The following is a 111999-nucleotide window of genomic DNA, read 5'->3' as shown; positions in this document are numbered from 1 at the left end:
GTCACACACACTTATGAATAGCCTACCAGCCCAGAGTACACCTTTCAAGATGGTTTAGTACAAGGCATTGCTAAAGAAACAGCAGCACCCCTCCTCATCCCAGCTTTATCCTCTTGTTTACACACAACCCCTTTGCTGTCCCAGACTTGTACAACAGAGTTGCAGAAGAAATGTAGTTTTTGTGAAGACTGTACTCTGTGACCTCATGATCAAAATATGGCAGAGCAAGCACGGATCCAAGGCCTTCCCAGGAGAAGATCAGCACCCACTTGGAGCCAGCAGAGAGGCCCTACCAGCACCACTGGCTTTGGCCATAGCCCAGCCCAGTGACACCCTGAGATTCCCCTTCCTGGTTCAGCATCACTGAGCTACAGTCTGATCTCTACACAACTGCTAAACAGCCACGTCATACCAAGTGTCAGATGTGGGGATGCCCCTTGCCCAGACATCAAACCTGCTACATGTGGGCTGACCTCGCCAGTCCTTCTGTGACTAATAGCAGGACTCTTTTGCCTTTGTAAAATATTAAAATGATATCTCTGAGCCCACTTGCTGCTGCAATCACTTTTTTCCATTTTGACAAAACCAGAGGCTAATCTTTCCTAGGGAGAGCCTAAAGCAAGTTGTGATGCTGAGCTGTGGCATCTTGGGCCTTTTTTGCCTATATCTGTGCCAATAGTGTATGCAGATAGCAACATCCCAAGAAACTGCCAGAACAGAGTGAAGTACGTGTTGCAAATGATGCTTAAAAATTCTGCTTTTCTGTACAGAAATGTGGAAAATAAACCAAGAAGCACAGAGCTCCCTGGGGGGTAATTTTTCTCTCCCCCAAAACAGTGTGAATTGTCCCACAAAGAACTCCATATTGCTGTGCACTGACCTGCGCCACTAAACTTACACCCACTGCAGGCATAACCCCTCCACTTCAGTGCATTGACTGTCACCCCTTCTACTGTACCCAAGCCACCAGCTCAGTACTGTTGACTCTGCCTTTATCAGCCCTTCTGGATAGCGTTTGCAATTATAACATATGTAATGTTCTAAAGGCCTTTTTTAGGCCCTGCTGTTAATGCTTAAGAGAGAAGTTTCTGAGAAGCAATAGGAACCATAGACATATGCAGGAAACTGATATTTCTTGGTGCTGATGTTTTTGCACCATGAAGGAGAGAACTACAATGCTACTTGCACTGCCTCCCTGTTTCCCTCACTGTTAAGGACATTCTGCGTGTATTAACCAGCAGAGAAGAGGAAGGATGGGACCACCGAGGGGCTGCACGACTGCTCCCCTAACTGGTGCCTGGGAGAATTTATCTACCAGGTGCTGTTAAAAGAAAGGAGGGGTTAACAATAGCTCCCTTTGCCAATCCACTAGCAACTGGCTCTAAACACAGGTACCTAAATTGGTAAAGAAGAAATCTCTATTCCTGTTCTCTCCCCTTTTCATCTTGTCCCTGGATTGAGCATTATTTGAAGACTTCCTGTCACCTGCATAATTCAAAAAGTAAATAAAAAAAAATTGTTGTATGTACACATAGAAACACTGATTGGTGTATTGAAAATAACCTATGTAGCAAATTGCAGAACATATACAATGATAAAAGAGAGTTAGACTGGCAAGTTAGGATGACCAGCTTGAAGAACAAACTTTTCTACCACACTGACCTTACACAACATTGGGTATCTTAGTCTTCACCCAGTATCAGCTACCTGGCTGTTTATGGGATGCTGGCTGTGCTAACAACATGTTAATCAAGAGTGATTAAAAAAATAGAGCAGCCCAAAAACTCCTCCTTAGGCAAATGTAAATCAGAGTATTTGGACCAACAAAACTAGTATAAAATAAAAGCCTTAAAAGTGACTTAGGTCCATAGACACATGCTCTACCTAAAGTCTACCTGGAAGACAGCAAAGGAAAACAAGGTTTTCCGGCTCCTGACCATCTCGTTGATTGTAGGGCTCAGCAGTACATCAGAGAGTAAGTGCATAACTTTCTATATCACCATCCAAGAACTTTACAAGATAATCAAGCTGTATGAAACTAGCCTGTCCTAATGAGGCATGCTGCTAGCTTGGGAGGGCTGTCAAATAACATGGTTCATAAGGAGTTTGCTTTATTATTAAGAAATACTAAACTTTAATCAAACATTAGATTCATAATTATAAAGCTATATGCAGAGGTAAGACATAATATAGTACGTGATCATAAAAAATTGGACAGACACAGAAATTTAAGACCTTTTCAGTGGTCTTCCTTCAGAAGGAGGGGAGAAAAGAGGGAGCAAAGATGTCTGGGAAACCATTTATGTTTCTCTTAGCTGTGGTAATTTAGCCATATGTAGGTCTGTTCTTCCAGCAATACTATATGTTGAGCCTTCCTCTGAGGACTAAATCTTGACTGGGATTTGTGGTCTGACCTTCCCTGCGCCTTCATGGAAGCTGCATTCATTTGAGGGGACAAAAAGGCATGAGAAGACTGCTTTCTGGGGAATTGCTCACAATATTAGCCTGGGGTGAGGCATATGAAGCTGCTGCGTTAGCTGCCTGCATTTGCTCTGTGGAGGGATTCCCGCTTTGTCATCCCATCTCCAGATAGTCTCCAATAGGCATGTGGGGTCATGCTGCCCACAGGACAGTGTTGCAAAAAGGTTTAGACAAAAAGTTCACATGACATTATCTTTGAGACCAGTGTGCCCCAGTATGTGCAAGACAACTGCTTACACAATATGAAAATGTAATGAAGTAAGATGTGACTTTTGATAAGAGCAATTTTCATATTCTCTGGGAGAATTGATTTTAGGAATTAACAGCTCAAAACTAACAATTTTCTGAATCCTGTCAGGAATTACTGTGGATTTTTTTCTCTTTTGAGTTGATGAAAAAACAAATTTTGTTTTGAGTTGAAATTATTCAGCAGCTGAAAAAGGCAAGCATTATTCTACTAGCAGAGAAGCAGAGAGTGAAGCTATTTAGCTGTTTTCAAACTGTGTATGACTGCTTCTCACTGTTACATAAGTGACATCAGGAAAAATAAAGCGGCATTGGGAACATCCTTAAAGGATTACATTACAAAAGGTCTAATCAGTTTTCATTCTTCAAGTTAAATGAACTCCAAAAATAAGCCAGTATTGAGAAGTAAAGGAGATTTGCCAAATGTTTAGTTAATCCAGTGCTAACAATATATAAGTGCTAGTAAGTAAGGATTTTTTTAAGTGTGTGAGTTTCTAAGGTGACATCACCTATAATCCTTGTTGTACAAAGCTCAGAAATGTTGTTTATGAAGATACCTTTGGCTTCCCTGGCGGAGAAGAGGGGCCTAAGAGTCAACAGTTCAGTTGGAGGGTCTCTCAGGTGTTTGCAGTATGATGTGTAGGCAGTGCAATACAAAATACAAAATAAATGATTCCTGCTGTGGGAACTTAGTGCCCAGACAGGGGGAGACTAGCTGTGGGGATTCAGACCTCCTGACAGTGCAGGTAACTCTTGTCCCTGGGGCATCCTTAGTGAAGAAGCCTGAAACAGAGCATTTTCAACACATAAAGGCAATAAAGCATGTTTTTGTGCAAGGAGGTGATATAGGTAGCCCACTGAGTAAGCCCATCTCCACTGGTATGTTGGAGCTGAAGCTTTCTGAGTGAGCACCACTTCGCTTTTCACACAAACATTCCATAACACAACGCCCCTGGTTTCAGTGATGTTACTTTCATGTTATAGCTGCAGAGTCACATCTTGCTTCATGTTTATGCCTCACCAACATAATATCTCATACTTGCAGCTTGCCACCGCTATCAGCTGCGTGTTTCGTTAGTGAAGCAGTGCAGTGCACAGTGTCATCCCCTTGGAGGCTTTTCAGGGTGACATTTCCAGGCATACCAATCTGTGCAGCAGCGCTATGGCCATCATAGCTAATGATGAGGACAGAGAAACTATTTAAACTGTGAAGATTAGCTTATTCCACCTCAAATCAGGCCAAGAGCATAACTCACTTCACTACGTAGCTCTTTGCTAAAAGGACTTACTTGTGGTGGGCCTGTTTATAGTAGAAGATATTACATTCCTGAATTCAGGACTGTGACCTGACATGGAATGTATCAAACATATCCTGACAGATACGTTTGATATGTGACCACACAGGTTTATAACACTGGAGTAGCAGCACAGATTACTTAGGAAAAATATGTATTTATCTCTATGCATTCACACGTCTGTTTGCATGACATATACATAATATGCATGTTCTTTAGCCTATCCTTTGCTTTAAACAGACCCTAGTGAATGCAATGTGCACCCCAAAACAGGGAAAACTGGGTTTGCAGGCATCATGGAGACAGAAGGCTTAGAATAAAATTGCTGCTTTGATTCAGCCATTCCAGATGTGTCCTGGTGCTTCAGACCTCTGTCCCCAGATGGTGAGTGTGTCCATGAGAAGCACCACTGGTTCTTTTTTTTTTTTTTTTTCTTTTTCTTTTCTTAAGCAATATTCATAGAATCATAGAATGGTAAGGTTGGAAGGGACCTCTGGAGATCATCTAGTCCAACCCTCAGCATAGCCTCATACAGGGATTGAACCCACGATCTTGGCATTAGCAGCATCATGCTATAACCAACTGAGCTAAACCTCAGTATTTAACACCTACCTTTCTGCCTACAGGCTGCTCCTGGATCTGTGTTGCACTGAGGGCTCAGGATAGGTGTTGAGCATCTTTGCTTTAAGATCAAAACCATAGTTTGCATAACGGATCCCAGGGTCAACTAAATATCAACGCGCCTGCAGCAGCTCATGCTCCCTCACTGACAGCTCAGTGCTACAGGGTGAAGGAGAGAGGTATGTAAGTACATGCCTGTTTTTACCTGCTCATGGGCACAGCAGCAGGGGCCAGCCTGGCCCTGGTGTGACTGGGGGGCCATGGGAAAATCTGCACCTTTCCCTCCGTTCTGCCGGCACCAGGGCCCTGGGACATACCCCCTTCAGGTCATGCCAAGCAGGATGTAGCATGGTGCAATCTGAGCGCATGGTTTGCTGGGGCTGCAACATGGGAAGAACTGGTAAATATGGGAGGGAACCTCCTTAGCTTGACTGGTAACACCGTGGAGTGTAGCTGACAACCAAGAGTTAAGGGAGAATAGCACTGCAAGGCAGCCACTTGCAAAATCAGCTGTTTGCAGTGAATAGTCACAGTGAAAGAAGATGAAGAAAGTTAGGAAAAGAGCACAGAAAGTGGGAGGCCGTGAAAGGTCACAATGAGAAATGAAGGCAAGCATTGAAATTTGCACATGGCAGTTCCAAAGGAAGAGGAAAAAATAGACGAAGATATGTCCCACAAGAAAAATAATTTAGTCAACCTGAACAACTACAGTAGCCCTATATGTCATGTGCCAATACCTGAGAAAAAATTTCTTCCAGAATAACACAAGGATGACTGGGGAGCAAGAACAAGTGTCAGGAGGAACTCATGGGTATCCACACACTGGACCAAGTCAGAGGAAACAATTACATCTTAAGGCCATTAAGTACTACTAGAAATAACCATTTTCTTTCCCTTTCTGCAAGCTAGAATGTTTGTGGTGGTGCTTCAGCACAGGGTGCTCAATGGCTGATAGAGGGAGAGAGGGGAAGGGAGAAAAGGAGGATGACCATCTGGGACCTCCTGGCACCAGGATCATGGAGGACCATTTTAAAAAAGGAATATAGGGTAGTGCATGCCCAGAAACCCTGACAGAGAAGAGCAAGGCTGAGGGCTGGAATAGGTCGCTCACATACGGTTATCGAGCACCACATCATAGAAAAATTTGGAGTGCCCTAGGCCACCAGCTCCCAGCCACTGGGTCCTTTTTTAATATCCACCAGCAACTAGAGGTGTCACAGATGCCCTGGAGCAGCTCAGACAGCACTAAGGGTGCAGACAATCGAGTCGAGCTGGGATACAAAGCTTTCAGGGACCTTCAAGCATGCAAACCCAGCTCATGAGCAAACACCCTCAGGACATTTCCCCAGCTTTCTCCTTCAGGAGCCCCTCAGCGTCCTCACTACCCATCAGGGGCATGAGGCTCATGTCAAAAAATTTACAAGTGGTTTCTCTCACCAAGATAAGTGGAGCCCCTTTGAGTTGTGGGCCCACACAGAGGGTGAGGGCTGCCAGGGTGAGCTTGGAAGTAGCTGTGCGGCTGTATGGGGCTTGTGACAGGCCTGCCCTCCTAGCCAGTAACACCTCTGAGCAGTCAACATCTCCTCTGCAGGAGACCATAACCATCCCGCCTCTGAGCAGTCAACATCTCCTCTGCAGAAGACCATAACCATCCCGCCTCTTTTCGTCTCTGTGGTGCCCAGTCCATACACCAGAAGAGGGAGTCCCAAGTCCACTCATGAACCACAGCACAGCACTTTCCAAGATCAGCGCTCCCTTGATTCAGTGTGCTCAGCTGATAAACAAAAATTTAAGACCTCTGTCTCCAATAACTAGTCTCTTCATATTTCCAGTTCCAATATTGCTGAAGAAGAAAAATCAGGAGGTAAATACAGGGTTTGCAATTATCAGCACTTCTTGTGCAACAGCATGGGCTCACAGAACAGCAATCATGCTCTTGCAGAAGGGGTTTATTGTGCAGGTCCTCTGAGCAAACTAGGCTAACAAGGCCTTGGGGGAAGTCTGGTACCCAGAGCTCAGGGCAGAGGGCTCATCCAGCAGATGCAACCTTGCCTGCCCAGGAGCCAGCTCTAACCTGTGTGGTCGGAGGGCTCAAACATAACTTCCCTCTCCTCTGCCCCCTGCACAAAAAGGAGTGTGTGGACTCATTGGGGGGCATATGAAGTGGAGGCTTTTGGTGAGAAACACCTGGCCTTAGGCGGCAGCATGCAAAACTTCTGCCTTTATTAGGAAGTTTTTCCTTATTAATTGCACACAACTCCCTGATTTGTTAAGGCAGGTGAAAGGACAACTGGCCCTGTAAGTTTGGGGATGCTGTAGCATTTTCCTGAAAACCAGCTCAGGCTGCATCACATTAGAATCCACCAGGCCCAATGGGAACCAGCCAGCAACACTAATGCAAACCTTCTTATATATAATAAAACAATAATAAAAATAGTTGAGCTGTTTTCCCATGTTGCAAGATACAGTCACATCAAGCTCTCTGAAGCCACCACTGTTCCACTTGCAGCTCAGGGCATATGCAGTCAGAGGGTCACTACTGTTGTCGCAGTGCAACAGGCAACTTGAAAACTATTAAAGCAAGTGTTCGTTATGTCATGTTTAAATTTTATTTTAAAATATCAAAAGGGGTAAAAGGATGCTCAGAGGCATTTATTTTTGAAAACCTATTTCTCCTCCTAGTTATTAGCTGTAGTAAGTTCAAGGCAGGAATGACCTGAACATTAATGTAACAAAGCACAAGATTTAAAAAAGTTCTGCTTTATAGATGTCTATATGCTTAGAGCTGCTGCAATTTAACTGATGGAGCAGTATGACATGCCAATGGAGGGGCATTCAGGATTCTTTCAGATTCTGAGATTAGTCAGGCTGAATTCAAGACATCATGATTTGTCAAGCATAAAAATTTATTAGATCTAAGCAGTTCTACATGTATGATGGACACTGGGCAACATTAAATAATTAATATCAGACAATATACAAATATAACAAAGCTAAAAAGTATAGTAAATCTAGAAATACAACAGAACTAAAAACTGATATACATATCAGAGCTCTACAGTTAAGCCACAGGTGCACAGCACAATGACCATCTTGCCCTTTCCTTGTTCCTGTGGGACCACCCCTACACTATTGTTTTCCTTAGATTGTTCTAACCACACTCAAGCTGCATCAGGATGATTCATATTCTGCCTGGCAGTTGGTATCAGGGACATCTCTGCTGATGGGTGGGTTGTCAGGTTCTCAAACCAGCTGACAATGAGTCTGAGTCCACACAGATGTATGCAACTTGCTTTCTTTTATCCTCCTCAGGATTAGTTCATCATCCAGTCGATCAGTGTTGGATGACAGTTACACAGCAGAACCGATGTTCTCAGAAGATAACAGAATGGTCAACAGATAACTGTGCAGATGTTGAACAGATAACAGTGCGGATGTTCAATGTATAACCCAGTGCAAAGTTCCACAGTACCCAGCTGCTACGGTGTGAGTCTGTGGAATCACTTCTCCTTTGCTGACCGGATTTGTTCAGCACTCGCAAGGTCATTGGAGGGCTGCAGCAACCTCAGAGTGTGGTAACTCTGGCCATGGTTTCTTTAACTCCTGGGGAGCACCCCAGAGCAAACCCCTCTTCGCTAGTCTCCACCATCCTGAGTCCCATGCTCGCTTGTGTAGCGCCTATAAAATAGTAAGAAAAAAAGAGATGGAGGAGAGAGAGAAATAAACAAAATACAAGGGTTTATTTTCCCTGAATCAGGCCTACAGATAAATGACTCACATTTCTATATGGCAGAGGAACTTAATGATGACAGATGGAGGGCCATTTATCCTCTTCTGCCCATTTTGCTACAGCCACAGCACAGGAATAGGTCTTTCCGAAAATACGGATGAACTTGTTTTGTTTCCTTCTACTAAAAGGGTAAATGGGTGAGATCAAGCCAGTAGCAGTAAGTCCTGCTGCAACTAGGATTACCCACCTACTATGAATGGGAACCAAATGTTCATGCAGGACTGAAGCCCTGACCACCAGGGCACTACAGTAGAGTGTTCGCTGACAAAAAAGACTCAGCAGAAAAACAACAGTACCTACAGTGCATGGGCCTCCTATGTCTGAGTGAGCTATATATCCATCTAGGCAGTAGAGCTATGATGTCCATGGGAAAATCATTTTTCTGGCTGATAAAGGCAGGAGTTTCACTAAAGCTAATTAAAGGAGAAATTACCAAATATTTTTTAACCTATTCATTTTACTATTTCCCTCGCTGGCCTCAAGTTTCCAACCACTGCTTCAACTGATGAGAAATTTTTGCCTACATTTTTTATCTAGTTATACAGTTCATGAAGAAAACAAAGTAATTATTTTCTTATACCCAACAGTGTATTTACATGCTAGCATATACAGCTAAGAGGTACTACTACTGTTCCTTACAGTACTAGACATCTGGGGATGTTCTCGGACTGGCACATCAGCCATTTGTACAGGGAGAAAATTTTGGATGATTTATGGCTGTGTAGACCAGAAGACTATATGCAAAAGAAAGCTAAGCAGTTCAGAGGAAAACCCATAAAATGCAGTCAAGAAATGTAAGATGATGTCATGAAGGAAACACTCTCCATCAGCAGGATTTGTGTGTGTGTGTTCAACCATTAGATCTAGCTGACATGTTTCAGCCAGTTAATTTACCTGCTTTTATGAGAGGATGAAAATATCAGGGCACTCCCGAGTGCTGAGAATAAAAACACCCATAGTTCTTGCATTCCCTTTCGCAGGTATTTGGATACATGCAGTGCTTCTTGTTACTCTCACACCACTTTCACTGGTAGCTGTTAAAGGCAAAGTTCAGCCTGCTGGAGGTTGGTCACAAAAGCTTATTTAAAGCAAGTGATTCTCTCCTTCTTGGCTCCGACCACATCCAGTGGGAAGAGAGGCTCTTTCAGAAAACAGCACAGAAGAGGAATAAGCCTAATTAAGTCACTCTAAGTTATCCTCTGGAGCACCACTCAGCTTTGTTGATGGTATCTCCTATTTGAAGCCTACTTAGAAGTTATTTCTCCAGAAGCATCGGGAAAAACTTGTAGAGAATGGGCAGAAAATGCCCAAACCAGCAAAGTCAAAACCTACAACTTAGAGCACCTGGCAGAGGCTCCTAGCTCCCAAGGCCATGCTCTGACTCACCAAGTTCCCCTCTCAGTTTCTCCTCTTGCAACTGGCCCTCCTTAATGCAAACAATTAAATATACATTATGTGAAACTGGTTGATGCTGCTGCCTAATGAGAAGGGCATTTGGCAGGAAGGTAGGGGCACCTAACATGCTGCTCAAAAATCAGGGCCTTTCTCACAGGGGCCTCATGTTTCCCTCATTTTGAAAGGTCTACTTTGTTCTTGTGGAGATTAACAAACAGTTTTGAACCTTCCCCAAGCAAAATGGTTGCCCAGTCAGCCCCAGACTAAAACCCAGGAAGAGCATTTGGGGAACAAAGTAACTATGGGCTTTAGCAATCAAGAACTCATCAGTCAGTTTTTATGTTACTAAATCTTAAGCGGTTTTAAGAATGGAAGCTGGACAAAGTGACCCTGCTCTCAGCAAAGCGGGTGTCCAAGGACGTGCGAGGAGTCATGTGCAACCAGGAAGTATTCGCAGTGGAATAGATCTGTAAGACAGATCCTGGAGAGCCACAGGGAGAAAGAGCCGTGAAAAGCCTGGGTCATGTGCATAGCAGATCCCAGCAGGGCATCTGGTGATCCGTTTCAGTATTTGTCTTTGCCCTCCATGTGGGTTCCATATGGCTGGGCAGGGATGCCTAGTGGATGATTGGTGCCATCCTGAGAGCTTGAGATTAGCAGAGAAAAGGTGGCCATGTCCTCTGCAAGGCAGGTTGCCCATGTAAGCTGGAGGGGCCACTATGGATGGGCACAGAACATTTCTCACCTGAAGAAAGCTCTTTTGGTTTATCACTGGCTGACAGTCCCAGAGAAACATATTGATGGATATGTTAGTCCGTTTCACAACCAGCATCCATGTCAGACTGCAAAAGCCCATCGGGCAGGAGCGGTGGAAAGCTTTCACACAGAGATGAGCCACATCTCCTTCTTTAAGAAAAGCCTCACAGAGCATCTCTAGTTCTCCCATCAAAACGTCTCCTGGAGTCGTGCTTGTTAGTGCTGACACCAGCATACCCCCCAGGCCTCTCTCTTCATTGGTCTTCCTGTACACTAGCATCCAGCTGTTTGAAACTAAGCCCAGCTTACAGCATATTTCCTTTTTCTCTCCCTCATTCTTATTTGTAGTCCTTTCATCACTACTTCCCACAGGACTATCAATAGCATATTTGTCTGACACAGACAATTTCACTGCTGTAAATTCTTCACAGCCCATTGAATAGCGACTTCTTAATTACGTTTCAGAATTTTTCCGCTAGCAGAGAGACACTGAGAATTCAGGTCTCACTTCTGAAAAAGAAAATGTGATAGAGATGGAAGCTGCTTGATTTAAATATTGACATTGAAATATTAACATTTTTGCCCCTGCTTTTAGAAGCACAAATCAACGGTTGTTTTAATACTGTGGCCAGAAATGCAGAAATTTTTGCGATTGTGCTACAAATGAGAGATTTAATCCAGTGATCAAATGCAAGAGCCCTCCAAGGCTACTGTATTATCAGTATGACATATACAGGAAATGTGAATGGTGTCTTTTATCATCAAAATTTGATTGCTATCCCATTTGCACTAAGAAAAGGCCCTGTGTTCTCACCATTAAAGGGGTTTTCTGGCTTTAGCTCTCACTTTGCCTCGCAGAACTGAGATATGGTTTTATTTTAAAGGGGAAGAAGTTGAGATGGTGCCATGTTCTTACGAAGTGTGAAAGAGCGGAGCTCCATTTGCTTCAGTGTAGTTGCAACATAGCTTCACCGAGGCTGAGGTCTGAAGCTTCCACACCTAAGAACAGTACAAAGAGGGATTATCTGTATCTACATGTATTGACTCCCACAGTCCCCCTTTTCTCTGCCACAGTAAAATTGGCAGTACTGGGCCTGGATTGAAAGCTGTCATGTGCCTTGCTTGATATATATGACTCTGCTTTCAGGGAAGATGCCACACATCACCACACAGCGTGGCCAGACCTCATTTCCCTAGATTTATTTTGTAGACCATGCAGAGAGATTAGGTTTTCTTGAACATAACATGGGACATGCAGGTTAGACCTCCACTGACTTGCTCTTGGAGGACTCCTTTGTCCATTTCTCCAAGGACACTGACAGGATGACTCTGATTCAAGTGATCTTATCTGGAAGGTCAAGACAGGTAGTGTAAGTACCCTCCTTGTCTTGCTGTGGTGTTAATATCCAAATGTATTCCCTACTTTTAACCACAGACAAATAAGGAGGATTACAGTCAACATGCAAAATGCTACTCTGACCTCAGTCATAATTGCTATCATTTCTCTGAGTTAGGAAATGACAGGAGTGTGGAAGAAGCTCAAGGATTTTCCTCAATAATGAATGTACAGTTATAGAGAAGAATGAGGTGGCTCTAATTGTAAAGCAGCAGCTTGGTAGACAGATAGATATGGTATCTTAAGCAATTTAGAAATCTCTTTCCAGCTTTACAACACACAGTCCAACTCTAAATAGGCTTCTCCATTAATGTGCTTACTTTCAGAAGAATCCAGGGGCTACACTTGTCAGCACAGAAGTCAACATGAGTCTTGTCATTGAATTTAACAGCAGAATGACAAAGCTAGCATAGGTCATTTTGAAATTAAATATGAAGTATACTCACTCAAGAGTTCACAGCCTTCTATCAGAGTGTTGAAGCCCAGTACTAGGAGAACAGACAGTAACAAAAGTCCCTTCCTCTCCATTGTAGTTTGTCATCTTTAGCCTTTGGATGTACTTAAACATACAGAATGAAAATCATTTGCACCAGAGGGCTTGTTCCAGACCCTTGTTTGCACTCATGTCCTAGGACTGTGGTGGCCAGCCACCTTGCCTTTTAATCTGTCTTCCCAAGCCAAAGGGCCACACAACACAGACCATACAGTCCAGACAGCTGGAAACCACATTACACATGGGAGAAGAAAGCAGCCCATAACAGGGCTCACTCCGCTACTGTTGGATGAACCTGGGCATGCAGCAGGATCACAGGTGCCTCAAGGATGTCACCCTCAGCATCTGCATTGGTCTGATCCCACCTTCACTCCTCCCAGCCAGGATTTCCAATTTCCAGCTCAGCCTTGGACCAAAATTTACTTCTTGAGTAAGAAGAGCTATATGTAAACTATTCAAGAGCTACCGGCTGGCCACTCCTGTACAAGAAAGGCATCCAGATCCTATCAAGACCAAGAGACTGATCTGAACTGATTTCAGAGGTCTCTGGATGGAGTTTTATCATTTTTCATCAATTAACTCAAGTACACTTGTGATCAGAATCTGGAGTCTATAGCAGCTCATAAACATACTTTTTGCAGTACTACACTTGTATTTTGCCTTTCTATCGATATAGAAAAATTACCATTCTCAAGCAAGCTAATGATATGCTATGTATAAATTGCATTATGATACATTTCTTATTTTGCCTGGGTGCATGTTATAGAGGAGGCACAAATTGAATGGGAAATGCTTTACTTCCCTGACAAATTTTTAAAAGATTTTTGACATTTTCTCTTATTTGGCATCAGAAAAATCCCAATATTTGCAGAAAGCTCACACTGTACTGTGTGGGATGAGGGAATTCAACCTGCCTTTCTCACAGCTCTAATGGCCATCTTGATATATTTGGCTGTGTTGAGCCAAACCAAGATCCTGCTGCTTACAGACCTGCTGCAGACATCAGCCTCAACTGTGACAAGAGGGCAAGCTCTTGCTTCTAATATACTTTCAGCCTCTGGGTACTGTAGTCAGGGAATTCACAAACCAACTGTGACATTTTTGATTTTAAAAGACGATGGATTTTCCCTTTCAGGAGTTGTTGCAAATTTCTTTTTGTTAGGCTGGACTCTCTCGCTCTCTGTCCTATCCCAAAATGCCTTCTGAACTGAGAAGAAGTTCCACAGTGGTATTTTGCCAAAATAATCTACATTTTAATGTTTTAATCCTACTGGGTACTTTCGATCTAGTTCTTGCACTTCAATTACACTCCAATGAATTTTGTCAGCTGTTGTCAGGTTACACCAGGAAAGCAGGATCCAGAAAGGGCGGTATTAAGTCCCATTTCATGTGCCTTTCCATTCTCCACCTCTACTGGAGATCACCAACACACTTATCTATATCTGATCTAAATATCTTCATGATTTCTATAATGCCTTCACCTTCAGTAACATACAAAAAGACACTAAAGGAAAATATTTTTATTAAGATTCCTTAGTTTTGAGAGGAATAAAATCCTGTATGTGGTTTGATTTCTTTTCCCTTTCTTGTTCTTGCCAAAACAACGGTTTACTTCATACACTCGCTCTCTTTAAGAATCTTAAAAGGAGAATTTTTAAAGGTATTTTATAGTAGCACTTTTTCCTTTTGAAATTAAAATACATCACATCTACTTATTTCTGTCATTAATTTGTTAACTCCTTTGAAGAATTTAAATGAATAGAGAATGGGTTTTCCCCTGAAGTAGTTCTTCTATTTTTCCCCATATTCTCAAATTAACATAAGAGTTTAATTGATTGGTACAGAAGAAACATTTTCTGTCTGGTAATTCCCCCATTCACAGTTACTAATGCAAGTAGCAGTAATTGAAAAGTATTGAAAACAGCAATTGTTTTGAATCAGCTCTGCCATCATTGTAGGTAATTTTCATTAGCAGCTCAGCTTTGGTTCCAGCCAGTCCAGGTCTATTTTGGATCTCTATTTTTTTTCATTTTGTACAGATTCTTCCACAGCATACCTCCTGCTCAGCCATCTCCAACCCTCACTGTTACTTGGGTACAAAATGGTTTAGGAAGTATTTTCTTGCTCCCCTCTTTTGAATGACGGAGATAAAACTTCACTGAAGTGACTTTTTCCTCCTATGTGATGTCTTAGGGTCACTTATTATTTCCTAGGTTTCCTACTTCTCCTAGCTCAAGAATTTCTCATTTGGATTTCTCTCTTTAGCTGTCTGTGCCATAAATAACCTTATGGCCCTTTGCCTGTATTGCCCCCTTCTCAAGGGTTTTGATCGCCCACTCTTCCTATAGTAGCAAATGAGAACCACAGATTCTCAGCCCTTTAAAGAAGCAGGCATTTTTTTCTCATCTGTCCTGAATAACATTCAGTCCTTGAAATGTAAGCTGAAAATCAGAGTTCACAATCTGGTCTAAGAAGCTGCAAGAAAATTAAAAGGAAAACATTTACTTTTAGTGTACAGAATTAATGACTACTAACCCCAAGTGTTCCTATTTATACTATCACCTGCTATGGTAGTAGGAAATTATGATATGATACAGACAATAGTTATTGCCTGCTCTACACAATTGCCTTCAGAATATCAGTGGTGCTGACATTAAGAGGACCTCAGATGGGTACAACCTGGCCCCGTGCGCCTGTAGAGAAGGAAGATTCTGGGACTGCGAAATGACTTTCCCCTCCATCCTTCTGAAGAGTTGGGAGCAGAGAGGTCTCTACAGGCTGCAGCTTAGTCCCAAGGGGCAATCAGTTTGTGTTCAGGGATTCACATCTTTCACGAAGTGCACCTGGAAAGTGCCTGCCTGGAGGGATAACTTCTTCCTAAGCAGCTGGCCCACCTGCATACATACCCTATCCTCTCCCCCCCCAACAGAGGTTAGAAGTGTGGGCTTGCTCATATCCCTCATTTGCTGCACCATAGGCAACCATTTACCCTGCACCTGGAAGGATATGTCCCTCCTGCTAATTACCATTGACAGAAACTGATCCAGAAAAGCCACCACCACTTTTCATGAGCAGTTCTAGGTTTGTGTCTTTCTTCTGGCAAACATAATTGATCCAGGAGGGAGGGTTTGCTTTGGTTTTTGCTGAGTTTCAGCAGCAACTATGAAATTCTAGGTATGGCAATATGTTCCATTATGAAACTTTTTTTTTTTTTTTTTTTTTCTGGATTCTGAATTAAAAACAATCTGTCTCTAGATTTTGGGTTCAAAACTTTCACTAGATAATTAACCTCCTCAATCTGAATGGAGAGTCTGAAAAGGTGTTCCTAAAAAGATGACAAAAAATCAGAAGATATTTTGATTAAAACATAGAACTGGCCAGACTAAGCCAGGCTAAAGTCCAGTTCCCATGCTCAGGTATGGTCAGTTACAGATGCTTGCAGGGAAATTTTAAGAAACATTATAGAGCCATGCTCCTTGCACATCTTCCCAGAACCAACAGTCAGAACTTTAGGGTCTTCTGAAGACAGAGTTTATATCTGGACTGCTGTAAATAACAACTGCGAATGGCCTTCTCCTTTAGGAATTCTTCTCATTTGTTTGGTTCATACCTCTGGCCTTCTACTTTTGGAGCAATGAGTTTTAATCTACTCATACACTGTATTTTTCTCATTTATAACCACAGCCTCAGCACTGTATTGAATGCTCTCCTGTTACAGTATTATGAGAAATAGTGAGGAACATTGCTTAAAGTCCAGCCAGCCATTACCTTGACCTCAAGAGTAGCAGGAGTAGATGTCAAGGAAAGAGTTGAAGACCAGTCAGACGGTGATACTCTCCTGGAATATGCTTCTAACCTTCAGTGATTTTCAGCTTGGAGATTTCCTGGGGTAGACTTACAGTTTTTGGACTTAATAGCTTCAACTGATTTTTTTTTTCTATGAATTCATCCCACTGGTTTTCAAGCATGTAAAGTTTCAGCACTCACAATATTGTGCAGCAGGGAGTTCCACGGCTAAATTCCATCTTACCTACATATTCTGTGAAGAACTGTCTTCTTTCACTTGTTTTAAATCTGCAACTCAGAATTTTGACTTTTTGAGGTACTATAACTATTATATTAGATGAGACAATGAATTATTTTTACGTTCTTGTGCCTCTTTTGATTTTTACAGATCTCTGCCATGCTTCCTCACAGCCTGGAGAGACCTGATGTGCTTGGCCTTTCTCCACGTGGATGCTGTTCTGTGCCTCTAACCTTCCCTCCCACCCTTCATGAGACCTTTTACAGCTCTAGGCTGGAAACTAAGAATATAGTATTAAAAAAGTGAGCACACAATGGTGTAACTATGTTCTCTGTGTTATTCCCAATCCCTTCCCTGATAGCTGTTAACTTTCCATTTGCTTTTCTGGTGGTTGCTAAGCACCAACCTGCTGTTTTCATAAAACTGTCTTTTGTACTCCATATGCTAATATGATACTTAAATGCTCTCTCAGGCCTGGAAGATAATAAGCAGCTCAGAGCTGCTCATTCTGCAGTCATTCAATTTTGTAAAAACCCTATATCTTGGCTTATATCTTTACTATCACGAAAAATTTATCTTGTCAACAAATCTAGCCCTTGCACCTCTTTCTCCCAATGGTTTGTGAGTTTGTTTCACTGCAAACATCCCAGCATAGCAGCAGGAGACTCCTTATAGCCTCTCCCTACAGCAAAAGTTGACCACTGACTCCCATCCTCTGCCTATTTCCCAGTTATTTACTCAGGAGAAAACTTCTTTTATTCTGTGACAACTCAGTTTCAAGAATCCTTACAATTTTCAAAACTTTTTTTCATAGTTCATACATATCATGAGCCAGAGAACTCTTCTTGTTATTCTTCCAATTATATTTTTTCCCTTTTCAACTTAGGGCAACCAGAACTTTACAAAGTGATCTGGGCATGAGTGCAGCATCGATTTCAGTATTATTATTATTCATAGTATTATTTCAGTATTAAAATGATATTTGCTGTTTTGTCCTCAATTCCATTGCTCCTAAAACTCAGTTTGCCTTTTTGACACTTTCAGTATTCATTGGCATATCTACAGTTATGCTAAAGTCTCTTTCTGAATTACAATAGTTAATTAAAGACCATTTTTTGTTTATATAATTAGGATTATTTTTCCTCCATGCGCATTACTTTGCACATCCTCACCCTGCATTTCACCTGCCATTTATCATCCAATCACTCAGTCTTTTAAGATGTTTCTGTAGCTTTACAGTTACCTGCACTTTTGAAAAATATAAAATATAATTATTATGAGTCATCATCAAATTCATCACCTCATTATTCATCAGCATTTCTTGATCATTTATGAATACGTTGAACAGCAAAAATCCTCTTCTCTCCCTTTTGATAGCTGACCTTTGTCTCTTATCATAAAAAAGTTATTTATTCTCTATTATTCTATTACCTTACAATAAGCCTGTTTTTCTGTTTTCCTTATTTGGCTGTGGGGTCCTTTTTGAAGAAAGTCTTTTTGCTTCTAGTAACTTCTTTTTCTCAGCTACCTAACTGTCCTGGTTCTATGTGTATGCTTGAGGACATCCTTTTTCTATTTTTTTATTTGGTGGTAAATACTTACTCTGAGCCTCTTGTATTGTGTCTTTAAATAGCATCCTGCTCTTTGCAAGCAGCTCATTCATTTTACTCTTCTTTTAAGTTCCTTTAAATAACCTTACCTGGTTTATATATTTCCCCTTTTAGAAGTTAATAGTTCAAGATTTGGACTTTTTTGCTCTCAGGGCATGGTAAACTAGAATACAAATGACCACTATCATAAAGAGGCTCCTCAGTGGCGAGATCTTCTGCATTTCTCAGGACCAGTTTGAGAGCTGCTTCTCCTCTTCTGGGGTGTCTGACAATTTGATCCACACTGCACTGATTGATGAGGTCTAGAAAAAAACCTAACAAGTGCACTTGTCCCTGACTAGCTGTTCACAGCCAATGTTTGGGTAATTTTTCAAAATGTTTCAGATGTTTGGGTAAATTTTAATTTCTTCTACAGGCTCCAGCCTCATCTCAGGAGTAACAAGCATTTGCTGGTGTTTCTTCCATTTTTACAAAATAATAATAATAATAATAATAATGATGATGACAATGGAGGTATGGAGGTGGAGGCTTCATGTTCTGTCTAGAGAATCCAGAAGCATTAGGAAAATAATACACTCACGTATTTTGAAATTGGCATTGAACTTTGCAGTTGAAACTGAATCTTTTTGCAATGCATTAGATGTTTAATTTCAGACCTTTCGATCTGCCTCATCTCCAGCTTGTATATTTGATTAGCTTCAAATAATTATTTTTTTCCGTTTTACCTCATTTGAGGATATTGACCACGACGTGACAAAAGCCCTCTCCCACCCATGCCTCTGTTTTTCATAAATGATACGTTCTTTTACAAAAGTCCTATGAATTAGCTTGTACACACCAAGTCAAAGTTGGTTTTGGCATCTGCATTAGTATATCTTACGTAGGTATATTTATCTAAGCGATAGGACACTTTTGAATGGATCTGAATTTTTACTTTGAACTGTTCATTCCCACAGATAAAATGCAGGGTTTTTCTCTGATTATTTTTTGAATCCACGGTGTTGTTTGGTAGATAGGTAGATAACAGCCTGAGCTGAGAGCTTTTATGTACTAAGTCATCTAGCTAAAATATGTGCAAGGCTAATCGCCCTCCCTCATTTACGCTGGAAATACCAAGGTTTTCTCACTACTCTGGAGACACTGATCAAAAAATCTTAGAGAATAGACCTGTCTGAGACCGTATATAGCTCTGTCTCTACCACTTTCAAGTTTTGTTTTTTCTTTACTGCTTGAGGCGTGCAGTCCTTTCTCCAATCCCACCCGATTCAGATTTTGGTCCCCTTGACAGTGCACCTAGCAGCTTGAGGGACACAGAAAGAGCTCTGGGACACTCCTTGCTGCAGTAATGTAATCTGTACTCATGTGCATGTAGGGTCACAGAGTTCCTCTCTACTTCCTATTTCTCCTGACCCAGCACCTCCCTATCTTTTCCCTTATCACAAATATCTACCCCTGTTCCCATGTCTGACATTTCTATGCAATAAAGAAAGGTTTCTCTGCAGTGTGGCTTGCAGAAGTAAGCCAGACAGTGGCCGTGCAATTAGAGACTTACAAAATCTGTTGCTGGACAGTAGGGGCTTTCTTAGATGTATAAATAAGCATTTAAATTTTTCCAAAATCTCACCTGTCACAGATTTCACTCTGGGTGCACAGATATTTTCAAGCTGTGTGGATTTATACTCTATAGTTTGGCTTGCCTGTATTTTTGCAGAAGTGATATTTTTAAGCTTCACTCTGAAACATGGTTTGTCTAATTGCTTGCAACGCAGCAAGCCCTGAAATAGTGACAAGCAAGGCTTAGTCAAGCCTGGGGAGGGTGGCCCATGTGTGCACCACAGTACCTAGTGCTCTGGGCAGACACCTCCAATCTGTGGCACAACATCAGCACAACTTCCTTGTTGTTCTGTGGAAAACAAAATTCTTGGGTCTGTTTTGCGACAAATCTATTTCTACAAATAACAAAAATTCCTCCCACACCCACTCAGAGTACTGCCTTTTTAGCTTCAAAAACATATATGTGCTACTTGAGCTAGAGAATAACCCCTGCTAGAGGAGCCAAATGCAAATCTGAGATCAGGATGCATGCTACTGGAGCAGCGGCAGTTTCTGGTACCAGGCACTGAGCCCACTCGTTCATCACACAACTGACCCAAACAGGTGAGCTGCAACTCTAGCCAAGCGCCTCTTCCTGATATTTGTGCACACCCCTGCACAATCCACATGTCCCTGTTGGTCTCTTGAAATTTCCAACTCCAGATATGTTTGGCACTGAAATAAATGGGCACTGGCTCTAAGCTTTCACTGAACAGGAAGAAACACCAGGAACTGACGACAATGTCACCTAACGTCTAGTTGCTTGGCTTCCAGGTCACTCTAATGTACACTGGGGATCAGGGCAGACTGGAACACTTTCTGCTATTGCCCGGGATTTCTACTGCACACAGAAATCTACAGCTTCAAATCCAGCCCCCCTGCTTTACTTTTATTTAATTTTCTCTAAGCATTAACAGCAGCAGCAAGGAAGCTCATTGCTGCACCATGTCTTGCAAGAACAAGCCATGCACAGGAATGTGGCACGGGTCTAGTCCCAAGACCTCTGCAGGCAAACCAGCCTTGGCCACAGCATGGGTGACAGAAGTCATTATATGGTCTCTTCTCCACCCATTAAAACTACAAATGGACCAGAGGAAGGATAGCAAGAGATAGTCGATGGCTGGTGACAACACAAGTGACCGTAGGGGAGCAAGGCAAACAGTAAGCCTAATGATATGGGAGGAGAGTATTGCTCATGGCTATACTTTCTATAAATAGTCTCTTAAATATAGTATTCCAATGAATGAGTGGCATGAAGTGAGTTACACCCAAGGTGGCATTGTCTGACTATCACTTCTGAATCTCTCCTTCAGTGGCATGTTTTTCTCCCATCAAGAAGAAAGGAAAAAAACCCACCTCCAATCCACACAAAATTGATGGAGAGATTCTTTGTTTCTTTCTCTCTCTCCTTTTTTTTTTTTTTCCTTTATGATGATTTATTTTAGGGAATATTGAAAACTTAAGATGTGTTTTGCAGAATTACGTGCAACAGTGTTGGCCAAATGACAGATTTTTCAAGCTGACACTCATAATGGTAGTTACTACAGACAGAAATATCCTCAAGCACAAAAAACTAATTTGTGCTGTTGGTTGCTGGGTCTTTGTTTTTAAATGAAGTGGGAAAAAAATCATGCACTTTAAAAGCTCTAAAATACTAGAATAAAATATTGCATCCTTAGTAAACACACTCAGTCATAGCAATTTCTCATTTTCCAGTGCTACTGCTGGGAAGGAAAAATAGGCAGGCAGCAGCTTGCCTCTGTCATAGGCAGTACAGTTCAATTAAAAGCCCTGTGAAACCAGAGGAGGCTGGAGAGGGTGGACAAAGATGTTGGGAGAGGAGGAAGAAACCCTTCAAGCCCCTTTTGCCTCTGGCACACTTTCCTGCCTGGTGCCTGCACTTTTGGTGCAGTTAAGTTGGTCAGCTCTTTGGGGACTAGCAGAGCCTGGGCACTCAACGTGGGGTTAACAAATGGTCTAGATGGATGCTGGCCCAAGAGAAGGAAAAACCTGAGCAGTGAAACCCAAAACAATTTTCAAGGCTTTAATATATAAATATATTAAAGATTTTAAAGTAATCTGCTGGCAAAAAGCAAGAAGCCTATTTCTTTCAGGGTGTTTGTTTAAGATAACAATCATACACTCTTTCCGCAGTGAAAATTCAGTGGTAGATTTGTCTTTGTGAATGTAGTAGGATCAGGCCCGGATAGGTGACAGCTGACGGATAAGGATTTAATTAAGTATTCAGTAAGAGGCAGGAGTGACAAACTTTATCAGCAGTTTTTCCTGACTCACACTACGGGCTGATAATCTGGTGAGAACTTGCAGTACTGTGAAAGCACCGAAGTTCCCCCTTTGGGATAACCATTTTTGTTTTGTACAAAGGTAACATTTCGGCCATACACACCTTCTGCATGACGTGATATTGGTCCAAACAAAATCATCGGAAAAATTGCTAATGACTTCACTGGACTTAGCACCACAGTTATTCTTTAAGACCGCTGTCAACATTGCGTGTAAGGAAAAGACTGGATTTTTGAAGGTTAGATCCAATGTTTTCTCCCATTGATGGAAGTAAAAATTATGATATGAATCACTGAGTGTTGGAGCACAGTCCCCTTCTGCTTGCAGCTTGATATTTTGTGAACTAAAGAATATGCAAGACGTCTCTTTTATAAATCATGCCTTTGTATATGAAATGCCATTAATGCACTAAACAGAGATGGACCACATGAAAATGAGCTCTCTTATTTTTGCCCTTGAAGACCTAGCACCCTCCTGCACGGATCAAAATACTTTTCAACAGATAAATTATCCTCAAAACACAGCTGTAGGAGTTAAATGTTTCTGCATTGATCTTTATCAACAAAAGAGGCACAAAATAAACTCATATATAGTAACCAAAGACACAAAGACATAGTTCTGTCAAAGATCAAAAAATACATTGAATCGTCTTCCTACTGATGAACAGGAAGAGCTCCCTGGTGGTCAAGAAAGCAGAGCTATTAATATTGACAGTACATATATTATACTGAATTTGACATAACTGAGGCTAGTAATGAAAAAACAACTCAGGCAACAAGGTTTTCAAGGAAGAAAAGCTATTCTCTAAAAAACAAGATTTCCATGGGGTAAACAGAACTTTTCTTAGCAAAACAACTGATTACTTGAAGTTTCTCTGGAAATGTCACCCCAGTGTCTCATGAGTCTAGCTATAGGGCCCTCTTTGCCTTGGAGCCTGATGTACCTTGCTGGAATGCACCACACTCAGCTTCCCCCAGCTGACAGCGCCTGTTCTCCAAAGGAGTGTTGCTACTAGGAGGAACTATTTTTCTTTGATCTAGTTTCTTTTTTTTTTTTTCTTTGTTCTTTACCTTAAGTTGTGTTCTCTTTTGGTGGAGAACTCTGGTTGTTCTATCATGCAACCTACCAGAGTTAGGAACCACATTTCCCAAGGAAAATGATGTCTTCTCTTCCAGTAAGTGGAAAATCTGGCTGGACTAATTGTGTTCAAACATTAGAAAGCAGTTAAAAGTTAAGAAATGTTACAAAAACTTGTGGGAAAGATCGAAAAAGGAGATAAAAACTTGTATGAACAGTCCAATCCAAAAGGTCCCATGTCCTGATATACTCCAAAGGCTGCATTGGAGGTCATCTGTTAAATCATGAAGGAAACGATGAGGAAATTATTAGGCCAAACCTAGTGCTTCAGAAGTTAGTTTTCAGCAAATTATGTGCCTTGATGTTGGACAAGTTGTGAAGGAATAATTTAGTTCAGTAACAGGGCAGAGGAAATGGAAAGCAGACTCTACCATGACTTTCCCAAGAAAAATCCTGCAGGGCATGATGGGTTTGCTCCAGAGAGCCTAACTTTCCTTTTTGTTTTGGACATATCATTCAATATATCAGCTGGGATGTTTGAATCCAACCCCTGAACTAGCAAAGATCTTGGTTTTCTAACACAGCACATGCTATATCTTCCAAAGCTAGAAGGTGTCAGACCTTCAGCTTCTCTTGCCTTACTATTTTCAGTGTCATATGAACTGGACTTAAGGCCAGGGTAAATCTGAAGCAGAAAGGATATACTTAGGAAGTATATATATATATATATATATATATTTATATATATATATATATATATAAATATAATGTGTGTGTGTGTGTGTGTACATGCATGTGTGTATATATATATATATATAAAAAAATTGTAGTTTTTTTTATATATATATATATATATGTATGTATGTATGTATGTATGTATGTATTTTCAGTAGTGGCAACCATTTAAAGCTGCTCAAAGATTTGAAACGCTCTAATGTTAATGAAGTCGACTGAGGCAGTTAGAGTTGCACAGTAATATAATTGATCTCAAGAACCTGCAAATTTATCTCAGGGATCAGAGATATCAGAATACACATGGTAACATTTCCTAATTAAAGAAAAAAAACACAACCTCTACATGAAGTACTGTGTGGAACAATGTTATCAGATCTTACTGTGCAAACACAAGGAGTGTATAAAATCAGCTACTTCAATGGAAAGTACCTCACCTCCATCTGCCTTCCCGCTCAAAGTAGTCCGTGGCCTGAGGGCTCTTGACAGCAATGGATCTGAAAGGGATCTGTGTGCTCTCCATCATCCTCGTCGTAGCTCTCAGCACCTTGACAGAAGCAAGGTTGCCACCAAGTAAGTACGCTTGCTTGGTGTTGCCTTGATGGGTATGTATGTGGGCCTGATGCTACTGATATTGTAATTGCAGCAGGAGGACAGCTCCAGTCTATGTATCAAATAGTGAATATCTTGCTCTGGTACTTGTCCAGAAGCTAGAGTCTATTTTTTAATTTTTGCAGAGAAATCTGTGGCAAAAAAATACACTTGTGTATGTAGTATATTGACATCAGGAACAGACTCCAGGAGAACTCTTATGTTAGCAGAACAACCAGGAGCCTGCTATAAAGGTAGAGGTGCAGAAATGCCTGAAATGATTTATCCAGTTTACTAAATAAACCTTTCCTCCAGAAGGACTGCAGGAACTAGCTCTGTCTCTAGTCCTCTGACATTTATTTTATGCTACTTTGTCATGTGAATACAAGTTCAAAGAAATCTATCTGCCTCCTCAATAAAAGGCAATCATTTAGACAAAAAGTGCAAAGTAGGTAATTCAGTAACAGAGCTCTAGTGGTATCTCCAGAATTTCTAGGTTGAGGAGGACTGTGAGGTGGACTTAAAATGTTGAAAGCACACCTGTAACTATTTGTACATGATCGTATGTTTTTTATGGTCATCTGAAGACAGAGATTTTGCATCCTTCCACCTATTTTAATATCTCTAACTCTTTCTTTCTTCAAATGAGATATCTGGTGGGGAGGAGTAAGGAAGATAGAGATAGACTATTCTCAGTGGTGCCAGTGATGGGATGAGAGGCAATGGGCACAAAATGAAATACAGATAATTCTACCTGAGTATGAGAAAAAAACTTGTTTACTGTGAGGGCGGCTGAACACTGAAACAGGTTGCCCAGAGAGACTGTGCAGTATCCATCCTTGGAAATACTCAAAATCTGACCGTACACAGTCCTGGGCAGCCTGCTCTAGCTTACCTACTTGAGCAGAGGGCTTAGACCTAACGATCTCAAGAGGTGCTTTCCTACTCCAAATATTCTGCGAATCTGTGAGATGGGCAAAACAACAAACATTCACTGGTGTAACGTTTGAAGTTATATATTTTACCATTTTATCCTTGACCCTCACTGTGCTGAGCTGGGCTGGCTGCAGGTGAGACCACAGATTCTCAATCAGTGAAGTACAGACCTTACTGAAATCAGTGGGAGTTTCACTCCAACTGTAACACGTCTAGCATTTCACCTGCTATCTTTTTACCAGTAGCAGATTTAAAAATGCTCATGTACTGATCTCAGCAAGCCACAGAAAATGTATACTTGCAAGACTGCCATAGTCTAGGGAAAGTTGGTTGTTCCCGATAGATAATTGATGAATGGACTTTCAGCAGCAAGTGTACAAACAGACACCTAGTAATTTACTAGTTTTGTCCTCAACAGCAAGATGCCAGTGTAATATGGCCCCCGCTGAGAGGAAGAACTGCGGATACCCAGGAATCACAGCAGAACAGTGCCGGAGAGCTGGATGCTGTTTCAATGCTTCAGTCCCTGGCGTTCCTTGGTGCTTCTCTCCAAAAGACAGGAGAGGTAATATATTAGAAACACTGATCTGCCTATTGCTTGATTATGCAGAAATATGTACAACTAGGGAATAACTGCTTTTACTGTAAGGCCAGCCAAATGGGCATAGACATCTATTAGAAAACTGCTGGTAGTACTGTGCAGAGTCAAATCTTGCTTCTCCTTGCAGCAACCATTTCCTTTCTCTTCGGGCTTCCAGTTATCAACTAACCCAAGCTGATCATTTGAAAATGTGTCACTGACAGCTGTTGTCTTGAGCAAGGGATCTTTAGCACCTACTTAAATAGGTTTTCTAAGTAGCTAATGAGGACTTTAGTACTGCACAGCAAAGAAATCAGAAAGTCCTCAGTAGATGAGTCCATCTGCAGTTGTTTAATGCCTTTTAAAAAGACCCTTGCATTCTGCAACTTCTAGTTTTTTGTTTTCTTTTCTTCAGGCTCTTTTGGTAATTGCTACTTACTTCCCTTTCTGCCTAGTTCACAGTATAAGTTCCCTTAGTTGTTATCTCTCTCTCTTGTTTTGTTGTCAGTCATCATCAAGTGAAATCTCCAAACTACCCCAGGGCAGATCCTTTTCTCCTTGGATTTCCAGTAAATCTCTACTGGAAAATTTGAACTCCTATATCAATTTTTTCCTTCATTTTCTTGAATAGTTACAGTGATTTTCCCCCTAAACAACTTACCTCCTTTCTGTAACTGAAGTCTTCATGCAGAGATGGCAGGTCCTTCCACCCCTTCCCTGCAGCCAACTCTTTTACATTGGCCAGGATGCACTGGGGTTAGCTCCTTGCATCGGGCCACTTCTGGGCAACACCCTGGTCCAAAGCCAACATCCCTAGTGCTGTTATGGGGGACATATGGCTTTTCACTCCATCACTAGATCTATAAAAATGTAAAGCTGCATCTGTGCCCGCCAGGCAGGATTTTCCCCGCTTTAAGCCCTAGAGCACAGCAGACGGTCCCCTCTGGGGTGAGCACTCTGAGTTCCTCTCTTGGGTTTGCTGGCACAAATGCAGCCAGCTGTACCCCTGAGGGCGTGGGGGGTACAAAGACCCTGCACCCTGCAAGGCAGCTGGCTGCATCTCAGCAGCTCCAGCTGGTATAACCCCTTTTTCACCAGGGATTTGTAACCCCCACCATCATCCACACAACTACCTGCGCTTGGTGCAGCAGGGAACCTAGGTCTCTACCCATCATGCTACTAAGGAGTTTTAATGAGCAGGTTACAGATAACCACAGATTCTGTGGCAGGGGCCTTTTAACCTGGGCTGTCAGCTTTGCTCATTTACAGCTCCTTGGATCCCTGACTAGGGGTCAGAGTAAGAAGAACAATACTGTACCAGTAAAAAGAAACATAAAGTAATATGGCCTTCTTCCTTTGTGTTTGTTTTACACAGTCAGGAAAGTATGTCCTTCTGAGGTTGAAGCCAGAGTAAACTGTGGCTACCCTGGCATCACAGCTCAGCAGTGTGAAAAGCAGGGCTGCTGTTTTGTGCCACATCCCGCTGGTGTCCCCTGGTGCTTCTACCGCCGCACATTGCGTGAAGGTAAGGACCTGCATGAAACCTTTTCCTGTACTTCCCCAGAGACATATGACAGCTCCTAGGAGGGTATTATACCGTATCTGCTCTTGGCTTGCTCTGCAAGTCAAACGCTGGGAGTGGTCGTGTTACAGGCAATGTGCAGGATGAGATCTCCCTTCCTCACCAGTGTGAGTTCAGAGTATTGCCCAGAGTGTGAGAAAAAAGCTTAATCCTAAAAATACCAGAGTCTCACATAAAGGGCAGGTGTTAGTGATCAATCACTCACAGGTTATGTGGCTGTGCAGGCAGATGGGCTCATATGCAAGCTCAAGTCCTCAACAAACTTGACAGTAGAGATGTAGCTATCAAACTATCTACTTTATGCTGAGAAATAAAGCACTTTTTGCTTTAGAAACGTGATAGGAACCTAACAAAAATTTCTGATATCTGCCCTCTTTAATTTTTTTTTTATTGGGAAACACCTTTCAGCATATCTAACATGGATAAGTAGTCCCATTTGATTCCAATCCACCTCATAGCCTATTTTGTGCCTGTAACAATTCGCCATAATTCAGTTTTACTAACTGGAATCATAGTTAGTAAGCACATTGAAAGACAGGTGGGAAAACAATTGCTAAAAATTGTCTAATACATGCGCAACACTGTTTTTGATATGCTACAGCTAGACAAGTACTTTCTAACACCTCTTGTAATCTGGGGAAAAAAATACATCCCTTAACCTGTTTGTCCTCTTTTCCACCACAGCTTGTTAAACTAGAAACTTCCATCAAGAATTTCTCAATCTTTGGACCTACTCAAACAGGAAATATCAGCCAGACATCCCAACTCAAACTTCATACTCTATAATAGCTATGATTTCTAGGTCTTTTTTTTTTCCTCACATTGAGTCCTTTCTAATGAAAGTTAATCACAGCTTTTATTCTTTCAGTAGTCTAGTACTGTGCAATTTTTCAAAGAAATAAAAGAACTAATACAATTCATAAATTTTCTATTATTCTTTATTTTACAGCCTCATATTTTTCTTTCCCAGGAAATTAGTGCCCCACAGATGAGAAAGTAGTCAGTAACATTTCTGAAAGAAAACACAGCCCTTTTACTATTTGTATTAGTATTACCTCACACTTGCCTGATTTATATAAAAGCCATGCATTTGTTAGATGATACATGGCTTTACATAGACCACTGACCCTTTTGAATGTTGAAACGAAACCAGTATTTCCTTTCACATAGCTGCAGCTGCTTTCCCCCCACCCTCAAGACATAGGAAATGGTAACTTTTTTAGCTGACCACGAAGTTGGTCTGAATGAGAGTCCTCCTGCTCTTCGCTCTGCTTGGTCCCTCCATTGCTGTAACTCGGATGCTGCCCATCCCTCGTTCGCTATACTAGCAAGGCACGGAGCTGCACATGACAATTTGATCCCTAATCCACTAGGCACTGCACCTAATGAAACATGGGCCTCTGGCTGCTGACCCAGAGCTGCACTAAAATCAAGCTAAGAAACAGGCCCCGGTGGCCCAAGTCAATACCTAAAATAAAACCTGTTGTGTTTTACTAGACGTGAGAGAAGTTCCTGGGTCTCCAGTCAAGTCTGCATGCTTTCTCCTGAGTGTGTTCAGTGTTCAGCAGCTCAAATGTTGTCCTGGTTCATCTGAGTGATACTACCACAAAAAGCCTCTACGAGTATCTTCTTTGAGAAAAAAAATCAGTAATGTAAGTCCTAAGAGCAAGCCATGTCCATCGGCTAGGCAGAAAACAATATTTGTGTAGAGCTGTGCAGGAAGAAAAGAGAGAAATGAAGAAGTCTGCCTGCTTAGAGATTTTTTCAAGTACTCTTTTATGATGATTGCTATCCAAGTGGGCAAAATTCATAAAACTTGATTATCTCATATTTACAATAAGCTCAGGAATATAATTTGAATACAGTAGGATATTAACTTTAACATGAGCAATAAACTGACCAGTCTTCTGAAGGTCTTTGTTCAGGGAGGTTTAAGGGTCTAGTCCAATTAAATTTGGAAGGCCTAAGTATAACCCAATCATGATAACACTACATTGCAAAATCTGGTGCAACAATGAAGTGCATTCACCAGCTAATGGGGCCTATGCAAGAGTCACGCTGGGAGAAAGAATGCAAATGTAGAAACATTAAGGATGTAGTCCTAACCACACTGAAAAGGGTCATCCTAAGTAGTGCTATAGCAAATAATCAGCATGGATTGAAATTAGGATTCCAGAGTTGGTGCTCTTTGAGGGCAGAACCACATATACATACCAAAAGGCTTTTCTTTGTGCAGACAGATGTACTAATGTGTGCAACACAACATTTAAGGGGGATGTGAGAGAGAAGATATTCTGGAAGAACAGGCTCAGACGGGTAACAGCTTAACGATATTTGTCTCACCCTCCCAGACTGCTCTGCAGGGGTGGTGCCAGTAATGCAGGCAGAGGTTAGTGGTCCTGCTGCCTGTCCGCTGCCAAACATGCTGCAGTAGTATTTGGCTTTACAAGAATAATTATCAGATGCATGTCGGTAAGGGTGATGGAGAGTACTGTGATGTAACCCCGGTAACACCTCCTCGACTTAATAGTGTGTTCTCTTCTGCAAAATCTAATCTGGAAACTCAGCCCAGTAAAGCACAGCATGCTGAACTCCAGATAACTGCTTCAGCCTCTATCAAAACAGCCTGCACAATGACGGATGCCAATGAAGCCACACTGATGGCAGGCTAGCCCCAAAAGGACCAAATGCTTGCCAACCACTTGCTGCTGCTGGGCAGGCCCCAGGAATGTGCCTTCCCTGCAAAAACCATTAACCTGTGTGTGCTGAGACACAAAGAATTCAACAGTCTGCTATGCCAAGGCAGCTGCTTATGTAGCTGCTCTGGACATTTGAGATTACAGGCAAGAGTCGTCAGTAGTGCTACAGCACGCAGAAATCAAGACCTAGGGATCAGTCATAATAAAAAAGCCCTAACGGACAATGGCAATTTTGGAAATTTATGTTAAATGGCCAGAGGAGACTGTAATTCATAGCTGCCAAAATATACTTGGAAAACGGTCTAGAATCCTTAAAAATGACATTTTGGTGAGAAAAGAAGCTGGTAAAAATAGACTAAAAGCCTGTTTCAACAACTAAAGTTGTTGAGGATTTGAAGGTAGCAGGTAAAGCTGTAGTAGAGCACCTGGAAGAGGAGGGCACCAGAGCTTCAGCCACAGGGCTGCAGAAAGAAGTATGGGACCCTCTTCATTTTCACACCCACTGTGTGGGCTACCCACACCTGAGCTAGTCACCCCGGCCTCCATTTACAGTCCTCAGAGACAAAAAGACACTTCTGGGCTGGAAATCATCTGACTATTTTAGACATTCCCGATAGGGTGAACTGAACTGCCCAGAAAGGCCTCCTTCTCTCCCAGCCATGAGGGGAAGCCATGCAGGCAGCTCACATGCACACGTCTGCAGCAATGCCAGCAGTGGAGAAGGCCACATTTATCTGTTCTTGTTCCCCAGGTTTTTTGGTTAATGCCTTAAGATGCTGTACAGAGCTTCTCACTGAAAAACTCAGGGAACATAACTGCTCTGGCATAGATTTTTTTCACTTTCTGTTAGTTTTTCTAGCCAGAGACAAATCACCGTACTAAAATAGAGAGGTTCTGGTTGCTGGCAATTTGTTTTATTTTAGAGCTCACAGTTTGGCCAGCAGATAAGAGCAGTTTGGTCATTTATTTTACATTGATAGATTAACAAGCTTCTCTACCTAACAGTAGAGAGCTTCAAATTATGGGATGTTATATAGTTTTTTTCTGTCTTTTATGTCCTTTCTTTTTGTTGTTGCTGTTGTTTTTATGAAGAACTGTCCAACACTGAGAAGCGAAATTAAAATGGAAAGTTTAAAACTGTTTTTAATATTTCAGACTGGTTCTTTTACCTTAATTTAATCTCTATAATGGAAAGAAGTCCTAGTGCACCTATGATGCCCTGAGAGCAGATGGATGGCCATATGGGTCATTTCAAAGGCTCATCTAGCCCTGTGTCTTTCAGTGACCAGAAAGTTGTCTAGCAAAAGGTACAGGATAAACTTACAATGAGACCTCTCTGATAATGTGAATTTTAGTAAGCAAATATGAGATGCACAAATGAAGACTTATCCTTAGTATCTATAATAGCTGTCTGTGACTCTCAAAAACAAGTACTGTAGACACAAACTTGGCCGGCTGCATATTTCAATTCACCTTAGGTATCTGTGTAGTCTATGCAGTGTGAAGCTGTCAGCCTTAATTCCACAAACAAATATACTTTATGCTGAAATTATTCATGTGCCTATGCGCTGAGGAGTTTGAAATCATGTTTTTCAAAAAAAAGCTGCTGTACAACTAGAAAATATTTCTTATGTTGGGAAACATGCAGTTTATTTGTCCTTTATTGTGCAGTAATTATTGAACTCAACTCTACTTGCAAACCTACATCTCTGTACAGCTAATGTGGAATAAGTTTTAAAAGTTCTAAATAGTTTTATGGGGAAAAAAATAGGTCAGCTTCCTGATTTTCATCAGCAAAGGTGCTACAGTAATAGGAATCAATTCTCTGTGACACAGAGCATTTGTGCTGATGAGGCTATTACACAACTAATAAATGATATTTAAAATCATGAAAGCTTGGTAGTCCTAAACTGTCTGTAATCATAAGAGCTTTCTGCAATCAATGCTTCTGTTTCTAATATAGCTAAATAGAAAATGTTTGACATTGCAGATGACTCCTTGTGTGGTTCTGCAGTGAGCGAGGAAATTCTATTGTTTATTAAAGCAATCATAGCCAAGGAAAACATCTCAGAACTCATACATTTTGATGTAATGCAGGAAATCTATATTTGGTTGACAGGCAGAATTAACAGAGGAAAAAACTAGGACAGTAAAGGAGCAGAGTGCAGATGGGTGCTAGCAACAAAGAAGAACTGTAGCAATCTGAAAAAAGGATATAACTGAAAATGCCTCTGAAAATGTACCTTTTAATGTGCCCACCACTGCAGATCAGATTCCCAAATGTCTCCAGAAAGGGGATGCTTAAAGTCAATATCACACACCTCCCCTGGCAAAGCACCCATTCAAAAGGAAGATTTCATTCAAGGTGCTAAAGTGAAAAAAAGACTGTTGAGTTCCCGTGTTGAGAGAGCTGCCAAATCACACAGTCCTACCACAAATCTCAAGTGAGCTACTAGTTTTTCAAAAGCTGTAGCTTTGAGGTTTTGTGACTAGGGCAGAAACTTGACCCACATTTTCAAGCACATTTCAAAACTCCAGGTTGCAGAGGAAAGCATAAAAACTGTACCATCCTGCCATTCAACAGCTCAGATGGCAGAACACAAGAACTTCATCTGATTCCTTGTGTTAAATGAGGCAGAATGATGATATTGAGACACAAATTCAGTTCCCAGGAAATTGCTCTTAACTACCAGGTGAATCCAGAAAGGGAGGATTAGCTTTCTTAGGTGCAGGTTGCAAAACCTTCCTTAAAAATGAAGTTCAAATGAGAGTTTTCTGACCAGCTCTCTGCCAGAAAAAAAAAAAAAAAATCTTTTGGGGCAGAGTAGTTCATTATTACGCTATGGACTTTTTCTTTTCCCCTTTCCAAACCTTCTTCTAAAGCATTTGAGAAAGGCCAGTGTCAATACACAAGGTGGTCCCTGTTGCTGTGCACTGCACCAGGTACAGAGTTGGAAGACAAGGCTGTGAATTTGTCCTCAGTATTAAAAGACAGATAGACTTTGACTGAAAAACTGTTTGCTGCAATGTACAATACAAACAAGTACTATGACTAACTGAGTTTTCTATAAAGCAGTGTCGGCAGATGCTATAAAAGAGGATGCTGCTTTGGTTCAAGTGTTTGTAGTCATTTGGTGCTCTTCCTCCTGCTAAAGAATGGTCAGATTTCTGTGTGCCTGTCAGAGGTGAGCAGGATAAGAAAAGAAAGTGCTTTTCTTCCAATGAGCAGTATATCTCTTTCAGTAGTTATCTGCTAACTTCCTGTGCTTTGTGCACACTTTTTGACATATTCATTGTGGTACCTGGAAATTCCCCTTCAAGAAGATACTAGATGAAGATGGGCCCCCTTAAGGGGGGTCCATCTCTCCCTGAATCAGGTCTCACAGGTGTCTTTCAACATGTGCATTTATCTCTGAGAATAACAAAAGGTTAGGATTTGTTGTTTTATAAAACAGAAGTTCTGAAGAACTTTATACTGACATATCAAACTAATTGAAATGAAACTCTGGAATTCCTGAATCAAAACATTTCACTTCATCTGACCTAAACACCTCACTGCTAAACTGACCCAAATACCTTTATTGTGAGTCAGTCCTGTTGTACTGACACTAACAGCCAAAATCAAGCTGAATTTTCTCATTATGTTGCCTTATTTCCGGGGAATTGCAGACCAGTGGTCTGGTCTGTTTTTGTTCCTGTTGACTGGAAGGTGAGTGAGCGAGGAGAGGCAGGGAGTGTAAAAGAGAATTTCCACATATTTATGTACTCACAACAGAAAACATAGACTTGTTTAAAACCAACTAGCAACAAAATAGTTCAGATCAATTTGGGAAAAAAAAGGAAAGAAAAAAGATAAAGGGAAAATACATAGGCCAAATCCAAAACATTCTTGTGGATTTTCCTTCTTTCTTATTACAAAAACTCTGGGAAATTTCCTGGGTTTGAAGGCCATTAAAGTTAGCTGGGTCTGGCTATCCAAGGAATAGACCAATGGTGGTTTGGAAACAGATATTATCAATTCAGTGATTTTGGTCACCTATGTTCCCAGGCAGCTTCACTGGAGGTAAATCTGGGAAGTAAACCATGATCAGGTTCTCCAAAGGGCACATGCTCTCACCTGCCATGGAGTAGAGTATCTCCTGCTTGTCACCCTTTCCAGACTTGGCATTACATCCCATGCAAGAGAAGGTTCACCGTGATTTAGCATACAGGTCTTAAAAATAGAATCAGCAAAGTCAAAAGCAAAGTCAAAGTAGCCTGCAACTACTCTGGAGGCTACTTTCTGATTCTCCCACAGAAGTAAAACAAAAAAGGCACCTGTAAGACTCCTGATAAAGATGTGAAATCTATGTAACCTTTGACTCTAAGGATGCAGGTGGGGTGAGCAAGGAGGTCCCAGAAACAGGTGGAGCTTTATTCAACCAAGGCACCTGCCTAACAGAGTACAGGAGTTGGCAGCTGAAAGTTAGTGGGACAAGAGAATGACCATGTCCAAGAAGCAAAGGGGGTTAACACTGCAACTTCAATTTGACATCACAGAGTCTGACAATATTCCAGCTTCATGTGTTGATAGTATTTTTGATCTGTGGAAGAGATCAAGTATTTGACTTCTTTCTCAGCCTTCTGAGAAGTGGAGTGGGGGAAGAGGCTCAAAACTGCAATGTCAGGTATCCAGGAATGCCACTGCACAAAGTTAACAGCGCATAAAATATTCACAGAACTACTTCTTGAATAAATCTTCAAGGCAAAGAAAAACATACAGGAAACCAGGCTATGAAAGAGAGGAAGGAAGGAAGGAAGGAAAAGAAAGAAAAAGAAAGAAAAGAAAAGAAAAAAAGAAGGGAAAGAAAGAAAGAAAGAAATGCAATTAGTGTTAATTTGAGTAATTCAGCTCTTGTCAGCTTTTCTGCTCTAAACAGAATTTGCAACACACATTTCCTAGCCAAGCCCTTTATTATGACTCTCCTAAGAAAAGATTTCAGTGATGGCAACTGACAGCAAAACAGCCACTTATTGGTCACCTGGGCTCTGCAGAGATCCTGTTATCATTCTCTGTTAAGCTCAGTGATCATTCTATCCCAGAAGCTTCCCTCTGTTCCAGTACCTTCCAGCCTGCTTTACAAGGCTGGTTTTAAATGGATAGATATTAGAAAATGAAACACAAAGCACTTCTGTTTTCAAATGATCTTTATTTTATGACTCTGTTTAGAGTACATAGCAGATGCTAATCACATATGAGGTATACTAATTTTTGCACAGTTGTAGGTGAGATGTTTATGGCTGGCTTAGTTCATGGCCTTTACCATGACATAATACACTTAAAAATTAATTTACGTTGCCACTCTGATTGCAATTAAGTCTTCTTCCTCCTCTTCCCTTCCTGATCTATGAAGAGTTGGCATTGGAAGGCATCTATTGTGATCCCAAGATCATAATTCCACTAATTCAATATTTTTTGCAGGTCTATAAAACTAGCACAAAGAAAATCATCTTGCCCTTAGTTTTGAAATTGCAATCCTATTGCTTCTGTTGGGTTATTTTTCCTCCAATCATTGTGCATGTTATCCAAGACTGGACATTTAGCTGACTTGTAAAACCCATGGTTGTTGCTCTCGGACTGTGGCAAGAGATCAAGCAATTTTGTTGTGGTGGTGGGCAGGAGGGGTGGAGGAAGGACAGCAATATTGTGACCTTAAATCCTTACTGATCTTAAAACTGACACACATGTCAGTAGCATAAAGAGCAACACTGCCAAACAAAGAAAATGGAAATCCAAAACCAAACCCTTCTTTTGACACTGCTGTTTGTGGGGACTTACATAGTTGGAGTTTTCCCACCACTGCAATCGGAAGCAGTGATCTCAGCACATCTCTGCTGAGAATAGTAGAAACAGTAACCAGTTCATTTCTTGGACCATGTGGATCTTCAGGAGAAATTTGAGAGGAAACATACTGACTTTGTGAGCTAGCTGAGAAGACCTTTCATGATATACGACAGGATGAACATGCACAGAGGGCTGCAGAAGAGCCTAGTGCAAATGTTGTGGCTGAATACGGGACAAATTTTTTTTTCTAAAATGAGGAATATACTGATGTGACTAGCTGAATAATGGAAATATAGTTTATCTTCAGCTTGGAAAAAGGGGTGAAGGGGAGGAAATCTATAAATTCCAGAGTACCAAGCAGAAGGCAGTGAGGGAATGATTATTCCCTGCCTCCTTCAACACATGAAGCATGAGCTGATTGGACTTCCAGGTAGCGTGTTCAAGATAAAGAAGATGTGGCTGATGATAGGTGTATCAGTAGACAGGCTGATAGGTGAGGGCTGTGCTGCCATTCAGAGTGACCTCAACAGGCTGGAGAGATGGGCAGAGAGGAGCTCATGAAGTTCAACAAAGCCAAGTACAGGCTCCTGCACCTAGGGAGGAATAACTCCATACACCAGTACATACCTGAGGCTGACCTGCTGGAAAGCAGTGCTGTGGAGAAGGACCTGGGAGTCCTGGTGTTGACCACGAGCCAGCAATGTGCCCTTGTGGCCAAGAAGGCTAATAGTATCCTGGGGTACATTAGGAAGACTGTTGCCAGCAGGTCGCAGAAGGTGATCCTGCCCCTTTACTCTGCCCTGATGAGGCTGCATCTGGAGTGCAGGGTCCAGTTCTGAGCTCCCCAATACAAGAGAGATATGGAGCTACTGGACAAAGTCCAGCGAAGATGTTTGATAAGATGATTAAGGGAGTGGAGCATCTCTCATATGAGGAAAGGTTGTGAGAGCTGGGCCTGTTCATCCTGGAGAAGAGAGGTCTGAGGGAGATCTTATCGATGTGTTTAAGTAACCAAAGAGAGAGTGTCAAGAGGATGGGGTCAGCCTCTTTTCGGTGGGGCCCAGTGATAGGACAAGAGGCAACAGGCACAAACTGAAACACATTAAGCTCCATCCGAACATGAGGAAAAACTTTACCCCAAGGGTAACAGATTTTGTTTGAGCAGGAGACATTATACTAGATGATCTCCAGAGGTCCCTTCCAGAGGTCCCTGCTGTTCTGTGACTCTGTGAACAGCAGATTCTAAAAGAGATCAGACAAACCTATGGAAGAAAACTCCATCAAAGGCAAGCTAATACAATGGCAATCCCACTGGCTCAGAAAGTCCCTGAGTTGTGTAGACTTTGTCAGAGAAGCACCTCTTGGTGCTTTCCCTGTTCTTTTACTCTCTCCTATGTGGTGCTTGCTCACTGCCCAGTACCAGGCTAGGCAGACCTTTGCCCCGAGCCAGTGTGGCTGTTCTCACGTTTTTATGAATTTTTACTAGAAACTGTTTTGTAATCCACTTGTATTGGGAGATAGGGGAAACCATCTTAATGTACACGTGAAGCAGGCAATTCACTGTCCTTACCATCTGCCCCTAAGAGCAGGACCTGAAAACCCACCTAAGAGCAGGACCTGAAAACATATCACTACCAACGCACCTGTCACTGTCCCTTCAGAGAGACCAGGAACAAATACATCTGTCTGAAAATAATAACACTTTATTTGATTCTTTTTTGTTACATTATCATAAATGTTCTATTCTCAGAAAACAAAGCCCTAGTTTGGAAAATAATGCACATACAAATCTCTTGTGGGTATTAAGTATACAGAAATATACAAAGATCTCTCTATTATTGTAATGTGTCATCAGAATGCCTCACATCCCACATTTTTACTCAGGTCCACTGTACCAGTAAGCATAAACTACAAAGGTATCAAGCAACCTGAAAAAAAACATGATTGATATAATATATCATTTTATATATATGTATGCATATATATATATATCTACAACAGTGCAAATATATCACAGCGTGCAGGCAGCAATAGTCGCTAGAGAAGCATAATAAAATTGATTCATAGTAATGCAAATGCATTACAGAAACAAGAGACAACAATTACATATTAGATATACAGAATATGCACACTTCAGCACTCTGATTTAAAATATTACTTGCATTGACTCTTGCTTTAAAAACAAAAGAATAAATGTTAAATAATTCAATAAAAGATTCAAGGGCAGTACCTCACAATAAGGTCAACTGACTGAGCTAAGATATTGCACAAATCTTTACTGACATACGTAAAGGCTTGGCTATATCTCAGGACTTGTTTGCTTTCTTTTTAGATATATCAATGTAATTTTCTCCTTAAATTTCATTTACTAACTTTTACCACAATTTAGGAGCATTTTTTCAGTATTTTCTTAAACTGTTCAGAAACTCATTCACAGATGTAAGGATTGGTATAACTATCATCGAACCCAGAAAAGCTGCTTTTTTGAAGTAATAGAAAGGAGTTTGTATAATGATTAGATTAAATGAATTCCCAAAATAAAGGAAGGTTAAAAAAAAAAAAAAAAAAAAAAAAAGACTTCACAGATGCCACATGAGTAAAAGGCCCTGTCAACTTTAAATGTAAGATTTTCTTGTTGCCTTACAATCTGCTTAAAAAGACATTTTATATTTGTTTCCTTCTTGAAAGAGTGCTAGAGAAGAGAAGCACACATTTAGATCTAGAACTTTAGGTATTCTCTAGTTCACGGAAGTTTAAAAAGTTGGTCCTTTATCTCAAATCATCTTGCACTGTTCCCAAAAAGCTCATTTTTACCACCCACATGGACAATAATAACAAATACCCAGCAAATAAGGACATAAGCAATTAGTAAGCAATGGCTGACCTGCTCAGAGGTCTAACACAAAGTGAAATCAAAATAAAATCTTGATGTATCTTGTGGGCATAGACCACACACAAAATCTAGGCTGGCAGTCTGAGCCACGGGAATTTCTTTTGCCAAAGGATATCAATTTGGACTTGTCACTCTTTGTTTTACAATCACAGCTGTGTATCTCAACAGAAATCTAAATCTCTTAAGGCTCTATAACTGACAACTTTAAACAACTACTTTAACCATAATTCCAAAGTTATGGTTCCCTGTAAGGTTTGAAAATAATAAGGAAAAAAAAAAAGATGCTAAATTTCATGCTCTAAAGTACCACTACTCTTTCACAAAATCAGCATGAAATGTGTACAGAAATAGAAATATGCTAACATACACAATCAAAAGCAAAGTTGTTAGGTTTGCAGGCTCAAACTGCAACTTAATGATATCTAAGGTTATAAAAACTACTCAATGGGATCCATTAAAATGATTTCTGAATATTATGAAAACAGGTATTTCAGAGCAGAACAGAGCTGGATAAAGCTACCAACCCTGTCCTTGACAAGTGAAGCCCATGGTTAACTTCAGTGACACTTAGCACTTACTTTATGCACTCACTAGTGCTGCACAGCAGGATTAATAGGAATGGTGTCACAGGCACAACCATGATCAGCCATGTCACCAACTGCTAGAGAGGACCTGACACAGCATCATTTTCTGCCTACTTCTAGTTCCCAAAGGCTTTTCAAAATGCCTTTGTTAGTATCCTTCTTTAGAAACAGCTTTCCATACAGAACGGTGGGAATGTAATTGCCGTGCAGTTGCACCCCATTGGGGTGTTCTGGTATGAAAATGGATTTACAAAGGAACATCATTGATGGCCTTAAAGAAAAGGGGACAACATGTGGAGCAGTATCCCTGCAGCTGCGATTCACAGTCACTCCACAGAAATACAGAGCGATCATCAGCCACACCAACCTGTTCTGGAAGAACCTGAGAGTAAGTACCAAAAATAATCTCAACATTTTCTGATATTTCTGCTTTTGGCAGGAATCTTTGCTGCCCTGTGTGGACATCAAAGGGATGAACAGTCATAATCATCAGAGTTCAGAGTGAAATTCTGACCTTTCTCTAACTTACAGTTGGGATATATAAACTGAGTAACTTAAATCACCACACAGCTACTTCTTCAAGTATGCTGTGGTACTCATAATCCAGGACCAATTTTATCAAAAGTTTCCATTTTAGCAGCGAATTGCTTGATCTTGCTGCTCCAAAACTCTAAACTCCAAAGTTTTAACTAATGTTTAAATGTACAGGGGCTAATCTCTCTTAACTTGAGCCATCCACAGGTGGGCAGCTAATGCAAGGTATTTGTCTAGGCTCCTTCAGTAGTCAGTGCAAGAACTGCATACCTCACATGGGCAAAATATCTCACGAGATCATACTTTTTTTGTCAAACTATCTAGGTCTGAATCTTGTCTTGAACCAGGCACAAAGCAGGTGCTTAGAAAAGTTCATAAATGAGATGTTAGTCTTGGTGTAACAATTTCCTTCTGTGGATGCCTCTCTAGTCTCCACTGCCTAGAAAGCTCATACCTACCATTACGCAAATAGCTGTTACTGGTTGGGCTCCAAAGTGCACCTACAGGTTTCGCATTGCTGCTGCCTACGGGCATGCTGAGCCACAGGTTAGGATGGATCAATGCAAAAGGCCTGTGAAAAACTGCAGAGTTTAATGTCCCAGCACTAGTGCTAGAGGGGCTAAGAAAGACACCTTACCCTAGCACGCAAGATTAAATAGCAACCAACACACAGAATGACCGAAAATAAAAGTCATCCAGTGGTACAGAGGGAGCAGGTCAAAGGCCAGATCAAAATCAGTTTTGCTAAATTAATCGCTATAAGATTTAACCTCACATTCAGATCCCCACAGTGCAGCACAAATGCAGAGTTCGGAACCAGTGCCAATTGTAACGAGGAAACGAGCCTAGAGCCAAACTTCCTGAAAAATATTTCACTCCTGGGATGGTAAATATAGGGCTAGCTAGGAGCACAGATAAACTACTGTGGCCTGGAAGAGCAGAATTTGTCTCATTTCACTGTAGCTCTCATCTTGGTGTCTCACCTAAAGTCAGTCTTCTGCTGTGAGTTCATGATGACTCTCCACTCTCCCTCACTAAGGGATACGTAGCTGAGGTAAGTCAGGCCTATTTTTTCTGGAGGTGTCTGTTTCATTCTACTTAGTTAACTCTATGGTTAATTTTACTACAGAGAAATGCAGATGATGAACTTTGGGCCCTGCATCTTTAGAAAACTATGGTAAGATAAACCATCTCCAAAAACACTACTCAATTGATGGAACATAAAAGCAAAAAAGAATTGAATTTCCTTGGCCAAGTCAGGGTAACCATAGCTAAAAGTAGTATGAACATCATTCCCTCTCCCTCCACATGTAGGTCTTCTCAGCCAAGCCCATACTGCACCTGGCCCCAGCACCCCGACCTCCATCCTCACACTCAGGAGGAGGTTCTGCCTCGCTGCCTCTTCTGCAGTCAATGCCCTTTCTAACCACATTCACACTAACTTACAAAGCTTGGCCCAAAACAAACACAGTTCATCCAGAGAGCAATCCTATTCAGGAAAGTACCTGTGCGTGCCTAAATCCCACTCAACCCAAGACACAGATGTGTGTGTTCAAAATATTCTATGAAGGAGGAAACACCACAGCAGAGCTGGTGCCATATTGGGACAGAAAATGCTGTATTCAGCCCCTGCGAAGAGGACTCTAGGCCATCTCCTGCTGCACTAAGATCAAGGAGCATCAGAGCAGGTCCACAAGGTCAAACACTGCCTTCTTATTAAACCTCGCAGGACTACCTTTCACCCAGCGATAACAACGTAACAACAAATCCTGCAGTGATGGGGTGCTCTCTTGCACAAGGCAAGACAAATACATGTGACCGTCTTCCACACACGGCCATGAAATGAGCCTGAAACTACAACTTGGTGGCAAAGGGATTGTGGGAAGCTGCAAAAGAAAGAGGTGGGCACATGGTTAGCATCTTTCTCACATGAATTTTCTGAGAAGTTGGACGCTGCACCTGCACTCTCTTGCTCTGCCCTGTGTTACCCTTCCTGAATATGACTGTCACAGAGCAGGAGACAAAATAATAAAATTGAATTTCAATAAAAGTTACATTGAAATTAAGATCCCATCATGCTTAGTTCTGGGAAGTAAAAATAAATGCTGACATTTCTGGAGTACAAAGCAGTCCTGCAGGAAAAAAAAATACATAGTTCATTTTCTTCCCTGCCAAAACTTTGCAGATAACAAAAGCAACTCTGCAAAGCCACGGTATATACATAGAAAAATATACACTCTTCTCTATATTTGGTTTTCATTCTCTTCTCCCCCTCAAAAGAATTATTTTGCGATTCAAAAAGATTATTTCAAGATTAGTGTAATGCTGTATTTTCACAAAGACTAATCCAAAGCAAAGGAGCTTCTGTGTCGCTGTGTGTATTTAGACAGCCAACATCTCAGTCCTCCTGAACAACATGGCCCTAACTGAACAAAGCATGTAAGCCTGGGCTTTATTTAAAAGACATTAATTGTTTTTTTAAAAAAATAAATAGAGATGTTAGAAGTTACTAATGCACTTAAGTACTTTGCTGGAACAGTGGTCTCAAAGGATCCCATTAAAGTAGAAGACATTCATCTCATGTTGAGTAGATAGGACAGGAGATAGGACTGCTTTCTGTGAGAATCACTGGGGTAGTACAGGCCAGTATGTATCATCACACTTCTTTCTAAAACCAAATGTTTAGCAAAACACTTATTTCTGTTGTTAGTACAGACATTGACACAAAAGAGAAGATTGGCATGCCAGTCATCTGCTATGTCCACTTGCTTGGATTCAAGTGTTTACTATCTCACACTTAAATAACCAACTTTCCCTTTTAAATATATCCACATTTTTCTCTCCTTTAATGAGAAAAGAGATATTTTGAACTCCAAATACTAAAAAGTGAACAAGATTTCAGCACCAGATACTTTTTGTTACTCCCCTTGATCCATAAAGATGATTTTTTCTCAAATTCTTGTGAGTAGAATCCATTTTACAAATCTTTTATTTAATTATAAATAATAGATTTTAAAATTATTTTTTAAAACTGTCAGGCCCTCTAAGACAATATTCAAATTTCAGCCAAAAAAAAACAAACAAACAAACAAAAAAAAAAAAAACATCAAACATTTGAAGCACAAAAAAATCTTAACTGATGCATACAGGAGCCAAAGCAACATATCACAATGTAACTGCACAAAACGAGTCAAAATAAAACAAAGAAGCCAACAGAAAGCTAAAGCCTTCCAGCAGTCACAACAGAAATCATACAGTCAGTCTTCAAGAGATCTTTAAAAAATCTTTGTGCCTCCCATGTAATTTTTAGTCAGATTGTGACCTGGTTCAAATGGTCATAATGGCATTGATTTCAAACAATTTATAGTTAGTTATATCAGCTAAGAATCTGACATTTTTAGAATTTTGTTGGCTTCGTTTTTCTTCAGCATGAAGCCTCCAAAGCATTGCAACATTCTTGCTTACACTCCAGCACATGCAAGCTCAACAGGGGAATGCTTTTTATACCAGCCTATTAGAATTTATTTCCATATTCAGGGAAAAAGACCAAGTTGAATGTATGGTATAAACATCGCAGTATACAAAAATACATATTTCTATCCCAAAGTAACAGCAGAAGAGACATCATTTGTTAATTTTAGAGCTAAGGAAGGAAAAAAATGATTATCTCGTTTATGTACAGCACTGAGTTTCAGCGACTTAATTTATTTATTTACTGGGATACTACAGTCTGAAAGTGTTCCTTAGAATAGTAACTTTCAACTAAGTGCTCTACAGCAGATGGCTGAGAAAAAGCATTATCTAACAAACAAGGAATGACAAAAATATTCCGGAGCATGTATTTTCTTAGGAACACCCGTGGAGGATCAGACTTTTGGCTGCCATGGTACAACAGAAAGTTACAGTACAGAAGGATATGTTGCAGGTTAAAGCAGTAAAACAAGAATGTCTACAAACAGAGGAATGGCACAGATAATGAGACAGCATCCAGGGAGCTCATACTGCTAGACTGGAACTAGATGGGTGAAGATGGCATTTTCACTAAGTTAACAGTGCTGAAATACCAGTTTTATCAACCAGGTTGTTCCATTTGGTAAACTTCAAGTGATCTTCAATCTGGTATTTGGTAAATTAGTGTTGGTAAACACACGACATATGCCCTGAATATATTTAATGCCATGAGTGTCACACTCTTTCATATCCAGTTAGCCTACAGCTGGGCTAACAATGTGCAACAGAAGAGTCATTTGGCAAATGTAGTCTTTCATCTGTTTGCAAATAGCATTTGAACAGTTTGCAATATTCACAAATATTTTGAGAGTCCTGAAACAATCAAGTAATGTTTTGTCAGGAAATTTCAACTTCTGATTAGTTAACAAACTGTTCACAATCAGGAATATTATTTACAATAGTCAAAATCCTTAATTTCTCATATTTGGCATCCATGTAGGCTTATACCTCCTTTTGATTATGCCTGAAAATGCTGCAAAAAAAAAAAAAAAAAAAAAAAAAAAAGTAGTGGGCTCCTGCATCATATAAGGTTCCCCCTCCCCCCCTTTTTTTTCCTACGGATTGGCTTTGTTTTTACAGACGAATATTTTTTCCAGAAAAAGTTCAACTAACCTTCCTAAAAGACATGACCTGATTTCAGTCTTCCAGAACATAGGCTTAATTCAAGCATTTTTAGTTTAACAGAAATACACATACTCTATGCCTGTATTGGTAAATTAAACAGTCCTGAGTATGGGCCAAAAAAAAATGGTAAGCAATTGCCTTTACTGTTAAATGGCAGAGCTGCAGCCCAGCCCATCAGAGCTCTTCCGGACAATGTTTGGGCACTGTTCAGGAGTTAGCACAGTCCGGGAACCACTCCTATCTGTCAGAGGATTGACAGTATGGACATAGGCAGATTGTGCAAATTGACCGAAAGGCCAGAGAACAGGCCCTGGTACTGTTCAGTTTACTAGTATAGATGTAGCCACAGAGTCCTCAGAAATAGTTTGTGATTTGTGGCTGCTGGTGACCAGCAGATGCAAAAGGTCTCTCTTCAACTTCTCTACTATCATGAGTTGCTGAGCTTCTGAGTGGTTTGCTGACACTGAGCTACTTTCAATCTACAAGACATCTTAAAACTTTATCAGCTTCCTGATAGAAATCATGCATTTACAGACTCTGTAGGTCTGACTCGGATCTCTACAATACTATGGTAAACATACAATAGCTGCAAAAGGTAGCAGAATTTGCAAAGAAGTTTACCAGAGCATCCAACATGGGTATGGGTCCCATACTTTCATTTCGGGTTGAAAAACCAAACTCATGACAATCAGTCACAAAATTCACTTCAACTTGGAACCAGGATTCCCCCTGTCAAGTTTGCAAAGATGAATATGCAAGCAAATGCACACTTCGTACAACGGTTTCACTGGTGTTTAGATCGATTAGCTATTAATGCCCATGTGACGCATGTGGAGTTGGATGAGAACAAAACTGCTTGGCATAATTAACCCTGTCCTACTACATTGCCCTCGCATATTCAGAGGAGAATCCTACATGTAGGGTGTTACAGGTATTTTGAGCACTGAGCCCACATGAGGCAGTTGCAAACATTTTTACATAATACCCCCACCTTTGAGCTGTGGATAGTTCTTGCATGTCATCAGACTTTAACAGTCCTTAGGCTTTAGGGATGGATTCTGCTTTCATATTTAAGAGAAAATGAACCCTGGAGTGCTTTGCTGTTTTTGTTCACAGGAGGTAGTTCAAATGGAGAATGAGCAGAGTTAGTATTTTAAATATTACAAATATGGAGGATTTAAGACACTCAAAAAAAAAAAAAAAACTTTTTTCAATCATTCAGCAACAGGTTGAACATGCCTGACTGCATGTTCTATCTGTTGTAGTTTCCAAATATGGACCACAGGTTTAGTGCAGACTCAGAATTTGCCTTTTTCTCCTACCATTACAATTGTCAGATATGAGACCAGCTCAACAAGTAAAGCACCAAAATTTTAAATTTAGACAGAAAAAAAATAGTGACCTGAATCACTTTAGATTTTTTTTGTCTTAAAAAAGTATCCATATTAAAAAGATATCTTTTTCTTATTAATTAATACATTTACAGATTTTTGGCCAGAAGGAGTAATTCTGTGGAAAAGAACTGCAAACCAATACATAGAAAACAGCAAAGATGAAACTCTGAATTTAAAAAGATGAGAGAAACCTATTTTCTTTGCATTCCCCATTTTGCATCTCATTACCTCATCACCTAATGATGACATCATTCTATTCTGGCTACCAGGACTAGTATTACCTTATCACAGAACTGGTTTTCATAAGTTCCTGTAACCAGGTATTTTGTTACAGTTACACTGCCTCCTACTGAAATTCTGTGTTGTAAAATTCCCTTCTATTTCTTCTTCCTAGTTAGAGCTAGAAAGTGTAATGAAAACATGACCCAACCCAACTGGACTGATTGGCTTAATACTACATGTCCGCTATCCCAATGTGGTTCTCTATGGGCTAGGTCATAACAGCATCTAGCTGGGCACTGGAGACCGGCCTGCCACAGTGAGACAATGTCAAGTGCCCTCTACTGCATGTCTAAAATTTTTCCTACTATGTTGTTATAGTTGTTTTTTCCTTTATCTCTCTGCTCGGATTTTGTATCTGAGAACAAAATAGGCAATTAGGCGCAGGGAGAAGAAGAAAATTCCGAGTACAATGAAGTCCAGGTAAAGTTTGGCATTTTCAACATCCAGTTCTCTCAGAATCGCCTCTGATTTTTGAAAATGGCAAGTATCATCTTTGTCACAATGCAGATCTTCTCGATCCAGTCCATAGATGGAGAGAATAACACCTTCAAACCCATATCTGGAAAGGAGAAGGATGGATTACAAAGTAAAATGCTGATGACCTCTTTAAAAGTATTGCAGCAGCAAAACACTCTACGAGAGCTTGGCTGGAAATGCTGAAGGGTTCAACACTGCTCGGACATGTGTCTCAGGGCAAATTCTGTCCCCTGTTACAATCAAGCAAATCAAATGTCACTTCACTGGCATTTTGCATGAGCAGACGTTTTGCCTTTAACAGCTTTCAGTTAGCATATAGTGTAATTTCTCAAAAGGAAAATGTTAAAACATAAAGCAGACTAATTTCATCTTGTATTCAGAAATTCTTCTTCAGTCTAAAGTGACATCATTAATTCTATTTTTAAAACTAAGCAGTAGGGACACAATTATGACATGAAGTCAGAAATATATTAAAACTGGGATCAAACTAGAACATCTCTTCTCTTACCTTCTGTGATATACTTTTACTAGCTAATAATGAACAGTTCCCATGTCTCCCCCAGGACAGGCTGCACATAGGTTTTGACTTTGCAAGCAGATACATGAGCACAGTCCCCATGCATACGCTAGCTCTCCTTAGTTTCAGGAGACTCCATATGGGCTAGACAATTCCCTTGCAGCCTGATCTTGAATTCTAGTCACTAATCCAGTGGGTGCAGCCTCTTAATCTTTGACAGGTCTCTGCGTGAGGTCACACGTGTCAAATGACAGGAGATTTTAGCTTGGGTTTTGTTAATAGTAGTGCAGTTCAGAAGCGGATGCAGGAAAAGAGGGAACGGTGACGGATGTTTTCAAGGACCCATGTAGCTCTCTCTGCAATGTCCACTTCCTGATCATTTTAGTCCAGAGAAAACCCATTGGCCACCTTCAGGAGAATTCATCTCACCTAATTACAGTCCAGGCATTTAGGTGGCTAGTCTAAACTAGTTCTCCGAGCTAGCCTCCAGAGGTTTCTTGATGGCAATTGTACCATCTTAAGATAACTGTCTCAGATAGAGTGACTGACTCTGGACATCTAGGATACAAGGTGTCTGTCTCTTTCCACTGACTGTAGGTGGGGCTTAAACCACCAGTTTAGAGGTGACACAAATCCCACCCCTCTTGTGGCAGTACAATTGCAAATTTAAAGGTATTTCTCCAACAAACCCATTGGAGATAGAGTGGTGATTTAAATAACATTCTTCCTCCCAAATGAGGTGCTGGCAGACTCATCAGTTTCTCATTTGGGCACACTGTCCCTACTGTTTCCCCAAACCACTATTCCAAAATCCATGTGCTGTAAAATCTCATTGAATTTAATGGGAATAACATGGAATAGTGGCGTGTGATTTATGCTGAATGTTCTTATTAATTCCATGTCATATACAGCACAAAATGCAGTGAGATAGCATGGTATTCTTTTACATTTTCTGTATGTTTATACTGTAAGGAAGGTGCTGTGAACACAGTCTCTTTGGCACCCAAAATAACCAAACAAGCAAGCAAGCAAAAGCAAACGAATAACATTTTGAAGATTGGAGGTTAGTGGCCTCCCTAGCAGTACCTGACATAGGAAATGTAGGACATCCACTGGAGGTACGTTGGAATGGTATCAAAGCTGACAAAAAACCCAGAGAACAGAAGCACCGGGATGGCAGTAACTGGGCCCACAAAAGTGGCCACCTGGGAAGGTAAAGAACAGTCTCCTGTCAGAGCGCCAGAGAAGTAACTAGAAATTAACTTTCTCTTCTGTCTAATGTCTCGACCTCCAGTGAGGAATCAATCTTTAAATGAGCAGGCTTTCTTTATGGCAAATCCTCTGCTCTGTGCCAGACCTAGAGAAGCTGTGGAAATCTGCTTTCAGGCAGCAGGGAACAGCGCATTCAAATCCTTCTGATTATGCCACTCCTCCAAATTATCAGTCACAAATATCCTGAACTTGCTGAATTTTCTTGGGGAGGGAAGTGGTTAGAGGTTGTGAATAGAAGAAAGGAGTTTTTTTTTTCTCCTGTTGCTAAAACTCTGCTCCTAGCTGATCTCTCTACAGTGCTGCGATTTGTCCTTTAAGGCACTTGAACTCACAATGAAGGTTGCAGAACGAGATGGGCACTGGGATTCCTCACTTTCCTGCTTAAGAGACTCTTCTTTCTAAATATTATGGCCTTCACCCACTCCCACCTCAGATTTCCCTCCCCATTAACTCTATATGTATAGCAGCTTCATTTGGTGCTAAAAATTTCTGAAGAGGATAAGGAGCATCACCAGATGGAGGGCTCTGGTAAGGAAGACAGGTCTTGGCCAGACTCCATACTCTCTCCTCTACATCCCCTCCAGAGCAGAGGGCTATATAGGTATTTCTGGGGAGAGTGGAAACATAGTGGTCACAGAACGGGGCTGTGCTGGTCTCCACAGGATAGCAGAGAGCAGGACCCAAGACTATTACTGCAGAAACTTTGATAGTATCGGTACATAATAATGCCAATATCATCTGTTATCACTATCATTTGCAGTACAAAACAGCTCCACTCTGGATTTCTCACTTCTCCACCACTATTGCTAGGAAGCAGGATGGAGTTACACAGCCAGCTTCCAATGTGCCAGTCACATCACGAGCTGCCTCTCTCCCTCCCTCTGCACAGGGTTTGGTTTCCAGACAAACCTTCCTTTGCCTTGCCTCCTACAATTTTCTCCTTGTATGTGTATGGAAGAATCCTGTACTGAGCACAGCTACAGATCTTCATGACCTACCTCTTCCACTCGGTAGGTGCACAGAAATGCATCAGTCCTGCATATTCTAGGACCTGCTCAGCCTGAGATGAATAGCAAGTGACAGCCTACTCGAGCAGGGGCCTGCACAGCACCATTCAAATGGGGAAAGAAAGGTATTGCCTCACATTCATTGGGTGTACATGCTGTTTAAGTTGATGCTAGTGGGAAGCACCAAGTAACTATTTCAGATCAAGAGAATCTTTTGCCTGTCATGTCCCAACAAATGCCTTGGACACACAGCAGCAGTCACAACAAGTAAACAGTACTACGGTATAGCAGGATTCCCATAAGACCCCAAAACACCCATCAGTACCTGCAGGGATGTAGAGGCTGCACCTATCAGAAGACCCAGAGACTGAGCCACTAGGGACGTCATGGTTCCCAAGGCCGCAAAGAGGACAAAGCGGAGTGCATCAGATGGCTGCGAGGTCATCCAGTACACAATGCTGCAGTAAGCTACAGGAAACATGATCTGCAAGGAGATACACATGCAGGTAGTTCATTAAAGCCAAACATTCATTGTTACTCAGAGTGAGGTAAAAACACAGGGGAAGCATTATATGCTAGTTTATCAAAGGTTTTCAGTCTTTGCATGTTACATGACAGCTGAGGAGAATGAATACATCTGCCACAGACTGTCATAAATACATCCCACTTACTCACCACCTTTTGCAATGGCCCATTTGTACAAAACCAAAGATGCTCACTTGTTTATTAAAAAAAAGGGGGGGGGTGTGTCAAGCCTAGGCTTTTGTGAAGCCCTGCCATTTAATTCTAAAGATGTTTTGATTTGGACCTGAAGCTTCAGCACACACATGCGAATAGTTTCTGTTCAGATGGAGAAAATACTAGTGCTGATCTGCCTGGCAAGAATTTAAATTGTTCTTGTTTTATTGAAGAGTAGAACATATACCTGAAAAGGAACATCAGCCATGGTTTTAGCAAGATAGTAGGCTTTCAGACTGTACCAGTAGTTCAGATGCTCTCTGAGAAACACTCCCATCTCAAGAGGAACTACAGAGAAATTAGTAAAACAAGTTAGGTTGTCAACATGTAACATTCTTGCACAAAGTAACATAGTAATCCATTTCCAATCCTGAGCTGCTGCAGTCCCACAGTGGGACTGGAGCTCTCAGGCCTTTGACAAACCAGTTTGAATGACATGTACTGACATGTAAGCCCTGAGAGTTGCTCACTGTTTACAATATTTACCAGGTTACTCAGATCATCTCAACCTTACTTGAGGCCTTTTGAGATAAAAATGGTGTCATAAGGCAGGGAATCCAATATAACAGCCCTCCTAGAGGAAGTATGGAACAGTCCATATTGCAGGATTTGTTTCTAACAACACATGATTATGATTACCCCAAGCAGACATAAATTAAAAGTACTAGGGAAATTACCACAGTTCCTCCACAACCCACGACAAGCACATGACACATTCAGTAGCACTTATACATTAGCAGAAGAGGAAATTCTGGCCCAGGACTGTAATAGTGAACTATCAGCACTGAGAAACACTGGCTTAACTGGGAGGTAGCACTGAATAAATCTGTTTACACCTATACAGCATCTTAGTAAGTCAAAGATTTATGTCATACTTGTCTTAAAAGTAAAAAAAAAAAAAAAAAAAAAAAACATATGTTACCTTACATGAGACAAGCACATTATAACCCTCTCTTCTCCCACATTGTTGCAATCTCCTTGCCCATTAATTTACCAGTAAGACCAGTACTCACATGTAAGCACGGTTGGCATGAGTGCAGCAAACATAAGAAACAACATGGAAAAAAAGAGGAAGCCAGAGTTGCTGAGGACCTTCTTAGCTTCATTGCCAATTCCTAAGTAGAGCAAGCCAATGAGCAGTCCGATTCCGATGTGTGAGGTGATACGCAAGTGCGTCAGGACCTACAAGCAAGGAAAGAGTAATGTTTCTGATCAGGATGACTGGGCTTAACACCCACAGCAAATAGGAGTGAAATCAGCTTGCAGAAAAACAGTAAGTATATCCCAAAGAACGTACATAGAGATGGTCTACTAGCAAAGGGCTTCAGCTAAGAAAAATGTACACTAATGAGCTTCCCAGTGTGAGCAGGCACAAGGTCTATAGTACAGAGAATTTCTTCTTTCAGACAAAGGCAGCAGCTGCAAATGCTGCAACCAGGAATCTCACTGTCTGACAATGTCATGGAGTCATTGGCTCTCATTCATTAGGAAAAGCAGACTTTCTCTCTGACTAAAAGATAGATTTTCCAGAGCAGAAAAGGCTATTAAGTGAGGCAGAAAAGTTATTTCAGCCTTTTACAGACCAAACTAACTTAATTTGGTGTAAATTAGCCTTTTGTGCCTTCTCTGCAATTCAGTATTCCTACAAGAGGTATGGAAGAACAGAAGAAAGAATAAAACATGTAATAACTGCAAGTCTTCAGAGTTAAGCAAGAAAAAAATCTTTACTTAAAAATTACCCTGCTCTTCCATCTATGTGTCAGAAAATGAGTTACTGTTTCACCTTGGTGGAAAATAAGAGCTCATTGCATGAGTGTTTGAACACCTCTGAGATGTTCTCCACGGATAGCAGAGAGATCTAAACTCCTAACTGAGCAATGTGAAGAACGTGAAACCGTATGCATGCTTTGGATTACATGAGCATGTTAGTTTATTTTTGACTATTTGGTAGTAGACTAGACCTGCAAGCTATTCCAGAATAGAAGGTGGCAAATTTCAGCAACTTAATTAACCTTTGAAATGACAACTGCTCTGTAATATGAAACAGTATAAAACTGCAGCAAAGGAGAAGAACAATTTAAGACAAAGAAGTGCTCTGGCAAAACAACAAATGGGCATATAATCTGGAAATAGGCAGATGCTTCCTATCCATTAGAATAGCAAGGTGGTTCTGCCGTATCTTCCCAGTCAGAGCAGTGGGGAAAACATCTATTTGTTTTTGCTATAACACCCAATGTAGTGTGCCTGGCTTTTCCCTTTTCTATGGGCAATGTATCAAATTAATGTATATATTGATGTATATATTGTCTTTTGAGAAGGATTTTTTTCTGCTGCTTTTTTTCCTTCATTTTGAAATGCTTTACTTTTTGAAATGTACTTTACATGAGAGGGAAAATTTATTAAATTGCAAACTTGCCACTAGGGACAGCACTTAGCCAACCAGTATTATTTATACTGTACACTAGTAAGTCTCTTAGACAAGTAAGCATGTACTGTCAAGCTGAGGAAGCTCATCTCCTTAACTCACGAGTTTCAGAGAAGGCTCATCACTGAGACAGTACAAGTACTCCCCTCTGTTAAATCCACAAGCAACTGAGCTACTAAGAGATAAGAAAAGCTTTCCTGAGTAAAAAGAAAAATGTTCCTCTGCATTTTGTTAATGCAAACTGAGGAATCAAAACATTTAATGAATTTACAAGACATGTGTAGGGCTTGAGATTTGTGGGGGAGGAAGGTTGCTTTTTTAAAAAAAAAAAAAGGTGAAGAACTTTTTTTTCTTGGGAATGAAAGAGTTTCATTATGATAGTTGAATCTTGACTTTAAATGCATGTAAACAGAAATATTTCCTTTTGGGAGAATCAAAATTCTTTTTCTATTGACTTTCTGTTTCACCAGGAAAAACAGATTTTTAAATATTAATTTCGCATCACACTGAAATTAACTCTGTGCCAACCTGAACTTTTAGGAACCAGGAAATTTGTGGTGTATCAGTGCAACTTCACACTCAGCTTGTATCAGGATAAATAACTATATGTAAGACATGGCAGCACAGAGGGGTTTTAGACTTTGCTTTTTTTCCCCCCAGACACTTCAGAGTTCCACTAAACAAAAACGTTCACAATTAAAGCAGAGGCAATTAACAGCAAACAATCTTCATACGTGGGCTGTGGACAGGAACTTTTAGGCATTACACTATCTCCCAAACAACTGAATAGATCTTTTATCTACTGAAGTATTATAAAGACAATCTTACTGAATCCCTCATGATGGTGAGAAAAGTCCTTTTGAAGAGGATGCAGAACTGGGTTAGGCAGCTGGCGGAGAAGCTGTGGCAGCCTTCTGTGGAGGACGAATCCTAGAGGAAACACATAAAAGAATAAACTCCTTTCTTCACAGAATCTCAGTTTTCATTCACAAAATCCACTCTCAGCAGCCGAATGTACCCAAAAACCTTCCCATTGAGGATTTAAATTTTCTTCCTCCCTCTCCCAGCCTCAAGCCATATCTACTATTTGCTGGATGCCAAATACCTCTTCAGAAGGCCGGTGCCAGAGGAACGGGTTCGGCTCGTTCTCACCAACATCTCTCTTGTAGTCTGTGTCACATATCCTCTCCCGCACTGCCCTGACCAGCCGGCTGCTCTGGTCTCCGTATTCACCAGAAGCTACTTCCATAACTACACAAAACAGAAGGTGAGTCACTGGTTTATACCACTGATTAGTTGCAGCCCTTATTGTTAGGTTCCCTTGATCCTGTAGTGTTGATAGAAAGAGGATTTTGCTTAAAACAGCTTCTAAATATAGATATATAAATATATAAATATATAAGCACATATATATTTATATATTATATTATATATTGAGCACATATAAATATACATGCACAAGCATGCGTGCGCACACACACACACATACGTAATTTATATGTATTTTTCCATAAAAAATTTAGAGAATTTTGTTCATCCTCCTAGATAAATGAATCCTTTTAGAGAAAAAGCAGCGAATATTTGATTTCCTTGGTAATCAACAATGACAAAGATCTCTTTCTGCGGTCCTCACTGTTCCTTTGGAATTAAGAAACAACAATGGAAGAAAAAACCCATGCTCTTAGCAGTACGATACCACAGCGGTATTTCTCATAAAAAAAACAGGAATATTAGAGTCACTTTTTAAAGACTTTAAGATTAGTTAATTTGAAACACAGAAATATGTTCTGTCTTTCATTTCCTGTACCTGGACATCTGTCAAAGAGAAATATTCACTAAATTCTACCACTAGGTGGCATTCGTATTACTGAGAAAAGATTGGATTAATTTTGTTTTCAATTTTGGAACATACACATACACGCACATGTATGGATGTTCCCGTTTTCCTGAAGATGATAATCAAACACAAAAAAACCCAAATTATTCAAATTTTCCTTACCAAAATCTGCTGGATTGTGGTAGGTTGGACAATTTAAACCTAAATCTCTCAAGTAAGGGACAAGGTTTAATACTTTCCCACGGTAAATGCATTGACCTTGACTTAAAACATAGAGCTGAAAAACAAGAGCAAGAAGAAAAAGAAAACAAATGAAATACTATCAAAATATTTGAACTTACTGTCTGTATAGCAGCAAGCCACAAACCCAATGATCTCTTTTGCCCTGTGGGCAAAACAACTTGGAAGGATTTGTCATCTCTTGGAATTGCCTTTGCATGGAATTATAGTTAATGGAAAATGTGCAGAATATTAGAAATGCTCAAGATTTGAGTTCTGCAAACATTCCCTCCAGCTTTAACAGCACCCTAGCACAGGAAAAGATTAATTCCAGCCTTAGACACAAACTGGCAGTAGGCAAGAAACTGTAAAACTGAGGAGCCATCTAATTTCCATACATTATGGATATTTTTGGCTGGGAAATGAGGCTAGTGAATGCAGGAATGGAAGGAGAGATGGAGTACAAATAAACATAATTTATACGTATTTATAAATATAGAGTAGAGTAACAGGAAATAGCTTGATTATTCTTGCTTTTAGCCTCACTATTGACTTTAAATAAACCTCCCTGACAGACTGGCAATCTGCAAGCATGTTCACCTATGGTATAGCTGGTTTTCTCTAAGCTCTCACAGCTCTAATTTAAATCTCCTAACAAGATTAAAGTAAACTTAAATCTAACCTAAACATGCACAGTACACATCTTGTTGTTAGGTTGGAGAAAAGATCTCCAACTGACTTCATTTCAATTATTATTATTTTGCGTGAATAGACGTTTCCAAATTTATACCTGTGTAGCTAGGATGAGAATGTGCACATGTCAGAAATTTACACTAAAGTCCCCTTGCACTTAAATTACTTCTTATTTACTTTATTGAGAGCCATATCCCCAGGAATGGTGGTGGGTGAGAACATGAAAATTCCAAGTGTAGTAATCGTGCCTTTGCAAACAGATCAGCTTTACATTTATATAATGTAAATAGGCATAGAAGAAGAAAACAAATACATGAAAAAGTATATTTTTCTCTAATTTACGTATCTGATTTGGAACCACAGATTAGAGTTATTAATGTCTACCCAGAGAGGGCAGTCTTCAAAGTATAACCTACCTAACTCATACATAAAGAGAAAGAGTCTGAGAATAATACCTGATCAAACAACTCAAACAGTTTAGCACTGGGCTGGTGAATCGTGCAGATGATGGACCTGCCCCCCTGGGCTAAAGCTTTCATCAAAGAGACAACCTGAAAACATGATGCACTATCCAAGCCACTGAATAAAAGGAAAGAAGAAGTTTGTTAGATCAACAGTTCCACAGGCGCTACTGGAAACTAGCACATGTATCTGATACATTAGTCTCTCACTAGTCTCTTTATAAATTGTCTCTGTAGCAGCTTAATTTTACCATGTGTCAACCTTATGGTTGTATTTCTCCGTCACCCTTTTAATTAAGTTGGAAGCATGCCTGAGAATGAAAAATACGAGTATTCTCAAAGCTGTCTTAAGGGGCTTCTACATTTTAAGACTATAGATTAAAGCTGCTCCCTACTTCAATGAACAGATACATAGTCATAGCTCTCCCAGCCTCCTCTGGACTGAGCACAGAATTAAATCCTACAGGGGTTACATTCTTTACTAAAAGTCATTCTTAGAAAAGCTTATATTCACGAGCTATCTTTGCTGGAAAAAGAAAATTCACGTGCTATAATCTGAACACAACTTCCCCTCTCTCTTCCTTCCCCTTTCAGTTTATGTCTCTCTCAATTATTTATAGTTCTATGGTTTGGAGGTTACAGCAGTGACCCCGGGGCACTAACTGAGTACCTTAGAAGCAATTAAAAAAATGAGTCTCTTCCAAGAATTTAAAGGTGAATAACCTTTCTATGCATTGTTCAACCATATACAGCAATACTGGTCTATCTTTATATTTTGGCCTTAAGGTACCTGGTTGGTTCATCAAAAAACATGACAGGAGGATTGTTCACCAGCTCCAAAGCAATGGCAAGACGCTTTCTCTGGCCTCCAGAAAGACTCCCAGTCCTCGTGTTGGCACATGCGAGCAAACCCAGGGCTGTCAGTATTTCCTTTACCTAAAGGAAACACAACAATGCCTACCTTTACATCTGCTAGCACAAAAGAAGAGTCTCCTTACTGTATCACTGATTTTCATGGAGAATCTGAACTAGCCACTGACTTTGTCTCACCATCATACACTGAAGCCTTTTTCCATACAACATAGGAAAAGTAGGCCTTAGACTAAGTGGGGCTTAAGAGCCTAGCATTTACCATTTTGACCCAAATTCTATTTGTCCTTCCTACATGACTGGTCTCAGTAGGACTCCCTTCCCGTGAAAATTAGGTGAAAATTAGTTCTTCAATAGTAACCCTTGGATTTGATACAGACGTCAAAAGAGCTGTGCAGTATGTGAACAGTTATTATACAGTGAAACCAATGGGCTTCTTTCAATGGGATTTCTAGGCTGTATTTATAAGAGAATGCAGAACTCTATAATAAAAAGCAGTAGTTTCTGCAGAGTAATGACCTATTTTCACCTAATATCTCTTCTTCAGAGTCTGCCCTTCAAATTGATAGATTCACCATTGATCTTAGGTGCTTTCATTCTTCTCAGGGCCAATTCAGTTGTCACACATACTCTCAGATGTTTTGGATTTCCACAGGGCACAGTTTCCTGAAGGGCACAGTCTGTTCCAGGGTCTTTGGACCAAAAGGAGAATAATCCCAGCTGCTATGAATTTTCTGCTTCAGTGATTGTGGATCCGGCCTTGCACCCTTTTATGAGGAAAGGAGCTTTTTGGCATCAGTGGAACCACTGACATAAAAACAGCTGATTCCAAGCTACACCACTCAGATGATGAAAAAAATAACCTTTTAAAGGGTGATATGGAAGCCCAGACCTTTAACACTTCACTGAAGTGTAGGATAAGTAGACTGTCATTTTTTTCTGAAAAGGTGGCCAAAATTGATTAGACGAGCCAAGGCCTGATACTGCAGTTGTGCTGACTTTGATTTCCAGGAACTGCAGGTGTTTACCGTTCTTAGTCAGGAAAAAACAAAACAAAACAAAACAAAAACCCCAAACCAGCAACTCTGGTTCTCAGAGGGAATAGCCAAACTACTGCCTTCTCTTTATCTTTAGAAAAGACCAGACTTCTCGGGCATTATGCTACATGAGCAGCAGAAGCCCTGCCAACTTCCCTAAGTCACAGAAATTAAAAACAAGGACTATGAGGTCTGGTTCACTGGTGATTTTTCACTTGTTCCTGACAACGTTAAACAAGCATCTGTAATCTTGCTCACATGCATACATAAATTCATAAAGTTTATCTACAATAAACATTTACCTTACAATTTACAGCAATAAAATAAATGACTTATTCCTATGCAGCCCAGCAGTACTAACCAGGAAATGATTACACTTCTAATAGGTATTGTATAAATGCATTTGAGACAGTCTTTTTCTCAAAGAGCTATTTGTAATTACAGTGACAACACGAACAAGTGGATTGGTTTGCTTGGCCTAACTTACTAAGGTGCAAAGGAATTAAGACTTTTAAAGCACAAATAAATGTAACCACTGATTTGAAACAAACATATTCTCCTATATAAAATCTGTTTAGCTTATTAAAAGAAACATTTGAGTGAATCAAAGCAGTCCTATGCTACCAAATATATGTTGATTCCTGTAAGTTTCCCTTTCTAGAATTCCGATTTTCAGATTCTCCAAGACTGAAGAAATTCAGGATGTTCCAAAAAGAAAAGTACACCTGGACCAGCAGAATTTACTCAATCACAGAATCAATAAGGTTGGAAGGGACCTCTGGAGATCATCTAGTCCAACCTCCCTGCTCAAGCAGGGTCACCTAGAGCACGTTAGACAGGGTTGTATCCAGGCAGGTTTTGAAGATCTCCAGAGAAGGAGACTCCACAACCTCTCTGGGCAGCCTGTGCCAGTGCTCCGTCACTCTCACAGGGAAGAAATTCCCCTTCACGGTCAGGCAGAACTTCCTGTGCTTCAATTTCTGCCCATTGCCTCTTGTCCTGTCACAGGGGACAACTGAAAAGAGTTTGTCCTCGTCGCCTTGACACCCTCCCTTCAGGAGCTTACACACATTGATAAGATCCCCCCTCACTCTTCTCTTCCCCAGGCTGAAGAGGCCCAGCTCTTGCAGCCGTTCCTCATAGGGCAGGTGCTCCAGCCCTCAGATCATCTTCATAGCCCTACGCTGGACTCTCTCCAGTAGCTCCATGTCTCCCTTTTACTGGGGAGCCCAGAACTGGACACAGGACTCGAGATGAGGCCTCCCCAGGGCTGAGGAGAGGGGCAGGATCACCTCCCTCCACCTGCTGGCAACACTCTTCCCAATGCACCCCAGGAGACCATTGGCCTTCCTGGCCACAAGGGCACACTGCTGGCTCACGGTCAACTTGTCATCCACCAGCACTCCCAGGTCCTTCTCTGCACAGCTGCTCTCCAGAAGGTCAGCCCCCACCTTGTACTGGTGCCTAGCGTTATTTCTCCCCCAAGGGCAAGTGCACCCTGCACTTGCCCTTGTTGAACCTCAGGAGGTTCCTCTCTGTCCAACTCTCCAGGCTGAGCAGGTCTCTCTGAATGGCAGCACAGCCCTCAGGTGTATCAGCCACTCCTCCCAGCTTGGTATCATCCGCAAACTTGCTGCGGAGGCACTCTGTCCCCTCATCCAGATCATTGATGAAGAAGTCGAACAGGATGGGACCCAGTACTGAGGCCTGGGGTACTCCTTATGGTCGTTTTAACAGGTTCACACAGCTTTTGCCCCCAATGTAAGCACAATTAGGAAATAAATACAGACAAGACAGCCATGAAAATAGCTGCTGTATCTCTGAAGTTGCCATATATTTCACATTTTGGGTAAGGGGTATACTTTTCACCAGATGGCTCAGAAGCAATTTCCCCTTCTCCTTTATAAACTTCAGCTTGAGAATCACTTGCCAGCTCTGCTAGAAGCATCTTTTAATAGAGTAAGAGACTCCTCTGAAATAGTAAGTCCAACAAGTCAAGTTCAAGCCTCAATGAGATGTGTATGAATAAACAAATCTGTCATTTAGGAAAGAACGGAAAGCTTCTTGCATTCCTGAAACAGAGCTCCCCCCAGAACAGCCCATACAAGCCATAATTTTCCTGAGTACACTGCAAACAAGCCAGGAAACTGATGCGAAGTCTCTTAGCAGGAGGAATGTGGGATGGGAAAGTATCACAGGAAGGCTCCAGGTCCTATGTCAGCGGCTTGAATAACCCTGTCACCTAAATTACCCTAGGCCCTGTTATCTAAAGGATAGGATAGGCTTGTGAAAAAAACTTCAGAGAATAAGTCAAAATAAGATGCTCTGAATTGCTCCATAACTGTTCCTCTCCAGCCACAGTTTCAGTTCACACGGGGCCAGCCATACTCCATTCCCACTCATAGGGCCCCTCATCTCCTCCTGCCTCCTACAGACTTTGATTTCAGTTTAGCCCTGCCCCCTGCACCATTTTTGCTCTGGAGGGTCTCCTCAGGGTATGACTTTGGGAGCACACAATTCACCAAAATGAAAATCTGATCCTTCTTTCTATTTATGAAAAATAACTTTGGAAAAACATGAAGAACTCCAATCTTAAACTTTACAGGAATAAGTACAGCAAAAATGTTGAGAGTCTTTTATGCAAATAGTAACTCCCTTTTTATTAATGGACATCTGAGTCACAGAAAGACTTAAAGACTTGCTCAGCGTAACATACTAGTCAACAGCAAAGGCAGAATTAGTTATCAGTTTTCTGGAAAGGAAAATCACAATTTTAGCCATGAAGTCATACTATTGCATAAACACCATTAGCCCTCAGCTAGAAGCCTCCCCCTTGAAAAGGCAGAGTACGAGAGAGCATAATTATTGTCCTTGTTGGTGTTGTCCTATGTAGGACTGAAACCCAGCTTGAAATTAGCAAAAACAAACCCAAACACTTTCTGAGCTACAGTTTCACTTCTCTTGAATTTCTCAAGAATCTGAACCATCTCCACTTTCATCAGTGCTGTGATTTTTCTATTTTTAGCTGCAGGCATAATCCTCCCCCTCCCCAGTCGTATTTTGTTTTGAAACACACCATGCAGCACTGAACTGTTCCTCTCACATGCTTTGGCATGCTCTGGTAACTCTACCCGACTAGTGAGAAACACCTGAGCTCTGAGTGTCCTTAGTAATACTCAGGCCCAGATTTTTTAAGCTTTGCCTATAGATGCAGAAAGGGCTCATTTACAATCCTTTTAAGTATAACTGAGATAATGAAACTTAGTGGAGAAAGCCATCTCACACAGGAGCTAGCATGTCAGAAGTCATTTTGTCTCGCTGCACACCTCAAGGTATTTGCTTTAAAAAGACAGTCCTGTGTCAGAGCACATGATGGGGAGGAATCGTGCCACTCAAATGGGTGAAAGAGCATACTTCTTAGTGAGGCTCCTTTCAGTACAGGCCAGCTGGCTTACAGGTCTCCATGAGTAAAAATACACCAAGACTTCTCTCCCGCTCAAGAAAGTTACGGGCCAGTCACAACCAGAAGCAGGACAATGCAGTAAATGCAAAAGAACAAAGTGTGCAACTCTCATTCCTGGTGCTTTAGAAAGAGAGATCCATGCTTTAGCTTGATTTCCTGCTTGTCCACACCATGCCCGCTCAGTGTAGCTTCAAAATATATTAGCCTGCATCTTCACTATAATTGCACTAACTTACCCAGCTGAACAATATGATCAAATAGTATACCCTTTCTGCCCACCAGCATAGCCATAAAGATCAATGCTTTCAAATATGAGCACATCAGCTGCTGCAATAATTACAAGAACTACTGAACTTTTTCATGAATCCTCCAAAATATGAACTCCACAGCTAGGCTTCATGCACTGTTGCAAGATCTGACTGGCTTTGACTGACCCACCTGGCCACACATGAGAATGCCTGAGCCCTCAGACACACATGTAAGTGAATCCAAATGCTAACACGCATTAAAAAGAATCCTAAAAATACGTGAATTCATTCGAATACATCTTTTACAATTACTCATTCAGTCTCAGCTTCAGACATCCTGAACACTACTTCAATAGAGATTGTACTACTCATTCTCTCATGATATCTGTCAATTTTGAGGCTATGATTTATTCTATCATTATAAGTTTAATGCAGTTCAAAGTTAGATAAAAATGTCACCTTTACAGAGCTTATTTCATGGCCCCCCACAAAAAGTCTCAATTTGAAGGATGGTACACGTACCATTTCCCTTCTTCCTTCATCTTTCTCTTGAAGTTTCAGGTGAGCAGATACCTGGAATGGAATATAAAGAAATTTAACTTTGAACTGATCTAAAGCATGGCAATCAGTTTCAGTGGGTGTCTCAGGTGCAATATCCCAATATATCACTTAAACAATTTCTTCTAAAACAGAAGGGAAATTAAACGGTTGAATTGAGCTAAAATGTTCAGATCACAAGTATCATGTATGCCTGCGCTGTAGGTGACTGAGTATATGCTGACTTAGGCAATCACTCAAGCATCTGACAAAGTCATACCAAAAAGAAAATCCATTCTGCAAGTCAAAGAAGTTGAGAAGAAGATGAGATACTCATTTTTGTCCCACTACCACTCACTTCCTAGGCAATGCTAGAAACATGATTTCTCTGTGCTTCTGCATAACATAAAGATACTAAAAACCTCCCTTGTTCCCCAGGACATGAACAAAAGAGTATAGAAATAATTTTGTGAAAGATGCCATTTGCTGTCCTAAGAGGTAGCTCCACAAAACATTCTGATTAATTGTTATTAGAAGCAATTAAACTGTTAAGGACTTTTTTTTTTCCATAGCCTTGACTGATACACTTACAGTGAATCCGGGCCCAATTCTACAAAAGCAGACCTATGGGATTCTGACTACAATGTTCATGTAAAGGAGAAACTTCCTCACAAAGAAGAGGCTTTATAGGAAGGCAGCCACATAAAGCACAGACAACCCTATAGTGATCTCTTCTGACCTTAAAATTCGTGAATTGATGGTAGCATACAGTATGAACAACTTTAGCCTTATCAAATGATAATATCCTCTCAGAGAGAGCAGCTCCTTTCTCAAACTGAGCAAAAGGTGCTTCTAGCCTGATTGCTCAAGCTGGCAATTAGTAAACCTCTTGACACCATGACAAATTACAAGCAGAAGACTTTCTGTTGCCTTTAGGTCTCTGGCTTATTCCGTTTCTGTTGTTTTTCTGTGAAGAACTGCAAGAGATTTTATACAATGCCTTTATCAAAGAAAAGACACAAAAGAGTAGAAGCAGCAGACAGCCCAGGCGTAAAATCAGAATAGCATTTTACAGTTAGAGAAGAAAGGGAGATGTAAAGGTTATTGTCGGTCACTCATCCACCACCTCAGAAAAAAAAGATGTCTTTACAAAGGCTCATTTCATGCAGAATTGTAGGCTCCATTCTTTGGGAGGTCTATGGAGTATATAGTCTTAAATTTTCTTCATAGTGCTGGTCACATATTGGAAAGTATAAAGCAAAAGAAGCTCAGACAACCCACAGAAGCATGAGCCTGAAATGGAATTGAAGGCATCATCAAAGACCAGGCATTTTCATTGAATGGGATTAAAAATAGTCAACATCTAGTGCTAACACTAGGAGTAACGACATGTTCAATACACAAATGAAGATTTTCTGTTATCTTGCACCCCAAAATAAATTAGAGTCAGAAATAATGTTCACCATCATAGCCTCTTGGACAGTAAGATGAGGAAGGAGCATGTCATCTTGCATGATGTAACAGGAAACTTTGCGAAAAGAGCGTAGGTCTCGAGGCTGTCCATTGATGAGAATTTCTCCTTTCATTCCCGTCTCTCTGAAATGAAGGAAGAAAATAATCAGGGGTGAATATTTCTTTCAGTTATTTGCCACAGGCCTCAGTTCGTAGAAGTCTTAAGTAATTACTTAGGTAATTACTGCCCAGTAGAGAATAAAGCTGACACAGTGGATAGAAATGAACTTATTTTGTGATCTTCTCTTTCATTAGAGTCTTCATGCAATTATGATGAAAATTTTAATCCAGGTTAGTACAAGACGTGTGCTACCTTATATGAATGTCTAAAAAAATATTGAGTCATACAAGTGACTATTTTTAGATTATTGTGTCTCGTTCTTTATGACCAGAGGCTAACAACACAGAGCCACTTTGTATTTAGCCACAGAATAGCAGGTGCAGAACTGCAGTCACTTCACACATTGCAGTTAAGTCCAGAAGAATTCAGCTGCTGAAAGTGTTGATAAAAAGGATCATTTTTTCAAGAGCCTATAAAACCTAATTTTAAAATATCACAAACATAAGACACTGAGTCAGATTTGTTACATAGCTAAAAAGGAAGCATTTTGTTTTGTTTTGTTTTGGGGCTTGAAATTGCTTCCTATTCTTGGATCTGTCTTTTTAACAGATAAATCATAACTGTCCAGAACAGGAAAAACAGAATAATATAAACAATAAGAATCTAATTTGAAATCTGTGAACTACTTGCTTTCTATAAACACTGAGTAAGATTTCTTCTGCTGCTGTCTCCAAAGAACCAACAGTCTAGATGGTCCTCATCTTACTTGGGACTTTCATTGTTACTGACCTGTAGCCTGCCAGAATGTTCATGAGTGTTGACTTCCCAGCACCAGAAGGACCCATAATTGCAACAAGTTCTCCACTGCTGAATTTCCCTGAAATCCCTTTCAAAAGGGTCTTGTAACCTGAAAGAAGAAAGACAAGTTCATTTAACTATGACTCCTTACAGTCAGGTCTGGTGGAAAATAAACGTTTATTTCTGTTAAACAATGACGATAAAGTGCCTTTAGTGGATACCTGCTGAGAGGCTGATGTTAAGATCAGCACAGCATAATGACTATCAAAAGCCAAATTCGAGAGGGATCAGCAACCTCCTCCCACTACAAATGGGATTACATGAATCCATTTACATGAATGCCCTCTTGATTCACTTGAGGGAAATTTTCTAACAGTGGTAGGAAGCCCTGCTGCCATTTTCTACAATTCTTGGAGTATTTTGCTGGAATGCTGGCATTTCAATTATAATATTTAATATTCCACAGTTAATAGAACTCCACAGGCTTGGAGAAGAGCTCCCTGCAATCCCTGCATCTCCAGTGCGAGTGCTGTCCTCTCAACGAAACAATCATTTCTTGGGAGAGCAACAGCCATTACCTCCATGACAAAGGCCTATTCTTCTGTTCATTCCCCATTGAAAGAGACAGCACAAGAAACACAGCGAAAGGAGACATACAGGAAAAGATAATCCTGCTTCATTCTCTTGTCAGAAGATGCCACCCTACATGCAACTCCAAGGGCTTGTCTAGGCAGGGAGACAGACCACAATAACTCTGTAAAAATAACTCCCAGGAAAATGCTTGTTCCAAATCAAGAACTTTTTTTTTCTCATTTAGATTAATCCACTTCAGAAGATCAAGTCACGATAAGCAGGTTCTCAGGCAGAGCTGCTCTAGGATAACCACAACATCAGCTTTAAATATTCTGCTTTATTTCTGAATAAAGTACCTTTGTTGGTAAATTCTAATTTAAAGCCCTCAAATCCATGGTTCGGTAGATGTATGCAAATTGGACAGCAATGAGAATTCATCTTGTCCTGCATGATTCCCATTTTAAGGCATATTGCAATCTAACACTTCCACTCTCCTGCATAGGAATTCAGGACCTCTGGTACACAATTTTTAAAGTGATGAGCAGAAGCATTTTACTGAATTTAAGAAACCTATTTGGATAAAGCTTATTAAATTTTTTGGCAAGTAAAACAAGCAAATGGTTGACATTTAGTTAGCTGACATCTAGAAAACTGAAATGCAGTAATATAGAAATTGTTGATTCCAAAACATCATTGGTTAATTGCATTTTTATTATAATCTGTAATGATGATTCACAAATTCATTTCTCCAGTTCTTTGGATTTTCAGAAAGCCTTTTCCTTCAGTGATCTCTGGAAGATGGATAGCATGAAAAGTGGGTGGAGCAGGTGGGCACCTGACTGGCATTTAAACTTTTCAAAATCTCTTTCCCATTTATTTATCTGCTTGCTGGCTTCAGTAAAATGACCAATTGCTTTAGTTAAACTCTAATACTAACAAAAATATATGGTGTCAAAAACAAGCCTACCTTTGTTCTGAAAATGCTTCTATAATTAAACAACAACAAAAAAATGGAAGGGCAGAAGATCCGTTTACATGCAGTGCAAGGCTTTAGCAATCCATTTTGCCATATTGGTGTATATGTAGGCAACACTTATATGCTATGTGTTAGCTATCCCACTGCCGTGATTTTCATTAGTATAGGTTCTAGCTGGAATGTTGAAATGCTGTGAAAAATCACCTTTTCTGCACCTAGAAAACAAATCTCTTCTACTGATTTCATTTTCTTCCTAATCCCATCATTCCTTGTCCTCCTTTCATATCCCCTTAGCATTGTCTTTCGTTTTTCTTCTTTTCTCTATTCTCAGTTCACACTCTTTTAATTCCACAGAAAGCACACTTTTGTACCAGGAACACTAATGCCGTGCTGACATAGGACTGCTCTAATCCACAGCCAATACACTTCTCCAAGCATTCCTTGGGTTAGGAGGAAAGCAACAGCCACAAAAGTCCCTGTAGAAATATTTGATCCTACTTTTTTTTCATGGCAAATGTGCTGGAAAATACATCTGACCATATATATTAAAATAGATATCAACATATAGATATCAAGATAATGATTTGTCAAGTGTCTTTTTTTTCTTTTCTTTTCTTTTCTTTTTTTTTTTTTTTTTTTTTAAGGCCAAAATTCTGTCCTGGACCTGAATGAAATAATTTGTTTAGAAGCTACTGAGACATTACAGGTAGGAAAATAGTATTCACATTGGTCATTCACAGAGGAAACAGAATCTACCAAAAGGATCAGCTATTTAGAAGAGAGAAATCCATGACACCCATGGCAAGGTCTAACAACCTTGTCCTTCATGCCAACATCACTATTTTCTGGAAATCAGGATTTGAAAGAAAGAAGCAAGGAAGAGACCAGGCCTTTCAAACATTACAGTATTTATTAAATAGGTTCTACAGAGACAAGGTCCTTCATACTATCACCCAAGCCTAATGAACATCTGTTATCTCTCAAGCCTATTAGATTTGTAAAGGACTCAAATATCGGACTTCACGACCAATTACATGCATTTTGCATACACCCACAACACACTCAAATTCCACGCAGTTGGAAAACTCTTTCTCACATTGGTCAAAAGCTGGCCAAGTTGAATTGCCATTAACACCACCAGGGGCGGGGTTTCTTTCCCTGGGTCCCACATGTAGCACAGCTAACCATGGTGTATTCATTGGTGCTTCTTTGTATTCTCTGTCTGCCCCACAAAGCTGTTCAAAACAACAGACCGTCACATGGTAACTTTCTGTGACACCAGTTTCTACTGTATAGGTTTGCTCTGACCCAGATTTCCAGCATATAGGATTCTTGTAAGAGTTTCATAATAGTCAGTTCATCACGAGTGCCAGGGTCAGGATAGTAAACACAGCACATACTTGTAGGACAGTAAAAAGAATGTGGCCAGTCATAAATACTGAGAAAGATATAACCTCAAACACAGAATCATCATCTGAAAATATACTTCCAGCACACATACCATCATCTAAAATTGAAGCCATTCTTCTCACTACATATGACTGCAAAATTGAAAATTACAGCCATTAAAACCACCACTTTACCAAATACCATTTCACAAATGATAAGCAAATTACCTTTTAATTGTAATGTTTTCCCCCTCGTTACCAGCATTTGTTTCTACCCCTCTGTAGGAAATTTCCATTTTAAGTATCTAATACACAACACTTAAATAATGTGGGGAGGCACCTCTCCAACTCATTTTTGAAACACTACAAGAATATAATTTAAAAAGAAATAGAAATAACACTATTAATTTTAGATCATGATCCCAATCATTGGTATTTGAGTCACAACAAACTCAAAATCAAAGTCTTTTGACTGGAAACACATAAGAAGCCTTTCTGTTACAAAGGTTAATTTAGCAAACTGTCCAAGAGATTTTAAACTGTAGCAGTAGCATGGTGCCAAGTATAATCCTTTATCAGGAATTAAAAGCCGTAAGTGACTATAGTCTTCTGTTTCAGAACATTGAGGCTAATCTTTAACTGAATCAGTTGACCTAAAACTTCTATAGTGGGCCACATGTCTTTCACAAGAAACAGATTATGCATTTGGAGACGTTTGTATTCTTAAAATACAGGGATTTCTTTACATCTGCTATATATTAGGAATTTCTGATCACCTTCTATCTCAGTTTAGTTGCTCCAGCTCATTTTCCTTAGCTCACTAGTCCATGATCAGTGCAGCAAGGAGCTTCAGTAGCCTAGGAGGAATTTAATGGAAGACTGTACCTCAAAGAGAATCCACTGTAAGATTAATACATATGATGAGCCATTCAGTTCTAATATCATAGTGCCTGTCTCCTTATTGACCAGAGTTACATCAAAACTCAATTTAGCATCATGGTTTTCAGATATTTCTCTCTAGAATTATTTCAGTTTTGAACAGAAAATAGCTTCAGTTTACCTCTCCCAGATTTACTGTGATTTCATCCTCAAAAATAAATTTAGGGGCCTATGTCTATGGGAATCTAAATATTGTTTTCAAGAAATCCTTAATATATTAGGTTTCTAATAGTACATTAATAATCCACTACCAACTTGAACAACTGCATAGCAACTTCCTTAATAAAACACACAAAAATTAAAATACAAAAAAGAATCAAAATTGAAACAGAAGCTTCAAGTAATGCAACAATTTTTGTTCTTAATTTCATCTCACATTACATGCTAAGAGCTCAACTGTTCCTTCTGAGGAAATAGATTTTGTTTATTCCTCTGTTAGGAATTCCCGCGGAATGCAAAATTCCAAGTGTTCCAGTAATGCACCAGATTCGCAGCCAAAACCACATGACTGGCTTGAACAGCCACTCATTCTAGCAGTGGATTTCCCTTACTGTGCAACCGTAGGACGAAGCCCAGGGCAGTCCCTCATTTAACAAAGTGATCTCAGGAGACCTCTTTATTTGATGCAGATACCTAGGGAGCTCTCGCTGCTTGAATCACCAGAAGTTTTGCTAAAGGCTTCAGCAACGCAGATATCTGTTGATAGTTTTATCTATTTCCTTGTGGATTTTACAAGGTTTTCTCAGGAGATTTAGTTTTATTATTTTCACAAAAATTATGATTAATCCTAAAGGAAGCACGCTTCCTCTACTTCAAACTTAGTGTATGAGCATAAGAGCATATGCTTAAGAATGTGTCTAAATCAGTACAAAAAAAGAATATGACCAGAATGCCTATCCTTATAGAAAATTTATTCAGGTAAATAACATCTCTAGGTGTACATTACAATAGTAGATTTATTTAAATTTCATTGTCAGTAGTATACTCATTTGCCATCCACAGAAATGTCACATACTTGTAGAAGTTTCTAGGCTTTTTAACCTACTTCTGCATCCATCAGCAGGCACACAGAGCTCCTGGGTGAGCCCAGAGGGCTTTCCCTACTCATTGCAATTAGAGCAGGATTTGCCCTCCTGAATACATCTGAACTGTTTCTTACGTATCACAGGCTCTTCTAAAGGCAAGAAATAGATGATTATGCCCTGTAAGTACCACAGCCCTGAAACTGTTAAAAGATTTCTCAGAATATTCAATATAGCAAACAGGGGACATAAAAACTTAAACAGCTCAAGTTTAGCAAAATCATAAACTACCGAAATCTGAACCACAAAATAAGCATAGTTTGGCTCTTTTAAACAAATACATCATAACCAGCTCTGTCCGTACTTCCTAACTGTAGTCAAGAAAAGTGCAGAATTTCTTGATTAAAATTTCATATGCAACGACTATATTTCTATGTCTTTCTGTGCTACTTTTTTAGATGGAGCGTCATTAATTACTGTTCAAAAACATCCAGCCGTAAATACAGAAGACATTTATGGCAAGCAGGAAATTACTAATCTGACTTACTTTAATACCTTCACAAGAAACATACTTTTAAAATAGTACTTTAAATTTAATACACAAATTTCTTCACTTACAGTACCATCAATCAAATGGGTTGGTAAATTATGAGAAGAAACCTCAGCACTTTCTTGGCACTATGTACTGACTCTGTTCCATTAAGGAAATTCTATTACATTTTCCTACTCTAAAATTCATGGGCTTAATTCTCATCTCACTACCTCCTGTTTAAATCAAAATTATGTCGAAGTCCAGGGACTTCTCCAACACAAAACCTAAGTAAGGGAAATCAGAATCAGACCCCACAAACCTCATCTGCCCCTTGAGACATGGGTAGGGATTACTCCTACCATGGAAAAATGCTTCTAGTAAATCTAAGACTTTGCTGCTGCCTCTGAGATCCATTATATCCAGACACTGATGGCTGCAATCCATTCCCTGGTTATTTGCTGTGGACTAAGGCAAGCACCAGGGGCAAAACAGACTAAATAGGTCACATTGACATTAAAGGGCAAGTTAGTGACATACACATTAGAGAAAGAACCTGCAAAAGTCCATCCAGATGTGGAAACAACCTCATAATATTGATACATATGATATCCCACACAAGGGACAAGAAGTTATGACCTGCAAGCAGGCAGGGGAGGTGTGACCGGTGAGGCAGTTTATGTCACCCAGGAGATTCTTATTCTTTTCCATTCTGAAACAAAAATAGGATTTATAATTAAATGAAACTACTCCTTATACAACATTTACGGTATTTCATTCTAAACTGGACTGCATGTTTGCTTTATCTTCATACAAACCAAGAAAAATTAGATCACTTCAAAGTGATAAGATCAAGATACTTGAGGCTTTTCACCTAATCAAAGTTAGTTCAAAGACAACGTGTTTCCATAAAATTATCAGGGATTTTCTGAGAAAAATGCTTTTTGAATATTTCTATTTCTGCTATTAATGGAGAAGGGCACTGTTTTCCTCACTCACAAAGTGAGTGCAGAATGCTTTCTCCTCAGCCATATTGACAAGGTTCATTAATATTTAAATAAGAGGTTTTCGATTCTCAGATTAGAAGTAAAATGTGAGGCAAAAGAACTTTTTGAACTTTAAAGTCTTTTGATGAGGATTGGTTAAATTGGCATTTCTTTCCCAGCTCCCCACTGAAGTCAAAGTCAATTACAGGTACCAATACTTGGGAATAGAAAAATTATATTGCTAAAATAATAGGATCTTCCCTATTACATATAGGTCCAAACTGTATCCCTATAGTTGGGGAGGGGGAGTCACACTGATGATAATAAATGTGTCTAAAGTAACTCTCTACTAAACAAAACTTATGGCTCCAACCACCATTTGTGCGTTACAAGTGAATAAATCTTTTTTTGAAGTATTTTGTACTTTAGAACCCAAACATCCGTATATTTATTTTTTATTCACCTATCTCTCAGGAACATAGAACAACGGGATTTTCCACCGTCTAAGCTCTGAGTCCTGCTTGATGACAATTAATGGAATTTATAATTGTAATGCATTCTTGTACCTTGCCTAAGAGAAGCAACCTTCGCTTTATAAATGTTTATAAAACAATATGCCAAGCACCAAAACATTAGAACAGGGGAGAAAAGCTGAGCAAGTGTTTGAAGAAACCAAATAAGAAGAAACCAAATGCCTTTCTTTCAAAGTCCTCTCTAACTCAAAAATGAGGAATCTGTTCCATTCAACCTAAAAAATATAATGTATGTCTTCTACACTTCATGGAAAAAAAAAAAAAAAAGGAAGAAAAGAAAGAAATCCCAATCCCAGTGGGCAGTAAAGCTCCCTTCTGTGTGGAGAACTAAAGCATGTTTCTGAATATAACCCACAACCAGGTCTTCTTAAAGAAATTACTCTTGATCCACAGTCAATCTCCCACTTAGTGACCAAGAGAGGGATTATTCACAACTCAAATGGAGAGTTTAGCCCATCGCTTACGGCTAGTCCTGCAGAGTTCATCTTACCTAATTTTACACACGTATAAGTTCGACACCTATCCTAAACTAATCATTTAGGATCCATAAAGAAATACAGGCACTCATGACATGTAATTAATTCTACTTATTTTAAATTTCTATTCTTGGATGGGATAAATAATCTTCTGCAGGTGCATCTTTCTCTTTACTGCAGAGGGGGCTCAGGACAACTATCTTAGATGAGACACCAGACCTTTAGACATTGTAACAAATCTCATCCTTCATTAAAAATTCAATGGCTGATCTCAATATCAGTCACAAAGAAAATGTATACCAAGACATTTTTATACTTATTTAATCTCAGTTTGACCATGTTCCCTCATTCTCTCACACAATTGCAGTAATTGAGCACAAAAATCACACACGCAAAGGCTTCAGATTGACCTGGCACTCCACATGTTTCAGGTGCTTGCTATAAACAACATTAAGGAGAGTATCCTGCCCTCATGTACAATCATATCAGGCACTGTATTTTTACTTCATCATTAAGCTTCAGCAATTACTTCTCATTCTTGTAACTGTGGACAGCTACACCTCCATGAATAGTTGCCTCAGGCTATCGATCAGCTCAATAATACATCGTTGTACTGGTAGCACTTGGTTCAAACCTAACTAGAAATAAGCTTTGGAAGGTCAGATCTTAATTAAAAGTGAAATATTTGAGAATAAACTTTAAAAACAATTTTTGATGTCTCTTTGTGGGGGTGCCCATGATTTGACTTCTAGCAGCACACTTCCTTTATGTTAAACAAACAAGCTAACTTCTCTGCAAAGTCGTTTGAACATACAGTAGATCAGAGTCTAAAGAGAGCTTATGAACCGCAACACAAGAGATTTATGACACGAAATCTCTAGTTACTCTACACAATGTTGTAAAATAAAAAAAAAAAAATACACCGATGAGAAGATGAGAATTTAGATGAGAAACTGAGTTCTAGCCAAGGGAAAATCTTAAACCAAACTGCAGAATATAAAGAACCTGAGAAGACTCTCTACTTTTATTGTTCTTCCAGATTCCTGGGCTAGATAATAAACATATGCAAGATATTGGATCTGATGGTCCACACTGTGGAGTCAAATAGGAAAAGCCTTGATTAAGTAAAGTCTTCATTCCTTTGACACTTCAAAATAAGGATTGTGTGTACCATGCTTTCTCTCTCTTATGCAAGCTGCTTATTGCATTATTTTAGTATCTGAGTCTCATTTGTCTTTAATCGGATATGACAGTCTGTTAGGCAGCAAGCACTATAGCCCCATGATGTTGAGTTTCAAAATTTAATAGACTATGCAACCTCATCCACCCTCTCTGGCTCTGTCAAATCTCCTGGCTAGGCAGTGTTTCTATACAAGCTTCATACAAAGAGCAGATAGGCAAGTTTTTTTGTACATAAAATCCATATTGTCGAATAACATGAAACTGAAGTACTTGAAGATGGACACAGAATCTATTCCTTCCTGAATCACCACATTCCTCCAGCAGGACAGGGGAACAGAAAAGAAATCATCAGTGTGGTGCGCACACCTCACTGCACCAGCAGCTATCAATTACACCTCCCCATCGTGCTGAGAGATGAATGTCTTTTGAGCACATCCCCTTTAAATCTAATCTTAACGGCTATGAGCAGGCTGAGTTGAAGTATTTAAACAATCCATTACTGCAAACTGAGGTGACAAGAGGCCTAAGTAAGAGTTAGACACCTTTCTTGTTAAAGAAATAATATTCTTGTTAAAGAGGTATTGATTGAAACTGGTCCCACTGCAACGGCTGCTATGAGCCATTCCTGGTATTCACAGTGACGGAACATCAACCTATCTACTTCTACAAGGACCAGAATAAGGCAAGCGACACCTTCCTTATTTCTCTCCTTACAGTGTGTTTCCAAGGACATACGAAGGGCTTTTTGGTCCAGTCGCAAAGAGCAGGAAAGGCAAGAACTGGCAGAGGTTCAGTGATGAACACAGTGGGCAACTCATCTCTGCAGGCATCTGGTGAACTCAGAGAATCAAATCGTTTCTGTGTATGTCCCCTTAGCCTGTTCTATAGCAAGGGTAGAGCCTTCTGCTAAGCTCTATAGGTTGATTACAATTACATATAGGTCCTGCTTGTTAATCAGATTTGTCCACAGGAAGACTAAGTCCTTGCCTGTGTCTTTTTGAATATTTCTGCCTGAGAGAGTTAAAGCCAGTTGTCTTTCATACACATGCACATGAAGCCATATGCCTGCAACTGAGGGTAGGGATTGACAATTAAATGGGTCAATGAACGAAGGTAACCTTCAAACATGAATGCAAATGAATCTGTACTTGCAACTAGACCTGATGGCTTCAAAAGCAGTATTTACATGCTGAAACATTCAGAGATTTGGGGCATAGCTTGCACTTTGTCTGCAAAGAAAATAGCTTCCCTAATTTATCTTCAACCCTTAGGAAAAATGCAAGGGGAAAAAAACGTGCACGAATGACGCACAACTTTGTCTTTCTAATGAATGTATTGGAAATGTCTTTTCAAAGCAATATCCATAGCCCAATCCCTGTTTGATAATTGCTTTTTGGTGGCTTTTTTTTATTGCCTTTGTTTCTGTTGCTTAGAAGTGCAAGAAAGGTCTTTCCTGACAAAAGAAGAGCCAACACATTTTGAAATGAAAGGCTGACAGGCTGCCTTGAATGACAAACTAAAGTCACGAGCCTCATACATACATTTAGAGATGAAAGCTGTTTACGTATACCAATCAGGCAGAAAGCAATTTCCTCATAATTGCAGTACCTTTATACCTCAAAGTACAAGTAGTATTATTCACAGCCTTACGAACAGATGAAATTAAACTACTCTACTATCCCTTCCTTTTTGAAAAATATTTCAAGCAGGAGACATTCTAAAATAGTCCAGCAGTTGTTATGGACTGAACTGACCCTCCTGCCTTCATTTTCAAACACGGATGCAGCCAAGTTACGCTGTGTAGGAGGGCAGAAACCCCTCTTCCCTAAGAGAAGACCACTTTGGGCCTTCTGTGCTGATGTTCAGAGTAATCACATTTTTTTACTTTTACTGTCTCCCTTCCCATTTCCAGCCTCTCCCCATTCACTTGCATAGACAGAGCAGGGAGGCAGCATACTGTCAAATAACATGAAACTGAAGTGTTTGAAGACGGACACAGAATCTAGACCTTCCTGAATGGGAAAGTAAAGTTTTGCATCTCTCTTCTTACCTACGCTGAGTAAGGGCTGGAGAGGAAGGTCCTGGTGCTTTCTAGAACTACAGCACAGATGACAGAAGTTAGATAGCATCAGTCTTCTCCAAGTGGGACCTGATGTGTAATAGCTAGGCTGAAGACCTTGGTTTGCAGAGAAAAGATTTTTGCAATACTTCTGGGTACAACTTTATCAGAATATCTGCATTAAATTAGAATGTGATGAAACAGCTCCTACAAATGACATAGGAAAAAACCCACCCAGATTAATAAAAAGAAAAGTGGCTCTCAAAACCATAGATTTTTTAGGTGATTTATTTGCTCCCACAATAACATTTTGTCCTTTACCCTTATAGACTTGGGGAGCCACATTTCTTGGATTTTGAAAAATGTTCTGAGTTCCAGATTTTGCTGTTTAAAAGATACCACACTGTTTGACCTTTAAAACATTTCACAGTTCACAAGTCAGTTTCAGTAATTCAAAATATTATATTTGACTCCAAACAAAAACCTTTTTTTTCATAGCAGTCTTCTCCAACTACAGTGGTGATGACAGTTTGTTTCAAGAGCTTTCTCTGAAGAACAGGCAACTGCCAAACAGCTTGGCCATCCAACCTTCTAAACAACTCCTACACGTTCTTATCCTGCCTCCCTCCCAAACCATATCAAACAGTTTTGCATTGCAAATTTCAAATATTTCCACTTCTTCCCATTTCCACCACTCTCATCCCCACTCCGTGTTCCACAAGTGGACCGGAGAACACTTGGGGCTAGGAATACCCTTTGAAACACACTCAGAGGTAAATATCAGAGGCATTATAAAATGTAAATTTTAACTCAAGCATTACAGCTTTAATTCTTATAGATCCACTCAGGAGCAGAGGTACTGACTGAAAAACTTCAACAGCTGTCCTCCAAACTTGGGGGAGCTGAATGAGTGCAACGGGAAGTCACATTCAGAAGAACCTCTGAGACAGAAGAAGCTTCTACTTCAGTGGAACGTCCCATGGCCAGTCTCAACACTCCCAGGAAACAGAAACACAGGGTAATATCTTCACTTCATTCTAGCTCTAACCTAGTGACAGACAGCATCTATGATCCAGGATATAAAAATAAAGAAAACCCTGAAGTGTGTGTGGAAATAAACCCTGGATCACCTCCAGTTCTTGCATTTGACTTAGAACAACTGTGTTTTTATCTCTCTTCTTGAATATTTACATTAATAAAGTCGCCCAAATTAAAATACTTTCATTGTCAGCAAACTAAATATAAAATCCTCTAAACACTGCTGAACTAATTATTATCTTTTCGAGCATGTCAGTGCTTACTATGTTACAAACAAAACCCAACTGCACAGTGCACTGGTGCTTCTGGAATGAAAATGAGTTAGAATAAGAGGCTTTTAGGAGACCAATTTCTGCGTTTTCTACAATTTGGAACTGCAGAAGTTGGCAGTCTTGTGGGGACACACATCTATCGACCTACCATAAACCACTCAATTTCCATCTGTTTTAAAAAGCTCCAGCTGACCTACATTTGTGTTATGGATTAGCTGAAGCTTATAGAGTAACTTGCACAAAGCTTGACTCTTGCTGCTAACCATATACCCTAAGTAATTAAATATTTTACCAGTAATATATTCCAAGTAAAGATGAGAGTTTTCAAGAGGAAATTTTGGGGGGAATTTCACATGCAAAATAGAAATAATCATTTGACAAACACACTTAGATTGCAATATAAATATCATCAAAGTGATTACCTCTTCTTTAGCATACTAATTTTAATGTACACATTAAAATTATTTGAAGCTAAAAAACGAACAGGCTAATGAACTTTAATTCCCTATTTCAGGACATATGAAATGAGGCATCAGATTCATTTTGGAAAGCCTATTTTTCTAAATTATCTACAAAATGATTCGTAAGTCATTTTGGCAAGTCAGAATGCAAGAACTCATTTCACAAAAGGAGGACTTCCATTTCAAGTTTCCATTTTCTTTTTACTCTGAAGCAGAGAAGAATCTCAACCTTGAATTTTGGTGAAGGATCTTTTGTTTAATTAGTTTTTTTACAAAACCAATAGCATATCACTCCAGAAGCCAGTGGTCTGGAGTGGTCTCACACACTGATACAGAGGTTAACCAAGTCTAAGTTCTTGAGTTAAGAGTAAGAACTCCAACCTGACTCTTAAATTTCTCAAACGCCCTGGTCAGCAGATGGATTGGATTTTCTATCTTTCTTTTCCTAACTAGAAAGTCCTGGAGTTGACAAACAGTCAGAAAAAACTACAAGAACCAACATGTTTCTACTCTAATGCATTACCATTTTCCAACAAAAAGAGGATAGTGAACATTTCCAGATGAATTTTCATTATCGGCTTATCAGAAGACCCGTTGTGTCAACAGTCCTTTTACTCATACTTTATATTGGCCAACTCCCCAGTAACACCCATAATTTCTTTTGATCGTTTTGTCCTTCTTTACAACCTGACTATTCAATTGTTCAATGAAAAGGAAAGGAGCAAGCTACAAACAAATTTAGTTTGGATGTCAGCTGACCCAACCGGTCTATTAGAATAGGAAAAATCTGATAGTGAAAGCAGATGCTTCCTCCACAGATCAGAAGCTTACCAACAGAAATCAGTTTACCAGCAGCCTGAAGAGTGATGTTCATCATTAGTCAGAAAGGCTTGCATAAACAATGTTGGTCTTCTCATACCCTTCTAATTGGATATACCTGTAGACCATATTCCAAACTACATTTGTTTTTCCAAAGTCAAGACAACACATTTTTCTAACCAACTAAAGCGACAATGCCATTTCAGAAAAATGCCGGTTGGATACATTATCAGAAAATGAAGCTTGACTTGTCTCTTGAGATATCTTTATTCTCCTATTGTATGCTTTTTATATGATTTTAATCTATATTTAATATACTTGCTTCTATGATTTACTTATCCATTCTACCTATTAACACCTGTACACACAGAAGAAAAGAAGGTGATAGAGTCCAGGCTCATTACATGGTTTTCCTTACAAATATCATCACTTTAAATGAAACAAAGAAAAGAAGTAATTAAAACAATATCCATGTCACTTTCAGCCACAGACTTTGATCCCCCCAAAAAGTCTCCAAAAAGTCCTCTCACTGGACTAGATTCTCAGCTCCTATAAAGCAACAGAGCTCCACCAAAATCAATAAAGCAGCACGGGTTTATGCTGGTTCAGTAGCTGACATGAGGCTGAGGAATTAAAAGCTGAGATATTAATCTAGACATACAGCAATTTTCCAAGATTCATAGAAGGCAGAAACCTTCCATGTAATAAATATGGATAGATAAGGAACTGAAAATCTCAGGATGGGATTTATCTTAACCAGCAGCAAACATCTAGAATGCAAACATCTGCATCTGAGTTATTAATCCTAGTAAATATGGAGAAAGAGACACTTGTTAGGCTTATTTAGGATAAGATGAATCACAGCCTATACTCTCCTGACTCTGCCAGTGAAAACTCCTTTGTATATAAAGAAAGCCTAGGTTGTTGCCTAACTTGGGCAGACATGGTCAAAGTCTACATTTGTTCAAATGAATCTGACTGACAATATTTCTCTCATGGCTATGAGGTACCTAAGTGAAAACATGATCCACTGTCTTTAAGGTATAATTACACTAGAAATACATTTTAAAAAAATATCTAATATACTTAAGTACAATTCAAAATCTCATTGTGAAATGAGCGGTTTCACTACACACAGCTATCTAGCTATTGAAGTTTACCTAGCTACAGACATTACTTATACAGGTAATGCATTTGTGCCATACTAGAGATGCACAAGTTCAAAGTTTTCATGAAATTTTTCTAACTATATGTGACAAAACAAGGGAAAATAATGCAACTTGTGTGCAACTGGAAAAATAAATAAGCTTCTAATATTGTTAGACTTAATTTCAATGCCAGTTAAATGTTTCTGATCATTATGTGTAAGTGGTGAATGCACTATCTTGCGGTTTTTGTTTGTTTATTTGTTTTTATTTTTTGCCAATAAGTGAGATTCCATTATGCTGTCCATTATGCTGACAGAATAGGGGCTGCAACAATCTGGGTAATGGCACAAGTACCAAACATTGTTCTGTCATGAGATCACAACATTTTGAAAATATTACTACTTTTTAAAATTTCTGTATGTGCATGTTAGAACTAAGTCACCACTCCACTTCCAGTGAAAACCTGAGCAAAATCCAACACAGTAGTTTTAAGTTCAATTTGCCTCTGACTGATGAGTTTCCACTTATATATTTGTAATATTTGTAAAAGTTCTTTTGGATTTTCACAATTATTTTTGTTACCACAGTAGCTTCTACATGCCTTGGTCAAATTCACGGTCCCGTGATCTTAGTCAACTGACATCAAATACATAAGATAAAGACCTTGGAACAGTGATAGAATCTGTTTGACCATTTTTCTCTCATACACTGTTCATTTATTTGTTGATTATAAATTGTCCCTACAGAATGAAAGGACCTGCTACAGAATTTTCTCCTGTAGTGATCCAAAGCACTGACATAAGACTCTTGTAGGTGAAGAAAGTAAAGGTCACATTAGGATTAGTTTCACACAGGGAGATAAATTCAAAATGTAACCAAACCTGCAGTTTGGCTTTGCCTACAAAAATCCCACTATCTATTACCTTAAAAAAAATCCTTGGGGAGATGTTAGCTGAACCTGAACCAAAAAGTCATTTGGAACCAACATCACAGAATCTGACATGAGTCCCAGCAGGTATAGACCCTGAGAAGGGGACCTGTAATCAGTGCAGCAAGAGCACCAGCTAGAGTACTTGAACCATCTGGCCATTTAACCATTTTCTGCAATAAGGCAAAACAACTGCTGGATGACAGCAGAGTCCTTGTTCGGGCAAAGGAACAGTCCTGGCAATTGAGAAGAATTCCTGGCTTTCTCCTATTTCCTCTCCTTCCAGCCCATTTAAATTGTGGCCCTGAGTTAAAGCCTCAGCTTAGTTAAGCTAGAGGCTCATAGTGCCTGGAAAAAAGTAGCATGGGCAATATGAAACCCATAGATTTTCTCTTGAGAGACTGATCCACTGACTTCTAGCAGAGCTGCTCTACCTCTGAACTATCAGTCCAGGACCAGCAGAGACAAGGGTCCCTCATGGGGGTCATCGAAGATCAGTGGTTGGGGTGGGGAGGTAGAAGTCTTCCTAAAGTCAATGCATAAAGAAAAGATGCAACTGCCTTTGGAGAGGTTCACATTTGTCACTCTTACAAAGCTGGAAAGAAAATGGTGTAGGTGGACGGGTGAAGATTGCTCTTCTCAAAGGCTTCCTCCCGAAATTGGTGCCTACGCTCTAATACTGACTAAGCTGCAGGGCTTTGCTTCTGATCTAATCAGATAATGATACACAATTCAAAAGGAGAGGTTAATCTTGACTCGATCTTCAATCTCCTTTCCCTGTGTACAGTTGTAAACACCCTGAAAGCATTTGGACTCACTTCTTCCTGGGTTCTTCAGTATCAGCACCTGCACAGAATGGCTACAGATACAGATAATGAGGGGAGCTGGAAAAGACACACAGACAATCCTTTAAAATGCACTGGTCAATTCACCCCAACTGTGGGGTGTATTATTGCCAGTGTGGCTAGCACAAAAGACAATGACAGCCACACAGCTTTCACCATGCCTATCCCATTCCCTTCATGCCTATGAAGAAGAAAATCACAGAGGACTCCTGCTTGTACCTTTCAGCTTTCCTAGGTGTCCGGGATATGCAGTGTGGATTTTCTGAAGCCCAACTACCACCAGACAACATCCTCATCAGCCCTTTCCTTTCCCACATTTGAGATGCTCAGAGAAGGCAAATACAGCTGCACAGGAGAGCACATCCATTCTGTGCACAGAGCTGTTTCTGGAAAGTTATTTGCAGACCTCAGGTGTTCACCTGGGCTCTATCAGCTCTATCACCCATCCTCTCTAGAGCATGCAAGGGACATTTCCAGCCCCCAAGAAAATCAGCTAGAAAAATCGCTATTAGATTCTCATTCTTTGCACTACTCTGTCAGTGCTTTTGCACTACTCTGTCAGTGCTTTTTGCAAATCAAAGTGCACATTCCCATTAGTTAATGTTAAACTGCAGCATTTTCCATCTACATCCCAAGATACAGCTCCTGCCAGTGCTCTGTCATTGGCAAATCATCACCCAAATAAAAAGAAGTAGAATACAATTATCTAGGATGTAAGCATGCTCTCTTTTATACCCAGCAGGAAAGTGAGGTGCAATTACGCTCAGATTAATACAAAAGGAATTCAGAAAAAAATGTTGGCAGTTGTAAACAGAGAGGCAAAGTTATCCAAACATGTGTGAATAGGACCCACCATTGATAAGCACAAGGGCTACAACCCATGCTCCCTTATAACTTCTCAAGAAAAAGGAACAAACAAAATACAAGCAATCTGATTACAAGACAAATCACTGAGAGCAGAAAATTACTCAACTTACATAATGCAATAAGCTTCTGTTGAAAAGTATCAAGAAAATGTCTTTTCTTTTTATCATTCTTTATACCAATAGCATTCAGGTGGATAAAAAGGCTCCCATTTTTTGCAGTTATTTTTCCTGCTATTTTAGCTTATTATGCTGTTAATCCAGTAGCAACAGATTTGAAGCACTTCTAAGCAACCGATATTCTTTTCTTTTTCATTAAAAAAAAGATCAGGTTATTACTTCTTTTCTTTCCTAGCATTATATCACACTGCCACTAAAAAGGAGAAGGAATAAATACTTCTATAAAAATGCTAATTTCAAAATATTTGTTATACATATATACAGCCTGATTTTGTAAATAAATAAATATATCTATATAGATAGATATTACATATCTATATTCTTCTATTTATTACATAGAATCAGCAAGGTTTGAAGGGACCTCTGGAGATCGTCTAGTCCAATCTCCCTGCTCAGCAGGGTCACCTAGAGCAGGTTAGACAGGGTTGCATCCAGGCGGGCTTTGAAGATCTCCAGAGAAGGAGACTCCACAACCTCTCTGGGCAGCCTGTGCCAGTGCTCCATCACTCTCACAGGGAAGAAATTCTTCCTCACGGTCAGGCAGAACTTCCTGTGCTTCAATTTCTGCCCATTGCCTCTTGTCCTGTCACATGGGACAACTGAAAAGAGTTTGTCCCTGTCCCCCTGACACCCTCCCTTCAGGAGCTTACACACATTGATAAGATCCCCCCTCACTCTTCTCTTCCCCAGGCTGAAGAGGCCCAGCTCTTGCAGCCGTTCCTCATAGGGCAGGTGCTCCAGCCCTCTGATCATCTTCATAGCCCTATGCTGGAATCTCTCCAGGAGCTCCATGTCTCCCTTTTACTGGGGAGCCCAGAACTGGACACAGGACTCGAGATGAGGCCTCCCCATGGCTGAGTAGAGGGGCAGGACACCTCCCTCCACCTGCTGGCAACACTCTTCCTAATGCACCCCAGGAGACCATTGGCCGTCCTGGCCACAAGGGCACATTGCAGGCTCATGGTCCACTTGTCATCCACCAGCACTCCCAGGTCCTTCTCTGCAGAGCTGCTCTCCAGGTCAGCCCCCACCTTGTACTGGTGCCTAGCGTTATTTCTCCCTAGGCGCAGGACTCTGCACTTGACCCTTGTTGAACCTCAGGCGGTTCCTCTCCGCCCAGCTCTCCAGCCTGTCCAGGTCTCTCTGAATGGCAGCACAGCCCTCAGGTGTGTCAGCCACTCCTCCCAGCTTGGTATCATCAGCAAACTTGCTGCGGAGGCACTCTGTCCCCTCATCCAGGTCATTGATGAAGTTGAACAGGATGGGACCCAGTGCTGAGCCCTGGGGGGGTCGCCACTAGCCACACACCTCCAGCTGGACTCCACACCACTGATGACAACCCTCTGAGCTCTGCCTTTCAACCAGTTCTCAATCCACCTCACTGTCCACTCACCTAACCCACACTTCCTGAGCTTGCCTAGGAGGATGTTATGGTAGACAGTGTCAAAAGCCTTGCTGAAGTCAAGGTACACATGATACACTGCTCTCCCCTCATCTACCCAGCCAGTCATGCCATCAGAGAAGGCTATCAGATTGGTTAAGCAGGATTTCCCCTTGATGAATCCATGCTGGCTATTCCTGATCACCTTCTTTTCCTCCATATGCCTAGAGATGACATCCGGAATGAGCTGTTCCATCACTGGTTATATGTGCATATATATAAAAACAGAACTATTAAGAATGTATACATATACATACATTCTCATATTTACATGTATTTATACAGATATGCTGGACGTATCTAGGTATATTTATACATGATATAGAACACTAATGCATTTTTTATATATAAAAATAAAGATAATACAGATAGTATATGCTCACAGAAAAATAAAAGGAGAATTTAGAAATCTTGGTAAGAAGTCAATACATTACTCTTTTCACTCTGAAATGGGGGGGCTATCTGATGCACTGAGACATGTCTACATGATGTGTTGTCTGTAGGCACATTTCCACCACCATATAAATATGCATCATTCTGCTTCATTTGTAACACCTATCATCTGGACAGAAGTTAGAACCCAAGTCAGGACAAGTTTGCTTAGGTTAAATCTGTGGGCAATGGGACGGAGGGCAAAAAAGATGAACTTTCCTTTATCACCACCATAGTCAAAACTCTAGTCTAGCCCTAATGCTCTGTTTCTTGACACTCAACAGACAAGGTTTCAAGGTTTAGCATAAAAGACATTAGCTTCTGTATTTTTAGAATGCACTTTAAGCATTATTCTACATTTATGGTGAAGAAAAGTGTCTTTTAGATAGTAGGCCACATTTTTCCCTGAGCAAGCTTTATTAATTTCAGTGAAATTGTATCAGGGATGAATTTGGTCCAAAATGTTCTACCATAAGATGAAAGTCCTGGCAGACTATCAAGTAGCTATTCTTTGGGTAAAATCTCTCCATTATGTCATTGCTGTGATTTCAGGATTCATTTGGCCCTGTACTTTTAAAGGGGTATAGTATGAATGCCTGAGCTGAGTCACAGGTTATCTCCCAAATTAGTTCCATTTACTTCAAGATGTACACCACTTTTTGCCCTAATTCACTTTGCTCAGGGAAGTTTATTTCCACTATTCAATACCTGTCAGTAAGAACCAAACACAGAGCATGACAATGCTGTAGCCATGCCCTATATGGGAAGACTTGTTTAATTCTTTTTTTATATATATATAAAATTTTTTATTATATTATAATTTTTATAATTGATAATTTTTTATTTATATAATATATAAGCAGAGTATTTAGAGTACACAGGATTCAGAAGACTAATACTCATGCTTTTGTGTGGAAGATAAAGAGTAAGTATAGTAAGGGGTATTATGCATATTGTAGAGTTTTATCCTGGTTTTAGCGGTCCCAAGTGTTACACTATTACTGGACAAGACCCAATCACTCTCTCTGAGCACACAGCCTTACTGTGATCCCAGAGGTCAGACACTTGTGACTGCTTCAGGTAATACATTCCTCCTTGAGGGTTTTACATCATGATTTTCCTGGACAGGAAATCAAATAGCCAACTTTCTTCAGGAATGCTTGTCAATCTCCTCTGACTATTTTTAATATAGCAACTCACACAGTCATAATTTAGGTTTAAAGACAGCAGAATCTGATTTATTATAATTGCAAATGGCAGCAACTCTATTCCCTGTTTGCAGTTACTCACAGCTTTCCCAAAACTTTCACATGTGCGGGAAAAAACGTGTAGGTGTGAGTTCCAATTCAGTGATGGTCTAAGTCATGGGGAAACTTCTGATTGACTTCAACACGTTACTGGCCAGGCACATTACTTTATTTCTTTTTAAATAGGAAGTTTAGCAAAATCAAGTCTGCCAAACAGGTGTAAAAACTGTCTTTGTCTGGTTTCATGATTAAAGGCTAATCACAATGAGCACAAAAACCTGTCCAGGGATTTGAGGAACAATGACAGTAACCTCATTGGCACAAACAGAGCTAGATGAATCAGCCACTCCCAAGACTCTTAGAGGAGACCGATGTGCTCGCTGGCTTTGGAGGGACACCTACCAAGATGTGCCAGTGGGGAAACCAGAGGGGCAATTGCCTACAGGGGAATAGTAGTTACTGTGCTGTGCAGGGAGAAGAGAATTTTGGAATTGTGTAAAACTTATTATGGATGTTCAAGGGAATTATGGAGTGCACAGAAAACTTATTATAGGATATTCAGCAGAAATTCCAAAGATATGGAGAGGGACAGGGGAATGACTGAGGAATAACAAGCGTGGGGAAACAAGAGAAAAAAAAAGGATTAAAGGGGTCAGACACATGTAAATGGGTGGCTGGTCAATATGCTTATCCGACTAAGCACTGTGCTTGACCACTGCAATCTATTCTATGTTCTTATTCAGCCCTAGTTCTAATTATCTCCTGTGTGAGCTCACTCTGTGTGCATGGATGCTAGCAAATACCAAGGGGGATTAGTTGGTGAGTAGAAGAGGTTTGAGTGCCGGCCACAGGAGTAAGCGGCCACAAAACTGAGGGGCTCGTAGGTCCAGGTGCCAGCAACTGGAAGAGACTAGCACCTGGGACCAGATACTGGGCAGACTAAGCATCTAAAACTAACCACTGGAGACATTTGCTTTGTGTGCATGTATAACCCACCAGCAGGCTGTGATCTCAAGCAGCCAGACAGGAGGAACTGCAGTGAGCCATCCTCACTGCTCACATTTGCATGAATGCCACTTTTGTTTATGTGGGTGCTAATAAAGGCACTGCTGTGGTTATGTCGGTCCGTACTGCTGACTGTGGGCATTGCATGCATGTAGGTGCACCTGTGTGTATGTACCTATTGGGAATATATGCCAAAACTGGTTGCTAGCTGGACCTGTAAACACAAAACCACAGCTGCCATTTATCTATGGGGCTGGGGCAGGAGGAATCCCTTGATGGCCTGAAGCCCACTGGACTTTGTTACCACTAATGGTCTTGTTTTAAAATCCCCACAATCAGAAATTATTGCAAACTTCTCATGAACAACTCACAGTTCTGATTAAAAAAGAGCTGAAATCTGACCCAACCAGTTTTCAGAGAGGTCTCTAGTCCACTGTCTGCATGCTTAATATCTACTTACCATCAATTTGCTCTGGAGGAAATTCTCCTTTGAATAATCCTGCAAGATTCAAGGTCAAAAGCCAAACTCAGATGAATAACCTTTCCTTGCCAGTGCATAGCTGCACCCCTCCACACCTTCCCTTGCCTTTCTGATGTTCAGATTGCACCAGTGGCGGCATGTGATACTCACCTGCCTGGGACAAGGAGGAGATGCACAATCCCATGCAGCCACCTGCAGCTTTCAACTTTATGAGACTCAGATAGTATTTTAGATAGTCAGGTCTTGATATTCATTTCCACAAGTATTAAATAAGTTCTAGCTGAAGTCAGTGGCATTTTGACCCATGTGAAATAACTGCCTATTCTCCAACAGCAAAGTATTTACCTTCAATCCCCCCGCCTTTTAATCCTGTATTCATTTACCAATTCTAGTCTTGTTATGTCTATGCTACTCAAGTGTTTAATTTCCCAAGCAAGGTAATGACTGGATCATAATTAAAAATACACCAGCCATTCTGTCTCCGTGCAGCTTCATCCATTTGAGCGGTTCCAGAAGAACACAGCACATGCAACTATGGGCAGAGTTTAATTCCAGTGCTTAATGACAATATTGAAACTTTCAGACTTTTTTTTTTTTCATTTTTGTATTAGCTAACTGCATCACTCCACATGAAATTCCTGTCTTTCTCTTGTCCATCATAAAAGTCTGAGGAACAGGAGACAGAGTAGAGGTCTCATTTATTTAGAAGCCTGACCATTGCATGATTACATTTTCTCTTCTCTATGTAGCAGATGTACTCCAATTATAAACAACATTTGTTATTATTCTAAACACGCAAAGCAGGAAGAAGTATGATTCTTACACAAAAGATGTAGGCTGTAGATACTAGATGAGAGGCAGATGGTAAATTATCTTGTAAAGCCAAGGTCTCTGCCATTTATTTTTCTTTGGAACAGATATATAACGAATAACGAAGAAACAAACAAGTGGTTAGCTCAGTTTGACTCTTATGTAATTCCAAATACTTCTTTCCACTACAAATTTGGACTACTTCATCACTATACTCTCTGAAGAGAATTAAGAGTCTTCAGAGTGCATTTGTTTCTCCCACTACAATCAACTAAGTCTAAATGAACTGTAAATTAAAATACAAACCTAACAGTGACAAGAAATTCTAGTCTGGAAATGTAATTAAAAAGGTTTCCAGTGCTTGAGTCTTGACTTAAGACATATTGCAATATAAGACTCCAGCCACACCATCCTCTAGATGGAATTATTTTGTCCTCATTTTACAGATATTTTTCTGTATTTTATACTAGCTCTTACATACACTATCAAATATTCCTTCTAAAATCTTATTTGACAGAAAGGATCCAAAGGCCAAATTAAACTTAGCCATCTGCACTATGCATATAATTCACAAGCGAGTCATTTTCAGACATTTGTATCACCAGTGGGATAGTCCAACAAGCCTCCTGACAATTACGTTTAGGAACAAAGGAAATAAATACATAAAAACAATTAGATGTAGGAAGCTATGGCGATTTAAATAATTACTGAAAATTACCAGTGTTTCTTGCTCATCCATGTATGTGTTGTGACCTTTTTCCATCACATTTAAACTGTTATTTTGGAGATGAACAAGTTAAAGAATTGGTTGAAAAGTGCAATAGCTCTTCCATTCCATAATTCTTCCAAAGTGATCTGGAGAGATTCGGGAACTCTTAGCCTTTCCTTTTACTAATCAACATAGGCTTTGATATCAAGAAAAAGATAATGATGTTACTGCCTCATACAGCTTGTCCCTCAGCTTGATTAGGAGGTCTCCTTCAGTCCTAGACACTAAAGTTGTTTTTGTAAGTTATTTTTACCCTAGAGGACTGAACTTCCCATTTAGGAAAAATCTAAGCAAGGGCTGTTTTTTTTGCCATCCCCGCTGCCTATGGTGTTAAAGGGAGACAGCTTACTTCTAGGTTCAAAGCCTGGAAGCCTGCACAGCAGGCAGGCAATTGGAACCACTAACATATCATCTTGTTGTTGTACCAATGCTTTTGGTGTATCTTGGAAGTAATAGCTTAAAAAAAGGCATTTTTTCCTCTTACATGGATGTTACTACAACCATGGGTGCATTTCAACAAGATCCCTTATTAAAGCTCTTTATAGAAATGAATCTGACATGAAGAAAGACAGAAGGTTCTCATATAAACACGTAAGCAGACAAAGCAACCAGAAACAAAGAGCAGGAGTCAGTGGTCAATGAATGGAGTAAAGTTACCCCTGAGCCTCAAGGGATCTGTACTGGGCTATGCGTTGCTCACCTTACTCCTAACTTATTTAAGAAACAGGCCAATAGTGAGGTGACAGCAGGAACAGTAAAAGTCTGCTTTACTTCAGAAAACTGGGGAAGAATTTTAAGAAAGAAATGTTAAAGAATTTTAAGAAGAAATGCATCAAGAGCTATTGAACATAAGATACTACATCTGGCTTTGGAAAACCCTGAGCTGAGCTGCAAGTTGGAATCCAGGTAAATAAATATGTCTGCCTGTTCTTACATGCTTTCTCAAGCATTTTTGCCTACTGTCAGAGAAGAGACTCTAAGCTAGGTAGACCTTCTCCGACTTTGTGCAGCAGTTGACTGACCTAAACTCCCATTTTTTTTTCTGTCAAAAATTCAGTCTTTTATGTTAGATATATTTCTTTAAGTACCTCAAGAGTGTGCTACCCACAGAGGTTTTGGGATAAGGCATGGCCTTTTTGCATAATGTATTTAAGGTTTGCCTCAAGGGCATTTTGAGACTGAGTAGTCACCCTTCATTTTGCAATGCTTTCGTTTTTAATCCAAATCAGTTCATTCCTGTATGCTAAACTATCATGTAGATTTTGCTGGGATTCTCCTTGAATTTTGTTTGGAATAATTCTTGAAATATCAGTTTTCAGAGTAAATCCAAACACTGTTTTCTAATAGAGGAAAAAAATGTCCTTCAGTTTTACAGGTGCAGTTGTAAATTACAACGCAGTTGGGTCTACCGAGTCAGGGCCTGTTACTTTTGAGAAATACCATGTTCTTTGAAGCCTGTCTTCTGAAAGCCAGTCAGTTTACTTAGAAGAATAATGCTATACAGTAGTGTAAAGAGATTTATTTTTTAGAGAACACAGCTGAACTCTGCGATCTCAAGTTCCCTGAGAACAAAAGCCTCATCTTAGTAAGCATGTAATTTTAGACCCCATGGGCTTCCATAAGGCATATTTCAAGATGACATTTAAATACACAAGCAAAAATGGACTCTTAAAGCATTTTTATTCTTGGACTAGCTTCTATTCTTGGTTGTTTTGGTGATTTCTCTTTCCTTTTATTGAGATTAAGGAGAACTCTGATCCACCATCATTAGGATGAAGTCTTACAAATACAAAAAGACTCCGATTTACACATCTTTCAGAATTTAGATGCAGCTTCCAACTCTGGACCAAGTTCTTTGAAATACCATCACATGAAAAAAATAAACCTATATGCCAATTAGTGACTTGTTGTGCCATTACCCACATGGCACGGCTGCACACCACCTCTTAAGATAAGATGGTGCACATAGTCTCTACTACCTCAACATCTTGTGCAAGAGATGAGGGCAGATGAGCAGAGGAGAGCAAAGCATTTCATCAGATCCCATTCAGTGTACAGAAAGCTATAGAGGGACCATGCTGACCATGAGGTAGAAACAGTGGAAAATGTACCTCAAGCTCCCAACAACTCATCATCCCCACTGCCATCACCACTTCTCTGGCATATAAGTTCTGAAATACTTAACTGGTCTCTCTCTAAAACTTCCTTCCTTGGCCATGAATTTTCACAACAACTATAAAATTTATTGCATGAAAATATTGGCTAGAATGTAAAACAGGTAGATCATAGACATGCTTCATTTTAATATACAATATCACAAAGAGAAGGAAAAAGGAAAATATATTCTGCTCACATCAGGACTCGGGGACCAAGATTCACTGACTCAAACAAACGCACACATTTCTAAAAAAAGGCACCACTTACAAAAAAAAAAAACCAGCAAACAAGAACAGTGGGTTCCACATGGAGAAAAATAAATAATCCTACTCATTTAGGTGTAACTACTACTGAAATAAGTTCATACTGAGCTGGGAAACAGTTGAAGAGTCAGACTCAGGGGCTGACCAAAATCTGTCCCTGATTACCTCTGTTTTACACAATTCATGCAAGAGGATGCGAGGAATTGTTATGCATCATTTAATATATCATTTTCTATCAATTAATATCACCATAATTTACTCTAGTGACAGTGATTTCTCAGTATATTTTTACCAACTTGAGACAGCTTTAAGTATTAAAAGAAAAACTGCACAGATCTTATCAAGGTTGAAGCATGATTTCAGAAACTCTTCTGTTAAAAATCATACGCTATATTTTCACTAATTTTACTAAAATTTTAAAACACTGAGAAAGAATCCATAAAATGTCCGGTTAAAGATCTTTTACTGGTATCACAGTTCATTTTAACCAGCCTGACTTGCTTATTCTTTCTAACATACATACATTGCATTGCATCCATTCTGCTCTCCAAAACAAAAACACACTCTCAGACAAAGCAGGCTAAAATAGACGGAAACAATACAATCCATCTGTTCAGGAAAGGAAAAAAAAAAAAAAAAAAAAAAAAAGAAAAGAAATAAATCCCTCTCTCACTAAGGGGGTTTCACCACTTCCCGTTCGACATCTCTTCCTCTCATCTTAGCAACAGCGCAGGGAGCAGCCAACCAGGACGGGCTCCCCGGAGCCAGAGCATCGCAGCCGGGGTTACTGCCGTGCATTGACCGCCAGTAACCGCAGCCAGGCAGAGCGCGCATGCAGCACCTCTACCGCAGTGCACCTGCTGCGGATGAGGACAGGCTTTTTCTGACTCCTCGAGCAAAGATTAGCAAATAATTTAGGGCAAACCCTCCCCTTCCCCCCCCCCCCCTCCATAGCACCCCCTCTCCCTGTCATTTGGGTCTTCAGATCTCTCCAGGAGGACGGGAGCTCTGAAATGAAGTCGCACACGAGAAGAACTCCATGTAAAGAAACAAGCCTGTCCAAGTGTGTGTATCTGAACAAACCTGCAACAGATCATCAAAGCCAGTCAGCAAAACTCAGCCTGTTTAAAGCTGTCTGAACAACCTGACAGGGTGTTATGCTTCCATCTTCTTTAGAGATGTGTATTAACAAAACCTTGTATCTGAAATGCAGGTATCTACCTGTTCTATCTCAGATGGCGATGAGCGCTTTTTGTTTTTCAACAATATTAAGCAACCTGCCAAAGATTCTATATTTCCCCATCAGAGACCATACAGCATAAACCCTGTCCTTCATTCCTCTCCTTTCACAGGCAAGCATCATCTGCTCTTTAATGTGCTGAATCTCAAAGTCATGAAGCAATCACTTTATGAGAAAAGGCTGGATCTCGCTGGCTAACTGTTTTCACAGGGTCTGAGCTATCAGAACAACTCCAAAACAATCAGAATTTAATTATGACATTTTCTGCTGGGCATGAATTTCGGTATTGCCAGTAATCAGCATCACAAAATAGTGGGTCACATCCTGACTGGCTGGGGCCCATTCCCTGCGAGGTTACTAAAGATCAAACCCTACCAAACTTAGATTCGAACACATTACAAATGAGTCATTACAGTCCTCAAAATAACAATGGAGAAATTACCAACTAATATGTTGCCCAATTAACCATGCATACTCACAATACTAGAAAAAAGTAACCTCCAAGTTGTTGCAGAATTTTAAAAGCTGTTTTATTATTACTTTCTTCATGGATGCACTTGAGTTATGTAGGAATGGTATTGCCATGGGATCCTATGTTATGTCAAAGATCCCTAGAAACAAATGGATAAATGTCCTTTGGTGTATATATAGAATCAAACAAAGCATGTTCTCAGGCTCTGTGGATCCTGTTTCTCCCCATTTAAGGAACCTATACCTGATCTATCAGAGGATTCTGCTCTTTCTCTTCCCCTTCAAGTCAGCTAGCTGTATGGTCTTAAGAGAAAGGAGAAGGCATTCTCGGATGAAGCAGCTGTAACACTTTCCCGTGGTGTGAAGCTTCCTTTTTCTGGCTTTGCCAGTTCATCCTCATCTTACAAAACATTGTATCTGCTTTAGCAGTCCTGGAGCTTGCTTAAGCTAATCTTGAATGTTGCCAACCTGCAGGAGACTACTGGCACATGCTTGAGCAAAGACTGAATTCAAACACTGAGGCACATTTGCAGCTCTGGGAAAACCTGAAACGTTGCCCCCTCGAGAGCTTGGCTAAGTCACTTTTCAATCTCTTCCTTCAGAACTGGAGAAACAGTTCTTTCTACCCGCTGAGAAAATGCCTACAAACATTTTTGGGGAAAGTGATTGGGGCCCTTTCGAAACGGTAATTCTGTAGCCTTTTCCGAATTTTCATACTGAAGAAAACTCCTACTGAATTGAATGGGTCAAAGATACAGTCTGTTTCATCGAGGACTCGCCTGCCAGATTCATTCTCTTTTAATACATCAACTTCATCAGGAATTACACCACGAATGAATCAAGACCAGAGTCATACCAGTCTTTGTTATGAATCTGATAAAAACTCATTAAAATGAGTGGAACAGGCTGTTTGTAGCAAGCAGCATTTATCACATAATTCTGAGAATGAAATTCACCTTCCTTGTTTTCAAGATGAAAGTGAGATTTAATAGATACATTAGAGATGGTAAAGCTGAGACATAAATCAATGAAAAAAATCTTATTTAAAGACTACTATGGCTTATTTAGCTTCTTTGTTGTTCACAAGCAAAGCAAATTCTCATTTTTCCTGATTTTAATAAAAATTCAATGATGTTAGATACCATACGAGTTTCACTGTTTGAACAATAGGGCTAAGTACAGAACACAATGGCAGCATTACAAATTATTACTCCTTTTGTTAATTTAGAGCTTAACCTTAACATTACTCTGCAATACCATTCTTACTGAGGGGAGTAGGCTTTTTGTTGTTGTTGTTGTTTATTTGAATTCCTCTCCAACATGTTGGCACAAATTCTCTTAGCAAGGAAACTATATTCCTTCCTTTACATTCCAGCACTCACTGAAAAGTTTTAACTAATTCATTACAGCCATGGCGAAAGATGTAGAAATAGCAAAATTTTTTTTGAGCTCCATATCAGAATAGAAACACCATTAATTTACAAGGCACATTTCATAACAGCCTCCGTTTTCCATTAGTGCCATAAGCAGCACCAAAGAACAATATGAACTGAGGTATTTTCCATTTTTCTTTTTTCCATCTTGTGCCTTTATTTTAGCTTACTGTGTTATAAGAATCAGTTGCATTTCCTAGACTGGAGTTTGTATCGTCAAGAGTGTGTTAGGTGTTTCTCTTCTCATACGAAAGTGAATTTAAATATTTCGTACTAGGGCAATAAGAGATCCTTTTAGCACTGGAAACCCCCAAGAAGCACAAAGCTGACACAGCCACCAATGTTTGGAGGCGCAACATTGCCCTTTTGCTGAGCAGAGACAGATTAAAACCCATTGCAAAGCCCCAGTTTCCCTTTGGAGAAGAAACAAGAGGCAGTCAGAGTAATTTCAAGCATGATACATTTATCTACAAGCCTGCTTATTTTAAATAGAGATGTCTAAGATTACACACAAACCATTCTAATTGCAGAACAAGTAACATGATTCAAGGAATCTGATACTTCTGTTCTTACCTTCATTTGATACTGTTTTGCAATTTCATTTCCATGTTTTCTATTTCTCTAATTGAAAATATTTCTATTAAAACTATTCATTTTATTAAAACTGGAGTTTTATTTTTTATTAAAACTGGAGTAGGGAATGTGTCAAGGAGAAAAGTTTATTTCTACAGCATCTCTATAATCTGGCTAGCAATTCACAGACCCACAGATGTGCTGCTTGGAAGGGACCTCTGGAGGTTGGTTCATCCAGCCTTCTAATCCAAGCAAGATGATGACCAATACTAGATCAAGTCAGCCATGCCTTTGCCCAGTCAAATCTTGGAAATGCCCAATGACAGAGAATTCACACCCTCTCTGGGTGACCTGTCCCAGTGCTGCACGACCTTCCTGATGAAAAGGTTTTGTCAAATGAGCTGCTAAATATGCTAAATAAACATGTGGCCATTGGCTCTTCTTATATCAGCTGACCCTACTGAGAAGAATTTGGCTCCTTCATATTTATAACTGCCCTTTAAATAGTTGTAAGCCACTTTTCGGTCACCTCTTAGCCTCTTATTCACTAGACCAAACAAATCCAGCTCCTTCAGCCTCTCCTCAGAGATTCTCCAACCAATTTCTTAACTCTCTGCCAGACTTTTTCCAGTTTCCCATCATCTCTGTTGAACTAGAGGGCCCAAAACTTCACACAGTATCTAAGATGTGGTCTCAACAATGCTGAGTAGAGAAGGATAATAACTTCTCTCAGTCTGCTGGCCACAGCCTCCAAATGTAGTTTGTTATGGGATTTACCTTATTTGCAACAAGAGCACATTTTGGCTCATATTCAGCTTGGGATCCACTGTGATCCCCAAGTCTTTTTTAGACCCTTGGCTAACAGAAGAGTGCCAAGACCTACTGACAGATGGCATACTTCACAGCCACTCTGAAGCTTCCTTAGTGATCCAAGGAAAGAGATACAGAGGAAGACCAGGCAAGGAGTGGAAAATATCAACTCCTACTCAGAGATACCCCCAAAAAAGGTTAATCTTTCAAATCCAGTTGTAGTGACCATAGTCACTGCATAGACTGCATATGGTATAGACCATACCACAACTGGCCATTCAACAGCATGACATCTTGTCAGGATATGGCATTTTGTTCCAAGTCAGGGTACTCACAGACATGTCAACAAATACAGACAGAGGATTTTGGTCTAGAACTCTTTGATTCTTTTTGGCCAGTAGAAAGAGATCCAGCCAAAAACCACAAGTTTTTAAATCCTGCATTGGACACTTTGGCACAGGAACTGTGAAAGAAATGGAATATTTCTTGAGGAAATAAACGTCAAAATGTGAGTTCATTCCACTAAGACAAAGAGTAATTTTGAATGTATGAAAGTTGCTGCCAAACTGCATTGTTCTCCAACAGATAGCATGGCTACATACATTTTTAATAAATAATTAAAAGATAGCAGGAATGCACACACAAAGTTTTGATGTTGAAAGAAACATTAGAGCCTTGAGCCTGCATATTCTTCAACAAATTAATAACAAGATGCATAAGCTACCATAGATATGGTAGCCCTTCTTTGGCTGCAGCTCCAGTGTTGCTCATATCATACATTTCTAGACTATTAAAGCCTTGGTGTTCCAACAATGACAGAGAATTTCCAGACAGCAACAACATACTTTGTGAACAATCGCAAGTGGAATCTTTAAGTCAGTGAATTTATAGATTTAAGGTGAGTGCAGGTATCAAGTATGGCTCAGCTGAGAAGCACATTGGCAAAGTCATACCTCTTAAAAATAACTAAAGCACACAATCATATATTTTTATGTTACTAAGACAGAATTCCTCAAGGAAGAGCAATTATGTCATTTAGTACACAAAGTTCTCCTTAAGAGTTCAATATTTTCTCTTGGGTTTCTTTTTGCTAACAGGAATTTACTGCATGCCCTAATTTTCCTTCCAAAGAGATCACTAGTCACACACAAAAAATCCACAAATCCTCAAGAAAACACGCGGTTATACAAAGCAGATAAAGGTATAAAAAGAATATGAATGCAAAGTAGATGAAAAAAAGACTGCATCCCCTTACACTCACCTTTCAGAAGTGGAATAGACCAAGTGCCTATAAAGCACAGGGCTGAATATCCTTACTCCCACCATCAGCACCAGAAGCACTGTCTCAGAGACAGCTGTGCTAAGTAAAACTGTATTGTGAGAGGAAAACAGAAATGCTTCACTTCCTTGAGATGCATCCAATATCTGCATCATTTTGGTGTGTCCTGCCTTACAGGCTGCTAACTCTGCTGTGCATTAGCAAAGCAGCAAGGAAAAGAGAATCCTGATCTGGGACTAAACCTCAGGATTTAGTCCTAGAAATAGTCAATAATTTTCATCAGTTAAAAAAAAATGGTATAATTAAAGATACCCATCCTAGAAAACCAAGAAACATGGATGGGCTGACATGCCTACAGCTCATAGCCTTGATTTCCAAACACAAGATTTTAGAAGAGTTCATTTCCTGCTGTCAAGAGCCTTCTTAAAGTCCAAGATGCTTGCTCTTCTCAAAGTGCACTGAAGAAATAACCATTTGACAACACAACCTATTGTAAAAGTTAAAAAAGTCTTCATCTGTGCAGATACTAAAACTTTGACTAGACATAGTCCTGGACAACCTGCTCTAGCTGACCCTGCTTGGTATCCCTTCCAACCCCAACTATTCTGTTAGAAGTTAAAAAAACAAACAAACAAACAAACATCAAAAAAACCCACTTTCTCAGAAGGCGGGAGCACCTGCTCTATGAGGAACGGCTGCAAGAGCTGGGCCTGTTCAGCCTGGGGAAGAGAAGACTGAGGGGGGATCTTATCAATGTGTACAAGTATCTGAAGGGAGGGTGTCAAGGGGTTGGGGACAAACTCTTTTCAGTTGTCCCATGTGACAGGACAAGAGGCAATGGACAAAAATTGAAGCACAGGAAGTTCTGCCTGAATATGAGGGGGAATTTCTTCCCTGTGAGAGTGACAGGGCACTGGACCAGGTTGCCCAGAGAGGTTGTGGAGTCTCCTTCTCTGGAGATCTTCCAGGCCCGCCTGGATACAATCCTGTCTAACCTGCTCTAGGTGACCCTGCTGAGCAGAGGGGTTGGACTAGATGATCTCCAGAGGTTCCTTCCAACCTTACTGATTCTATGACTCTATTCTATGATTCTCCCCACCACCTTCATCTTTGAAATACTGCATGTTCCATCATCCCAGCAGTAAAATGTAAACATGCAAGATCACAGGACACAGATATTTGGCAATGCAGCTATACTACATTTAATTCAGACATTTTAGAGGTGGGAGGTAAAAATAAACTGTTTTATGAACTATTGTCAAGCCAATATATCCATCTACAGTATCTCTGAGAGTGCAATGGGCCTTATGCGCCACTGCACCAGGCCCCTGGGAAGTGTCCCTTCGCCCATTAGGGAGCAGTGGAAATCTCCACATCCCTGAAAAGGTTGCATTGTCTTCTGCTTCCAGAGCAGAGACAAATACTTTATCTGGCCTTTGAATCAGTCCTGGGACAGTCTCCTCATGCTCTCTTCAGCCATAATTTGCTTTCAGTCTTTGTTCTTTATTTTTCATTCAGAATGAACATTTTTTTTCCTTACTCTGAGGAGTTTATCTGGTAAAACAAGAACCCAAACTTGTTGCAGCAACTGAGAAAACATGTTCCCTTTACCAGCTTTACTCACCATCCACAACATACTCATTCCACCTATCATGACCATCCACCTGAGCAGATAATAACATTTGTATTTTAGCTAAAACATTAGATTTTCCTTACCCTTCTTCTTCCACCATGGCCCTTCCTGGATAGAGTATGACAGTTCTTTAAACTCAATGTTCACAGCTGGTCTGCGGGGTAGGTAGGAAAAACGATGAGCTTCTGTCAGAGTGTTGTCCACCTTTTTTAAGTGCCCATTCATCAGTCGAACATCTTGGTTGTCTGTGCCATTTGATACCACTTCATCCACTGAAACACACACTGACTTTGGCTCAGCCATAGTACAGACAGAACTGCTGGTATTCTGGAGAGCAAAAGTTGAAGAAAGGACAAACATCACAGACTTTTGTTTAGGTATACATTTCAAATCTTTTTGCACCAGAAGAAGTATCTAATAATATATGAGTCCTGCAAAACAATGTGCTGAAAGGTGATGAGAAAAAAAAATAGAACAAATTTTTGTTTGTTCTGCCTATGTCTTGACAAATAGATAAAGAACTCCTGCATACCTACTACTCATAGCACACAATACCCATATATTCTAAGTATAGTTCCCACTATGCTGTGTTCGGTTTCTCACACACTGGCAGAACTTGATTTTAGTTGCTCTGATTCCAGGGCTTGTACTTGGACTGAGTTATTTGAGCTTGGTTTAGCTCAATTGGTTAGAGTGTGGTGCTAATAATGCCAAGGTCACGGGTTCGATCCCCATACGGGCCAGTCCTTTGAAGGCTGGACTAGACGATCTCCAGAGGTCCCTTCCAACCTTACCAATTCTATGATTCTATGAAAAGTGAAAGGGAGCTAGTAGAACCATTATTTGCAGAGACATTTTAAGAGACAGGCATTCAAAAAATCTAAGAGCTCTTATTCCTTTAATTTTTATATATTTGTGTAATATATTTTTGTATATATAGAATATATTTGTGTAAATGTGAAATTGTGTATGTTCACGCTTGCACAAATTCAGAGAAGCATAGTTTTCTGGATGATTTGCTCCAATAATGATAGTTCAGGGACTCTGCAACCAAGAACAGTATACCTTCTTTCCTAGAGGTCTGTTAGGAAAGCATAGACCTTTATATCCAAAATCCTCGCGTATCTCCAAATTAGAGCACACCTTCTTTGCTCGTGAGTGATCCTTAATGGAAATCTTATTGCCTACATAGACATGTTAAACCATGCTCCAGTACTTGCACACCTGACACTGCGGTCAATGCGCTGTGCTTATGGCTGTACCTTTATCACACTTCACCCATCACAGAAATCTGTGCAATTCAGCTTGGCATTTTTTTGACTGAATCACTTCTCCCTCCTCTCCAGAGCATGACAATGACAATGACCTGCTGCCTGCGCTCTTTCTTCTTTTTTATTAGTCACACAAAGTCAAAACTTTTTCCATTCCTTTTATCTGAATGGGCACCTCACATTGCCATCAATGGGATGTGTACCAAGCCTAAAGGAAAACAATCATAAATGCTCTTCAGCTAAGCAGAATTTTGAACAATTCAGAGGATGTTGTCATCTGTTGTTCTGAGTATGTGATGACCAGGGTCAAGCATCTGCACAGTTGACTACTGCAATGTCTAATATTTTTAATGCAGAGCTAGATTGGAAAAAACTTCTATAGATAGCTTATGTGCCAGGCTTTCCATGCTGTCACATCTGTCCAACAATCTACCTGTCTCCAGAGGTATCTGCTGAAAAGCAGGTGCGCTGCACTGCTTTTCAAGGCATCAGTGCTGAACATCCTCAAACTAAGAGCTGTAGGATCATGCCATTGTTCCCCACACACTTGTCCTCCAACACAGTTAAGATGTCACATTCCTTCCTTTCACTGTGCCATTTTCATCCTCTCCGTCATAGCCCATGTTTTTTTTCATTCATGTTGAATAAGTACTGCTGTTCACATTAGTCACTTGTCATGAATGCTGATGGAAAACCCTAAAAAACAGTCCTACATAACCAGTAGTTAGCTAGTGTCTTCAGGTTCTGCATGCATGAGCCCCCTAATTCTAGACATAAGAATCAGCTCAACTTACTACATTTTCTTGGGAGATTTTAATCAAGCTCTTAAGTAACTCAGGTCAGGTATCCACTAAGATTTACTTCCAGTTTCTTAAATAGTTGAGTGTAATGGCATGTAATTTGAATAGCGTAATGTGAAACATCTTAGAACTGAACAATTAAACCAAGGGAACCTCCCTCATGCCTAAAAAATGAAAGTAGAAGGTGAACTAACAACATGCACTCCTGCACGTTTTCAAGACTTACTTTTTAAGTAACTCTACATGTTATATGCCTAGGCAAAGGCAATCTTAAACTGTTTGGTTCACAGAAACCACTGAGTACCTTCACATGTCAGAGGGGGTTATTCAAAACCTAACTCTCAATGAGCAGGTCACCTTGAGTATTCAGGTAACAGTTAGAGCTACTCCAGGTTAAGTCAGCTCAAAAAGAAAGCATCCTTTGGACAAGATCCTTGCTCTCTTCTTGCAATCTGGCTTAATCACCAATCCAAAACCAGAGGATTTTATCCCTGAACAGTAAATAAAGCATTTTGATCATTCAGTCGGTTGAAATGCCTGCTTTCAGCAGACTATGACACAGTCATTCCAACCTTAGTCATATGCTCACTTCCTCCAGGGACAATCTGCTGTGGGTGATGATCACCCCAGGAGCCTGGGATCTTGCAACTGGCTCTGAGCTGCAGGACCAGTTCTGCTTTCTCAGAGATGGGCACTGCCAGCAGCTACAGACTTAACTGCGCCCTCCACAACTACTCTCTGAACACACTTCAAGTCCTTGCATATATCTACTGGCATAAACCAACCATTTGTTTTTCTACTGACATATATGTACAATGGTGTATTTGAAGTGATGCGCATTTCAAATACATCTGTGCAACAGATATAAAGAGCACATGCTCTGAAAGACTCTGCTTTCATCTTATCTGATTTTGTACAGTTTTATTTCTAAAATTCCTATACAGAGTTTAATTGCTTCCTAGTGTTTATCAGGCACAGCAATAAACACATTCTCATTTGAAGTAGTGAAATGCTCCCACATGCTCTGTATGTGCTTTCACCAAACAACTTCTCTGCAGAATTTCCTCCTCTTCCCATCTATCAGCAATCTTCCACCAAAGCCATTATATAAAAGAGATGGAAAGGTTATAGCCCCTCAGCAAATCTGTGAGAGGGGGTAAAGAAAAAAAAATCACGGGATGCGGTCGCGGAGCACGGAGCATGCTCAGAAAACCCGCTAATCCCCTTTTATTAGCTCAGGCAAGAGGTAACTAGCGGTCAAATCCCGCTACGGGCGGCGGAGTGCAAACCTGCTGCCTCCCCGCGCCTGGGTACCCGGTACCGGGCACTGCGCACCCCTGCCCCTGCCCCGGCTTTCCGAGGGTCCCAGCGCGGCAGAGCCCCTCGCCCGCCGCGTATCGCACCGCACCGCACCGCACCGCTCCGCTCCGCTCCGCTCCCCTCCGCGGCGCCGAGCCGGCTCCCGCCGCCGCACTGCGCGGAGCCCCGCGGCGGGCGCAGCGCGCCTTACCGAAGCGGTGCCCGCGGAGAAAGCCGCCATCAGACAGGCCATGTGCCCGCCGCCCGTCGCCCGCCGGCGGCCGCGCTCGCTCGCTCGCTCGCTCCCCGCCGCCGCCGCTGCCCCGCGCCGGCTGCGGGGGGCGGGCGCAGGCGGGGAGCGGCCTCGCCACCGCCCCGGCCCCGGGGCCGTCCCCCGCCCGCCCCCGCGCCGGGCTCCCCGCCCCGGCGCGCCTTTGCCTTTCGGGGCGCGGGTGCGTAGCCCGCCCTCCGGGTGCCCCCGAGTTTCCTCGGGGAGGACCTGCTTTTCCTCCGCCGTCTGTGGAGATGCTCCTCAGACGCTTCGCCGGGCCACGGCGCGCTGGAAGGGGCTTGAGGAGAGCCGCCGAGCAGTGCTTTAGCGCTGACAGCAGCTGGTCCCACAAGGGGATTGTGGCTACTTCCCCGAGGGGGCAGGGGGTGCGAGTACTACCTAATTATGGCTCATATCCGCTCTCTCTTTGGCTCTTCAGACCCTGAGACTCCCAGCCCAAAACATAAATCACACTCAATTGATGTGTAAACCAAGCAAGATATTGTGGGTCAGAAATGAGAGAAAAAAATTCTGAAAGTGACAGAGAATTTCCTTCATTTGTTTTCTTTTCTTCTACCTCTCAGCAAGATTCTGTGATATTGAGTACAGTGAAGGACAGAGGGCTTGAAGCAAATCTGCGCCAGGTACTTGCCTGTCAAGTGCACTGGGTAGTGTTCACAGGGGTGTATTTGCACTGCAGACTTGGAGATCTCCAATTAGCTTTTAAATTAGCCTAGATTAGCCTTGCTAACCAGTGACAGAAAGTTTTGTCTAACCAGGTTACCATGCCAAAAGGCTAGTTACCAAAATATCTACTACTGTTTTCTGGCATCCTCTGAATCTAAGTAGTGGCCATGGAGATCAATGCTGAGGCTAGACTGTCACTAATGTCCCCTTTAATTGCTCTACAGCAAGCTTGGGCATTTCTGCAGAGACTATAAAGCCATAAAAATCCAAATTATACTTCCCTCAAAGGTTCTTGTGATAGTCAAGGTCTTAAGTAATACAAGTGTAGGACTCCACATAAAGAAGTTCCCAAGTGCAGTCCTGGCTCTCTCAGTATACTCTAGGTACAGTTAAGTAGGCTTTAAATTAGCTGGTATAGGCCCCAACAGAGCAGCTGGAGCATCACTGCAGCCCATAAACTTAGTTATCTCTGTGTTAAACAGAGAATCATAGAATGGTTGAGCTTGGAAGGGACTTCTGGCAACCATCTAGTCCAAATCCCCTGCTCCAGAAGGGTCACCTAGAGCATGTTGCCCAGGATTGTGTCCAGGTGGCTTTTGAATATCTCCAGAGAAGGAGACTCCACAGCCTCTCTGGGAAACCTGTTACAGTGCTCTGTCAGCCTCATGGTAAAAAATTCCCTATGTTCAGCCAGAGCTCCGTATGTTTCAGTTTGTGCCCATTTTCTCTCATCCTGTCACCACTCTCCAGCCTGTTGAGGTCCCTCTGAAAGGCAGCACAGTACTCTGGTGTGTCAACCCTCTCCCCAGGTTTGTATCACCAGCAAACTTGCTAAGGGTGAACTTTATCCAGATCATTGATGTATAAATTGAGCAAGACTGGACCCAGAATCCTCCATTTGAATGGGTTTTGCAGCATCTAATGAGCTATGCTTGCCACTCACAGAAGATCCACTAAGTTGAATATAGCCACAGTGTACACTTGCCCCATCATCCTTGGCTTTATAAACATGGTATAACCATGCCCAAATACCCACTAGACCTATTTTCTGCATGTTCTGAGACTCAGTTTACAACCCTCTGGAAGCATCAGAAAGAGTAAAAAGGGGCATAAATTGTAGCAAAGTTCTGAGAATTACATTCAACATGTCTACAAAGGATTTTATACATGAGTTCATAATCCGTTAGGCTTCTAAGCAGGAGGTTGTTGTAATACTGGGCATTCACACAGCATTGTACAGACACTGAGGTAATCTGCACAAAGCCCCTGGAAGATAGGTAGATATTTTATCCTTTTGTAGAGGGGAAGCAACATTTACATCCAGCCACGCAACACTGCTGGAGCAGGACTGCTGCTAGGAACATGTGAACGTCTGTAGTAGTTCAGAGCAAAGGCCCATCTCCCACAGTACCCTGGCTATTGTCACGGGCCAAAAATCAGGCGCTCAAAGAAGAGCACAGAACCATTATATATCAGACTTCTCCCTAGTCTTACAGTCTACAGCCTTTTTTGACTCAAGACTTTTTGACTTTCTGACATAGCAACAGCTTCTGAGTAATCAAATAAACTTCAGCAGATCTCTCTTCTGTTAATTTGTCCAAACTTACCCTCGAACATGTGAACTTTTACCATCCACTACATCCTGTGGCCAAGGAACAGAGCACTGAAGTTCATTGCTACTAATCTTGGATTCAGTCAGTAGATATTGCAGAATATAACACATGTAAACACATTGGGGGTAAAAATATATCTATCTGCTCTGGAGTACCAGAAGAAACATGGGCCTATACAGAAGTCCTAGCTGAAGACTTGAACTATGTTGGAAAAGAAATTTGAGAAATGGTTATCTCCAAATATTAGAAATAGAAAGAAATTGCAAAGATTATTCCAGTGAGAGTTTAAGGTTTTAATTACCTTGATTTGGAGCAGTTGTCTGTAGCACCTAGTATTTGTTAGAGCTTGTGTCATTATTTTCCCTTAGAAAAACTGAGAGGCTATATTATTTCCCTAAAAGACCCCCAAAGAGCTGTGAAATACTACTGTATATTTTAAGGCATTTTGCGGGTTAAAAAAACTACTTTAGGACATCATATATTTTAAGGTCAATAGAACGAGATAGAGAAAGAGCATGAGATACCCCAATACCAGTATATGTGCAACACAGACCCAGCACAATGCTTATTCTCCTCCTTATCAACTTCTTAAAGGCTCAGGGAGGAACAAGGTAAAAATAAAGGCCCTAACAAAACAAATTCACAGTACTGAAATCTGCTGCACAAACAAAAGTTTCAACTCAGTCTATAAGCAGCTTATGGTACTAAGGGCTGAACTGTACCTTTTATGAAATGGAAATCTATGCACAGACTGTCACCTTCGTGGCCTCCGTGTGCTGCCTGACTGGGGCTAGCACAGGTGGCTACATGGCTCATCTTTGTGCCTCCTCGTTCATGGACCAACAGTATATAACCAGTAGTATCACACCATGTTTTTGTGACATTATATGTCCTTGACCAAAATAGTGATATCTCCCTTATCAGTACCATAGCTAAAGTAAAAGGGAGTGGGCTCAGGTTGTGTGTTTGCTGTTTTACCTTTAACTATGTACATGAAAATTATCATTTACTGTTAGAGGTGACACAAAGACGCTCTTCAGGTTAGGCATAATATGAGGACAACTGATGGCTTGATCCTGTAGTCTTTACTCAGGCAGTACTCCTGCTAACTTCCAAGGGAATTTTGCCTGTGTGTGAGTACACGGTCAGACCCTGGGGATTTATTTTTTCACAGTGGCTGCAGTATCAGTATTTCACAGAGCTTCTTGTAAAGCATTGAGACATGAAACAGGCTGTGTGAAGCCAAATTCTATTTGATATCTATTTTGATATCACACGGGAAAAAAATCATTACATAAGATGAAGCATGCTAAAAATAGCAGTCTCCTGCATTTCTTCATTCCCCCATTAACTCTTCCGTTAACTTTGCAGGTGATCCCCTGGTCCCTGCAGAAGTAAAGATCAAGAACACAACTCAGAAAGAACAAAAAAGAAGAGAGAGATATAAAACTACATAAAAAAAATCCAGGTCAAAAGGGGAAACTACAAATGAAGGTGAGGACGAGCAGACAGGGACAAAACTCCAGCTCCTAAAATAGATTAGGAAATTGTAGTAGCTTCCAGGCTTTACAGCAGGGTAAGCATTACAGACAGTAGCTTGGTGCAACCCACAGGAAAGAAAAAGGACATCACAAGAAGAAATGAAGAGGGAAGGGCAGGGCAAAGTGGAAATTTATGGAAAGTAGGAGAGAGCAGATTTACAGCACAGTCATGGGAGGAATGTTAGTTTTGTACAGAGACACCAGAGCTATCAATACAAGAACTAGTTCACATATAGGAGCAGTCTAGCCTGGAGAGGTACAGAGCCCCATGTGGACTTATTTGACTGCTGAGATACAACATGTAGGAAAAGTTCAACCGTGAAGTGTGGAAAGTATTAAAGAAAGTATTAAATTTTTTAAAAAAGAAATATTAAATACAAAAGGCAAAATATTTTAGATTGAGTTTTCATTTAAAAATGCGTTGACTGAAACTATCTGTAACTTGCTATTAATTTTATCCAGTTTAGGCAGAGTTTAAGGAATTTTGAGATAACATTTTAAGGAGTTTGAGAAAAATGTCCATTATTTCTTTTTAACATTTAATAAAGAAAAATATCAGGGTTTTCATTTCAGTACGGTGTTTCTAAATCTATGTTTCTAAATCTACCTAAAAAGTCAAATAATCTGAGAGAACAAAGAAACATATCCCACTATGAAATGCTCACACAATTACTAACCTAAATAAAAACCCAACAACAATTTTCCTGAGGTGAAGCATCATTTTGCCATTTGAAGATACACATTGTTTTGGATGGTTTCTAAAGTATGTTTTGTTCCTTCCTGTTTCCTGCCTCAATTATATTCATAGATCTAGTGAAACAAAAGAGGGGAGAGTATTGGTAGCTTTGAAGAGCCTAAGATGAAGTTGAGAGAAAACTGATAGTTTGATCCTGTGAAAGGATAAAGAGCCTGGATTTGCAGCAACTAGTAGCCAAGAGTTTAAAAAAACACTTGAGTTTTTTTTTTTTTTTTTTTTTAAAAAAAAAAAAAAAGCAGAGAAGAAGAAAGCGGAATGAAAAGGGATTCAAAATCTTATTGAAAAAGTTATTTTAAAGAGATACTGTTTTCTGTTTAAGTTCACATGTGAAAAGACTTGAAAGACATCAACATAAATAATGCTTTCAGGTGCTACATCAACCATCAGTGACATATCAAACTTTATTTTACTACCAGGAAATTATTAGGACCTTTGCACCTAGTTCTGAACTAAAAAAAACTGTTACAGTATATTTTGGCAACAGACTGGAAATCTGAGGAGGGATCTTACTAAAATACAATGAAGCCCTTAGAGCAGCATTTTCTTCTCACTTCCTGTTGTTTGCCTTTCCTATTTATTGGAACAACAATCATATCTCCTCTCATTTTTTGTCATGTCTTTTTGTACATGACATTAATACTTCCCTGTCTGTGCTGGAAGTACGCAGATAATGCCATATGAGAAGAATGCAATCAGTCAGTTTAAACAGATCTGCCTTCAGATCTATTTAATATTGGAGAACGTAATCAGTCATTCCTTTCATGTTAGGTATACTTTGTATAATGGGTGGGATTCATCTCTCTAAATTTAGCTGTCTGGAAAATTGGTATCTAAGCTAGTTATGCAGGCTCTCTTACAATCAGTGGAGAGAAATGGGCACCCCTAAAGGAAAATTCAGCCTTTTCTTTTTAAACATTTACCTTGAGTTTGGGTAAATTCGCTGCTGGATGCATCTTTGCTTTCCTTTTGACTGCAGAGGGCTCCCAACTCCTAACTGGGAATACTCATCCAACCCTTAGATGGCCAGAGATGGATACCACCCAAGGTGTGTTCTTACAACACTTTTGTCTTCAACTAACATTTTCAGGAATATCACAAGAGGTTTCTTGTGCTTATTTTATTGGATATTTTATCCCTACTTTTTCACCCAGGCACTCAACATCATTATTCTGAAATTCAATGGCAAGAAATTCAAGAGCAAAGCAGCAACTTATTTCTTACCAATTTTAGTTGCAATTCATTTCTGTGGCTACTCCCTATTGTACTGATGAGAATCAGTAGGGCTCGTGCACTCACTTTGGTACAAGAAGGTTATTCGTCTGAGCATTTTGGCTCCAGTGAGCAAACTGAGAGGGATAACGCTGGAACAAAGCAGGTGCAATGGATTGTCTCGGCTCTGCGGAAGACATTGGTCCATTAGTCTGTGTTTAAATCCATTAGTCTGTACCTAAGTGGCCCTCAGTTACCATAGCCAGCTAATCCCAAGGCACATCAGGAGAGAGCAAAAAAACACATCATCATTCTTCTTGTTCAAAAAATAGAGTTATTTTGTCAGAGATTGAGCAGAATTTACATGAACCCACTACTTTCAGTTGGGTTTCAGCAACATGGTATACTTGTAGAGAATTTACTTTCCCTGAGTTATCATGAGAGAAGAAACAGCAAGGTTCTCTGTCTCCACACATCATCCTGGAAGCAGATGAGGGCTGACTATCTCTAGGGAAAAGTCTCCAGTATAGAGGTTATTTCAGACACATCTTGGCAGTCCTCCAGCACTGCCTGATATGTCCCCCTTGCCAAAGGGGAGTGGGATAAGAATGGGTTACCCAAGTAGTCAGTGTGCTCTTGGGGAGAGCACAAGTTCCAAACTCATACAAGGAGCAGGTGTAGCCCCTCCACACCCCTGGCAACCATCGTCTTCCTTTTGGCAATCTTGGTGCAGTGAACTGTGTCCTGGATTGCATTCTCTAAAAAGATCTTCTAGACCTTACATATTTCTTTGTAAGCTGGATGCAAGACATATTACATGTCCCTATGCTCAGCCAGAAGGCAGAGCATCCTGCTTCCCTGTGGCCCGGATGTCGTCTCAAGAAACCCTCCATAATGCTTAGCATCCCCTTCTCCGAGGCCAGTACCTACCCTCATCTTAACAAGACATACCAATGCAATGCTCAGACCACTGGCTAGAAATCGCAGCTAAGAGCAGGTGGATTTCAGGTATTGCATCTCCTCAGTCTGCATTCTCCAAGGTGAGCAGCACAGACTAGCCTCAGGGCTTGGGCATGGTGGAGTAAGTGACAGTGCTCACACAGTAATGGCTAGGGGGGAAAATGTTACAACTCTGTTGTGAGCAGATTTGGTGAAAAAAATACTCTCATAGTCTGATGAAAAGGCTAGAGTCTCAATTCACATGGCAGCTTGAGAGTTAGATGTAGCACCAAGACTCTCCTGAAACTCTCTTCACCAACTTAAGACCCCTGTACAATGCTTAAGGAGAGAGAGCATCAGGCACTTGGGAAAAAAGATACACAGAAGTCAGCACAAAAAGTTAGGCAGAAAGGAATACTGAGGAAAGACTCATGTCTCAGAATTTGAGCTCAGTCCCTGGAAGCTGTTCACCTGTTTCCAAAGGGGATTCTCAATGTTGATCCAACTCATGTTTTTCTCATAGAAAGCTGCTTATCCCATTACAGCCAACAACCTTGCTACTGAGCACTCATCTTGGAGCTGAAAAGCAAATTTCGAATTCAATTCCTGCTCAGTTTCAAGAAAGCTCTTAGACATGCCTGTTGAGACAGGACAGGGTTTGCATCATTGAAATTAAGTATTCTAAGGGGAAGATATTTGGCATCTCTCCTCTTGTAGTTGTTCTACTTGGATAATGTACTTAGACATTAACTGGGGAAGAGACCTGAACTTGGCCCTCAGACATTCCACTGCGGTTTCTCTGTAAAGTGAAACAGGTCAGGAAGTCAGGAGATTCACCCTGGAATAATACTGCCTTTCTATGAGGGACAGGAGACTTGGATTCAAATGCCCTGCTCCTGAGCAGCTATTGCACCTGGCAGAAAAGCACTTTAACTATCCACATCCTAAGGAAAAATAGCCCTTTCTTCAGCTCTGCCTCATATGATTTTGTACATGATCGGCAGCAGAAGTACAGATGATTTGGGATTTTAGAATCTTTCTGATAGATATGAAACTTTGATTATTCCACACGGCTGTGCCATCTGGTACATCTTCCAGGATCATTTTAGAAATGACATAAAGCTCCCTCCATGCTCCATACAGATACATACATTTATTTCCAGCACTGAAATCCCTGCAAGATAATGAGTATGATTTCCAGGCAACAAAACTGTTTGCGTCTCAGTCTCATAATGAAAGTTGCATGTTCTGCTTTGACTCAGGAAGCTACTGAAGCTACTAAAGCCCTCAACACTGCATAGTTACCAACTATGTATGAGAAGTTGCCTCACTCAGCCCTTCCATTAACCCACACGAGACTGATAGAGGAACAAAAAAACAACACACTTGTATCATACACTTACCAGGACTCCAGGCAGAAAGCCACAGAACAGGAGCTGGCAAGCTTAGTACATGTTTATTTGTTTGTTACATACGTTTGGGAATGCTTTTGTTCAAAATTACACCTAAGAACAAGAAATGAGTGTGATGCACTCTGTAAAAGGTACTTGGTCACAAGGCAGCAGAACTGTCATTACCTGTAAGGGATCCAAAATGCCTGCCCTGAACTGCACTCATATCTGCTATGGTTGTCAGAGAGAGCTGTACTCTGCGACGATGAGCTCATTGCAGTCCACCTTGGCACAACTGGTAGAGGCTTGAGGGATGTACGCTGGAGACCCGCTGATAATCTGGAGCTATCATTAACCTCATTTCCATAAAATTCAGTAGTACCTAATTTCCTTGGTTAGTCCAGCTTTCTGGGTATCACTGGCTGTTGTAAAAACCTTCTATGATAAGCCTTTCCTAATTGACACGTACTCTGCAGGTATCAGCTTGATTTATGAAAATATGTGCCTGGTTATATGTGATACGGTTACATTCTTGTGAGGTTTGCCTTTGTACCCTGTGAGAAATTGTACAATACTGTACAATACCATAGCATAAGCTAAATAGTTTAGCAACTGGTTAACTAACATACTTCAAAACAGTCATAGACTGTTAGATAGACCGTTAACTGGCAGATTAAGAGGGCCAGATCTGCTAGTCTGATACCTTGTATATCACAAGTCCTTCAGTCATTCTCAGTTACACTATATGTGAGTCAGTAATGTTTGACTGTCTTGGCAGGTATTTTGTCTTGATTTGACAATATCACAGGGAATATCACCATCTTTGATAGCTTATACCACTTGTTTACTCTACATTTTGTAGAGTATTTCAGTGTCTACTTCAGATTCCAACTATTTGTCCACATATATAATTAAGTCAAAAAGCCTTTACAGCTTGGTATTTTCTCTCCCCAAGTCCCCAAAAGATACTTAGGCAAAATAATCAAATTGCATCTCATCTTCCTTTTGGTAAGCTCATTAGACTGAACTCTTTAGGTCTCTCTGCAAGGCAGTTTCTGCAGCCATCTAGTCATTTATGGCTCTTTTTTATACCTTTTCAGCTTCTCTTTAAAGCAGTTGATGGAAAAACTTGGTGCAGCTGTCCAGCATCAGTCCCATTAATGCCATATGCAGAGTTAACATCACCTTACTTCTGCCCTGCTTATGCACTATTAATCCGAGCATTCCATTAATCGTTTTTGGCCACAGCATAACTGTGGGAGCTCATGCTGGTTTGATTATCCTTCCATTGCCAAATCCTTTTCTGAGTCCATTCCTGCTGGGATACACTGCCCTATTCTGCAGGTTTGACCTTCATTCCTTATTCCTAAAAGTGTATCTGTGCAGTCGACTATTTAAACACACTTCATTTAAGTGGGCCAAGCTTATCAAGAAGTCAGGACCATTGTGGGCAACAGTTCTAGCCTCTTTGTTTACCATTCTGCATAAGTCACACATCTTAATCAGTAGAAGAGTTATATTTACTTCCGAATCACTGATGCAAATATTTAATCACTTCAGGGCTAAGACTATCGCTGGCAGAATCTTAATCAAAACATGCTCATTAGGAGTTTCCCTAGTGATGACTGTTTTGAAGTATGTTAGTTAACCAGTTGCTAAACTATTTAGCTTATGCTACGGTATTGTACAGTATTGTACAATTTCTCACAGGGTACAAAGGCAAACCTCACAAGAATGTAACCGTATCACATATAAACAGGCATATATTTTCATAAATCAAGTTGATACCTGCTCACAGAAAAGAGAGCCATGATCTGGCAAGGACAGACTGAGAAAAGGACAGTCTTCTCAAAGCACAGTATCACATCATGTTTGGTTACATAATTCATTATTAAAGCCGTTCTACTATATTGTCTTGGGCTTCCCAAGCCTAATCCGCCCTGTGCCTTTATTGAATTTTGGTCCAATATTTTCATGAATTTACCCAGACTTTCAAGCTTTATTCAAAGTGATCAACATTTTCTGTAGAGATCTTTCTAGGAATATGAATGTAAATTACCCAGGCTAGTGATTTAGAAGTTGAGTTTCAGGAAGGGCTAAGTTTAGTTCCAGCAAGTGCTCCTCAGTCTTAATCATAGAATTATAGAATCATAGAATCAGCAAGGTTGGAAGGGACCTCTGGAGATCACCTAGTCCAACACACCTGCTCAAGCAGAGTCACCTAGAGCAGGTTAGACAGGGATGCATCCAGGTGGGCCTTGAAGATCTCCAGAGAAGGAGACTCCACAATCTCCCTGGGCAACCTGGTCCAGTGCCCCGTCACTCTCACAGTGAAGAAATTCCCCCTCACAGTCAGGCAGAACTTCCTGTGCTTCAATTTTTGCCCATTGTCTCTTGTCCTGTCACAGGGGACAACTGAAAAGAGTTTGTCCTCATCGCCT

General features: G+C 40.4%; 2 protein-coding genes across 3 annotated transcripts; one reads left to right on the top strand and one right to left on the bottom strand.

Moving 5' to 3' along the window:
• The first annotated feature begins 24304 nt into the window (after nt 1-24304).
• Nucleotides 24305-28480, top strand: LOC134140937 (trefoil factor 2-like). The gene is made up of 4 exons (XM_062576737.1): nt 24305-24390; nt 25763-25905; nt 27296-27445; nt 28473-28480. The coding sequence occupies exons 1-4, from the start codon at nt 24305-24307 to the stop codon at nt 28478-28480; spliced, it is 387 nt and encodes a 128-aa protein (XP_062432721.1).
• Nucleotides 28481-46677: 18197 nt separating this feature from the next.
• ABCG1 (ATP binding cassette subfamily G member 1) lies at nt 46678-101403 on the bottom strand. 2 transcript variants are annotated; one of them, XM_062573760.1, is made up of 16 exons: nt 101362-101403; nt 97864-98107; nt 86322-86360; nt 64511-64628; nt 63612-63744; nt 62134-62184; nt 56784-56929; nt 55988-56111; nt 54783-54897; nt 53889-54034; nt 53612-53713; nt 51372-51540; nt 50546-50646; nt 49946-50104; nt 48428-48546; nt 46678-46906 (listed from the first exon to the last, which is right to left on the bottom strand). In XM_062573760.1, exons 1-16 carry the CDS (start codon nt 101401-101403, stop codon nt 46678-46680), a joined length of 2037 nt encoding a protein of 678 aa, XP_062429744.1. The 2 variants fall into 2 exon arrangements, with proteins under 2 accessions (XP_062429744.1, XP_062429745.1); XM_062573761.1 differs by lacking the exon at nt 86322-86360.
• Between the last annotated feature and the right edge of the window lie 10596 nt (nt 101404-111999).

This window comes from Rhea pennata, chromosome 1 (genome assembly GCF_028389875.1).
Source record: "Rhea pennata isolate bPtePen1 chromosome 1, bPtePen1.pri, whole genome shotgun sequence".
Classification (NCBI taxonomy): Eukaryota; Metazoa; Chordata; class Aves; order Rheiformes; family Rheidae; genus Rhea; species Rhea pennata.
The sequence above is the reverse complement of the archived record's forward strand: the minus strand, read 5'-3'. Positions and strand labels throughout refer to the sequence as shown.

Coding starts and splice junctions, on each gene's coding strand:
- LOC134140937 (XM_062576737.1), top strand. CDS start 24,305: ATGGATCTGAAAGGGATCTGTGTGCTCTCCATCATCCTCGTCGTAGCT. Junction 24,391..25,762: donor GCAAGGTTGCCACCAAGTAA/GTACGCTTGCTT, acceptor CTCAACAGCAAG/ATGCCAGTGTAATATGGCCC. Junction 25,906..27,295: donor CTCTCCAAAAGACAGGAGAG/GTAATATATTAG, acceptor TGTTTTACACAG/TCAGGAAAGTATGTCCTTCT.
- ABCG1 (XM_062573760.1), bottom strand. CDS start 101,403: ATGGCCTGTCTGATGGCGGCTTTCTCCGCGGGCACCGCTTCG. Junction 53,714..53,888: donor GGCACCGGCCTTCTGAAGAG/GTATTTGGCATC, acceptor TGTTTCCTCTAG/GATTCGTCCTCCACAGAAGG. Junction 48,547..49,945: donor CAGCCTCTACATCCCTGCAG/GTACTGATGGGT, acceptor TTACCTTCCCAG/GTGGCCACTTTTGTGGGCCC.